Below are 144,179 nucleotides of genomic sequence, written 5' to 3'. Positions count from 1 at the left end.
ACTATATTTTAATGCAAATGATGAATTGATGAAGTAATATTTTTCGCCGTTTCCTATATAAAGTGGTTTGAAATCAATAATAAGTTTACCTATTTTCGATAACTTTTTACTACCCGCCTGTGTAACTGTGTAATGGTATTCCTTAAGAAGATATATTTGGACATTTTTAAATAATTGGATATTTTACATACTCGCAGCAGTGAATATTATTTAAGTTTGATTATGTAAGTTCCCCTAATATTTAAACTAACAACCCGAAATTGAAACTGTTTAACTCAAATTTAATATGTTGTACATTTGTTATTAAAGGATACAGTGACAAACGACAATATATAAAAGTAAGAAATTAGGTATTGTATTAAAATATAGAAAATCTTTATTATAATTTGTGATATTTTTTGACAAAATATCATAAAATGTTTAATATATTATATTGTATTGACAGTTTTGGGTCAACTTCTAATTATTAGTTAAAACAGTGTTTGAAATACAAATTAACATATTCTGGAGTTCGTTTCAAAGTTATAATAATTGGGAAGATCGATAAAACTAGTTTAAACTATAAAACGTAGTGACATAAATTAAGTGACATCATCACTGGGCCAAGGTCCAACTAAGTTAACTCTTCTGGTACTTATCAACTCTAAGTGCAAACGAATACTGTTCTTGAATTGCATGTCATGGATAATATCACCACATCGAAGGAAGGATGTGACAAATTCTAAGGGAGTTACACAACATACTGTTGCGTAAATCCAAAAAATAGGCAGTTGGTTGGAATGTCGAAAAGAAAAAATCGATAATTTAGTAAAAAAATGTATAATCTTCCCTCAGGTTTATTGCAACTGGTTTCCACATTTTTCAATTAAACGATCGTATGCAATATCATTCTCCCCGATATTATGCCAAAAATAAAAACTCGAATAACTCGTTTCAAAATCCGGGACGATAAAAAGTCACCGCCATCCGAGATGACCGGGTTTACATTTTACCTGTCAGGTAATAATATTATCTAAGACTATACCGAAAATCGCTGCATAGCTCTATGGTCAATCATATTCTTCGCAGTTCTAAATATCTCATAGGCAGTAATATAATATTGTAATACACGCATGCGCAATATGACACGCTCACTAAAGTGTTTTAACTCTTGAAAGCAGTGCCAGATACAATCAATAGTGGTTTCAATAAATGCACACCGTTGAAAATAAGAAATGTTCGTCCGTTATATAACCACATGTCTGGAGTTAAATGTAATATATGTTCAATCAAAGTAGGTAGCTAGCTGGCGTAAACATATGCCACAATGAGTTATCGGTTTTGATTATAAATTTACATACGGGATTTATCATCAGTGGGCATACTTGTATAAACCCAACGAAACATAATATTATAATAATAATAAGAAGAAGAATCGTGTACGCTGTTCGGCATAATATTATATATGATATATTTGAACTGGACGTGGTCCAAAAGTCCAGCTGTTCTCGCACCACTGACCACGGTATAGCTAGGTAATAATAATAATGAAAAAAACAAACTCCGTCTATTAAACACGGTATTGGCGTACATAGCTTGTCGTCCAGTGTATTACGATACACTTGTAATCGTCGGAGCTAATCGTGTCAACGATACATCCGTGATGAATTATGGGTTTAAGTAATATATATATATATGATATTATATATTATAATATTTTATTTGTCTGCTCACCTAGGGAAGTTGGCACGCAGAGTTTAAAACGGTTTCGATATTATTAGTTTTGTATTTTTGTTTTCTAGCTAATATGAAACAAACCTTACTAACATTAATATGTTTGGATAACTTTTACAAAATGGTATCTTTAAAACAATGTGAGTGCGTCGCATTTAAAATTAAAATACAAACCCCGCCACAGACATAAAAATAATAATATGATAATTGTTAATTTTCGTACTTTTGTAGTCGATCGGTTAAATTAATTTACTAATAACACTATAACATGTCTATGATTGACCTAAAACTAAGAAATCATTCAGTACCAAGTCTAAACTAAAATTAAAATGGATTTCTACATTTTTGTATACGATCATATTTTAAATAAATCTTTATAACATTAGTAGGGCCTTATCTATTACAATATAAGTCCCTTGTAAACACATAATATTATACTATTATGTATATTAATTAATAAATCAAACATAAATAATACCAACAGTTAATCAAAACAATTACTATCTATGGTTTTATATATATATATTACATTATAGGTATTATATACCACCATTATCAAAATGTTAAGGTTTATATTTAGATTATATTTAATAGTTTATTTGATCTATGATGATTATTTAAATAAGTGTTATTTAACACTTATCTAGATAATTAAAATGTGAATACCTAGTTAAAACATAATTATATTATGTGTTTATTTTTATGTCCTAAAGCCTTCAATCCCTTCTTGCATATTCGATCACATCTCTAATTATTTACTTAAAATTATATAGTGTGGTATTGTAATAATATTGAATCAATTTAAGGGCTGTAAATTCGTATTAATAAGAAATGTTCACTATTTTTCAGCCGAATCATCATGAACAGATTCTCCCAAATGTCGTTTGTACTGTTGGCAGTGGCAATGTGCCACGTTTATGGTCAACTTCAGACCAGTACACCTTGTTCGCTGTCGTTCTACCGGTACCTGTTCAACTTGCCCGGTGAGAAGATACGACCTAACGTACCAGAAGGCACGTACATGTTCGGCAAGCGAGTAGGCCCGGCCACACCGGAAGGTCAAGCCTCAGATGTCAAGCCATCCGTCATTAAACCTGAACCGTCGTATGAAGCTCCTTCCTACCTTCCACCACCAACCACCACAACCACGACCACCACACTGAAACCGTCCACGTCGGCACCATTGTACATACCACCACAACCACAAATCCCTTACTACCCGGCCGAATCTATCAACACAGTGTCAGTGGTGAAGACTGCCAAACCGGAATGCGACCACCCCGAACACTTGCACGTCGTTGACACCGGACTCTTGCCACCATACCAGACGCCCAAGTTCCAGCCACAGCCCACATTCCAACCACAACCCACATTCCAGCCACAACCCACATTCCAGCCGCAGCCCACGTTCTTCGTGCCACGTTTCGCTCCCTCACCCAAGCCCCAGGTACAAGTAGCCATTAGAGACAACGAGATATTCCCTGAACAACGGAAACCCGTGGCCGTGCAAAGGTTCGCCGTGCCCACTCCACCCCCGCAGTTCCTCCGACCATACATCGCACCGGCACCAGCTGCAGCCCCGGCCGAGAACTGTGACAAACACGTTCACGTATCAAGCACTACCACAACCACCACAACTACCACCACAACTCCAGAGCCCAGCACCGAAGGATTGTTGGAGACTCGTCAGAACGAGATATCTATCTTGCCGGATACCAAGCCGGACTGTGGCCACAAGCACCATAACGTTGTTGTTGAGTCCCTAGGAGTGCCATCCACTGACTACGGCGTGGTCTCGGCGCCTGCTCCCATCCCATCTGCGTCTGCCGGATATTCATATGACCGGCCCAGTGAACCTCTAGCGTATCCGTCATCCGGTTACACTTACCCCAAGGCCAGTCCGTCATTTGAGTATCCAGGTGCGTTTTCAGCACAGGGCACCGCACTGTTTGAGTCCGAATCGCCTAAGGCGTCTGCCAGTGGTACCGAAGACGGTGACCTAGTCATCCTCAAGGTCTAGAACATCCTAACATCTTTGTGTGGAACAGAAATAAAAAAAAAACATAAAAATGTATAATAACACACTTCGCAAACGCATAGCACATATTTGTGTGTATGTGTGTGTGTGTGTTTGTGTGCCTACGTGACGCCTCCTTAGTGTGTTAGCCAACCGAAAAAATTGGCAATTTAACGCCGTTACCAATTAGAATATTATATCATTATCATATTATAATTAGAATATTAGCATAATTAGTATATAGTTTTGTATACTAAATATGCGCCCACTCGCAATTTAGATAATCAAGAAATAATTATATTATATTGTTACCATTAGATTTTAAATTAAAATAATGTAGAACATTACTATTTGATATAAAATTATATTATTGTTTGATGTTTTAAAAAAAAAAAAATTTAAATTTATTTTCATTTTAATGTATAATTAATCACATAAACTGAATGTATCATTTTTTTTTTTTTTGTTCATTATTTTAATTTAATTTTATAAAATACTATATTTTAGTAAAGTTTTTTAAGTATGAATTAAATCATTTTATTTTTCCTTAAATGGCTTTACATCCAATTTAAATATAATGGATTTATATAATGTGTTAGTACCATATAGTATATAGTATATATATATATACGTACCTAAGCTAAACAATTTCAAAATCAAAATTTCAAGAATCTTTTTCAACTAGAAGTTGTTTATATTTTATTTTTTTAATGAATAGAATTATTTGTTTATATAGTAAGTTACAAAAAACTTTAAAACAAATAGATTTTATAAGAGCTATAGACAGCGCGTAGGTATGAACAAATGTATGGAACAAACTTGTAATTAGATAGTTAATTTTATACCAACTACCTTTGGTACAGGTAAGTGGAGTTCTAATAAATAGTATTAACAATTTCAATGCAATAATAATCTTAACATGAGATCCCTACATGAAATAAAAATGTTTATTAACAATACTAATCAAACATACAGTACTTAATGATTATAAATTAATGTGGCAATTGTAATTTATTCTGCATATGTGAAACAGTATTTGATAGTAAAAAGTCCAAAATTCTGTGTCAGTTTTATACAAACTATTTTATTATACATTTTAGTCTGATTGTTTTATTTTATGGATATAGTACGTGTTTCAAACAATTTAAAATATAATATACATTATACAATGTTAAAAATAAACTGTTTTAAATAATGATTAAAAAATTAAAATATATTATTTTTCAAAACCGCTTTCGATTACCAAAAACCTTATCAACGGTTTTTAAACGGTTATCGATTAACTTAATATCAGAATTAAACGATAACCGTTTGCCAGTTTTTATAAAAGGTTAGCATCTATACCGAATCCGATTACTAAGTTTATTGGGAATAGTTTTAAGCAGCGTTTACAGTTGTTAGATAAGTACAGGAAAATAAAATTAAAATTTGAAAAAAAACCATTCTTGAAACCGACAAATTTTAAAATCTTTTTTTGAAACTGAAACATAAACTAAAATAAAATTTAAAAAACGATCTTAAAATCTAAAACAAAACCAGAAAATGTAGAAAACCGTAACCGTTAAAATTTGAAACGGCTTTGATCCCTGTTAGCAAATGAATCGTCAATTAGTGATTTTTATTTTTAACAATATACATGGGACAAAATCAAAATTATCATGCACTTGTTTTCTAAAATTACAATGTATAACTCAATAATGATGAGGATTTTATATTTGAACGGCAATTGTACAATTTGTCCTCTTAAGGGTATTCCAAATGAGACACTGAATTGCAAGAATACTAATAATAATGCCATGTTTACAATATACACAAGAGTACAAGACCGTTAATCGTTATGATGTATAATTAGTTAAAATAGTTAAAATGATGTCAGTACATCTTTTTCTCTCTCTTTGATCTACGTGTAACATGGCAAATTTTACATAACACTAATGTTTATAACCATAATAACTTTTAAAATTAGAGTGAAATGTCTTATACAAGCAGTGCTCGACTTGACAAAAGTAAAGTAGGGGGACTCTGTTAACTTTTAAAAAAAAGCGTCCCCACCACTTGTTAAACATTACAAAGCCGTGTGGGCTACGCCCCACACCCCCTAATACACTTCTTTAAATCATATAGGAAATATTTATGAACAATTAAATTAAAAAAAAAATTATGTAAATATTATATTATATATTATATTATTATTATTTTTAACTTATAAAATAAAATGTAATAAACTCAAAAACAATTGAAACAAAACAAAAAAAAACTATTTATTTATATATGTTATCACTTATCAGTTTATCACGTACATTTTGATAAAAATTAAAAATTCAGAATGATGCAATGATGGCATGATTTAGCGTCCCATGCGTTCCCCTTAAAAATAAAAGTAGGGGTACGCTAAAACTTCTGAATAAATAGTTGGGATACTCCGTCCCCCTGCGTCCCCCCTCCCCCCAAGTCAAGCACTGTATACAGGACATACAAGGTTTTTATTATATTTTTATTTTAAAGTGAGTTATGAGTATTGAGTATTTTATGATGTACTTACAAACTATTAATGTCGGCGAATCGGGATACGACAAATGCGGTTTAGCGATGTGTATAGACACGATATATACGAGTAATAACTAAATTTGTTGAAGAAAATATATAATTTTTCGATTAATTATAAAATATTGTTACATTTTTAAGTAAAAAACTTCTAATTTTTATTTTTTTTTAGATTAACAAAATTATTAGTCAATGGTTTTTCAGACTTTTCGATAGTTTACCAAACTATTTTATGGTTTTTATTGAAAAACTCACAATTTAGTTAGGTAAATATAACATTCAAATTCCTACATGTTATAAGTATTTGTTAATGCCCTTCATTACTCGAAATCTATTGTTACACAGCAGAACGATTTCTTTAGTGTTCCTTTTATTTTTCATCAAATTTCAGATTTCTATGATTACTTTTTTACTTTATTAGCACTTAAAAAATATATCCATGAGTTGTGATTATATTTATTTAATTGTTTGATTTTTTGATGATTCATTAAAACAATTAAATACAATTATAATATTATAAACAAAGTGTACTAGGTATATAATTACATATGTACCTGTATTTTATATTTCTAAATTCAACAATACACTGATATTTGTTTTTGAACACGGTGTAATTCAATGCTTGTTTAGTCAGTTAAGTGCTTGCAGAAACACCGAATACGCTATGACGTGGTATAATATACCTACCATTTATTTTAGATTTGTAGGTATAGTATTTCATGTTGTAATTTTATTTCCTTTATGGTGTATTTAAAAAAATTAAAACGTGTTCACTGAGTTATTCTGTCTTCGCTTATTAAAAAAGTTCAAATACTATTTATGAGTGTGAGATATGTTGATATATTGTACATACTATACTACCTACCGTAAAAAAAAAGAAAAAACATCCATTATTATGTTTACGTATGATGTGTACCGACGCGACGCGTTATTATTCTTAGTGTAGAGATGAGTAAGGACGTATTTTGAAAGGACATACGCAAAGGCGCTTATTTAATGACTAAAATATGTGTTTATTGCTACGAAAACTACAATGTACTGTATTCTAATGCTTAATCACTCTAAACACATAACATAGATTTTCTGTATAACAAATGAGGTTCTGACTGAGTGAGTTTTACTCTAGGACTGACTGGGTGGCTGTGACCAAGGGGGCTCTCTGTGCAACGGCCAGGGTAGGAATTGCTGGATAAGCAGATTCCAGCTCGAGCGTCCGTTCCCGTAGTCACGTACGCCAGTGAACATATCATATTACTCTAATATAACTACGTACTATGCTTAAATATAACATGCCCCCAGGGCCAAATTGGAGCAGTCCCTGCGACTTAACATAAAAAAAAAAATATATATATATATAATATGTAAATTAACACTTAGTTTCTGCTATTTCTAGCTTATAAACATAGATTTTTTGTTTCTCCGCCTTCACCAGTAAAAATGTAATTACTATTACTAAAACAAAAATACAAACATACTCTACCATAATATGATATTCCATTGGAATTATTAACATGTTTTCTGTTGTTTTATTATTGGGTTTTTGTTCTATTGTGGATTCGCGTACCTATTGCTTGGCGGAGATTTTTATATAAACCAAAATGATTGAGTTTCTGAGGATTAATATCATCTATATCTAATTCCTTAATTTTACTTATATTAAATAACGGATTTTCCGGAACTAAATCTAATGTATGAATAATAAATGTGTTTAAAATAGGTGACATAAATTGACGTAGTTGTGTGTAATGTACAAGAACGAGCGATACTAAGTCGGCCAATGCCTTTTATATTAAATTGGAATGATTTATGAGGGTTTTTACAATTTAAGGTTACAAATTCGGAATGAGTACAATAAATCCAAGAATCGGTTTTAAATAATCGGTTCCAAATGCTTACATCTAGTTTTATATATTTAGTTTTGCATGAAATCGGAAGAAATTGTGGATTTTTTTAAGACTCCGACTTCGCATAGTTTAGAAGATGTCCTTCGTTGAATTGGTTCATTGCCCTTGCAAATAGTGTATGAACTTAGCCTAATACAAAAATCACTTTGTTGTTGAGTCAAAGTAAAATAGAATTCATTATCATCGCTAAAAGATATATAATCGATCTCCGGCTCAATGATAGCAGCGTTATAATCCTTCATATAAAAAGGTAATGGAATAGGATGATACATATCGTAGCTATTTACAGTGATTATCGGGAAATGCAGTGCAAAGATGAGAAGAAGATGTTTTTGTAGAATAGAAATAGAAGAAATTGTTAAAAACTCCGGTATATTCTGTATTTTTGGTTCTACAGGGAGTTGGGTTCCTGCAGGCAACGTTAATTGGATTTCTTTAAGTTCCCTAAGAAGCTTTATTGGTGGTAATACTGTGGAATGAATTTTTCCATGAATTGCTGAATTTATAATAGAAATGAGGTTTTGCGTTTCATACGCGTATTGATGAAGAAGAGATTCTAAAATAATAGATTGTTCTAACAAAGTAGTTTTTACCATTAATGTATTGATTGTTATAGAATTCTTTACTGCCCAGACTATGCTCAGCAACTCTTTTTCGGTCGTACTATAGGCTTGTTCAGCTTTATTAAGAGTCCTAGACGCATATGCAATGGGTCGATCCTGTCCTGGTGTACCATGTGACAAAATGATTCCAATTGCGAACTGGCTAGCATCCGTGGTTAAGATAAATGGTATTTTAAAATCAGGATATTGTAATATTGGTGCTTCATGAGTTTCTGCTTGAGCGTCTCAAGAGCTCTTTGACATTCCGTCGACCATTCAAATAGTACGTCCTTGTTTAAAAGCGCGGTGATTGGTTTCGCCGTTTTGCTGTATACGTCAATAAATCTTCTATAATAGCCCGATAAACCTAAGAATTGTATGATTTCTGGGAACTTGATGGTTTTGTGCATTAATATTTCAACAGTATAATATAATATAGATACTTGGTAGCTGGTATAGTTTATTTGTAGATTATTCACTTATTATAGTTGTGAGTTATGCTTATATGCTTATTACGTATAGTAATTGCAGGATTGTAAACAATTATTATTACCTCAAACAAAAAGTTAGTTGCTTTATAGTGTATAGAGTAGCAGTAAAATGTTGTAGTGTATTGTAGTGTGTGATAGTAGTTATTAAGTATTAAAAACTATAGTATTATAATATAAATTGCATGCAATGCTAAAGTATAAAGTCTGATTCCTTTAAGAGTACTTTCTAATATATATTGCCGTATTTATTTTTAAAGCTATTGAAAGTAATAATATTAAGTTATTGGATTCTCATTTTGTGACAATTAAAACGTAACCAATTCAATAAATTATAATTGACTTAAAGCTTGCAACTTTAATTACAGTATTTCGGCTTTTTACTTTTTGTGTAACTCGTTTATTTATTTACTGAAATGAAACAGTTTTTCTATGAAATCGTAAATTGTATTTCAATACTATGTATTTAATTCTCTCTAAAGTTAATAGAACTTAGTGCACTTTTTTATCCTTTGACATAGGAATTTATAGTATCCATTAAAAAAAAAAAAATAAAAGTTCAGATAGCATATGAAATGAATTCGTCTTTGATGAATTTATAATCAAAATTCAATCTATAAACAGTCATTCAAAACAAAATTTCCGAAAGAAAAAAAAACGAATCATATTCATTTAAAAAAATAATATCAACTGTAAATGTTGAAAGTCGTGAAATAATTTAATCAAGACTCTTAATTTTAACATTTTTTATGCACCTAACTGTAAATATGGTGTCGCATTTTATGCAAATATTAATTGTACCAAAGTGTTGACCTAAAATATAACATTTATAATAAACGTATAATAATATAATATCAAGACATCAAAATGTGAAATATAGTGTAGTAAAATTTGTATTTCATGGAAAATCTTTTCTTCATTAAGAGGATATAAGCGAGAGCGAGATATATGTTTTATCATTCAGGCCCATTCGTAACAAAGATAAAAATATGATTTCACTTCAAATCATCTTTTATGATTTTTGGGTAATATTAGAGCAAAATCACCAATAAAATAAACTATAGACTACAGAGGATAATATTATTGAGGGTATTATAGCATATAGGTTTTCTCTTCTATACTGCTATTTGCTATTGTTATTTAACTATATATTCGACTTTCAAAACAAATAAAAAAGTATCTACTGATTAAAATGGGACCAAATATGGAAAAAACAAAATTAAGAACTCAATGAAATAAAAAGAACAACTGACAAGTGGTCCTCAAATGACCAAACAAAAAAACGAATCAGTCTTAAACAGATTAAGAATTAGCCACACAAAGTTAATAAATGGATTCTTAATGGCCAAATATGTCCCTACAGGCTCCAATACCCAGTACTACAAACTATTCACATAATCACACATAACAGTAATCTAATCAATTTTGCATTACAAGGTAAACAACCAGCAGCAGACATTTTCCCTTAACCAAGAATGCAAACTAGGTAATCAATTATTTTTTTACAAACTATTAATCGAATAGTAAATAATATATTTAAAAATATTTTTGAGATATTGAAACAATACTATATGTCACTTGTATTTAAAAATGATAACAACATAATATGTTATAAATTTTGATATATTATATTAAAATTTACAACACGTTTTAGACAACTATTTTTCTATATAATTGTTAGGTATTTGAAGAAAAATGTGTATGTATAATAAATTATAAGTAAGCCATTTATTATTGTTTAATACATATTATAAATCTTAACAATAAATCAATAATACATTATATACATATATTATTTATTATAGCTACATACAATATGTTTAAATTTTCGCACAAATTACAAATTTGACTTTAATCTTAGTCTAAGACTAAGTAATCAATAACCAAATTGTATAACTCATTATTATTTATTATGTGTTGTCTTACAATTGTATTGTTTTTGAAATATATGCGTTCATTTTTTCTAACTTGTGATAAGTAATTTTACACAATAATTTAATTTAAAATTGTTTAATTAACTTAAAATGTTTCTAATAAAATTTAAATTCTAATTTTTTATATTATCATTATATATTATTCAATCTGGAAAATTTACAATATAAATTACCTATAATATTGATAACTATGGTCATTTCGGTATCATCAAAAATGAGATGGTCGATAAGGTAGCAAAAGATGTAATAACTAACCCTGTAGCAACTGCAGTAACCAAACAAGATTTAAAACCCATAATAAAATTACATTGTATCAATATGTGGCCGGCAAACTCGAATTCCATGTGCACAAAACTCCTCGAAATAAAACAAGATGTGTTCATATGGCCACATCACTCATACCTTCCTAGAAAGTTCGAAGTCATCTTAACTATAGATTACGAATCGGGTACACACAAATCACTCATCTAGCCATATAATGAATAAAAATGATCCCCCAATATTTCCAACATGCGACACCGATCCAACAATAATTAAACACATAATTATATTATGTATATTATGTATATTATGTATATTATGTATATTATGTATATTATACAAATTAATAACTTCTGTGTGACTGCGAACACTCTATTATTATTTTTTTTATATAATAACATTCTAGTAATGCGTAATTATTTGATTTATTAATAAATTAACAATTTCTATTGTATTATAATATATTGTCAAAATACCATAAATATAACGTTAAAACTAATATGTATCTAAAGCCTATAACTCATTGGTTGTATTTCGCTAAGTATTCGTTGTTATATTATTAAAACATTTTTATAAACGAAAAAAATGTTTGTTATAATATCGTGTGTGTATACCAGTATACCTTACGTTTTAATTAAAAGATTTCCCAAAATGAATTATATTTACATAAGAAGTACCTTTACTGTTAATAAATATTGCTATACATAATAATACATTGTTTGATTAGAAACTTAATGATATCTAGATTCATTATTGCACGAAAAATTAAAAATCAGTACGTATATTACGGGGATTGTAGTTCCGTATCTTAGACCCTAATATGAGTGTACAACGTGTAACGTGAAATTAGGAAGTATCTATTTAGCCAAATACTTAAATTATTTAAAAAAATTTTTACTCCATCTACGTAATTATTTTAAAAACAAATTTTGTTGTTTTTTTAAATTTAATATATGGCATCATTATTAATAAACAGTACAGTTTAAGTTTTAACGTATTTATCTCTCTGTCTCTCTCTCCATATATCATATATGTATATATATATAATATATATATTAAATACTACTAACTACTAAAATGTACATAATATTATGTACAAAATCTTGGATGGTATTAAATATGACCTATATAAATAATAATTTTTATGTGGTAAAAGTTTTATTTTACAAAATTAACAAACACGTCGTTAAAAAATTACACAATATTAAATTGGAGAGTCCGTTTCATGAAATATTCTTGTATTTCACGAAGGGCAAAAATGACATATCCACTTCATGAAATGAACTATTTTTTATGAAATGTTATATTTCATGAAGTTGCTACGGCATAATACTACTAGTAATTTACTTCGGACTATAATATGTTAAAATAAAATAAAATAATAATATATTTAGCTGACAGAATGTAATTTATTAATTATAAGTAATAAATGTATTCTAATAAGCATAATTAACATCGATTGAAATAATTATTATAATATTATAAGATATAATTTATGAATTGTTTCAAAATTAACACTTGCCATAAGAACGATTAAATCTTTAAAATAATAAATTTACTAAAAAAATGCATTACCTACCTACTTATTGCGTTTAAAGTTTAATTCATATTACATATAAGTTATATAAGGCCCGGGACTTGATAATCTAAACATTTATAAAAAAAATCATAAAAAAATGCATAAAATGACATTAAAAATTGATATTTCGCTGTAAAAGTTGATAAATGTTGTCTTGATACAAAAATTATTCAAATAATTACATTATATTACTATTATTTACTTTTAAAATTATTTTTATTGAACTAAATATGACTATATTATTAAAAAATACTACTTTTAGTAAAATTTATTTTTCTTGTCGAATTTTTTGTTTTCTGTACAAAAAAAAAGATAATGAACTTGATAATCATCAAGCTAATAGAAACTGCATGTGTAATTTTCAACAAGAAAAATGGTAATATATGAAAAAAGTGCGAAAATGAATATAATGCACCAAAAATACTATGTATAGATGAGCATTGAATGTGAACATTAAAAAAAAGATACAAATGCATCAAGTTCCGGGCCATACAATATAACTAAGTAACTAACCTACAAATACTATAAATTAATTTTAATTTTAATACAATGGGATGGTTATTATGAATTAATAGGTACAAAATATTATATTATATTATTTAGCAGTACAAAGTGGCATTGGAGCGGTGGACTTCTAATCCTAAGCAATTTATTATAGACAATCGTCATAATTTTCAAAACTTAGTCTAAAACACATTTCGGGTTACAATTTATTATTCAACCATTGTTCGTAATTTCATATTATTTATAGAATATAGGTATAAGTGTAATATAATAATAGTACCGTTGAATGTGTACAAGTTATGATATTTATCACGCGTTAAATGTTCTTAATAATTTATTATAATTGCACATTTTTTGAAATTGTATAATGTATATTAACTAAATAAAAATCAAGTATGCAATAAGTATAAATGAAACACTTTAGTCACTGTTATCTGCTTATAATGTAATGTACCAAATAAATAAAAATAATGTATAAACAAAACACAACAATATCCAACTAGTAAATTATGATTTGTGATTATTATTATTTATCGTATAATTGAGTTCAGACAACGTATAAACTGATAAAAATAATTTATCATAACACGATACAAATTAAACAAAATACCAACGAGAAATATAAAAATGACGGTGTTTATTTATTAGTGCCCAAACATATGACTTAACATAACAGGTCAGTCACATTTCTAGTTTCGTTTACTATTATTGAAAATAGCACTGCATGAGCAGTAATTCCCGATTTCGTTAATTTTATAAATTACTGCTATATAAGTAGTGACCTCAGTATTGAAAAAACTGAAATTACTACTATATAAGTAACTGATCACGAACGTGTTAATATATTTATTATTTATAAATATTTATAATATTATATTAATTATATTTCAAAACATATTTATATACTTAATGTTATTAATTATTAATTAATACAATTTAGGTACAACACATTGCATGATAAAACGCCGTTGTTTGTATTTCCCCGCTTATTTTATAGTAATGGTTTAATAACAGTCGTAAATTATATTAAACACAGTACAAAATATAATTTATTTTTGTCCTTTTCATTCTGGTGACGGTCCATTTATACATTAAATTATATACCTACTCAGAATTTATGTGCCACAAAAAATAATAAACGGCCTCTCAAACATGGGACATTAGCATTTACCAGTTGAGTAAAAACCAAATATTAAAATATCAAATCTAAAATTTATCTGATTATTAAAGATAATTTTTCTTTATAAAACCATTTTTTATTATGTTATTGTAAATCCGATTAAAAATAATGTTTTTTAAAGGGATTTAATACCATCATTCTGTGCATTTGTTTAATTTATGCGCGATATAGATTTTTAGTAGTGTGTTTGTCGTAATTTTGTCATATTTTTGTCAAACGTACCAATTGATATAGTGATCTGATGAGAATTTTTGAAAACAGAATTGAACTGTTGTCAAGTCTACTTGAGAGCAAATTTTAAATTACTGTTTTCTTTAATATAACGTTTTTAAAAACCGTTGAGATAATATAAAAAAGTGGAAATTAATCTCAAGTAATCTTGACGAAAAATTGAAATCTGATTTTTATAATAATTCTTATCGCTTCATTAGATGTTAGATCAATAATTCGTCCCACGAGTGTTTTCCCGGTCAGCATAATTATTATAATATTATACTCGTCATCGCAGAGATGGTATTTGGAAAACGGAATTCCGGGACGTGACGTCACCGTGCGAACAGTATCTGATCTATAGGCTGGGCCCAGGCACGACTCAATGATCGACTGACGACGATTGCTGGTCGGACGTGAACGTTGTCATGCTAATTGGTCTCCGAGCTGCTGGTCATCGGTCGGGACGACATCAACAGATCAGCAGAACGATGTCTCACGCTTGTCAGTCCGAGTCGTAGTGACAATCAAGCCAAGCGATAGCACCCACCTTGAACAGCACAAGATACGTCAACGTCAGATAAACGATGGCCATATAAAACAACGTTTGGTTAGAGCTGAAAAATTAAAATTGACAAGTCATTGTTATTGTTGTTATTGCAAGGGATGACACGCGATTCACGAAATGCTGACCAGTATATTATGAGATTATATTATTGCAGTCACTCACAGGTCATCAAGCTGATGAAACTTTACATGCCTACCACAATATAATAGTATAATGTTGATACATCATTATTAGGTATAAAATATTCTATATTTAGAAAGTAAAATTAAAAAAAGAGCGGGTAAGTCGTGGATGTCGCTCGTAATTGTTTAATATTGTATACGAAAAACTATTCAGAGCGGAGACGGTTTATCTGTCTAGGATATATTATACATTGTTAAAAATTTTCAAATCTTAGATTTAAAAAGTCGCTCAAATATTTTGAAAATCTTACAATTTCTAGGTAAGGCTAATATACGTAAACAACCCAAATTTCAAGTTTTTACGAATGTTTTTACTGAATAACAATAAAAAAATTGTCTGTAAATACCTCAAAAATGTATACAATTTTCCGAACTTTAAACCGTAAAAAACAAAATCCAAAATACAACAAAAAAGATATCTTGTAATTTTTCATTTGAAGCAATATTTCTGGTAGAAAACGTCTTCCGTAATTATTTAATAGGTATTATAAAATCGTGAAATCGTATGTTTTTTTCTCCTTTACCCGCTTTTATTTCGAGTGCCGTATTGAAAATAAAAAAATGATCTTTCTGAAGTACCTAAGTTAAATAATTATAATATGTGCTCGGAAAAAATAATATAGTTAGGTATTATATAATTTATAGTGGTTCTAATCACTACTTTTATTATTATTTAATATATTTTTTGTTTCATCCCCCTTGACTTTATATATAAATCTGTTTGTTTGTGTGTTATAAAATTATGTATTTACTGAAATTTTAAAGCGTTAGTATCTAATCAAAATCCTAATCATCAGTTTGATTACACATAAAATAACTTTAATAATTGTGTTTGTTATTATTTATTTATAAATGTATATACATTGGTTATTGTTGAGTCAAAAATGCTTATTTTATTAATAATATCAATTTGATATTGTGCCATTTTAAATATGTTTATAATTTCAGTTGAGCTAAAAGGGTTAATTTATAGGTACTTCATGAGAAATTACATTATTTATATTACCGTATTTATGCATGAATTAAACTGTATCTTTGTTATATATTTGTTTGTACGATATTATTATTGATATCGTAAAATCGGCTTAAATTTTACAGATAAGGTTAGGTTATAATTCTATAACAGGACTACTAAATTGCTGAAATAAGTATTTTGCACGTGCCTTTTAAACGGCATAATCGGCTGATACAGTGATACTTTTCCAAGGTTTTATGCTGATTTCATGATCAATGGGTATATGCGTATTAAATAAGTGAGGCGATTAATGTAAAACAGCGAAAATATCAAAATCTAGAAATTCGGTAAAATTAAATCTAATGCTCTTTTTGTGCCTTGTATACATTGGATTCGGTGATCGGTTATAAATCGATATAAAGAAAAACACTTTGAAATATGATAAATATTAGAAATAAAGCGTGAACGATTTGAAATGAAAATGCATGTATATAGGTACTATATTATATTACAGGAATTTATGAAAGATAATATTGTACTATATAGAAGTCGTTTCATGCACAAATTAATTATTTATTAGTGATTGACTAAATTTCAGCCTTTAGGACTCTTAGATTAAAATTTTAGTGTTGTTCAAGAATGTTACGTCAAAATAAAAACTTAAGCATCCGTATAAATCCGTCTGGGTGAAGTGAATGAAATATTACTACATTCAAAAAATACAATATTTATATAAATCACGATGCACTTGTTCCGGTCAAAACGAACAATAATAGGCCGTGATACCTGATCATCAAATGCTACGAAGCGCTAACCACTCATACACCGATAGACCTGTATAAATTGCATATATGTGTGTATAGTGACTCAAAATAAGTGGACGGGATCGCTGGGCAAAACTAAAGAGTGCTAGTGTGCGGTGGGTGTGTAGGTGTGTGTATATGTTAGTGGGTGTACTTAAAAATTAATGACAGATAACAAAAAATGGTAAAGCACGGTTGCTGGTAATAATGAGTTACTGTATAACACAAAATTTAAGCAATAATTAATAATACAAATATGATAAATCACAGCAACAAGAAAGGTATAAATATAATAAATATCAAATGTATAGCAATTAATATAAAATAATACGGCACCCAACAATATAATGATCTGAAACAGGTATTAGATTATTTAGAGCTGTAATATGAATATAATAATAATGACCCTCCTGGCCCGAAAGAATAAAGATATATCTACGGCCCTTCTGGCCCAACAACTTAATTGGTATAATATAAATGAAGAAAAATAATAAAAACTCACAATTTGGTGAAATGCACAGCATGGCCAGCTGGTCCTAGTTATATACAAAAAATCATACACACAGTAGAAAAATATAATAATATAATAATAATAATAATAATAATAATAAATATTCACGGTGATCAGCGCACACACTAGAACTATTATAATATCAAAATATATAAGCATAATAATACAAGTATAATATACCTGGTGATTCGCATCGACAATAAAAATAATATAATTTTGTGGCGATTCGCACCGACAATTAAACAATTAAATATCTCAAACGGAGATTTGTGCAAGTATAATAAAAAAAAATGTGTGTTACACATTTAGAGTGCTTTACAGTTTACACTCTGAAATGAACTGGATAATTTTCGCCAGCCGTGTCAATACGACGCGAACCGGCCAATTACGCGTCTTCGTTAGGCGTATATTATACTATAACTCACACGGTATAATTATAACTAAAATAAAACAATATAAATCAAACAGTAATGCCCTAATGTGTTGTGAGTGTGTGTGTGTCGATCAGTGGTGGATGAGTCGATAGGGGCGGGTTTTATCACTCACCAAGGAGAGGGGGGGGGCTAATTGAGGTTTAAGAATTTACGTAGTTGTATTTTAAATCAACATTTTAATCAACATGACATGTTTTTATTAATATGTAAATCTTTTTTTTTTGTTATGCATTTATTTCACAATAACAACATATTTTAAATAGTTATGTTGCTATCAATTTTTATCTGAAACCATTTGTAAAAGCAATTATATTAAAGTGGTTATAAAAATGAACTGTTTATTTAAAAAAAATATTTGTATTACATTATTAATTCCATGTTTATTTTTTAACTTTTTAAAATCATCCAATCATCTATTGAGAAATGAGACCATATTCTTCGATGATGATATTGTATAATAATTATTGATAGGTGTATCATAATTCTTGTTTTATAAAAATAAATAGTTTAGTTCAAAGGGGCCTAATGTCGCCATAACCTCTCTAAAACCTCACTTAAACCCACCGCTGGAAGTCGATTGGTAATAATAATTTACATAATATTTTACATTTATACATTTACCGGCAGCACAAACAATAAAATATTTATACAATGCAGAAGTGTAGATAAATCTGACAAACCTGTGCAGTGTGCACAGTGTGATATTTCCGTAAATACTTCGCAAAAATAAAAAATGCATATAAAATTACATATCGATTAATTAATTTAATATTATCAAAATATGAGGTTAACTAAACTATATGTTATCTATATTTTTACCAGGTATTTAAGCTTCTTTACTGTTTATACTTAATAGTATATCGAAAATATTACTTTTGTGTTTTGTTACCACAATTATTCTTTATTATTATAAATAAGAGTGAATAACTTTATTTAAAAAGTGTGATGTTCATATTTGAGTATACAATATACATACAACAAAAATAAAATATATTTCTTATATTCAGTTATTATGACATGTAAAAAAACGGCACCCATCTACAATAAGTTCCTATAAAAATCATTTGGCTTGAAAAAGAACCATTCAAGCTTCATTAACGGTAAGAAATCAAATTAATACGTGAGAATGAAAAACATTTATTGTGTCGTACAGTTTTTATGTATTTTTTAAATCATTAATATAAAAAAGTTACCAAATTTTTCACATATCAATTCATGTTTTTATTTATTTACTTTAGGATATTAAAAAAAAAAAAAAGAAAAAAAATGTATTGACCCAGAAAGTATTATTTTGTATCGTATATAAATTTATTTTCTTAACACAATGACTGACGAATTTCATAGTCCCATCAAATTCAAATTTTAAAAATATTATGATACTAACCAAAAATTATACATCGCGATCAACAAAATTTAATTGTTATTTGATTACCAACCTTAAATAGTAATTTAAATTGGTGTTAATTATAACAATACCTATCATGTTAGTCGTATGCGGTCGGGTTACACATTTGTATACAGTCCGCTGACCTATATAGGTGACATACAAATGAGTGTAAGATTTTAATAATAACAATAGAATATAATCACAACGAAACTCTTAGGCCTGTGATATGTCCATGTACACAGTTTTGGTTAACGAGTGGTGGGCCCGCGGTGGTCACGTTTATGCGTACTATTCACGGACTACTGTCAGAAATATTAATGACGATAAATAAACTCAAGTGCAGACAAATAATTATAGTAATTTAACAGTAATAATATAGACTTCAACGACGTGCAGAACGCTCGCTGTGGCTTAAAACACGTCAATACGTTTGATCGAAATGGACACGATAAAAAATGAACGTCCGTCTGCAGTTATATTCTAATGACCACCTATATAGCGTCGACTGACACGGCGGTCATGCAGCGTCATCGAAATACGCGTGACATGCGTTTACCCGACGAACTGGACGTCTCGTGATGCACATCGGCTTAATACTCAAACGCTACGGTTGTATATTATATATTACCATGTCACCTTTCTATAGCTGTCTCTAAGCTGCGGCCTGCGACTAACTATATAGTTGTTGCGGCTGGCCACGTCGACGAGCCGCCGGCTCAAAATATTATTATTGTTATTGATGTCGAATGTCGATATGATATTGTAATGTATAAATAAACGAATAATTTAAAATTTGAATTATTATATTAAATATTCTTCGGATATCAAAATAAATAATAGAAAATGTTTTAAGTTCCCACGTATAAGACAGTAAACTATTACACAAAAATTTCTGGGGGGGCTTAGTAGAATTCTGGGGGGGCTATAGCCCTCTTAGCCCCCACCATTCTACGCCTATGCGAGCCGCAACTATTGCTCCGCTACGGAACAGCTTTATCACACAAACAGCGTTTACCTGTCCGGCGACATGCGTGGGCCTCGCTTGAAAATAATATCACATTCGAGGGCCTACCGCTGGTGACAGACGACTTTTTGATTAGATCCCGCCCGAAGCGTATAATATTATTGTATAATATTTACATGGCCGGGTCGTGGACGCGTGTCGTAGCGATGACCGGCCACAGGGTTTGTCAACATTGAGAATATATAACATGTGGCCGGTGATCACAACAGTCTTTCGTGTATTATAGTCGTGTAGCCGCCCGTCGCATGTCATCTCGTCGCACAACATTTGTCGCACGTGGATTACGAATATTAATTGAGGCGATACACCGTGTGTGATATGCATATCACAATATAGTAATATTTTATTATCATCATAATAGAGTAATAATTTGTAATGTGTTGTTGTGTTATATTGTTATTCTATTGTTGTACCGACATAATATTAATACGTCTACACGGACCGTTTTATTCGTGAACACCTTTATAGACACCTATAGATCATTATTGCTATTGTCAACATTGATAATATAACATTGTACGTTTGGCAAAAAACACGTAATCTTAATATGTGGCACGTGCATTAAAATAACGGTATCGAATCCTCTTAAATTTGTGTATAATTTTATTTAACTTCTTATACGTAATAGATATTTTCAAAATTTGATTTATTTCATTTTTTTTATGACTTGTATGTTGTGCAAAATTATGTATGGTATATTAATTATGGTTACCGTAATAACTTACCACTTGACACTAGGTACTAAGATTTTTCAAAGTTCAGCATGTATACGTGTTGATATTTTGAAGACGTTTCCCATTTACACAGGAAAAAAAAATAATTTGTTTTGTGTAACAGCGACATTTGGTATCTTCGCCAAAATATAAAGGTACGTTTTTTTATCGACATCTCTTTTTCGCCAAGTTTACCTGAGCATACACTTCATGGGTAATAACTATAAGGCCCGGGTTTTTATCTAAATGCATATTCGTCTATAGTATTGAGCTAAAATAATTTTGATCAAAGATGTCGACATTTCGTGGTCTGTAGAGTCTATGGCTAATTTTTTTTTTGCATATTTTTACATATTTCTATATAGGTAATTACATGAAAGTTACATTTAAAAAAAAGTTGATGATTTTTTTTTTATATTTGCTATTGGTAAGGTAAGTTTGATGCTGAAATAAAAGCTATTTTAAGTACTAATTGGGAAATTGCAGTCACCGATTTTTATCGAAAATCAATATTAATTCTGTACATTTTTGTAATACTGTTATAGTGTTATCTATACTTTAGATTCACACAATACACGGCTTGTATATTTAAATTAGTCAGTGACGGTGAGGTAATAATTAACAATTTTGTAAAATATATTTACACATACAATTGTAGATTTTAATTTTTAAGTATTATAATGATGATAAACTTTAAAAAATATAATTTTATAAGTCCCAGTTCAGCGGGATAAATTTTTTTAATTTTTCTTAGTGTAAGTCAGGTTTATATTTAAAATAATGAAAATTCGAATTAGTTTTCTAAGTTAGTAGAGTTTTAACAGAAATGGAAGGAATTGACTATTTAAATTTAGAACTTTAGTAGAAAAAGAGGATATTGGTGGTATGGTGGTATGGGTATTGGGGTATGGCCCATACCGTATGGGGTCAAAATGTTTTTATGTTCTACTAATAATTAAGGCCAATCTATTTCAATGTAGATAGCAATATACGTAACTAATAATGTTGGTCTTAATTTATCAAGAGGTTGCGTTACGTACTAAAAAAGTGTCTGTGTAGCACTATGTGATATTATAATACAGGGTGAAATAATTTGAATTAATAATGTGATTCACATACGTGATTTATGTGTGATTTGGGTAAAATATATTGTATTGGTCTATGATCTACTTACGATACTAATTATTACAAGTGTTGTTTACACAATGACAACGTATTATATGATTATTATATTTGAATCTACACTGCTTGTCTTCGTAAACAAAGGTCAGGCATAATAATATTTTGGTTTTCGCAGCACGTTAACAGATCAAATGTAAAATACATATTCAAATATTAAATATTATTATAATAATATGTAACAATATGTACTACTATTTATTCATAGAATTATTCACATAACACATATTAAATAACAGGGAAACTGCTTATTTTTGTACTGTTTTCGACTAACAATTAATCACGATGAATTTAATACACTTTGTGTACTTTATCAGAACCGAGTTTCAATTAAAAAACAACAACAAAAATAACGAATAAAAAATGTTTATCACTCAAGTGCGGGCGTGATAGTTGAAACTGTATACTGCAGTTCTGAAGGATAGGTACGTCGCGCGTCGTACCTGGGTAAATGATATTCATTGTTGCAGACAATTTCGCAAATTTATGCCGTATCCATTACATCTTGTTTGTACATAGTTATGTATCTTACTTAGAAAAAAAGGTTTAAAAAACAAAGTTCCGGTTTCTTACAATTTCTTAATTTGATGTCCTATTATGAGTGAAAATATTTCACTGTTATCAATTATCATACTATATAATATTATTTGTTATTTGTGTTTATTAAGTTTATGAGTTCACTTAATGCGGGATCATTAACGTTTTATAATATTTTTTATTATGATCACCATTGTTTATTTTATTAAATAATATGCTAGGTATTATATTGTATTTACATATATATATATATATATATAATATATTACAACTTGAATAAGTATTTATGCAAGTAAAACGATTCTTATTTTTGATGTTGGACTTATATACTATATACATATTAATATATTATAATATATAATATATACTATTTAACTAAAATGTATGTATATAAATATATTATGTACCTAATTAATTTTACTCTTTAATTCGTAATGAAAATAAATACTGATGTATATCTAAACAATATATAACTATGTGACTATTATTACATGGTGGTAAAAAATATATTTTTGAAACATATTTTACTATAGCATAGTTATAAATTAATATTAAACTCTATTCAAATAATGAATTAAGGAAAATATTAGGTTAATTTAGCCTAAACAAACATTATTGGCGTTGGCAATTGAATTTTTATACTCGATCATTTCTAATATAAGAGTCAGGTAAGTTTAGGTTTTTATTTGTAAGAAAAAAACTTTAAATGTACTATAATTTATACTAGTGTGTATGTGTGTGTGTGCGAGTACTTACGTAGTGTTGCTGCTTAAGCATAAACTGTGTAAGGTGGAATTTAAATAAAATGAAGTATCTTAGACGGAAAAAATTGTCGGTTCAAGAAAACATTAAACAAGAAAAAAATGTATAACTTACAAGAATTATTATTGTCCCTTTAATATCATTTTTCAGTTCCTTCGCATTTCAGTTTCAGAGTATTTCGGTCGCGTTATAATTATTATTTTTATTTTGTTTTTTAAAACTACTCTCGCTAAGTTTAGATTGAATTCGGTGAAAAAAAAGTACACTGCATAACTGAACATTTTTAGATAACACCCATTTTGGATCTTGCGACGTTCATGTGATATAACTTTTGGTTCACTGGTGCCTCATTAATTAAATTGTCTTGTTATGAAGGTAATAAATGTTAATTTTTATAACAACAATTTATTTTATGATATGTTTGTTTTTTTTTTCAAATTAATTAGATATAAATATATAATATTATGATTTATGATACTATAAAATTCAATTGTTTTGCATTTGTACGTTTCAATTAAATATACTTATGTGCATGTAAAGTTATCTAAACGATTTCCCGTAAGTGATTTAACATTATAGTCTTTACAGCCAGTATAATATGATATAAAAAAAATAATATAATAGGTGCATTTTAGATTCTAAGGTAAATGTATCGATTTTATTTTACAATACTGAGTGTTTTCTTATTAATATTTTATTTTTGAGCTTGAAGACACTTTTTCTGGTAAAAAAAATTAAGACATGGGTGCAACACAACTAATCTCCGTTTTTTTACGAAAATAATTTTTTTTGTATATTCCTATACACAAAAAATCAGCGTCAAGGTGCAACAATCAGACTAATCCGATCGTTAGATACGGAATTATAATACAAATGGAGATGTCTGTTTTATATTTTTTGTTGTGATAACAATATTTCTCCGTAGATGTTTAACTTTGGCTTATAACATTTTTATTAGGTGAGGATATCTGGTTGTTGTAGCCACGTCTTTAAATAATACGATCATCAACTGCGAAATAGGTTTATGGTAGTGGATTTGATCTATATCTGTTTGGTACTTTTAGGAGTTAAAAAATGAAAATATTCAGTATTTAAAAAAAAAAATTGTTGGTAGTAGATAAAAATATATAGTTGAGGTCGAGTGTACCTCGTCATTGAGTAAGTCACCGTATATGTATCACATGAGCAAAGACTTGGCCTATATTATAAAGTGTATTTGATATTGCAATTAAAGTAATTTACATTACTATTAATATATTCATATGTATACTAATTTGAAATATTTTTATTGAAAACCTTGTATTTAAAATTTTTTCCCCTATTCGTTCCAAAATCTTTATTATTTATTTTCCTGAATACGTCTAGAATAAAGTATCACTCGGAGCGTCCTAAGAAAAAAAGGTCAATCGAGTTTCGTCTAAGTTAATTTATATAGTTACCACGAAGGAAATTTACTTGCTTATACCCTGAAAATATTTGGTTACAAAATATTTATTTTATTATTTACTATCTAAATCTAGCTACTATTTTGGTATAAAAATAAAGAACTGATTTTGTGTAAATGTTTACGTTTTTCCTTAATTTGTTTTTGAATTTTTCCGATATTTTTGAAAACTATTTAGTAATTGAGTAGGTAAATAAAGTATTTTTCACTAGATCCATTTTACCATTAGAAACGTTACTGAAGTTGAAAATCGAAGCACTATTTCAATAGGTAGGTAACGATTAACTTTTACTGAAGCATGTAACTTAACGTTATAAAAAAACACACACTAGGTATTTATTAGATAATTAAGCAACGCTTCACTCAGAATCTAAAATACTTATATTTATAAAATAAAAAATGTCACCTGAAATGTTATACTTGAAATCTGTCTCATTAAGAATAATAGTATTTATCACAAGCTGTTAATCATTGAAAATTATTAAGAAATGCGTGTGAAAAATAAATGCGACCATGAGCGCTATTACAAATACCTATGGCTTAATATTATAATCCATATTTTTATATAATTATCCTATATACCTCACTTATATCAAGGTTTATTAAATATATAAAGCTGAATATACTTATTATTTGGTTAGGGCTATGCAATTTATATCAGTTTCTGCATCGTCATAACATATTTCGCTCGTTTATGAAATTGCCTTGAATAGCTATTAGCTATTGGTAATGTATACAGTGTAAAAGATATAGTTGGTTGAAGACACTGTGGCGTATATGAATTGCGTTATGTGCCCGAAACACGATGGCGGGCGTGACTGTTACTTGTTAGTAGTTACTGCACTCAGCTCAATTCCGTTTTATTATGCTTATAAACTCAAGTAGACAAACTGCCAACTGGTGCTGTATATATTAAGTTAAATAGGGATGACGTCGTGAGAGAAAATAGATGGATATTAGTACATACAACCACAAGATGTCAGATGATAAGACCTTATAGATTGATTCTGTATTCCATAAATTCTTAATTTATCACATTCGGCCGACCCCATAGGCTACAAGCTCCGTGATATACCTACTAACTACATTATCAGATATAAGTATTATTAGAATGTTTAAATAATCAGTAATTTTAGGCTTCATACACTTACAATGATCAAATTGATTGTTTAAAATGTATACGTAACATTGAAATATTTTAGTAATCTGTTAGGTATAATAAAAAATAAATTGTAGATCGTATTTACCTAGATTATAGCATTTAGCATAATAATGTTGTATAATGTAATGATGGTACCTACAATAATTTATATTATCATATTAGCAATACATATTTTTAGTATCGTTGAATTTAATGTTTCAAATTCAAATATTTTCAATTCAAACTAATTACCTAGACGATGATGTTTAATAGGATTTACATAGGTAGAATTAAATTAAATATGTAGATAGTAATAATGTGTTTTCAGCCATTTGAATTTATTACTAATAAATTGTGTTATTTTTCAAAATATGGAAATTGTAAATATTATACTATAATATTGAAAATAATATTATATTATTATATGGGTTATACTGATCATAGGTCTTTATATATCATAGGAATAGATATAATTGTTTCAAATATTGAATTAATTTGAATTAAAATTCACTCCATTTCGTACACTTAGATGTAAGTGTTCTAATTTTCTGAAAAATATACTATTTGAAAAATGTGTGGTTCTTTATTTAAAATATATTATTCTTAGTGCTAAAACTATTATATATAGTGTTTATGTGAACGAACCATGACAAGTTCCAAACACCATACGTCATATATTATGTATCCTGTACGGATTTTCATAAATTTTATAATACTTTCGTTCAGTGCGGTATCAACGGTATCGTAATGCTTTAGCATTATACTTGTTATTTTATAATATTCAAAATATAACGGTTATATAAAACTAAACTAATTACTAGTAGGAAAATAACTTAAAATAACATTAAAATCGTTTAAAGTAATATTTTAGATCTCAAAAGTAATGGTTAGGTGGATTCACAATGATAATGTAATTATTTAATAACTTACAATGCATAATTTATGACAAATACCTATCTAAAAGCTTAACAGTCAAAATTAACTTAAAATATATCTATAAAATAAATACCTACCACGATATCGTACCTACATGGATTTATTTAATAATACGTGTAGCTATAGGTATACAATAAATGTGAAATTTTATATGGTGTATCCTTTAAAAATATATTTATAAATGAAATACCCTGAGCTTACGTAAAACATATAAAAATATTTAGAAAGTTATATATTAACACAAATGATTATCGGTCTCCACCTTAAAAATTTGTATTGCTAATCAGTAATCACATTGCATTAGATTATACACTTAACTTTCAATGTGGGATTGTTTTTTAATAAATAAATTAGTATAATATTACATAATATAAGTAATGTATAAGTAATTTACTTAGTTATTTAGAAACAATAAAATATGTTTATAACAGTAGTTTAAAAACCAAAACTGTTAGTCATTACCAACTACCATGGGCTGCACACTATAGTACCTATCTAGTTACCTACCCTTGATATTAGCTCATGCATAGTAGATTATTAATTCAATCATTAATCAATAGCAAAATAATAAGACAGAAATTAGAAATTAATATAGTACATTTATAAATTAAAAATAATTGTTGATTAAAATACATTACATTTTTATTTGTTATTTGATAATATTATACATTATTTTTATCATAAAATAACATTTTTTTATGTTTCAAACACGATTTTTTTAAGTCCACCTAACTTTCATAATCGAATACTATATACTATATTGTTATATTTATAACCAGGGCTGTGAATTTCATGCACTAAAAACAAGTGAAATATGCTTTAAAATATGCACAATAAATTATAAAATTTAAAAATATGCAATATGAAAAAAATGATACCCACATATGCTGGTTGAAAAAATGTTTTATTTAAATAAATATTGTAATTATAAAATGACTTTAAAAATAACAATAATAAATGCTCCAATGTTCTATTGTTCTTCGACGCCTGAAAAAAAAACAGTACCTACATATAGATAGAATGTTTTATAGATATTTAAACAATTTATTTGTTTACCTGCAAAATAAGTATTACATTATACAATCAGCGATTTCTTTATATTTTCAAACTTGAATTACCTCCTATTTGGCGCCAAGAGGCTTTTGTTCTCAGAAAATGAACGCTCTATATCATCTGATTTGGTAGGGATATACTTGAACTATGCCATATCACTACTTGTTAAGTTTTCAGGTATATTTAAACAACCAACGTTTTCTTCTTCTCCGTTTAATATTTTTGAAATATTGCAAACAATTTGAAACCCTTTATTTTTAGTAAGAACTGTTTGTAATTTCTAGTTAATTTTGTTTCCAGTCTAACCTTTTAAATTATTGAATTTGGCTGAAACATCTTCAATAATCTGTATCGCTTCTATTAATGCCATGCCTTGTTTTTGAAGACGTGATATAGCCGTAGTAGGAAGGCACTCAAAGTTTAATTTTATAAATGCTAAGTTACTTTTAATCTGTGCAGGCGCTTTAAAATATTTTTGAGCATTCCTTATTGAAAGCGCATCATCTTCATTAAAACGTTCAACAATATCTTTAACAATTTGGAAGTTTTCATTATAATATATTGAAGTGGAAATCCACGTTCCCCATTTTCTTCACTGCCACTTTATTTCTTATTTCTCCAATAGTTTCCTAGTAACAAATATCGACATAAGATTTTCGTAAAGTTGATTGATCCAGTATAACTTCCGATGTATATTTCTCTAAAAAAAATTTGAAATGTGGATATTGCTCTGTTTATTGAAAGATATATTAGCACTCAACATAGCTTTACATAAATCAGTTTTGAATGACGATTTTGTTGAAGAATTTTGAAATAAAAACTGTTGAGATTTATCCTTTTTTTCTTCAGCGTGTTTAACAGATTTACGTTTTTCGGTTGCGATGCGCTGAGTTATAGAAAAACGTTTTTCACTTGAAACTTTTGTATTAAATACTTTCCAAAATAAAATTTTGTTATCCGTTGAAAATATTTCCGTTCTAAATTCAGTAATATAACTTTGTAAACGACTAGATGTCGTATTTTTTTTGTTTTGGCATTTTAAAATAAAATTATGCTTGCTAAGTGTTAACTGATAGAAAATTTAAAAGAAAATATTACAAACAACGTATTACCACTCACGAGACGATGACAACACTATCGTCGATTTGTCCACCATAATATAATAGATTAAGATTAAAGATATTTCAAGTATGACTTTTGACCACATATATAGACACGCGATAACAACAAGAGATTATTGCATGCGTTTCTAGACCGGGTTTAACACATGTTCCTACTATTATTACCACCACGAAAAAATTGTATCATCCAAATTCAAGAAATTTTACAAATGAGAAAAACATATTATTCAAATGAGAAAAAAGCAATAACAAGAGGAACTTGCGAAATCATGCATTTATATGCCCTTACCGGTTAAATATGCAAAGTAAGATTTCGTATTTAATTTATAAATAACGTAGAACAAATTTTAATCAAATCCATTTTCTTATACAATGTAGCAAAAAAAAACATGCAAATGCATGAAATTCATAGCCCTGCTTATAACCTATAGGAAGTATATTATATATTATTTTACAAAAACAAAAAAATGAGCCTAAAAACATTTTATTTATTGTAACTTATTTTAATTCCTTAGAGAGGAACCATATAATATAATTATGATAATTGCGTGAAAACTGTAAACTATTGTTATGTTACTAATTCTAAAATAATTTAATTTACTACCAAAAATGTTATTTATTCATCGTGTACCGATTTGTTCAAATCATTAAATATTCGCAATAAGTAACTACGATAAACAAGCAGACAAAAACGATTGAAGGGGACCATAGAACGTGAATCGTGTAGTAGGGATTCGAAATATTTTACAAATGTCTCAACATTAATTGTTAAGTCAATCAAATCATTACTGGGTATAGACAATCACCTGGGATTCGCTGTAAATTTTTGCACAATCCATTCCTCCGCAATGTATAATTCACATTCACATTAAAACAAAGATGGAAATCTGTAGAGGAAAAAATATTTATGATTATGTTTTTCTGATTCTATAAGTTAGTTTCGTATATTTAAATCGAATAACACAGCGTATATAAATTTTAATAATAATAATATTTAATGAAATAACTCACATGATGACCAGAACATGCTCATTTGAATAAATAGCGTTTAAAATATAATTTATTAATATGTTTGTATAATAATTGCTCATATGATAATTTATTGAAGAGTTTGTAACTATATACCGAAATATTCGTAGAAGTGGTTATAATAATACGAGTATGATAAAATGATGAATAGGTAGCAGTTAAATTGTAATATATTAGTTATAATAGTTTTTGCATCTTAAGATAATTTATGCAAAAAAAAGTTAGACGAAACGTCTAAAAATCAATTTAATAACCACCAACTAATAGTGGGCTTCCTTGAGCGCCCGGTAATGACGTGATATGTTTCAAAATGTCATGTCAATCAATGTAAACATTTGGGCAGAATTATTTAAACCATTAATTCCAGCACAGTAACTCACGTTTCTCTCATGTCTGTTTCGCATTTATATAGGTACTACAGTTAGCGTTAATTACACGGTTGTGGTGGTGCATCGGCGTGCATTATTTTAGCCGTGTACAAATAACCAGGTAACTGGCCCTGAAGTGACTTGTTAAATAAATTCCATTTTTCTATTCGATACATTCGCGTCTTTTATAAAAATATATTCATTTTTCTATGTTTAATGTATCGTTTATCGTCAAAAAAACATCAAATTACTGACTAATATCATGGAACATTCAATTAATTATTCAATTAAATTATTATAATAATTCTACAAATAATATATTATTCTAAATAACCATGGTTATTATTACAATGGAATAATAATAATAATAAATATTATATAATATACCCAACACAAAACTAACAATTGCATTATATAACATTTAACTCGGTAGTCGTATGTTGCTTTAGTGATTATTTAATTATTTGTAATAAATGTTTTTTATTTTTTAAGCTATTAATTATTATGATAGAGTTATTAAACACAAGAATATATATTTATGGGAATTTTATATAAATAAATTTATAAGGATATTAACCTAATGATTTTACTACATTTCCATTCATAAAATCAATTCTTCTTTATTTTGATTAAAATTCAAAATCACATAGTGTTTATTATAGTAGGTAATCTTATTTATTATGTCATGATATATTATGTATATATATACGATTAAATGTTATCGTTATTAAAATAATGATGTGGGGCTGAGTGGAAGCATGTGAAAGCTATCCTCACGCAGTCTTAGTTGAAATAATACTTACAGAATTTGCCAGAGCAAGTAAAAAATGTCACAAAACTTTAATTCTTATTCTAATATTTTTGATGTGCATCATACTAATAATAGGTACCTACTTAATTTCCTAATATAATAAACATGAGTCTCAGATTTAAACTTTTTAATAAAAATTATAGCTAATTCTTTAAGTTTTGGAACACATCAGAAGGCGTGTAGGCGTTCTCAATATTCAGTGTTTTTGAGATCTTCGAGTTTTTAACGAATAATATACAGTTGAGTTTAAAAACTTGACTATTTTATTTTTATTTTCCAAGAACTTAATTTAGATAAATTCGAGTTAAATAACTTGAAGTGAATTTTTATCCTCTTTTAACTTCTAGTGATCGTGACTCAACTGTAGTTGGTTATATGTATAATTATATAGTCTATAGACTTACTATATGCCAACTAAGATATAGACATGGATACCTACATCAAATATTATTTGAAATACTTTTTTAAATTTTTTTACTCATAAAAAAAAACTTCTGAATTATAAGTTTGACTTGTTTTCTTAATACAATACATATTCTTATTCAAAAAATAACTTTTATTTTTATACTTCCTGTATTAGCTATTAAATATTTGTTTGGTTTCAGTTGAATGTATATACCTAGGTACTCCTTTTCCTTAACACTATATAGGTACGTGAAAATATTCTAATCCATTATCATTTTACCTACAGTTAACCATAAAAACAAATCAAAAATAATTGAAACTTAATTGTATAACAAATGGTGTTTATATACAAATATATAAATACGTATTTATTAACTGTATTAAGTAAACAATAATGGATTAATTCAGAAAATGAATCGATGAACAACCTGAATAAGCCGACAGTGAGTTTTGAGTATTTATACTGAACAATTTGGCCATAACTTCTCAATTAACATTATAATAATATGAAAATTGTATATTTCAGCATTCAGCATACACTTCATTATAATATAGTATATATCTACTATATATTATAGTAATCAATAATTAACGTCAACAGCAAATATCATCCAGTTCATTACAGCCGTAAACAGCTCCAAACAAAAATATAATTAACACTTAGATTTAGTAACTGCACAATTATTATGTAATTAATTATTTAGTTTTAATCCCAATGGCCTATGTTGCTGAAAGTATATTAAGTTCAATTAAAAAAAGCGGGTAAGTCATGGATGTCGCTCTGCTGTACAGTAGGTTACAAGTGGGTTACCGTAAGTAATGGATGGAATTAAAGTTGAATCCAATGATTTTATATCATAATATATCATTGTATACGAAAAACGATTCTGAATGGAGACGGTTTATCTGTCTAGGATATAATATTATAGATTATCAAAAATTTTCAAATCTTAGATTTAAAAAGAAAATAATTTGAGAATTTTCGTGATTTTTACGTATGTTGTCAAAATTCAAACTTTGAATATTGAATGATTGTAATAAATAACTGCGTATATGTATTTCTTTTATTTTTCAACTGCTATTGTAAAAATATGTTAGGAGCCTTTTATTAAATTTTCAAATCTTAGATTTAAAAAGAAAATTTTTATGAATTTCTATCTAAGATAATATTTGAACATTGCCGTAATTTTTACGTATTTAGTCAAAATTTGAACTTTAAATGTTCATAAAAATATTGACCTCTCTAAAGTACCAACTCGAGAACTTTACCTTTCAGAAAAGATGCTACTTTTGATACTTTTAAGCAAGTTTAGAGCGAGAAAAAGTGTTTACACATCATTGTAAAATCTATACATTCTTCACTTCGTTCAGAATCTAAAAGAAAAAGAAATAAACATTATTGTAAAACCAATACATTTATCGCTCCACTCAAAATCTAAAAAAAGTTACCGTCAAAACTTTTACTCATATATGTTATAGAAACATTAACTTATGCTTTAATTAATTAGGTAATTTATACTAGGTATATAATATAATATTCTAACTGCAAAAAACCAGATTTGTAATAAATTGCAATCAAACAGTCAACAGATTAAAAATAAATATTGTTTTACAAAATCAACAATGTACCTACTGCAGTATTTTATAGATTACAAATGCACAATCTAAAGCAAGTAAATATGTTAACAAATGCGTTTTGGTGTAAAGAAATTTTAAATTAATTTGACTAACTGTTGAGTTAGCAAAACAAATAACATTTTAATGTCATTTAAAGATTTGATTTTATTCAATTCAAACACCAGATTTGTTTAAATAAATTTAAACGTTTTAAAATATTATTCAAAATCATATTTATTGTAAAATTAATTTTCTAAACAATCATTGGATTCAATAAAATAATTGAAAACTTTTTATACATTTCATAGAACTTAATAAAACTAGAGCATGTAAATTATATAACTTGTAAATAATTTAGAGTTAAACCCATTGTTGCCAATGGCCATAGTTACCGAGGCTTAATTCTAATAATAAAAAAAAAAAAAAAAACTAGAGCAATGAGATTCTCGTTAAGTTATATTTTATAATATCTAATTTTGTGAGAAGAATTCATATACAATGATCTGAGCTATGTTTAACGAAGTATTTAAATCAATTAAAAATTGTATATTATGATACTAAAACTGATCAAAAATACTATCAATATTCAAACAAATAACTTTAAATTGCATCAAAAATGTTTGTCCAAGTATATGATTAATATTATATATATATTTTTTTTTTTTGTAAGGGAAACCCGCGACAATATAATAAGCCATTGTGTGTGGGGTGGTACGGTAGGGGTTATTTTAGTATGTTTGTTTTTAAGTAGGGTTGTAACACGTTTTTGTGTATTTTTGGCAAGGATATGTTGCTAAAAATCTCGGGTAGTCACCCATCCGAGAGTTAGCAACTGTGACCGGTACGTACGCTCAGTGCGTTTCCACAGATTTAGCGTATGACCGCGCCAAGCGACAGATTAAGAGGACGCTACACCCGCATATTATGTTGTCTTCGTCTTACAAACGCGTAACAATAATTAACTAAGTTAGTTAATTAAGTTAGTTAATCATGCGCGAACATAGGTAGCAAAATGTATGCTCAGCAGATCACGTTTAGCTCCGTTAGTTTAAAATTTAGAGTAAATTGACCTCTAAAAAAAATTAAAGGTAACATTATTATCGAGGGCATTTCGTAGGCTTTTTATTATATATCTTTAAATACTCAATAATAATGTTACCTTTAATTTTTGTAAGAAGTCAATTTACTCTAAATTTTAAACTAATAGAGCTAAACATGATCTGCTTAGCATTAAATTTGCTATGTTACGCACTTGTAAGACGAAGACAACTTAATATGCGGGTGTAACGTCCTCTTAATATTTAATAAATAGATGCATATACCTAGCTCCAAAACATCGAAATTAAAAAAAAATATTCTATTTATTCATATTAAAAACAATAAACATAGTCTATTAATCTACTACAGTAATATTAAACGTAATTTAATTGATTAGTTAAAAAAAAATATACCTATTAGTTGTTAACCAGCAGCTACACCAGGTTACACAACTGAATTGATTCTACAATATATTATTTTTATTTTTGGTTCTATACTTCAAATCATAAACTTTAAGCGAAAATATTATTTAAAAGACAAGGAGAAATTATAAGCTCAAACAAAATGAATTATTTTTATTTTATTTTTATATTTAAAGGATATAATATTGTAGAGAGATTTTAATGATAATATGTAAATAAATTTAACTTAATTATTATAATTATAATTGTATTTTTTATAACAGTTCTTTGGATGTAATTGAAAAAAATACATTTATTTTTATTTTCCATGATTCAGTTATTTATTTCAATAATAATAATAATTTTACTAATTGGTTTATGTATGTACTATGTACTTACTAACCTTTTGTATGATAATTGATTAAATTCTTGTAATTTTTGCTAAAATATTAAATGAAAAAAAAACAGTATGTTAAAAACAGTCGATTGGTTTAAAATTATTACATTAATAATGATGCAGGTACGAGGGAAGTATAAGATATAATAGCTTTCAATAGAGCTTAATAAAATGTAATTTAGCGTAACACTTAAACAGCATTTAATGATGTGACTATTAATTTAACACTATTAAATATTAACTTATAATGTATATTTTATGTTTGGCAGTTATTATACCAGTCCATGTACATAGGTACCACCTGTATATTTATTTATTATTTATAAGTACGAATAATTTTTACAACTAATACACAATGTACCCTGAATTCTGATTAATGGGTAATTTTATAAGGCAAGCACATATTATTAGAAACGTTTATTGTACATTAAATGTGTGAAAAATTCTAGTCAAGACATCAAAAAACTCTTATTACATAACTTATTATTAGTGATTATTTTTAAGTATTGACAATTATTAACAGAAGGCTGTTGCTGTATTTAACTTTTAAATAGTATTCTAGTAAGTAACTATTTATGTTACTCAATCCCTAAAACGATAATTATGATTAGGTATATTTTTTGGAAAGTAATACACTGAGTGTTATTTGTACAGTTTATGTAGAAGATTATTATATATAATATATATAAACATATTTATTTCTAGAAGGGACAATGGAATACAGATGTCTTTGAATTATATATTTATCACAATAGTATGTAAAACAGATTGTAATATATTTCAGTTTGAACAATATTAATGAAAGTTTCTTTTTCTAATAGGAAAATAAAAATATAATTTATCTCACAATTCGAGTCTGCATATTATAATATATTATAATTGTATTTCGAAATTACAATAAACTTAAAATGTGTTTTTGAAATCAATTACATAATTAGTTATCGTAAATTACATTTAAATAATATTATTAAAACATAATGTGCATAAAATAAATTGTACATATATTTTTTAAATGTATAAAGCAACGTCAAACAAAAATTTAATTGGGATTTTATGTAAAATATAACACTGTACCTATGTTTGTGATATTTACAACGTTTACTTAATTAATACTTAACAAATGTATCTACCAATTAATTAAATTTCAGGATTATAATTAAAAAGGATACACATAATTAAAGCACGTACACCATAATAATAGGTTCTTGGATATTATATAATTCTATTTTATTTTATTTTTATTTCAATTTAAATAAAACTGCACGTTTTATGTTTTATTCGTAAGTATAGTTAGTTATTACTTATTGCTCTCTTTGTACCTACTATATTTATGAATGTTAACTGACTGCTATCCATATTTGCTGAATATATGGAGAAGATCTTACGGATAGCTCCGAGGGCCGAAAAACCTTGAAAATATCCGGGACTGGTAATATCACTTTGACTTGGATATAAATTATCCATAATAATCATTATTATAAATGAACAGTTCCCTACCTCGTTGAATTCGCCTATATATGACCATATCACCATATTACATATAAAAGACCGAAAGTCACACTAAAAGTTAGTAGTTACAATTTACGATCGGTTTGGACATCATTGAAACTGTACGAGAAAGTCTTCATCATGAACTCTTCATTTTTCGTGAGTGTCGGTTTTGATGAACGATTCCTCAAAATCGTACATACATCATTTTAACTGTTAAAATACTTAACCTATTTCATTTTTTTTCTCTTAGGTAGCTTTGGCATTATTAGTAGCTGTGGTGATAGCAGACAACACAGACAACACCAGAAATAAAAAAGAAGTTATTTACAATCCTTATGGGCAAATCACAGGTAAACATATTAAATTGATGAGAAAAATATATCAATGTATTCACATCTTTCAAAATTAATGGCTAACTTTGTTCATAATATAATTCAATATTATGTACAATGACATATTATATTTTATATTATATACGTATTATATGTAAGATTATATTATTATTAGGCACGTATAGGATTAATCCAATAATAGCATATAGCAAAAACCAAACTCTGTAAAACCGAAAAAGAAAGGCAATAATGTATAGTTATGCACTGTTAGTTTTCTAAAAAGTTATTTGATACAATAATTTCAATTAATTTTAATTTAAAAGCTACGTTTTTTTTATCGTGACCAATGGTACTAAGACCCTAAGAATAATGTAAATATACTTTACGAGTATATAGTATCTCACTATCTTACCATGTTTATATTCCTGTCAATAACTTGTTTTATTTATGTTTTTCTATATAAATAAATATACGATAAGTTTTTATTAGCTTATCTTAACTGAAACTAAATTTAGAAAAAATAATATTAGTTTCTTAAAACAAAAAAAATTGAGATAAGCAATGTTTAAAAGTACTTAGGTATTTTGAAAAAAATGGCTACAGAAGTATATTATACATTGACATTTAGGCAGGTGTTCATTTAGAAATAATAAGGCGATGAAATAAGAAAATCACAATTTAAGTTAAAAAATATTTTATTTTATTTATTAAAGAATAAACATTCGATTTGAATAAATGCTAAAGCTATAATAGGTATAACATAATAAACATAACACAAAATAAATATTATGTCTTCCGCATAAATTATCTGATAATAGGTATTATAATTTGTATTTTAATAAATGTATTGAGATAATAACGTAAAATTGTGGGGTGGTACAATAGGAGTTTGTTTGTGTATTTGTTTGTAGGTTCTTAAGTTTGTAGGGTTATAACGTGTTTGTGTATGTGTGATAAGGATATGTTGCTAATAATTCTGGGTGATCATCCATCTGGGAGAGCTAGCAACTGCGGCCAGTACGTACGCTAAGTGCGTTTCCGCAGATTGAGCGTACGACCGCGCCTCACCAAGCCACACGATACCAAAATATAATACGTTTTTCTTCGTCATAATGATTATTAGAAAATAACTGCTGAATTCATATATTATTATAAAATTAAACTATACCATCTTGCTTAACGTGAAATGCTAATGTTATTATGTGTAGGTGAAATATACCTATACCGGCTAGTGGCATATTATGTATATTTTATTTTGATATTCATATCCGTCATTTAAATAAAATAACATTTTTTATTAGAAAAGATAAATTATATTAAAATATAATCTTTTTTATGTTTTAATTTCTGTGCGGTTGTTATAATAATTGATCTATCCATAAATTCACAGAACAAATAATACAAAATAATATTAGGTACCTATCTGATTATTATATTATGATTTTGCTAAAAATATACAAATTATTATAAATTTATGAAATTAAATTAAATAAATTTATTTAAAATAATAAAATTAGGTTAATTAAATTATATAATTGTCTTTGCCACGTATTATTATTGTTTACATCTACTAACCACATAGTATCAACTAAGCGATCCCAAGTTAACTTTCTCTAAGTTATAAACATATAAATTACATCTATACTAAAACAATGTACCTTTGTCAGTACAATTAACTAATAATTAGTAATAACTCTGAAAATTGTGTACAACTTGGTTTTTAAAAATGTATAAATACATAATTTGAGGAATATTTAGTAGAAACATGTTACATGTAATTTAAATTGATAAATTCAATACACTTAAATTGACAGTTTATATTATATTGTATACAATACAATAATTATATAATACATAGATAGGTAAGTACATAAGTACATAAATATATTATATATAATATGTGTGATGTGTGTTATAAGGTACGCAATAGTGATTTTTAAGAGGCAATTTACCCCTTCTCCCATTGGGACTTGGTTAATTTCTAATAATATGTAAATAATATATATTAAAAATGATAATTTAAGAACATTATTAACGGTTATAAATGTTATAATATTAAAAAAGTTTTGAAATATTGCTTTTGAATGAAACGTAAGTATGATTGAACACTATTTGGCAGTAGAATTGTATAATAATTTTAGTGTTAGTGTACTGAATTCTTCCCCACCCCCATTACCCCATGCCGTTTCGCTGTATCATAACCGTTATAGAAGTTTGAAGACGTCCCCAACTAAATAGGCACATAGGTACACATAAATTACTCTTTGGTTTTCTTTTTTGGTTTGATTCGAAAGTCTTCATGTCGTTTCATTTATTTTAATAGGACCGTCACTCTTTTCTGACAATTTAAAATTGCACATGAGGTGAAACGGTATTGAATCCAATAATCTTCTCAGTAAATTTTTATGATACAATAACATTGCGGAAATTCGTTTTATCGTCTACGTCAACGATTGCGCCGATATAGAATAGGTATAGTACGCAGTGGATTCAGTGGAATAATGTCGTTTATCGTTTGAGCCCGTAATAGCGTGACGCGCGGTGAGATGTGTAACACGTACACGTTTCAAAAAATAGATCGGACCATGACAGTTCAATGATCATTAATATTACTAACTGATGGCAATCAACTATAACGGCATCCGTGGGATCAGACCGTGTGGTTAAATAATAAACTGTAAACTGTCTCATGCCAAAACAAAAAATAAACAGATTTACCTGAAATTACTTTTATACGCTATAAAATCAAAAACTTCATAAAATTGTAAATTTGAATTTACATTGAAGCGCAAAAATAATCTACACCAACTTATGGATTTTCAACCAAACTCGTTTATGACAATATCGAATTTAAAAATACTGAATGTCATTTTGTACTACATTCAACACCTAAATAAGGTTAAAATATTTAAATTGACGTTTTCAAAAAGTTTTTTTCGCAGTTTTACGTTATAAACATTGATCGTCCACCGTTTAGAATTTAGGATGCTTATACATTATTATCAAATTATGGGCCAGATGCCTTCAAAGAGCATACTGATCAATATACGTTTTAACGATTCTCGACGTAGTACAAACGTTGAATGACTCGAACGTGATATTTTTGTTTTACAGATGCTAACAAGATTTTAGCTACAACCGGATACAATAATTACAACAACTATCAACAACTGCCGTACAACAACAATTATTATTATCAACCGGCGGCGTATTTGGCGTACAACCACCAATACTACCAACAACAACAGCCGTACCAGCGTGTCGGTGGCTATCCGTACAACGGCGATATCGCAACCGGCCACAACCACCAACAGCACTACAACCAGTACAACAACTACCCGTACAACAGCGGCTACCAGCAGTACAGCGGCTTCCGACAGTACCCGTACAACATCAACCAGCAGTACCCGTACAGCAGCGACCATCAGTACGGCGCTTACCAACAACAGTACCCGTACGGTTACCAAAACGCTTACGGCCACCAACAGTACCCGTTCGGCTACAACAACGCGTACAACTTCAATCAGGTGCTCCGACAGGCGCCAGCTTACCCGAGTACCGGTGCTCAGCCCATCAGCCCGCCGGTACCACATCCGTTCTATCACGTACAAGGGACGTATTACCCGACCACGACCGAAGTTAACAAACCACCTGTGACCGTCGCCACAGTCGATCCGAAAAAAACGTACTAATGAAAACGTCGAAGACCTTACGGACATTATTATAATGGTATCATTATGATAAACTGCTGAACAATGGGAAAAAAATTAAACACATTATGTAAACCACGCCACGATATGATTATAATAATAATTAATATGCATTTACAAAAATAAATACATCACTTACAAAACAAAACCTAATGCAACGTGATTATTTAAAATTTATTTATTTTTTAATAAACTTAAAACATAGTAACATAATTATATTATAATTTATTTATAACGTTTGTTTTTAACATCAGACCCATCAATCACTCCCGTTCATAACAATTTGAGCCATTTTAAATAATAGGTCAAGTAATCCAATACAAATCTTAACTAAACAATAATCCTTGTATCCCAATGGACTATGTCGCAGAGGGTAAATTTTATTAATAATAATAATAAAAAAAAATCTTAACTATACCTAAAAAATAAATTGTATTAAATGCCCACGTAATAAAGTATGTAAATAGTATAGGCAAATATGTTAAATATATTATGTTTTGAGTAGGGATTAACGAGCTTTATATTTTATATACCTAATACAGTCAAAATATTTAACTTTAAACAAACTAAATGCATGATAAATACAAAAATAAACTGAATATAATTATTTATAAACTATAATATAAAAATGTACCGATCATTTTGAGGTTTAAATATTTTTGTCGTTCAATATAATAATATTGTTCTTTCCATACGAAGTGTTCTGTGGACGTTCGAAGTTCAAGTTTTGTAGAATGGTTAAATAAGATTTGTATCTACCTAAATGTCATAGGTAAGGAATATATATTTAAAACACGTAATTCAATAATTCTGATTAAAAATTTGATTGCGAATTTGATTAATTTTTTTCTTTTATAAAAAGTTACCTTTCACTTTTTAAGGTTTCTCAATTAATTGTATTTTACTTTCATCGGGGACTTCTTCATCAAAAGGTTCACTCATTTCGGCTAACCTATGATCTTCTACATCATCTTCAATTTCTTGGTGAAACGGTTTTTCGGTCTCAATTTCAACGTCTTCGTTCTCAAGATTTTCGGCCACAGCGTAGTTATTACTTGGTGTAATCAATTTCATCGGAATTTGTGACCCGTAATAATAGTTCATGGCGGTAGGCATAGGAGCATAATATAATAATCGTTTATGATGCGGTTTTTTCGGATGGTGACAGTGTTCTTTTTTCGGTTTTTTTTTTGGTTTTTTTGGTTTTTTCGGCTTATGTTTTTTATGAACTTTAGGGTCACATGGTTTACATGGTTTGTGTTTTGGCATCGAAGGCTGGTGAGGTTTATGCGGATACATTGGTTTTTGTGGATGTAGTGGCTTATGTGGAATATGTGGCTTGTGTGGATGTGGTGATGGTTTATGTGGATGTGTTGGTTTATGGGGATGGTGGTGGTGGCGAGGTATCCAATGGACAGGCACTTGACGGGCGATTAATATAGGATGGTGCCGATTTCTGACAATTATACTCAAATCTCTCATAGGTCGTATGATTCTCATGGGAGAACGGCCTTGTTGATCACTTATTGGATCCAATGCTTTATTACGTTCTTTTGGTTTCAATGTCATTATGGACACCTCTTTTACTTTTTTCACCTGCTCAAAGTCTTCATTACCATCTTCGGGATCTTCAATTTTTTCGGGTTCATTAAGTCTTTCTAATGAATCCATGTCTTTTTGTTCATTTAGCTGTTCTGGTTTTTCTGGTTCTCCGTAATCGTCAACTTCAGGTTCATGAATTTGTTTTGCCATTGAACTTGTAGGCATCCATTCATCAGATACCTCAGTTTTAAATTCATCTGGAGAATCTACTTCTGGCCCTTGAAGTCCATAACTTCGAGAGCTGAAATCGTCTTGAGCGTCAATTGATTTTGTAGGTAACTTCCTGTTTGTATTATTGTGTTTAGTGTGCTCGTCATTTAATCTTCGACCGCAGGCTAGTGCCAATAACCAGAATAAAGACAACTGAAAAACATGTCAACGTGATATTTATGATTGATATATCTAATAAGTAGGTAAACATTAAAGAGTGTTACAAATAATCCCACAAAGATTAAAACAGAATAAGTGTTATTATATGATGTTGTTGAAAAACAATTTGTAATATTTTTGCAAATACCAAGTATGTAGTTAACTAAAAAAATGCACTGTTTTTTTTGATTTAAAAATGAATTGTGAAATATTTAAAATTTTAGGTATGGAAAATTTTTGAAGAATAAAAATGTTTGGCAAAATTAAATTATATAAAAATAATAATTAACTAAAAAAACTATTGCTAGTGTAATATATTAAATGGATCAGTTTATATATTATAATGGTAACAGTTGTTAGAATTCAATAGATTGATATCAATTATTCGATTATTCGATTTTATTAATAATCTAAAACATTTATACTTATATCGATTTTAGAGAATTATAAGAAAAAAATGTATTTTCTTTTAAATTGTAGTACCTACCTATTTGCATTTAATGTATTTCTATTTTCGTAATGGTTAGAAATGTAAAATGAATACGTATTATAAATCTATGATTCTATTTTCCATTCATTAAACAAAATTCAATTTTACTATTAAAATAAATCCGTGAAAACTGTATGCATTAAAATTTACGATCAGCAATTATAATAACAATACATTATGACAGGTAGAAAGATTTTTTTTTAGATAAATAATATATACCTTGAATTTATTTTCCGTTAGTGTATCATAATGGCATATTGATAACACATACTAAATGTAAATAATTGTTTTGTAACTTACCAATCGTTTTGTATCCATCGTTAAGCGTGGTATTCATGACGACAATTCGATTTCAGCTCGGATGTACATGATGCTTTTGACACAAACACCGTTTGTAAACTGTCATTTTGAACAACGAATTAATCCTCAACATATGCGGGTTGTATTCCACCTCTACCGTATGAAATGAACCATATCACACTAATTGTTTTGGTTTTCGGTTTTGCTTTGTTTTTACACACGTATTTCCCAATATTATGTCACGTTATCGGTCGCTCGGTATCGTGACTACGACGTTTTGGTTGTTTTTACTCTTGTGTTGGAAAAAAATCAATAACAAGTGATGTAACTCAGTAGCACTGGTAATCGGAACGAAATGGCGATCGTTTTAACTACAGGAAGTTGTGAAATCGTTCACTGGACGATGGTGTGAAAATAAGGGCACATTTACGGTGGAGAATCATTTACCAGAATATAGTAGGTACTAGGCGCCTAGTTTTAGGTCACGGTCAACAGTGGATATTCTCTTGGGTAATATGGCTGGTTAACTGTGAAAACGAGAGTCTTTAAAGAAAACTGAAATCAATGCGAGTGATATTAGTAATTACAGAACACCAATTAATATTTAATAGTGGGTAAAAATAGATGTCTTAATAGAAACGAACATTTTGAATTTTGACCACATTATTTTTATTGTGACGACAAAAATGACATGAACGTTGAACAAACACACTTTATGTAGTTATACGTAAAGCTTTTTTTCTTATCGAATCCATTTACGCAATGAATACTACCACTCCTTCTTACAACATGCTTATAAATATAGGGCACTCGATTTGATTGTTAAATATATATTTAAAAGGGAATAAAAACCATGACAACTTTAAGCTTCTAAAACTTTTTTTTCTATCATAAATGCATATTATACGAATTGAAGAAAACAAAAATAAATGTGTTTGAAAAGTATTAAAAACAAATTTTTAATATTTAACTTATTTTTAATGTATAATAGGAATTCACACACAACTCTAAAAACCCTAAAACTTTTTTTATAAAAAAATTAAAACATCATGATGATTATATGTACCTATATATGAAACATATTTTTTACATAATATTCTTATTATGTATTCATATGTATGTATATGTCTGAATATATGTATATATTTATAGTGATTATATATTAATTCAAAGCAAATAAAATAATCAATATAATAATATTGATGAGTTAACAACTTTCTTTAAATTGTAAAATGTAATTTATTTATTTAATTAATTTTATTTATATGACTGTCATGGAAAAATCACGATACTACAAAATCAAAAAATGTTCAGGAGTGATAAAAAACTAAATAATTTGTTATAGAAACATACGTGTTTGGTATCACAAAACCTTCAATTTTAGCAGGAAAAAATCATAAAAATAGAATCACAACCATAAAAAAAGTGATTGATAAAATTATAATCTAGTGGTATCAAAATATAATTTTCGAAAAAAATTTAGTTAAATGGTATGGTGGCAAACGCTATATTCTACTAATTTTTAAAATTTTAATATTTTGAATAATATTTAAATGTTTGCAATTTCTTATGAATCCAATATTGTATTATCTATTTATGTATAATATTCTATTAATTATATCTAATGTACCTGTTACATTTAAACTTACACTTTAATAGCTTTATTTAGTTTAGGACTTTAGGTTAACACTATCATAAACAGTACCTAGTAGAGTACCTATCAACAATATACCTACATCAGGCCATTTTTAATTTAAGTGATTGGCCCTGGGTTTTAAGTTCATACTTCAAACATAATTCATCTTTTAAAATTAAATCGATAAGTGTTGTATTTAAGTTGAATATTATGTATGCCATTTGTCATTGATTCATTTTATTTTATAAACTAACACTTATTTAAATCGGTGAATTTTTTATAGTTAAAGTATTATAATATTTTACATGCATTTGATATACATATTATGCATAATATATAGTGTATTCACAAATCATTCATATTTCATATTATTTAGTATTTAGTATTTGTATTATAATTCTATAATATATTATGTAATTTTTTTTTAACAATTAAAAATGACCATATGACCATATCATTTCAAAAAAATAATTAATCGCATCATTACTAATTAACACGAAAATAATACATGATTATAATCTATTAATATCAATGTATCACGTTAACACTTCTATTCAGTATAATAAATAATAATTCAAGACCACACAATACTTCAAAATTGATTTTATTTCATAATAATTATTATAGAGCTGGGTGAAAGACATTTTCATATCTTTACGACACCAATCTCATTAACATTTGTGGTGATTTATTATTATTGGCTAACCTGCAAATATTTGTGGTTTAATTCAAATGTGTGCTAGTTTAAGATAGGGTTACTGTGGTGTTCACGTCCGTGAGATCAGAATGCTTTACATGCCTCATTTATTTAGTTTCCGGTATGAAAAAAATTAAATTCACAAATGGTATTCTAACAATATTTAATCAATATTATCGTCCTTGTTCACGATACATTAGTAAATATAGATTCTTTGCATATAGAGAGATTCGCACATATTGTTCGAGTATTAGGAATACATTTCAAACAAATAAAAACAATTATTCGTTACCTATATCTTGTTAGTAGGAAATAAAAATAGTAATCATAATCAGAAATAATAGTTCAGTGTAAATTAGTTTTAAATATTTCGTCCAACATTTAAAAAATATACTGGTATAATATTATATACATCATGTCGTAATATTATTATATTAATAATATAACTTTATAGAATACATTATTTCTGTCTTATTAATTCTATAATACAAATACCAATTATGGATATATATATTATATATATTATGGGAAAACTGGTATTTTTACGAAAAACTAGTTATCGAAAAAATGGACTGTGTCTACAAAATTTGATATATTTACATTAAATAATAAATTAATGATTCTATTTACTATTTTAGTCTAAACATTCAAAAAAAAAAAATAACTACTTTATAATATATTTACTTAAAGAGATTTTCTTAAATATAATTTATAATATAAAATATAATTTATGTTTTGGATTGAATTTAATAAATCTGCAATCAAACTTTTTTTTTTTTTATTGGGGGTTGTGAACGCGTACCTATATTATATAAATTGATGTCGTTATTACTATTATTATTATTTTTATCTATATGGCTACATTATCTTATTTCCGTCGATATCGGCGTGATCGATGTTAAATTATTTTTCGTAATTTAGTGTGTGTTTGACCGTGTGTCCATATTTGTGTTCTATATTTAATATTTATATTTAATATTTATATTCTATATCTATATACACAACTTTATTTAAAATTTATAAAATTTATTTTCTTCGCAGTACTTTTCTTCTTTTTTCGTTTGTGTGTAAGTAATACGCTAACACTTGCAAACAAATCTGGTTACAATAATATGTATTTTTATAGAGTTTTTGGATGCATCGTTGAAGTAAAATAAAAATACATTATTATAAAACCAATACCTTAATCGTTCTTCCCAGAATTTAATACGTAACTGATTTAATTTCTCCAGGAAATGTTTGGATGTGTATTATTCTATTTTTCATACGTAGACAATTTTTTTAAAATACCCTAACATTATCATCACAAACTGAGCCAAGTGTTTTTGGATTTGAATATTTAAATTAAGAAGTAATAGTTGTATAATATATGTTGTATGTTGCATATTATAAATAAATCTATTATATCAGATTGTATAATAATTTTAGGTTTAAAAAATATTTGAATAAAACAAATACATTTATTACTTATTAGTTATTCAAATATATCATGTCTATTAATCAAATAAGTTTACCATCCTTTATGCATTTTATAAATGTAATAGTAATCTCGTATATTGCATGAGAAATAAACATGAACAATAAATAATAATATTACTTATACCTTAATAAATGTATACATAATATATACCTACCATATAATATAAGTATAGACCAATAATTTAAAACTAAGTAAATTCTACCAGTAATGTAAATTACACAATAAAAAAATTAAAATTGGCAATAAAGAAAAAAAATAAGTGAAGTAGCACACATAAAAGCAAAATAATTTTTTCCAAGGGATGGAATATAATGACGGATTAAATTTGAACGACTTAAAATTCAGATTAATTGAATGATTGAGATTATAGTGAATTTATTAACACATAATATCATAATTTAGGTATGTTTTTTTAAATGAAAAATTAATATCACACATAATTAGAAGTAAAAATAGCTACTTAATTTACAGACTAATATGATTATATTTTAAACATAATATGTGACATATCAAATTAATATATTAGAAATAATAAGTGTTTATGAGACAATTCATTATACATTTTTAAAGTTCTATAGTATCCTAGAGGTACAGTTTTTAAATACTACTGTCAAGCACCTATGAATACGATTAAAGTTAAATACAAATATGATTTGTTATAAAGACATAATATTATACAACGTAGAAATTTAAGAAAAAGTAATTAGAAATGACAGCTTAGAAAAATATTAAAATATTTTGATTTGCAACAAGCCGATTTAAATAAAAAAAAAAAAATACATACCTGTCGCGGATGGTTAGGTTGACGCATTTTGAATGATACTCTATTCCCTATATTTTATAATATAAACTTAAATAATAAAAGTGTTAAGTATATATAAATAATATAAATAAAGGTTGTAAATAGGCACGTATAGAATTTCTATGTCTAAATGATGATCTTAAACTTGACTCAAGTCTGTGTGGCTTATGATATTGTTTTGGAATCGTCAGTCGGTGCCACATCTGGCGTATAAATAATTAACAAAGAAAATCAAACGACGCAGTCTCGTGAATAAAAAATCAATCCGGAAAACATGTTCCGGTATACTCGAAATCGTGACCACACAATGATAACAACAATGACGATAAAAATATGCTGTGTAAAATATTATTACCGTATATTTGGGTCTTGAAAACCTTACTCGGATGAACGAGAACGATCAATCGAATTGGCCAACGAACCGTTTCGGGCGCATCAAACGGCATTGGGATCGTACAGTAACAAACACACCAGACACACTAAGCCAACCTTGGGCGCGTTTTCACCGAGCCTGTGTCGAAGGCATTTCCGGCCTTAGTGTCAGATAAATATCCATCAATCTGGAGGATTTCAATCAAGTCACCACAATGATGTTCCAGTGGATCGCAGTTCTTCTGATCGTCGGATCCAGCGCGTCAACCGCGTTCATACAGTCTACTAACCAGCAATCCAACTATCAATCGCAATCTAGTTACAGTAGCAGTTCGTCACGTGAGTTTTGGATATTTCTGAACAATTTTTAAGTCCAGTCATGTATATTTGTTATTATTTACACCTACGTACCGAATTTGATCTTCGAGTCATTCTCATTGTTGGCAAATTTGTTTGCTCCATTAGCTATTGTCGAGCGCTTTTATTTCAATTAACACCCCCCCCCCCTCCCCCAATTCCATCCCTCTAGTAAAGAATTAATATAATTCTTGCGTGACTGATTATAATCCACTTAAGTTAAGCTCGTCAAATATTCATTAAATTTCCATAAAAACCCTTAATCTTCGGTAAAACGAAAAAAATACCGAATAAGATAACTATATAATAAGAATATTATGCTAATAAATGACGTTTCAATCAAGGTTTTAGATTTATTATACACTTTAATACCAAAATATTCACATACTCAACTATGGTTTTACCTATCAAATAAATAATAATTTTAATTTTATAAATTAATTATCTACGTGGTTTTCATTGATATAGATTTATGTAATTGTGATATACTAACTGTGAGTAAAGCTAGTAGAACTTTTAAAAGGTACACAATTATATTTATATTTAAAGTACTTATATAACATTAATATTTTAATTGTATTTAAAAGTTCTGTGAAGTAATATTATTTGCTACATTATTAGTTATTAGTTATTACGTATTAGTTTATTACCCTACCACTTATAATTTTACAAAATTCGTAGCTGTTAATTTAATAAGTTCTGATGATTTATGTTTTAATTGTAGATAATGGTGGTCATTCATACAGTTACGTCAGCAAATCAGCCCACGGCCCAGGTTATAGTTATAGTTACAGTCACTCAAATGGCGGATCACCATTATTCTTACCTGAATACGCTTCTGGATATCATTCATACACCCCTCTATTTATTCCATCAATCGATTTTGATCTAGACTTTGATTTGGATGATGACCTAGATACTGATCTAGACTTCTATATTGATACTGACTTGGATTTAGACATAGATTTGGATTTTCCAGGCATTGAATACGGACTTGGCTACATTGGAAGATATGGGCACTGGTTTAGAAAACCAAAATACGGATATTCCAAGTTGTACAATAGTATCGATTTAGATCTTTTTAATTATGGAGGAAATTATGGATATGATCATTTAGGTCCATTAAATTTTGAATCATTTAATATTTACAAATAAACATATAAAGTAGTCAAAATAGTAAATACTACTATTTATTCATGTATAATAACTAGTATTTTTTTTTTTATAATTTATTTAGTATGATAAAATGTCATAAGGTATAATATGATCTTACCTATTTGCTAACATTAGAGTTTTAGAATTTTGTTAGTACCTAGTCCGTGACTTTATAGACATCATAGTGGCTTCCAGCTTTAAATAACCACTTATTTACAAAACGAACCTGTAAATAAATTTGTATTGATTAATTATACTTTACTGTATAAATCAGTTGGTGTTCACTATATATGTGTAACTTATAATATTATTATACTACTTATATTTGTATGTCACGCAATAAATTTAATCTTGTTTGAAAATAATTTTGTAATTTAATCCATACATTCATAGAATAATGACGATTAGAATGCGGTTACAGGAAATAAATCATCTGGAATATCAAAATTTTCCGTTTTCTCGGTATTGTATTAATAGATTAATGTTTAAATCTCGAAAATATAAGCGATTATACTATAAAAATATATTGTACATATATATATTTGCGACAATATATTATTAGTTTTTTATATTATTATCTAATGCATAAAACGTTGTCGTACAATCTACTATACTATACAATACATTAAATAATATGTGTAATTGTAAACCTAATTGAGAATATTCAGCCATAATCAGATGGTTGATGATTTTAGGATTGTGATGGTTCTGGATTCTACAAGCATTATCAGCTATTTTTTTCCGTCAATATAATGTAGTTATTCAAAATATTTTGATTTTTCCAATTTTTAAATTTACATATATAATACCATAATATATTGTACTCAATGAGTAATAGTAGTAATACTCATTGAAGAGTGAGTAGTAATAAAAATCTCTACAAAATCGGATAGTAAAAAGTAAAATTACAGCTTTTAAATAAAAATTCCAAAAAAGTAAAATGACTGGGCGGCTCAATTTTCAGGGATTGTTTAAGAGAAAAAGACTTATAAATTATTTTTAAATTGATCTTTAACATTTTTTTTATGCCTACAAATATTATAAAATCTTACTAAGCTTGATAAAATATAAGTTTGATCAACCAAATGTTAGATGATTTACATCGCAGACATGTATACAAACCATGTATATTCATATAAAACAGTTAAACATCATATTAGAAGTGAGTCGTATATATTATGTACTAAATTTTTTAACAAAAATAAAAAAAATATTTATTGATATGATAATATTCACGTACCTACAATATATTATTTTATGTTAGTCCTGATAATGATGTATGACAAAAAATCATTCCTAAAAAGAATTAAAACTATATTAGTATAACTATTATAACTACTTCAGACTGTCTGCGAATAATCATAAATGACTTAACATGGTAATATCGACCGATCATAAATATACATAAGTGCACACATTATAAATGAAACGATGTACCATAATATATGGCTTATTTTTAATTATACAACAAATACAATTTCATGGTCAAAATTGTACATTTTCCAAACCATAAGCGATGCTAATTTCTAGGTACTCGAAACTTCTGTAAAATAGTCACATGACTTACAAATAATATTCTATATTACAATCACTTCGTATCATTCATGTTATATAATATATTATATATACCTACATTGAACATATGTCATATGAATCATGAATTATAGCATATCTGAAAAATTGTTAAATAATCACATTTGAAAATTGTAAAATTAGATAGGGTGTGATTTGGAAGGAGGGAGGAGGTCAAAAAGATTGAAACACACTAAATATAGGCATTTTGGTGTTTTGATAACGGTGCATAACAATAAATTTAATAATCTGGTGTTTAGAATATTTCAGCACTTAAATATTGCTTAAGAAATAGTATACAATAATAATATTTAATAACAATGATTATTAAAAATAATAATAATCATTTAATACCATGAGTTAACAATTTTATATAAAAACAATAATTTACCTGTGTACTTATATTAAGTCCAAATGCATTTTTTTACTAACCCACTTTTCCTTTTAAAAAAAACAGTTGAAATTCTGATTTTTGAAATTTGTATATAATTAAAGACCATATTTTCAAATTTTTAAGACTTTTTGTAGTACTTAATGATTGCACTGTAGAGAACATTGGGAAACAATTTATTACTCGACCAAATTTTGATATAAATACACTAAAATTTAATTTTCAATTATCTATATAATAATTTACAATAAAAACTAAAATGGTGGATTATCATTTTAAAAATAGAATTTTGTATCCGTATTTACCAATAATCAAACTTCTTGAGAAGTAAAAAAATCTCAGGTTTGAAAATATGGAAACTAAAATTCCAAAAATTAATATTTGAATAAATTAATTAGAAAAAAAGAAAACATTGTTTACTGAATCATCCAATATAAGTTTATACATAAAACCAGCTCAACCATAAATTACCATTTTTTTTTAAATGTGCAAAAACGTGAAATTACCTCTTTAAAACTATGTGCGCAAAGGTTTATCATATTTCATTCAAACACTGCAAACTGTTGACCTTGAAAGGCGTGTATGATGAGATGAGATATTATTATAGTGTTAATATATTAAGTAAGTACCTACACATATTATTTATAATACATGTATAATAATAAACTTTGATTTAAAACATAGTGTATTAAATGCATTGTAAATGAGTTATATATATGTAGGTAGTTTAAAAATATATTTTACTTTTTTGAATAATAAAAAAAAAAAAATGCTTAGACTTTATCTGGCTTGAATGCCTAACATACACGAGTTCCACTCCACCGGTGAGACAAGAAACCACCGAGAGTCGGTTCTATATGGAGGTTTAACGATCCAAGTACTTCAGTTTGGCCAGTATCTCACAAAAATTATTTTGGATACATGAAGAGGTGTATATTGAATATATCAGAGGTGACAAATTATTTGAACGCTACGTGCCAAAAATTACATTTTTTTTTTCGAGCGTGCCATGAAAAATATTATACATTAAAATATAGCCAACATATTATATTATATGTAATAAAAATATTTTAATTTTTTGCGTTCCCTCAAAAATTGTTCGCTTTCCTCCTTGGACACGCGTACCATGGATTTTTCATTTCTGGAATAAACGTAAAACGCTTCAAACTATTGTCTTTTCTCTACCTTATCACAGACACAATTGCGCTGAATTTATAATTGTAGTTTTAATTATTAATTCAGTCAAATTTCATTGCAATAAGTTTTATTTAATTTACTGCAAATACGAGTTTTACTATGGCTGAATATTCTATTTGTAATAAAAATATTGGGAAGCAACTATTTTTTCGATCACGTTATCAAGATAAAAATAAATAAATATTATGATCTCATAAAACATTTGTTTCAGTGCTATACTTTTGGTTATCATAGAAATGTAAACAAATCACATATTAATGAATATAATTCATAACATATATATGAGGTATGTCATACATGTATATATTAATAATAATGGTTTAAAAACTATGTTACTTAAAAATAAATTTAGATAGGTATTTTTTTTGTTTTTTAAGTGGTGACTTTATTTAGTTCATTAGATCATATAATTAAATAAATGATTATAAACTGCATAGATTATTGATATATTTTGTTTCTTAATGTTACTTAGAGTTATAGATTTTAGAAAACTGTATACATTAATTGGGAAAATATCATATACATATAATATTAACTGTTGCCGTAAAACGAGGAGAGAAAAAGGAAAATTCTGTAACAAATAACACTTTAAGGGTTTTTCATCTTAATAATATTGTTGTTTCTTGTAATTTATTATTTTTAAAAAACTCACTACGAATATTTAACGCCTTTCTTTATTTAATAATGAATTTAACCTAGTTCTTTTTATTTTTTTTTGTTGGAATTTTCAAATATATTCAAAGATCAATTTTTGAATTGAATTACTTAAGAGCGCGCAACACCCGTATTTGTTATCTCAGTCTTACAAACGCGTAACATACCAAATTTACGCTCAGAAGTTCACATTAGACCTATTATGAAACTTGATGGTAAGAACATTGTCTGTGTTTTGTTGGAAGTATTTTTACGATGATTCAGTTTTTAAGTGAGTCATGAGCATTTTTATTTTACAAGTTATTATACGCACATTACTCACTTAAAAACTAAATTATCGTAAAAATACTTCCAACAAAACACAGATAATCTTCTTACCATCAAGTTGTATGATAGGTCTAATCACTTTGATTTTTAAGCTAACGGAGTAAAACGTGAACTGCAGAGCGTAAATTTGGTATGTTACGCGTTTGTAATACTGAGACAACAAATACGGGAGTTGTGTCCTCTTAAGGAGTATCCTAATATCCTGTGGTGGTTGAGATTTCTGTTTTTAAAATGAGAAAACAATTTTTTACTGTAAACTATTTAGTGGATAATCTTTTTAAAAATGTTGTTGTACCTAATTCGAATTCAAATGAGAAGTTTCTTAATTATTATAATGTTTGTACTAAGCATTATTATCCTTAAAAATTGTATTACAAAAATATAAAATAGACGTAATATTATAACTAGTAATTATTATACTTTGGCCAAAAAAAAGTTTAATTAAACATTTAATTCGTACCTATACCTGTATTATGTTTTAAATTCCAATGTTTGGAACGATTATTGTAGGTATATATTGTTTTTGTCACTTATCAGTTATCACATTAAAATACATTACAATATTCCCTATATGTTGTTATTAATGTAATGAAAAGAAAAATTTGAGTGTTATTAATGATCGTTGGGAGTTTGATTTTTGACGTAATTCATAAAAATCACGAAAATGTACTTTTAATATTTAAGTTAGAAACTTATAAATATTTTTCATTTTTTATCTAAGATTATATAAAATTTGGTATGTTACGCACTTGTAAGACGATGACAACATAATATACGGGTGTAGCGTCCTCTTAATATTTAATAAATAAACGCATATAGCTTCAAATCATCGAAATTAAAAAAAATATATTCTATTTATTCATATTAAAAACAATAGACATAGTCTATTAATCTAAACGTACGTCTAATCGTAACGTTTATATATTAAACGTAATTTTTTAATTGATTAGTTAAAAAAAATATACGTATTAATTGTTAACCAGCAGCTACACCAGGTTACACAACTGAATTGATTCTATAATATATTATTTTTGTTTTTGGTTGTATACTTCAAATCACAAACTTTAAGCAAAAATATTATTTAAAAGACAAGAAGAAATTATAAGCTTAAACAAAATGAATTATTTTTATTTTATTTTATACTTAAAGGATATAATATTGTAAAGAGATTTTGTTGGTAATATGTAAATAAATTTAACTTAATTATTATAATTTATTATAATTGTATTTTTTATAACAGTTCTTTGGATGTAATTGAAAAATATACATTTATTTTTATTTTCCATGATTCAGTTATTTATTATTTCAATAATAATTATAGTGTTGTCCCCGACACGTCATGCGGGAGTAGCGCCCGCTTAACAATTTTTCCACAATAGATTTTGGATATTTTGTTGAACCTAATTCAAAAACGAATATCATAGATAAAATGTGTACCAAATGTTTATTTTATATTTTTTTATTATATTTTAGTAATTAAAAATATTATTCATTTTATAGGTACTTGAAAGTGTAGTTTTATAACTTATAATGTTGTTATAACAATAATAATATTGATATTGTTGATTTAATATAATTATTAATTAGTTATTAAATTTGCCTAAAAATAATTATATAATCTGTATCTGTACATGTGTGGCATATAATTAATGACATTTATTTATTTTGGAAATTAAGAAAACTTGAAAACTTAAGGGAGAACCGCATAGTGACGTCACATCGTAGTGAATTTATGTGCTCTTATGGTGTTAAAATTAAATTAGGTTTTAAAGCTATTTTTGTTACGAGTTTTCTGGTAGAGATTTCGAGAATAAAGTTTGTTAAGAGGTTATGAACAAGGTGATTACTTTGTTTTTAAAGGTAGTTTGAAATAAAGTTTTTGGTTTTTCCGGTTATTTTGGTAATGTGAAGAGCTTAACTGTTTGAGATTTATGGAATGAATCGGTTATTAATATGAGAAATTTATTTCGTAGAATTAAATTATTTTGTGTATTTGACTTTTTGGATAAGCCTCATATTTGTATACAAAGCAATAAGTATACAAACATGTTTGAATAGTGGGTACTGGGTTGTATATATTAGGTATTTCAGTTTTAAAGTGGATTTTTGAATATTTACTTATTTAGGATAGACTGGTTTTAAAGTCAACTAAATTCTAGTGTCTTCTAGTTTTGTTAACTGTAGCTTATCAAAAATATATATGATTCAACTAAAACATGAATAAATTATTTAAGTGGAATTAATTTTCTTAACTTTTGATATTTTGATTAGGTACAACGTGTTAACATATAACACAAATTGATATTGGTTTTTAGAATACTTAAGAGTATATACAAAGGTTAAATGCTTATTTTTAAAAAAATCTAAGAATCTGGTTGCTATAGAAATAATTTTATTAGAAAACTCGTGTATACTAATAAAATACAAGTTAAATATTAAATGATTTGTTATATAATTCACCTAATATTTGAATTCTAAAATTATTTGTACCTAACCAATATAATAAATTGGATTTGTAACTATTTAAGTCAAGTGTTTTTACAATAATCTGTAAAATCCTGATGTCTAGGTATAAAATTATTATTAAAGTGTAGGTATACTTTAATTAAAATTATTACATACCTTAATGATAATTTATTTTTACGAATTTTAAGTGATTAAATTTGATATATATAATTTAGTTCATAATTATACAAAAAAATCACATTTTATATTAACATAAAAAGTGTAGGTACATAAAATATTTGTTTTTTCCGTTGTAGTAGGTAAACATAATATGTAAACTATAATATTTTGCAGTAAATATTCCTAAACTTTACAAACTATTTTGTCATAATCACTATAATATGATATTATAATATAATAAAATATAATTGTATCATTTTTGAAGTTAGTAAAAGTGTTAATAACGTCTTTCCCAGCCACTTGGATCTACGCCATTATTTTGATGATTAAATCCTTGATTAATTCCGGGTCCTCTGTTTCCTTCTGAAACATATATGGTAAATGTAAATTATAATTTGATGAAAAAGTTTATCGTATTATCGATTTAAAATAATTATAATCATACATTTTTAATGTATACATTCTGAAAGTAGTTAAATTCTTTAATATTAATTATGATCATTTAAAAATTAAAATCGTGTATTAAAATATTATGAGGATACACAAGTAGGTACATATTATTCTTATATCATGTTTATAAATATTAAAGTGTAATAAGTCCAACAAATTGACGCCAATTCCTTAGACCATAACTTTAAGTGAAGTATCAAAAAACTGCTATTGGAATTTTCGTATATTATAGTATGTATACTTTCATGATGATTAGGCAATTTAATTTATTTTGATTTACATTGTTGAGAGACTATTGACATTTTGTGAATTTTGAAGTTAGTATTGTTTAGATACTACTTCTCTTTAGGTATGGCTTAAGATGAAATACCTATCAGTTCTTATATTACCCTTTTACATATGGCGTGACTTTAAAAAGAATTAAATATTAGCATGCTATTTATATTAACTGCAAGTATATTAGGATATGAGTTCTGAATTATGACTTTTGTACTCCATGTAAATAAAAGACATGAAATCAAAATATTAATCATAGCTACCTGTTGTAAATATTTTGAGCTCAGGCTATTTATTTGTTTACATATGTGCAGTGACACCGAACTATACAAAATGCAGTATGGCAAATATCAAATTTTAATAGTACCACCCACCTACCAATTTGGTGTACGTGCACCCGTGGGGGGGGGCTGAAACACTACCATCATATGGTATTCATAATTTATATTAATACATAAATACATAATAATATACATAATATCTATTTTCATATTGTGTTATCAATAATTTATGATATAGTTGAATTATAGTTGATTTATATAGCTGATATAGTTCAATATGGCAGTCGCCATATTTGGATTTAGGGATCGGCGCCACTGCATATTTGTTAAAAATCCATTCTCGTCAAGAAGGCTATACAACGATATGATTTTGAAAGCTATTTAAGCTCGTTAGTGTTTATTAATGACACATTAATTATTAATATATTTTACTATATGAGTTCAAATAAAAGCTTGGTTTAATCTAAGACATATGAAAAAAATATAAATATAAAAACAATATGACACGTGCAACGGTTAACCGTATTTAAAATGGTCACTCATTATAATAAATTAGTTATGTAGGTATGTTAATGTAATATAATTGTCATGTTAAAAAGTTATTTTGGCTTCACTGAAGTGGTGGACATAATACAAAACAAATAAAAACTTAGTAAAGGTCCGTTATTTCCTAATTTTAAATGTATTTTTAATTTTAAATCAATTACATTTTTAGCAAATTTTACAAATAAATACCAAAAAATAATAAATTTCAAAATAAAACTATTATTCAGTGAAAATCTGAGTCCATTGGTAACTCACGGCCACATAAAATTATTATGGATCCATATTCAAAAAGTTTTAGTTACGAGCTAAATCGAATTATTAAAGATAATATTTTAGAATAAAAAAAAAAAATGTAAAACATTTATCATAAACGATTTTAAAATTAATTATGGTGTATTAGGTATAATACCTAATAATATAAAAAAAGTCGTAAAATAATCAATTTTTTTTTTTTATTACAACCAAATAAATATTTTATGACTTGTTTATATTGTTCATTGTTCATCATATTCACTGTACAGATAAATCATTTATTATATTTATTATATATTAGTTTTACCTTTATTATATTTTAACAGATATTTTTATATATCAATCTATTTTCAATGGTCATAATTTAATAAAATATGTCTTTACTTGTTGGACTACTAAATTAATTCGTGTTCTTAAATTTATTACTTAATAGTTAGATAAAATAATAAGCAATATTATTTACATCATTATTTACAGGTGACAAATTTTTCAGCTAGTATTATAATATAGTATTCATATCAAATACGTTCAGGAATAAGCAGTAAACATACTGTTAAATTAGAAAAAAAAACAGTAATCTCATACATAATATTTAGTATTTGCAGTACTATTATACGAGTATATGTCAAATACGTTTACTTTAAGCTTAAAATATTTCACAAATGTTTCAAGATGGATACATTCCATGAAACATTTGAACGCGACAACTAACATACTTTATACAAATGAAGAAAATCTTGACTGTATTCGTGACTACATCCGTTTACAAATGAACACGTTCACGAAAGAGTTCTTTTCCAAACGCCTTAATTTCCACCCAGTGCTTTTATTAAAATATTTACTATACCAACGCCGCCACGTGATACTAGATGAGTTCTACCGGCATGCCATATTTTGTACACGGAGAGCCTATTCCATCCCCTCACAATCCCATACAACCAGTGAACTCAAAATGTTATGCATTCCAGAATACACAAAGGTGTTTATTATGTAAGCATAACACGCATCGCTTAAAACCAGCAAAGTTTCTATGTCTTGCCATAATCCTATTCGTGTTGAATTCGCAATAATATACAAATTTTTAACGCATAAAGTTTTCGTACATTTTTTTTATTCATTGATTCTATAATATAGGTGCTTTGAGTTTTAGTTTTGCTATGCGAATAATGAATTCTATATTGTGTAATATGAAATTTTGGAAATTATTATTCTCTAATAGTGTATAATCAAGTTAAATGATTATTATTTCAAATGTTTATTTCAGTACTACCTATTATATATATATATAATGAAGTATATAGAATGGTAGATGTATGAGTATATAGAATATGACGAGTTAATACATCATATTTTTAGGAACTAATATACGTAATTGTTTACCGGTTACTCTCGTGTAGGAACTGACTAGTTACTATTCCTCTAACATAATTGTTACAGTTTATATCAATACTATTGGGCATACAGTTTTTATCCTTACAATTGAACATTACCGTGGATTAGAACGCGTGTGATGAATTTTAAATATATAACATAATGGCCATATGGTATAATTCGTAATGGAGTATTATTTTTTAATTAATTATAATATTTTTCAAATAACTCAAATGTCAAGTTTTTTTTAAGCTTTAATATCAATATTATGTAATTTACAATTTTTAATTAAAGTTAAATAATTTAAAAATAAAGGGTTGATAATATTGACAATACATAAATGTTATCACTCGGGTTTTGACACCAAATAAAACTCAATATTTTTAAATAATATAATTCTGTGCACTCAATATTAATTAAAACTAAGTCATATGCCCAAACATAGATTATAATAATATCGGCTTTATTTTTCTTCCCATATAAAACCATGTTATGTAATCATGTTATCTTAAATACTCAAGTCCAATTTACTTCTCAAACTATACCCTTTAACAGTTTACTCGTATTTCAAAATAAAAATCATGAGAGAAATGGTCAAATCATGTATCTAGATAAGAACGATTGCGATTAAATCTAAGAAAACATTCAAATTCTATGATATTCGCTTTTTGTTCCATTATTTTTCTTAGTAATCTTTTTCGTAGACTTAAGAGAAAATGGTTCAGAACATAAATTTTCACTTTTATAAATATAAAAAAAAAATACACCTAATAAAATTAAATAATGAAGTGTCATCATTGGGGCAGCTATATTTTTTCTTGTGTATTTTGTTATCTCATAAAATTAAAACACATTATAACCATATAGGTAAGTGATAAAAATATTTACATATTACATAGAATAAAAACATTTTTTTTTTAATAGGTATGTACTTGGGTCCACTTACAGGCGGTATCATTATAATATTATATTTATGAGTAATAATAGGGTTTCGATCGCAAAGTTTCTATTAGTACCTACTCTGCGGGAAGGAGATGCAGTTATTTACTTACGTTTTTTGAACATCAAGAAGTGTACGGTGGCTCCAGGAAACGTGTAATCATATCCATACCGGTCCGGTTCGTTGAAGATGTTCGTCTGATATGCCTCGGCTCCCTGCAACTGTCTACCGTAGCCAGTCGACTGTCCCCGCGATTGTCCACCGAACGCCGAAGATCGCCCAAAATCACCGCGTTGTTGACCCATATTGCCGCCAAACCCTTGCTGCTGATGGTGGTTTACCATCCCACCAGCCCCGGGGTTCGACCACTGCATGTTGCCACCGTTGTATGGATACGCCAGGACGTGATCGCATGCGACCATCATGCACAACAACATCTACAACGTGAAGGTTATTATTAAGAAATCGTTAGGATAAGTGAAATATGGCGTACGATGTGCATCGTGTAATGGTTATTAGATATGAATATTATATTGATACAAGTCATGTGTAGGTATAGGTATAAAAGGTATATCGTATATATACTAAAGTGGTAAAGATAGAGTTTTTGAAAATCTCAAAAATGACATTTTAATTGTAGCTGCAGAACGAGATTATAGTTATTATATTAACACTTAGCAGCTATATTGTACGTGTGGACTGTAGAGCTGTTCAAAGATTATGATTCTTTACACAGATTCGTGTTTGGGGGATATTAGTTGTACCCAATCTGAAGGTACTATGCATAAATCAATTTCTGAGATATCACTGGTAATTTATACTAAGTTGCGAACATAGTAATGTGATTAATTATATTTACTAAAATATCACGAAACCTACTACCTATAGTCGTACGGCTTTATCGTGTAATATTATACTTTAATGATTTTGTCAAACCTTCTTTTTTAATGCTTAACTCGACAATATTGTAAATCGTTATAATCCAACGATAGTTTGGAACTCAAAATTTCTGTTTCGTAAATATAAGGCATTAATAACAGTAATTGTTTATATGTTATTTTAATATGTTATTGACGTTATTAGTGTGAAATAAACTTTTTGGATATCATTTTCAGGTTTACGTTTAGTATCTACTCATTCTTGAATATTTTTACCTAAATAATTTCTAAACAACAGATAAAAAATGTATAGGTAAGCTTATTAAATGTAGGGAATGAGTATGTAGCGAAGCTAATGTTTTTGTTTCCATTCGAACTTAATTTGAAACTAATTTTCAGGTCTATTGGAAAAATAACGATATGACTGAAAACCAAATTCTCTCTTAGTAAATTAAAAAAAAAAAAAATAACTATTAACGATAGTTTAAAATTAAACATCAAAATATACACAAAATCACTTTAACAATAAAAAGGCGAGTAAGTGGGCAACGCTGTGCTGTGCCTTTGGTATCTAGAAATGCATTGTAATATGGATATATTAAATTTAAATTCAATAATTATTATATACAAAATAAGACTCTAATCAAAGACAGTCTGTCTTTCTAAAAGTTTACTAAGTGAATGTTATACATTTATGATATTGTGGTGATTAAAGTAATTTATTATTTTTACAATTAGACGTTGGTACTACTGTAGGTTAAATTATTTTTTGTCAAAAATGTTTCATTTGAAAAGGTCATCGTGTGTGTACTGTATAAAATATAATAATATACTCATACCTCTAACAGTCTCAAGTGCCCACGAACAATATTTTAAAAATACAACAAATTAACTAAAATATTTATTCTTGGTGTTATATACATATATCATAAATATATATGTATATATAATTTGGTCCAAATTTGAAATTATAATGTCTGTTAAAAATAACTGGTAGTGTTTATAAATTGTCTTAAATGTATTGCTTATTATGTGAACTATTTATGAGAATCCTTGTTTTCAATTTTCAAGCTTTCTGACCCAACAAATAAAATTTAATTGACATTTAAAAAAAAAAATTCTAAAAAATTGAAAATTGAAATATCCGTTAATAGCTCAAAACTATTCAAATATTTTGAAAATGTTATCAAGTATAGTTAACACAAGTATGTTGAAAATATGTTGGTAAAACTCTTCTGTTTTATTTTAATTTTTTGCTTGTTTTTTTTCTTTCTTTGATGTATTTGTAAGTTATTGGGATTTTTTTTTTGACCCCTCAAAGCACCAACTAGATTCACTTTTATACTAGAAATGATGCTGTTGAAAAAAATGGAGATGAAAGACAAGAAAAAAAATACATTGACGCATTATTGAAAAATAAATAAATTCATCACTCTACTCAGAAGTAGAGTGCTATTTTTTTTGTCTATCAAAAAAATATCTTATGGTTACGGGATCTTTTTCCAAATCATTTGAAAAAATAAATTAAAACGGTATGCTTTTACTAGTATAATATTGTTTTTGAAAGAAAACACCACATCAAAATATGTTAATATTTTTAACGTTCAATTTTTACAATTTATACCACAATATGTATTAATCTAAAGACACTATTAACGGCAAATTGAAAAAAAAAACTTAAAATATGATTAGGATTTTCTGTTGGTCCAAAAATATCCAAGTTTATTCAAATATAATACATTTATTTGTATATCATGTTTATTATTACGACCCTGTCAATAATTCCCGTGAAATATCCTTATTTTTTGATTAAAAACCTAAACCTCATTATGTTAACTTGTTTGTCAACGTTGTTTGGTTTTCCGTTAACGATTCAAAATATAATTAACATGTATGTCAGTTATAAACATAAATAATAATATGTGCATTGAAAAATCAAAATCAAAAAATCTAACAGATAAATCCAACAAAAACATAATACATTATTTATACACGCCCGTAAACTATCTAAAAGAGAAACAAACATTAAGTCTTACCGAAAAGTGTAAAGCAGTGATCATTTTGTATTCTTCGGCGGGCGGACTGAGCAAATCGATTACTACGATGTTTATCAAACGGTTGCGAACTTAAATCTCGTTAAAGACTATGAACGTTTATATAGGTACACAGATAAAGAGGACGTTTCCGAAAACTGTCGACCTTGGCCATCAACCTGGTCGTGTACGTCAAGTATACAGTACCTTCCTCGCATATCCTCACACGTCGGATAATCGGATGGACGGACAATAATACAATATACGTCTAATAGCGTACTTAGTACTTAATCATGGTTATTATTATTAATATGATTTTTATTATTAGGCACGGTTCGATGCACCACACAATTAAATTTGTCAAAAACGTTACACGCCGCCGACGCCGCCGTCATCGTCACCTTGGTCTGCCACATTCAATAACCGTTGTCGTGACTCGTCGGACCACCATTTGTGAATCGGGGGCCTTTTGTGACGTATAATATCGTTTACTGCAGATATAAACGAAGACGTGAAAAACCCGACTCTTCAAGTTGTTTTTTGCCGAGTTCAGGAAGTGTTCCGTGGTATGATTGCTCGTGCATTAGGTACACCAAAATTAATTTAAAAAAAAAAAATAATAATAATAATAATAATAACGAGTTATGTGTGGGGAGGCCGGAATCGGTTGTTATTAAATTCAAAATTGATAATTAATCGTTGAATTTCATAGATTATCCCACAGAACCTGCACGGAGTTCGGTACTCCCATGATCAGTATAGGTATCTAAAGATGTATCACCATGGCGTTCTTTGCTATTATTAAAAACATGTATGTTGATCACAAGCTAACGCATTCTGAATTTCGAAACAACTTACTCTGAGACTACTTGAAAACTATGTACATGTTATAAATTAAGAACAACATTTGTTTATATATTTTCTACTCGCTGATCAGGTGCTGCGTAAAAACTTTTCGATATTTTTTTTCACCACGAAAGGCGAGTTTTTTGCGAAAAATTAGATCACACGCTGAGATACCTACTCCTTATCATCATTGTTCGGAATTAATCAATAAAAATCAACATTTCCATAATATAGACAAAAACTTTTCACCAAATTTGTCCGCACGGTAATACCGTGTCGTTGGCAAGGCTGCCAGCGCGTCGTCTCATGCGTACGCCGCCAAACGTCGAAAGCACCGCAACGGCAGACACGAGCGCGTTCAGTATATCCGGAAAAGCGTTCGGTGCGGTCCCTTCCAAAATTGCGGTGTCGATCTCGGTAGGACCGTGTGGCGAGACACGGTACATTTGTTTTCGTACTATTTCACGTCCGACGAAATTTGTTCGTAAACTATTTTAGGATTTTTATCTCATCAAAATTGTTTTTCTAATAAAAAAAAATATAAAAAGCACATATTTTGTAAGTATATCTAAATTCGAATTTATGTTCTGTTCTTCCCTCAATAAACTGTGTGTTAGTTATTCAGAAATTAATAGTTTACTTCGCGTATCTGTTATATTAAATTTATGCGTAGCCGTATTTATATAATTGGGTGTTTATGATAAAATCATTATCATAGCAGATTTCTTAAGCCAATAAAATCGTAACTATTTTTAAGTTGTATATTTTCGTTCTTGTGTTTTCAAATTCCGTAACAAAGTCGTAACTTCAACATTGAATAAAAATTAACTACAAAGTCATTTTTCATCATTTTAATATTATTATTATCTTTATTCAGCTGTTAAATTTCTTATAAAAAAAATTATCAAAAAACAATCATTAGTCTTGGACTCATTCCCAATGCATAAAAGTCAACATTTTATCATAATCGTTTTTCATTATATCCTTCTCAAATAGTTCATAAAGAATATAATTTGACACTATAATAAAAAGTAGGTACATTCACTTAATTTAAAATTATCTTATGAAGATCTATTATTATTATATACAAAAGAAAAGGAAATAACATATTATCAAGGCTGTTTCAAACCTCTTTTTAATTGGAGGACTTTGAGAGACAAACATTTAAATAATGAGATGATATTTATTCGTTTAGCTGTATTTTTAAATACGCGTAAGTCATTAATGCGTTAAACAAAATATTAAATAATTAATAATTAATTAGTGGTAATTTCTCACACATTTTCAATTTAACTAGGTTTATTATTTAATTAGTCACAGAAAATGTCTCAATCATATTAATCATTATATTTAGATTTTATATAACAGTATATAATGCGGCCCTCACACAGTAAGTATTTTTGACTGTAGAGATACTGACAGTATTTGAACATATTGACATTATTGTGCTCAGACAGTCAGTATTAATTAGCGTTAATACTCAGTATTCCATTTGTGTTTGATTGCGTTGGTTTCCGTTTGATAAATATCACGCAGGATTTGTCTATCTTGGGATTCACTAGTACAAGTGTTTTGACTTTCGTCATCCATGTGGCTGCGAAAAACACACCGATGAACTGTCATTATTTACCACATACGGTTAATATCATGATCATTAAATAAATACTAAGGATCGATATCCAATTTTTTCATCAGTCATCAGTATCGTTTTTTCATACTGTCTAAAATATTGATCATGTGAGGGCTGTTATATATTATATCATTAGATTTAGATTTCATAAAAATAATCAATAGGTCCATATTATTTTTAAATGTACCAAGGTATATGCAATATATGCATACATACATGAAGCTATAATAATTATAGTCCTAAATAATTTAAAATAAAAATAAATGTTTATTCATCATTATCACAATTATTGTATCATACAAGTTATGAAAAAACTACATATACCTATAAAACTTATAATAACTGCCGTTAAATATCTGTAGTTATAGTTTTAACCAATTCAACTTGGTAATTTTTCTAGTATAATATACAAAATAATTTGGTCGAATATCATATTACAGTGAAATCTCTTTTAACGGACTCCTCCAAATAACGGACGGAATTTCGGGAACGGAGAAATGTGGACTCACTGTATATCCTCTCTTAATAGCGGACGAAATTTAAGTGACCGAGAGTGTCCGGTACTTAGAGGTTTCACTGAATAATCAATCCATTTTGGAGATGGTTCAAAATTGTTTTAAAAACACTAATTGTATTTTGTCTGTATTTAATACTTAAAGATCAATCTTAATGTTTTTAAAAAATATGTATAAATTCAATTGTAAAAAATAATTATGATTTTTATGAATAGAATTTTTATACAATACGAAATAAAAATATCACTATATTATAATAAAGTACTATTATTATTACGGAAAAATGGTCCCGTTGCCACCCCCTTTGAACGGCCTAGTTTATACTTAGACGAAAGAAACACTTTAATTTATCAACCTTTACTCTCAATGGCCAAACGTAATTTACATAAGCCAACAATATTCTGACTGATGTGCACACCAGTTGATGTAGATTTGTATTATACATAAAATATTTACTATATTTTAGGAGTTTAATCATTGTTTTTAATTGAATGCAAAATATATTTTAAATGTAATTTTGTATTATAGAATAAATACAGTTTATCATACATATCATAATATCAGATATTGTATGACGCATACCTGTACATATAGGCACAAGTCACCACTGATAAATAACAGTACAAAGTGTTTGCGTTCTACAATGGACATTTTTACGAGACCGTATAAAGTGTTCACTTTTTACAATGTAAATTTTTACCCGACCGCACAAATTGTCCGAGTTTCGTATTTAAAACAATAGACCGAACAAAGTGGCCGTTTACCGTTTTGTGTGAATTAAAAACAACAAAATATCTACTCCAATTTCTTTTATTTGTGTATTGTGTTTCCTATATGAGAATATTAGAGACAATATTATATTATTTTCGTTTTAACTAAGCGTAAAATGTATTTTAGTAGTTATAGGCTATAAACGAAACTAATAGGTTTTAGGTCTAAATGATTCAATAATATGTTTTTTTGTCTAGTTATTATTATTATTATCATTTGTGTCTAGTATACAATAAGTACCTAGTTGAAATATATTTCGATTTTCGACATTTCTTATACAGCATAACATTTTCAAAATATTTTAACTCATGAAGTCTGAAGTTAAAATCTTAACAAAATTCATAAGATAAATACGAAAAATATACAAGATGTTCTATATGATTTTATATCATTTAATTTAAATTTAACACACATATTATAATTGACTCTAGATACCTAATGAACACTTTTTTTTATATAAATGATAACTATAATTTTTAAAGAAAATTAGCAAAACTTATAAATTACAATGAATTTAACATCTCTCTCTCTCTCTCCCTGTATCTTTATATATATTTATGTATATATTTTAGAGATAAAAATGTATACAATAATAATTTTTTTTTTTACAATTTTTACTAAACTATTGGAATGTAATTTTTTTTTAAGAAAATTGAAAACTTCCAATTGTTTTTTTTTTCATCTGGTTCCAGTTCTGCAATCAAGGGGCTATTGCTTAGTTCCTTCTTCTATAATATGTTTGTAAACTTAAGCCATTATGCAGTTGAAATATTTATGATTATTCTACAACTTACGTATGATATTGGAAGTTATTTGACTATTAGAAAACTATGTTTTATTCTGGTATGTTAAATTCTTAGTTTATTCGGTATTAATTTTTTTTTTTGTGATTTGGGTGTTTGTCATTCCTGTTCTTATTATATTTTTGTTTTCTTAGTTTAGATTTTTTTTCAGTGTTTGCCATTTAACTTTGAGTTCAATATTATCTAAGAATATGGGTGTTATATCAAATTGAATAATTTTTATAAAATATTCTATGAGAGAGTTTTGTTGATTGTAGAAGTACAAAAGAACTCGAATAACATTGAATAATTTTTAATTATTTATTTTAATAATTTTATATTTTTACAATAAAATAAAAACTGAATACAAAATAGTTCTTTTTTTATAATACTTTCTATTTCTACAACATTGAATATAAATTTAGATTACATACAATAAGAAAAATGGATTTCTTTATTTTATAACTCTAGAGTTTGGATGGACAAAAAATGCTTAAGACTTAAGTAAATATATAAAATAACGTTTAATATTCCTAATTCTTATTTCTTATTAATTGCATGATTTTATATTCCAAATTTCTAACTATACACTGTATCCCGTGAGAATTTACCCGTCGCGATATATTTTGAGATGATAAATATATCAAAATTTTTTTTTTTATTAGACTCACGTAGACAAGGGCTACATGTATTTTATTTTCTATTTAATTCAATTGTTTTGGTAAAAAAGTTATAAAAATTATTTATTAATTTTATAATTTTTGCAAAAAAATTAAGATATTTATTCTAAAGAGTTTATTTTGTCGAAAATGTTTTTTTAGTTTATAGATGAACGGCAAAAAACTGGTTTCCATCGGGGCGGCGAGTCCCCCTTTATGGCTTATGAACATCCTGTATAACTTTATAATTGTAGTAAACCATAGTAATTGGATATTAAAATTATTATTTTATATTATTATTATTATTTTTATTGGTATTTAAAACTATATATTTTATAACAACGAATTATTTGTTCAATCATGATAACTCATTACGAAGAGTTACAAATTGTAGATCACTGAATAATAATACATGTTTTCTGAGACAATATTATAACATATTTTATCATTATCTGTCAATAGGTTAGGCATGATACGGTCGCCGAACACTCAATATATTTACTGTCAGTCTGCTGTCGCCCACCTTCTTCGCAGTGTCGAGTGTTTTTAAGATTACAACAGTTGTGGCGTGTGTACGGTACACAATATTAAAGTTCGTACACGAATATAACAATAGTATAATATCTAGTCGATACAGAGGCCAATCGTCGTTTTAGCCGCTTTTACTTGACGTTGACTCGTTTTCTTACCACCTAACGTGTCTCGACGGTCGCATCGAATCACAAATAAATTGGTTTGAAAATATTTGTGCGATTCTGTCCGGTTGTTGTCTACAGTGATCTTTTAGCAACTTCTATCGCCGTATTTCCTGCATTTACATGGTACGCGGTCGAGTACGCGGGGCGTCATGACGGGACGCGAACGCCGCAAAGCCCGCGACTCATAGCGGGCGTCAAAATTGTTGACAGTCCGATGTTGCCACGTTCCAGCCGAAGCCGCCGTCGCCTAGTGCAATGGCCGCCGCCGAAATCGCAACTAATATCGCGGTAAATCTCACAGAAAATCTCACGGTTAATATCACGTCAAATGTCACCGCCAATATCACAGGCAACGATACCTTGCTACATGACCAACAAAGCTCCGACCTATACAAGGTGCCAGCCCTATTGGTCGTCGTTCTATCCGTGCTCTACGGATCAATATCAGTGATCGCTGTGGCCGGAAATGGGTTGGTGATATGGGCTATCGTCACCAGCAAGCGGATGCGGTCGGTCACCAATCACTACTTGGCCAATTTGGCGTTCGCCGACATACTAATCGCACTCTTCGCCATACCATTTGAAGTAAGTGCAATCATACGTAAACGCTATACTCAATTTCTATATATGATATTATTATATTGATTGTGATGGTTTGGTAAAATATTTTACAAGCATTAATTCACTTCAAACTTCAAACAATCATAAAAACCGCAAATCGATGACAGCAGTTTAATCTATGTGCTCATATTATGTAATTATACAATTTACATCATAATTCGATGTATATTGAATTTTCTTGCTACATAATATATGTATGTCTTAGATGCAGATTAACAATTAGCCAATAACAATCCAAATAACACGTTAAATAAAAATACGAATGATTCTTTTACTAATCACGACTACCTACAATATTATAATATAGTCTATCGATAATATTGGATTTGATTCGAAATCAATTTAAATTACTTTTACTACAGGTTAAAATATAGATTTGAAGTTATTAGTTTGCATTGTATTTTTGTGTTAAATCCCAAAGAAGGTCATTATCATTATTTCGTAAAATTATCAAATAATTAGCAAACGAAATTCAATTCTAGAAGTATTGTTGTGTTGCATAGACGATATACACCCACTTCAATGATAACACTACTTTTCTAAATAGATACAATTAAAACACAAATTATATGAAATATAATTTTTAGAATTGTAGATATATAAAAATAATTTTTTTTAGTTTGATCAAGTTTCTTTTTAAAATAACATAATATAATGCTATATAATAATACATCCTCAAGATATTTGCAGATGATCCATATGATACATGACTATAATATAAAATGTATACATTTAACGACTTATTATTGTTTTTTATTCAAATTTTACTAGATTTGAATAATTAGTTCTTGTTAATGTATATATTGTATGACATAACGTTCTTCAATGAAACTAGGTAGATTTTTATCAAAGAAAATAATACTATTTTTCAAATTTTAATTTAATTTAATTTATTAATATTAAAGAATATTTTTAGTTTCTTACATAGGTACATAGAAAAATGTTTGATATACTTGTTGTACTTATAATTATAATAGCCTACAATAATTTATAGATATATTTTTTTATTTAATAGCGTTCAAATATTTTGGAAGAGGAGTATATTATTTGTTAACAAAAATGTTGTGAATAATATATAGAGCAATAATCACGAGATATAATCATTTCCTTAATTTTACTTTACTTAATTAAACTCAAAATGGATATATACATTTTTTCGTAAAAATATTCTGTTACTTACTCTAAATATGAAATAAATAAAAATTGATTACCATTGTAAATATACGGTCCATTGAAACATAAAAATGTAAAAAAATAGAATAATTTCGTGTACTTACCTATGAGTATTTAAAATGCTTTATTATATTAAATACTATTTAAAACCACAAACGTCTATTATAGAGTAAAAAATTACTTCAATCTCAATGATATCATAAAATATACTTACTAATATTATAGGCTGACAGACCGTCTTAGCTAAGAATCGTTTTTCGTATACAATTACTTTATATCTTTGAATTAAAATTTAACACATCTATTACAATGTCTCCCTAGACACCTAATGTATGACAGAGTGTTACCCGCTTACCAGTTTTTTTTTTTTTTATGTATGATGACTTTTATTAATTTAAAAACTCAAAAAACGTTTTTATTTTATAATTAATCCGATTTCACACGTTCATTGTAGTGTGGTAAAAATAAACTTGCGCATTTAAACTCATACAAATTTAGTACAATATAATAATCACTCTCATTTTCTCAATATTATAAAATGGAAAATATTAAAAATGGCTTAGATTATGTTAATAACATTTAGTTAAAATGTTGAACTTTGCAGTTTTGGATTTATATCGATTCCACTCAATTGTAAAACAGAAAAGAGAATTTCTAAAAACAGAGCTAATATGTATAAATGAAAATGTGATTTTCTTTTTTTGAAATTTATTAAATGGAATGTAAATATAGATATATAAATAAATGAATTTTTCAAGTGAATAATAATATGTAAAAAATAATTATCTTGAAAAATCATTTTGGATTAAAAAATGGCCAATTAACAAATATACGAAATAACATTCTTCATTAATTTGATATTACATTTCACTTTTATTGTAGTATACAATTAGCGAAAAGGTAGAATATTTGGAACTTCTTCTAAATTAGATTAGTAATAACTTATAATAGTCTACTACAGTTCTGTAAGTATATAAATTGAACAATAGCTGAACTCTGTATTTAGGCTCAGGCATTCGATGCAACTGGATTTTCAACAATAAACATTTTGGATTTTTCTACTCTGGCCTTAATAATTTAAAAAAATTGAATTGATTGATCTATTACATGTAACTATATTAAATAATAAAATTTATAATTGTCCATTTCTAATTATAAACAAATCTGAAACAATTATCGTAGTTTTATGTAAATATTTACAAAGTAAAGCAATTATTATTTTACCGAAATAACTGGTTTTTAATTTAATCAACTTTATATTATTATATTTTTTGAATGGCGTTTTTTAACTTAGTTTCACGATTGAATACAATTATTTCCGTCTATGAGGGGCATTTTTTTTATGTTTTAGTCATGGAGGTTAGCTTCTGAACTTTTAATTATTTTAACTTTTATACATTCAAAAAATAAAACTAAATTAAAGATTTTACGGTAATCCCGCCGAAGCAAACTTGATATTAAAACGGAAATCCAAGTTGAATGGATTTTTCCCCCATGAAACAGCAGACCTATATTATAGAGATTACAAAAAAATTGACTTTTTTATCAAAGAATTTAAATTATATTAAAAGTAAAAACAAAGGTATAAAGAACAAAAATCGTTTTAAAATATTTTGTTAGAGCTAGGTAATGTTGAAAATAAGATATTAGCTATATATATATATATATTTATGCCAGACTTATAATATTATAGTTGCGGTGGTAATTGTATTTTGTAAAGCGTATTAAACAAAACTATACGAATAATACTTTTCATAATTTTAATTAATGAAATGTGAGAATTCAGATGGGATGATAGCATGCTTATCACCCTCCTTGGTATGTTTCTTCCTAGAAAACAAATACTTACACAAGATATATTATTCAGTAGGTTGGAGACATTTCTTAACAAAATTGGTAAAAAAAAAAAATTATTTGTTATTTATCCCTAATCAACATTGATTATTGATAACCAGATATCACTGTAGGGAAAATTAATTCTAAAATTACTAATCACACTATTTAGAAATATATTTAGGAATCCCACAAGGGGTGCTTGTTGGACCTGGAGTACGTAGGTGTAAGTTTTGAAATTTTGATAGAAATTATTCTTATGTATTATATACTATATTTAGTATAAGAACCAAAAATTTGTGTTTTTTGGATGGGTGGGGGGGAGGAGCTGGGTAAATTAAATAATGTTATAACAGATTAAATTATCTCAAATCTAAGTTAATAATCCGTGGTTTTATTTATTAAATACTTAAAACGAATGCGCTTTATATTCAAAAGGTGGCAACTTTAAAAACAAATCTAAAAAAATGTCTTTTCTGTAAAAAAAAAAAATAAAATAAATGTTTCAACAAAATATTTAAATTCTATCATGTATATATAAATATATATATATAAATTATAATAATTAGCAAATATTAAATAAATATTAATCTGACAATTTTAATTTAATTTACCCGTGTAACGCAGTGTATCTTAGATTTTTTTTTAATCATCAACTGTGATTTCAATATTAATAAATTACGGGAAAGTTTTACTAAATCTAGAAATTTTCAGTTATAACATAAAGTAATTTAAGTAAAATTTGAATTGAAATTAGTGGTCCACGTTAAAATAAAGCACGATGAGTATTATTCAAAAAGGAAGAAGTCCTATGTTAAAAAGTCATTCCAACACCGTGGACCCCGAAATATCGGCTAGTACCGAATTGGTTCCTGAACTCCAACCCCACGTGCCGAATTGGTACCCATTTGAAAAAGGTATTTTATGAAGGTAAGCCAAATTGGTTCCCGTTTAAAAAAGGTATTTTATTAAGTTGAGTCGAATTAGTTCCCGTTTAATAACGCACATTTTCTTTCTCAATTTTACAGGCTTAGGACTGTCAACTTAAAAGTAGGCTTGGTTAAAAATGTGCGTAATGAAGGTTATAAAAAAAAAATATATAAAATATATACAATTTTAAATCATTGATTTGGAAGTCAACTATAGTCATCACTAGGTGTAGGTACAAAATACAAATTATAATAAAATAAAATAAATACAATTATTTAAAATCGTTGATTTGTAAATTTGAAACTTTCTTAAAGTAGGTATTCAATTCACGTAAGCTTCTTATTAATGTACTCAGTCATACAATTTTCTAATTATTTGCTGTTTTTTCTTGTTTGCTAAGTTTCCTTTCCTATAGTATTATTACTTCGAAATTTAATATTATTTATTATTTAATATTCACTGGAACTTTTATGCCGTTCTTCAAGATTAGAAGGTAACTTGGGAATTGTTCTTAATTTAGCAGCATTCAAATTTTTACGGACTCTGTTAATATCATTTTGAAGTAGTGACTCACTATGACTGTTTGAAGCTATCTTTTTACGTATAATTTTAGATGGTCGCTCTGTAATAAGTTCGTCGCATTTTCTTTTCAGTGAATTTGTCAATTGTTGTCGCACAAATTTACCATCGCCTTCACTTTCGTGGTTATTTGTTAATACTTATTCACATAAACAATCTCCGTTCAATTTAACGAATGCTTTACATTTTCGTTTTGTACATATCCACCTATATATATTATCATCTGCTAAGTTCTTTTGGAATACAAACTTGTAATTTCCAATAATCAACAACTTTTAGTTCCCTTTTCACTAAACATAAACTCCATAATAGCGAAAATTAAAATTAAAAAATATAAATTAAAATACGAAATAAAAATTACGAATTTATACGATGTGTTATTCGAGACTGTACAGTACTCACTGCTCACTAACATTATTGTCCGTACATAGGATAAGACAATATACTATACAGCAATAAAAGTACAATGTACTATATCTCAAATCATTATCTTAATTGATCGAGGTATCATCGATAATTTGCTAAGCTTCCAATATATAAATATTAAATATATTGCCATCTTATTGTATATTATACTATAAATTATAGAAGATAGCCGAATAGATACATTTATATTTTATGCTATGTAATTTATAATTTATACCAATTATTAAAAGTTAAAAATTACCTGTACACAAACGGGAACCAATTCGGTTACCAGTGTTGAGACTTATCTAGATAAATTTATCTAGATATTTCATCTAGATAATATTTATTTATATTTTATCTTATCTAGATGAAAATGTGGATAGGTATCTAAGGATTATTTAAGATAAAAAAATCGTTATCTTTTTAGTAATTATCTAGATAATATAAGTAAATCGAAAAATCCCAACATTTGTATATGTACATGTATATATTATTATTATTATTTTTTTTTTTATTTTAAAGTTGAAAAGTAATAACTGATTATGTATAAAATATAATATTACACTTATTAATTATTTAAAAATATTCATTATTATTATGCATTATGTAAAATTTTAATTTGGAATTTTTATGTTATTAATAAAAAGAGATTTTTGTTTGGAAGAATTATGTTTTGAATTATAATGCTTAAAATTTAAAATGTTTCTTATGCATACATTTTATTTTGTATTGTCATTAAATACAATATAAATGTTTTAAAAATGGTTTATGGAAGTAGTTATTTATTAACAATTTAAACTTCAAAATTGATTAATTTTTATGGTACTATAAGATAGAGTACTTAATTTAATAAGTCTCATTGTTCAACTTTTAATTCATTTTAAAACACAAACTATACTTATATTAATCTTTGAAATTATGTAAGTAAGAATGACAAATGGCCAATGGGTAAACATATATAAAGAAAATTGTGGAATATTGATGGTCATTATTTATGTTATGTTTAAAAAATCTGTATTCTTAATCTTAAGATTTCAATTATTAGTAGATATATTAATTTTCCACGATAAAATATAAATTTAATTGTTGGTTAAATTAAACTATTTTAAACATTTAAATGTTCATCTTTTTTTTTATCTAGATAAATTTTGTTTGTATTTTATCTTATCTGAGATAATTTAAATACATGCTATCTTATCTTAATCTAGATAATATTAGAGCAATAATCTTTTATCTATATCTAGATAATTTTTACTTATCTGGTCTCAACACTGTCGGTTACACCCGTATAATACGAATTATCATGTAGGCATACCTATACATATCATAAATTATATTATAATTTAGTAGATAAAGTTTATGTTTAACTCACATGTAAAATAACTGCAAAGAACAAATTGTACACCAGAATATTTTGCATCGCGATATCATGAAAAATGAAAATGTACATAAACTTTGATGATTAAAAAATGTAAAACTATTTAAATATTATACAAGTTTAATGTTTTTTTTTGCTTATTAAATGTTTTATTCAATATGTTACAAAAAGAACAATAAGAACAATTGAAGAAGTATTAGAAAGTAGAAAAAAAAAAATAACAGAGCGTAGAAGCCTCCCAGTGGAGGTACTACAAAAGTTTAATAGTTGACGTTGAAAAATATTCGAAAGCATATAATTTCATGTCACTGCCATTGATAGAAATATGTTGAGTGCTCAGCCAATTAGCCTCATCAAAAGTTTTACATAAATAATAAACCATACTTAATGTTATCTGAAATATCAGAATAAAGTCAACTTAAAAAAAAAAATTCTTATTACATAAATCTCATTTACTAAAACAATAACAAAATTCATTTTATATTATGTTTTATAAATTAAATCTATTCTTCTGTCTTTGAGTAATGCAAATTTGTCAATTATTTTTTTATTTATTACTCTCAGAGTATCTACTAAACTGTAATACAAAATATTACAAGACACTAGACTCTAGACAGATAAGAACCGATATCTTTAGTTTTTGATAAAAGTATTATAGGTAGGTATACACTTACACTAAACAACATTACGACAACCTACCAGTTCCTATTTCTATTAGTGGAAGTTACGTCGCTTCGACAAATGACTAATGGATAATGTTGACAAACTCTGAGGCCCGAATCATTCTGCATCATTTCATAATAAAATTCCGACTTCCCCCTCTACCATGATATGGTATTTTATAATCGTACTCGTCTGAGGCAAAATATTACTAACTTCTCGGCACTCTTCGGTTTTCGTCTAGATCGTTCTATCGTTCAACGAACATCTTCGACGTGACTTTTGATAACAGTGACGAAGTATGACGTATCATATCGTATGACTATCATAATAATATTATACACGATAAAATAAATTTTTTTGTCATTATAATTTTATTATGTATAATAACATTAATAACAAAAAGATTTTGTATTTTAAAATGTATAATATATTATTGAGTATTTTAATATTCTTGAATTCGATTGGAAATAACAATAATTATAGAAAATGTCTCTCCTTTTTCTTTACAATACTTAGGTGAGGCTGAGTCTCACTTGCCTCCCTTGACGAGCTTCCACTGACCTACCTACTACATACCTACCTGATTTGTGATCTTATAATTACCTAATTATATAGTAATATATAGCCAAATTATTAAAAATGAATGCATGATTTGTAACTTTGAGTTACACCAGCAAAAAAATTATTTAATTTTTCAAATACATAAACATAATATAATATGCCTCAATCCAAGAAATTTTAATATACTCATAATATACTCATTAAATATGTAGTTAAAATTTGTATTTTTGTAAACTTAGTTGTTGATGCTGCACTAATAAAATACAATAATAATGTATGTGTTGGAATAAAATTTTGCATACAATTACTACCTACTCAAAATACTATTTTATTTCATATTTTTTTTAAATGATTCTTATGTTCCGAAAAGCACAATTTATTTATTACAAACAAATAGATTTATCATTTTTAATAAAAGTAATTGATTTCTTGCTCTGTATAAAATCTAAAAAATACATTCCTGAATTGAATTGATATTAGAATAAAAAAAAAAAGTCGTGGATGTCGCATTGCTGTACAGTAGGTTACTGTAATGGATGGGATTAAATATGAATGCAATGATAGGTATCATTGTATACGAAAAACGATTCTGAACGGAGATGATTTGTCAGTCTAGGATATATTATATTTAAATATTGTCATATATTCTGTTTTGAAACAAATATTTTATTTTTCAATTAAGTCGCATTTTGCATAAGGCATGGTTAATCAATTAGTGTAGTTATCATGTAGTTATCATAATTCATAATACCTTATATTATCATAGATATACGAATACCTGGTTTGAGGATAAATCGTTATCATTACGCGATTTCATAAAAATTTAAAACTCAAACGCTCAAAACATTTTTCCTATAATGACGCTTCAAATTTTCTCTATAGCTATTTGAAGAAAAACTTAGGGAAAACTTGGTGTTAAATTTTATAACTTTAGATATAAATACAAAACAATATTATGAATTTTGAACTACAAAATAATTTGCAAATATTCATGGTTTTGACGAATTTTTGCTTGAAAAACTAGCATTTGATGCTAATAAAAATTTAATTTGAATTTCCGGTGGACATTTTGTTTATGATAAAGATTGAAAAATTTGTAAGAAATCTTGTATTAAATTTTCAAATCTTAGGTATAAAAAGAAAAACTTATGAATTTCGATCTAAGATAATTTGAACATTGTCGTAATTTTTATATATTTAGTCAAAATTTGAACTGTAAATGCTTATAAAAAAAAATTTGTGACTATATATTTCTTTTATTTTTCAAATGCTATTGTAAAAACATTTTAGGAGCCTTGTATTAAATTTTCAAATCATAGGTATAAAAGGAAATTTTTTTATGAATTTCTAGGATAAAATAATTTACGAATTTTCGTGACTTTTACGTATGTTGTCAAAATTAAAATTTGAATACATGTAAAAAAAAAATTGTGGCTAAATATTTATTTTATTTTTAAACTGCTATTGTAAAAATATATTATAAGCCTTGTATTAAATTCTCAAATCTTATAATTAAAAAGAAAAACTGTTATGAATTTCGATCTAAGATAATTTGAAAATTGCTGTAATTTTTACGTATTAAGTCAATATTTGAACTTCAAATGCTAATAAAATAAAATCATGCCTATGTATTTTTATAATTTTTTAATCACTATAAGAATAACTTATGAGGAACTTTGTATTAAAATTTCAAATATTTTGATAGGGCCATAAAAATTTAATCGACACGTCAAAAAAATTTTTAAAAAAAATTGAAAATTTTAGTTGTCTATAAATACCTCAAAAAAAGTCAAAATATTTTGAAAATTAAATCATGTAAAGAAAATGCCAATCTAAATAACTGGTAAAATTTTCAAGTATCTACGACTTATACTTTTTGAAAAATAACAAATGTTTAAAATCGTTTGAGGATAAATCGTTATCGTTACGCTATTTTGTAAAAATTTCAAATTCAAACGCACTTAAAATTTTTCCTATAATGATGCTTCGAGTTTTCTCTATAGCTACTTGAAGGAAAACTTATGGAAAACTTAGTTTTGTATTTTTAATCCTTAGTTATAAACGCAACAAATTTTATGATTTTTCAACTTTAAAATAATTTGCAAATATTCATGGTTTTGACGAATTTTTGCAAATATTTTAACTTCAAATGCTAATAAAAAAAAATTGTGGCTAACGATTTTTAATTTTTTTTAGCTACAATTAGAACAACTCATAAGGAACCTTGTATTGAATTTTCATGTTTTTTTGGTTGTCCAACATTTTTTTACCGACACTTCAAAAAAAAATCGAAAATTTCAGTGGTCTATAAATAACTCAAAAAAGTCGAAAATTTTTGAAAATTAAACTGTAAATAGATATCACTAACATTAACATTTGGTGAAAATTTCAAGTATTTACAGTGATTAGTTTTTGAGTTACAACAATAAAAAAATATCAATTTTTTTTAAAACTGTTGGAAAATGTTTACTTTTCACCTCTATAATGCACCAAGAATATTCACTTTTACATCGGAAACCACCCCCAAAGTTTGAAATTGAAGCAATATTTCGACTAGTTATGCTGTACACAGACACACAAAAAAAAAAAACACACACACATCATTGTAAAATCAATACATTCATCACTTTGTTCAGAATCTAATATTGGCAACGTCTCACTTTGTTAATTGTTCGTCGGCCATCAGCGTTAAACACGTAAAACTCGAAGCATGGTTATCGTTATTCGTTTTTATTAATATACTCTGTTTATACGTTTTATACAGAAACGATATAACATACGGTGTATGCTTAGTAATTATAATATATAATTATGCACGGATTACAAAGTATAATTGTATGGACAAAGACAAACAAAGTATTTTTGTGTCAATACGTATTGTTTTCCAACGTTAAACTAAGTTATTATGATATGTCAAATAAAATAATATTATTATTCATAACGTCAGAAATTACAATTCCCCGTACAAAACAAATGGGTTATATCGTGGCGTCGAGAATACCAAACTATAAAAGCAAGTAGGTAGTAAATGTTTTTATTACATTTCAACAAATACTGATAAATTGACCGGTGGATTGGCGTATAATAAATTGATATATACACGAGTGCACACATAATACACACATCATAATATTTTGTAATATAGGAAAGAACCTTTGTGAAAAAGCCAATAATATGGAACTACTTTTATGGTTCTTTTACGTAGGCCTTTAAAACTGTTTCATTGTTTCTCAAAGAATCAAACACAAAGACTGTTATATGTGGTTGTAAAATTAAAATATGTATGTATATAATATATTATATTATTGTATGCATATAATATTTTAAAATATTTTCAAGAAAGGTTTCGTAATTTTCTAACTCAGTGACTAATTAATGCGATCACGTACCTACGTGGAAGAAAATTTACCTTAGAAAATACAATATGAATGAATACATTTATGATATCCCTATTATAATGGTAATAGTTATTAATGATAACTTATTAGAAACCATATAGGTAGATGTGAATTTGCAAATTTATCCGTAGAAATAACTTAATATTCTTTTAAAAGACAATATACTTTATAACTTGGTTAAAAATGAAAATGTAGAAATCATAATATTTATGATCAAATATTATTTCAACTGGAAATTGCGTTTTGTGTACAATTATTTTTTATTTTTTACAATGATTAAAGTAGTAAATATCATAATATTTACAGATCATTTATTTTTATTGTTGAAGGAAGATCATTTTGTTTTGTAACAAATAATTATAATATTAAGTTATTGAGTAATATAGGTATATAAATTAAAAGATCTATTGTATTTTTAAAAGATGTTTAGATGTTGTATAAAATAATTTCGATTTTTATAAAAATTATTTTAGTATTTGAAAATGTATTATTACACATTTTTCAATTTAAAATGTTAATGCAAATGCATCGTCTCAACGAATATTTAGCCCTCGCACAAAATGATTCATTTAAGATGGTACACTAATTATCTAGAAAAGTATCAATTTTTTTTTTTGTTTGATGTGAAGATTGTAAAAATAACCAATACTTTGAGGAGCTGTATCTTACAAACCGATCAACGAAAAATAAAAATGTTAACACATAAATTCATGAAAAAAATGATTTTATTAATTTATGATATTTTAATTATATGTTACTTTTTGACAATCAAAAGTTTATACTGGTTTCACCAATAAATATAAGGTGAAGAAAATTAAAAAATATTACGGTTTTAGGAAACCTAAAAGTAAAAACAAAAATTTAATAATGCCTTTCGAGATAATTTGTGTACTCACTTAAATGGATCATCCTGTATATTAATATAAATAATTACTGTTACTTTTTATTTTATTTTTAACAATTATTATAAAATGAATAATTATAAATATATAATCAATGAAGTAATTCTATTTATGTGTTTACCATTCTTAAAAAAAAAATAAAAAATATGATTATTGAAATAGTAAAACGTATAATACCTATACTACTACACATTAAGTACAATTTTAATCGTAATAATACACCTTTAAAGGCATTAACTTCAATATGTGATATATGTATTATACTAATATACTATAGATTGTGTATTTGAGAATTATTATGCATTATACTTTATACAAAAATTAAAATAATTAAGTATCTGGGCAATTTTTTTTTAATCATTACTTATTTGTTTTATTATTATTCTACTAGGTATCATCTTTTGTATGACAAAAAAAATAGTTTTCAACTACTCATGAATTCAAATATAGGTATGAGTTGTATGCATTTACATAGAAGTTTTTTGTGTCATTATGAATATCTATACTGTAGGCTGATTCATTGTTATGGACAAAAACAAGCATTGAGCACAATTAATTAAAAACAACTTAGCACACATACAAATAACAAATTATATCAATTAACAAAGCCCTGTTCTCGATATTTTTAAGAAATTCAATATATATATAACTAAAGATAAAGTACTTTTAGTATTATTTTTGATTAGGTTTTATCATAATTAAAGAATACCGTTTACAACAGCAGTGACAAAATTTTATATTTAACGCTCTAGACACGCGCAACGCAGTCAATATAGTGACTGATAATTTATTGTACATACACAACATATGTAGCTTTTTACTTTAAATGTTTTTCTTTTAATGTATTTTGATGATAAAAGCAATATCTGCTTTAGAGTTATCAATGCTTATACATAATAAAAAAAAAAAAAAACAATAAACAATATGAAAGTAATTTGGAAAAAAATCTGGCTTTATAATTGTGTAATGGGTAACAGCCAAACAATTCTATTGTCAAAAGGTTTATACTTAAAAGCATATATTATTGAGATATATAATTAACTTCATAGATAAGTAATATTATTTTATCATTTATTTTAAAATCTATAATATTTAAATTTTTAAAATACATAAAAATGTAGTCACCCATTGATTTTGATAATTCTAAAAGAGGAAAAGTAAATTACATAAGAATGACATTGTTACATAGTCAACATTATTGTTAAACAGTAATATTTTAGACGATGCTTGAGTGACTGACTTTATCGGTGTCTACACTCCAGTAAATCAAACCCAACTGTCGACCACCTATCATTAATACATTTGCACCACTATTGATTTAATAGGTTAGTTTATTATCTTATATATATATATATCTTATCTATCATCTTGTAAATATGAGTGAGATTTAAATTATCGATGGTAATCAATGAGACGATACCTATGTATAATGTATATGGTTATTTGAAATTGAAATACGAAAAGAATGATTTCCTTTCATATTTTGATTCTAAATCGATGGTATTTATTTAAATTACAATAATGCAATATGATATAATACTTACGTTTACTTTTCTTAGCATACAAACTTTAATTTTCTTATGTCTTAACCTATTAGATACTTTATGTCATATTATATTACACTTGAGTAGTTCCATTATATGTACTGCTTGCATTACAAAAAAGTGTAATTCCACACACATTTTTATTTTTAAATCGTTTGTTTGTAATGAATAACGTATATTTAACTAAACGTAATGTCAACTATTATACTAATTGGTCCACTATATTTAATTTTATGGTCGTTGTTTTTTTTTTTTTTGATGATAGGTTAGGTTAGGCATATTTAATTAATTAACTTTACTAATATATTGCCAAGTGACCACTACTTCACTAAACATCAGTTATATTTAAATTTATACGTTAGGTGTACATTATAATAGCTATGTATTTATATTACTTTATCTAAGGTAAAGAATTAATTATTGTGATTAAAGTTTTACGCATAATTTATAAAGCGCAGAACTACACGCAAGAGCTGTACCTAAAGTAGCGTAAGTTGTAACTTGTATTAAAATATGAATAAATCGTTTTAAGTAGGTACAAATTTATAAACATTTACCCTCTAGGTTATAGCAAATATATATTGTTAACAATCCGTATAGTATTCGGCTGTGTTATAAATTATAATTAGTTTAACACATCATAACTGCACAGCTTATGCAAAGGGATATTTGCAGCAACAAATGCATCTTTAAAAAATACGTTGACTATAGGTATATTTGATCAGATTTGGTTTATCTTAACTACATAGAAAGTTCCAACATACATTAAATACGGTCATCAGTTATAATAAAACTATATCCTAAAATCCTGATGGTATATTTATATAACATAATGCATTCTTATTTCTTATATTATATAATGTGTATCTATTGTACTATGGTAATAATAAATTAAAAAAATATTTTAATAAACTTAATAATTTACTATTATTATTTTTAATTTTAACAGTAGCAAACCACTTAAATGACGTTGTATCTTTTTATTTAAATTTTATTCACCTTTTATCATCAGTGTCTGTAAATAATTATCTATTGTTTATCGATGTAGGCACAACGAAACTTACACTAATAAAGTTGGTACCTTCTCAGACAATCATTAAAATGTTTACAAGTACCTATGGCTATATGCCTATATGCTTAAATTACAACAAGAATTAGATATTACATTGTTTCTATGTTCCATCATCATGTTACCAACATAATATTAAAGTAGCTCAACAAACTTTAAGTTCCATATTATTATGTCGTTATTGTTATATTGAGTGAGCTCTGACTGGCCTCGTTGAAACATTTGCAATACTTATAGCTGTTATTATAGGCATTTTATTTGTTACTTTAATAATCAAACAATATGACTGTAAGAGAAAAACATGGTACCTATCTGTAAATGATGCCATTTAAAATTCCAAATCCTTCTAACTGTAACAGCCCTAAATACAACTAAGTACAGTTAAATAATAAACAGATATCATATTTTCAGAAATAACAAGTATTAGTATAAGAGTATATCTGTTACACTGTAATAGAGTGGGTTATTAACTCTCCTATTGCCACACTGCTAAATTAATATTATGTGCAGTAAAATAATATATCACGTCTAACGATACTCGACGTTCAATATTCCAACGTGTGTACCAGTGTACCTATATTTTCTACTGAGAATCCTTTTATTTTGACTGGATACTTAATTAAATTACTATGAAAAAGTTAGTAAATGATTTATATCAAAAACTAAAATATCATGCCACCACAATTTTATTCACGGATTAGTTCAACAATTATTTTAACAGAATGCATGTGGAACACACCCACCTCGTTTATTATGATATTTACGTTTACACACGATTATTACATTCGTATTATATTTCTCGTATTTTTCTTAAAGTATTAAAACATATCTACGGTATCAGGTTAAGTATTGATTTTGGAAACTTATAATATAATATTCTTATGTTATAGGATATAATTTTCAACGATCAATTTTTTTTTTTTAACAAATTTCAAAATTTTAACAAACTGTATATTGAAAATCAATTTAGTAAGAGAATAATAAATGTGTATTCAAAAGGTGAACAGAAATTAGAAAATGGGTGTTAGGAACTCGTCTCACTAAGCTCATGATCACAACTTCTAGGAAAGTGATGTTATGTAAGTAGATTTAGGAATTATAATAATGCTAAATTCATTACATTAGTAGATAATTCGAAACAAAACACCGAGTGGTTTTTGATCTTTCATACGAATAGTTCGATGGTGGTTAGTTTTTCTTTAAGTTAAAAAAAAAAACAAAACAAAACAAAACAATAACAAAATAACTTAATATTTAATACTTTCAAAGTACCATACTATGCATATCTAAAATTTGAAAGTACCTACTACTTTATGTAGAAAACTTAAGCAGTATCGTAAAATAAGTATTCACAGAAATTGACATAAAAACAATTGTAAAACAAAAAAACTTAATGAGATTATAAAAATCTAAAATATTTACAGATAAAAATCTCACTTATTCATTTGGTACATATTTTTTCACAATTATATTTAACCCTTAATTTCTAGCGGCAAAGACTGCGTGGTAAAAACTATTTACACATCTATTTTATTCATTTTAAGATATACATTTATAATAATTAAAACCAATTTACAAATGGTGGATCATCTTTTGTATTTATATAATAATATGTTGTGTATAAGTATCATGTGAGCACTATAATGAATTTGATGAATTAAATGTATAAAATCATCGTATACGAAAATGATTCTATACGAAGACGGTCCGTCAGCCAATATTACTAAATATATTTTATGATGTTATTGCTATTATTATAGAATTGAAAATATTATAATTTATTGGGGGGGTACTTGAAACTTTTAATGTTTGTTATTTTATAGTATACATACAATGAAATTTTTAAATACAATGTCTTAAAAAATTAATTCAACTTACTAAGCAACTAATATATATTATAAAATTTGTTGATTTTTTTTTATAGATTTTTTTGATGTAAGTATAAGCATATGAGAACCTTGTTTTGAATGATGATAAACCTTGAACTGTATAAATTGAACGTTTTTTAAATTTTAACTATAAAATAATAAGCATAAGTTCGTGATTTTGATGAATTTTGTCAACATTTGATGTATAAATGATTATAATAATAATTCATGCCTGTTTATCCTTAATATTTTTGAACTGCCATTAAAATCTCTTAAGTAATCTCGTAATGAATGTTTAAGCTATTTAGTCAAGTGAGGAATATTTATCGATCAATAAAAAAAAATTGAAAATTGATTATACACATCTATAAGTATTAGCTCAAAAAGATTCACAGAATATTAACAAATTATTGTATATATATATATTGATAAATATTTGGTGGAAACTTCTAGTATCTACAGTTATTTGATTTTGAGATACAACAAAATAAGAAAATCATTCGACTAGAAATCGTTAATCAATAGGTTAAGTATCTTATGTCTTGTAAATATAAAAATAAATAAATAAATAAAAATAAACTCAAAATAATTTTTGTATATTTTTATGATTTTGTCTAAAGGCTTAAAAAAACATTATTGTCAATTACGATCGATATTTTTTTTTTTTCAAGACACTAATCGTACTCAGTTTTAAAATTATTTAAAGACAACAATTGTAGTTCATTTTGAAAACTAAAAAGTTTAAATTACTACTTTAAAATGAAAAAATCACCAAATAAAATTATGTTTAAAATAAAAGATTATAAAATTTATAAAAATACCATGTATCATTACAAAAAGTTAATAACGAAAAATAACTTTTGACACTGACATTCACTTAAAAATGTTCAATTTTATTATCTTATCTCTATAAAACCATATAAAAAATTAACATGTATGTATTATTGTACCTATATCAATACACCTATTATACGATAAGTCGTTTAATGTTTACTTAGTTTAGTATTGTTATAAGTTGTATAACAATAAATAGCACGTGGTTAAAAAATGTATTGAAACATCGACATTAGAAAATTTACAAAATGAAAAGTAAAAAAAAAAAATAAGGTTAAACAAATTTATGTTAGAGTTTAATAATTATAATCAATAATTCCATAATTAATATTGTAACATTAATGGGTTCCTGTAGGTACTATTTGTTTCTAAACTCCGTGTAAGATATAATTATTAATTTATAATTAACAATAATGAATTTCTGATATCATTTAATATATCGCTAGTACTTAGTTGTATAAATAACCAACAACATATCTAATATGTACTCGTATCATATATATAGAGTGAAAAACAAAGACGTTTAAATGAAAAAAAAACGACATTACAATATAATTTAATATTCCTGATTCCTAGCCATAAAATGGAATATATTGAATTGATATTCTCAGCGATACCTATTACGTCATGAAAATAAAAAAAGCGGTAAGTCATGGATGTCACCCTGCTGTATAATAGGTTACAAGTAGGTTACTGTAATGGATGGAATTAAATTTGAATCCAATGATATTATATCACTGTATACAAAAAACGATTCTGAGCGGAGATGGTTTATCTGTCTAGGATATATTATATATTATTAAAAATTTTCAAATATTAGATTTAAAAAGAAAAATTTCTATGAATTTCTAGCATAACATAATTTACGAATTTTCGTGATTTTTACGTATGTTGTCAAAATTCAAACTTTGAATGCTTATAAAAAAAATTGTGACTATATATTTCTATTATTTATCAACTGCTATTGTAAAAATATATTAGGAACTTTGTATATAATTTTAAAATCTTAGATCTAAAAAGAAAAATTTATAAATTTCTATCTAAGATAGGTACTTTGAACATTGCCGTAATTTTTACGTATTTATAGTCGAAATTTTAACTTTAAATGCTCATTAAAAAAAATCATGGATATGTATTTTTAATATTTTTCTACTACTATTATTATAATGTATTAGAAGCCTTGTATTAAATTTTCAAGCTTTTTTACCTAACAAATAAATTTTTATCGATATTTATAGAAAAAAAAACTAAAATAGTTGGAAAATTAAAATGTCAGTAAACAGCTCAAAACAATTCTAAATATTTTGAAAATTTTATCAAATATATAAAATTCCTATATAAACATTTAGTAAAAATTTCAAGTATCTGCGATCATTTGTTTTAGAATTACACCAAAATAAGAAAATCGCTAAATGTGAAATCCAGTGAATATCCAATGATGTAAAAATTTAAATTTCCAAAGCTCATAACAATTTAATTTTAATATCCAGTGGACATTTTTTTTGTGATAAAGATTGAAAAACTTGCGAGGAATCTCGTATAAAATTTTCAAATCTTAGATTTACAAACAAATTTTTTTATGAATTTGTAGCATAAGATAATTTGCGAATTTTTGTGATTTTTACGTATTTTGTCAAAATTCAAACTTTGAATACTGATAAAAAAAAATTGTGACTATGAATTTGTGTGACATGTATTTCTTTTATTTTTCAACTGCTATTGTAATAATATATTAAGAGCCTTTTATTAAATTTCAAAGCTTTTCTACCCAACAAATAAATTTTTATCGATATTAATTTAAAAAAAACCTAATAATGATTGAAAATTGCAAATACCTATGAATAGTTCAACTTAAGACGAACATTTTTGAAAATTGCATGGTGAATAGATTATACTTATATAAAAATGCGATGAAAATGTCATGTATGGTCGTTTGTTTTAAAGTTACATCAAAAACCAAAATTGATTTTGTCGAAAACTGATTGTGCGTAAAATTGCCCGTTTTTCCCTTAATTTTTAGTTTGTTTTTCTCGATTATTTAGAAAAATCTTAAGAATTTTTTTTACTTTTGACCCCCCATATTACTAACTAGATTCACTTATTGATCGAACGAGGTACTGAAGTCAAAAATCGATGCACTTTTACTGCCCCAAAACGTGATGAAAGACACAAAAAAAAATAAAAATAAAAACACACATCATGGTAAAGTCGCCCCGCTCAGAATCTATTATAAATAATATTATTTATGAATATAACTATTTTTGATTTAATTAATATTCATATTATAGTTGGTAATATATTATGCTTAAACGATTTTCAACTAGAATTTCACGTTTTCGGAATAACTTAGAAATAAATTATTTATATACTATTATAGGTATGTGGCTGGATCACATATTGTATATTATGAATCACATACTCGCGTGTGATGGTATGTGTCGTAGCTAAACTCGATTGCGTTAACATTAATTCGGTTAGAGTCTGAAGCGCGTCTCGCGGAGAACTCAAAGAGACAAACAAAATGTAAGTTTGATATTGAAAGTCTGATCACTTACAAGTCGTATCGGAATGACATTTTTGAAAATAAACCCATCAAACCGAAAATATCACTTATTAAAACCCGAGACCAGTGGACCACCTATTAATGCACATGTTTTAGAGAGACGTTTATTTTTTATTATTTGGCTTATTGGTCACGGCGTGTTATGACGAGTTAGAGCATTTAGCCGAGAACAGCAAAAATTATAAAATAGACAACTTTCCAGGTTAAGTTATTAAGTATAGTGTTTATGGCATTTTAATGTATACTCCACTCTCTCTACCATAATACTATAGACTCTTGTATGTGTATTAGTGTTATAACACATACCCTTAAACCCATAAAATCTCTTAAAAACACCAAATCATGTAAAATTTAACAGTATACCTAATATCTATTCTTGGCCGTTTATTTTATAAAGCAGAGGATTTTATTCTCAGTTGATCAATATAAAATCAAACATGTAATATATGAAATTATGAAATATTAAAGTATTAAAAGTGAAAAATTGTATTATTATTCTATAATAGGTACTTCTTATTAAAAAAATTAATGTGGTGCCCAATATTTCAGTAAATTATGAGTTATAAATAATATAAAAATTAAAAGTGTATATTGGTAAATTAAATATTTTTTCGGTAATAAACTCAATACTGAATTCATGGTGATACTGTGGCACAGTTATGAATTTTACAGAAATCGAAAATGGAAATTAACAAATATTTATGTAGGTCTAAAAATTTAAAATCATTATGATGATTATAATGATATTATGATGATTAATATATTTTTGATTATTATTGAATGTGTTTACTAATTACTATACGTTCACAATTTAATGAATTATTTACTTCAGATTGTCACCCTGCAATTAATGTTTGCACTACAGAAAAATGGCATAAAACACAATTAAAATGTAACCAAACATACTGACAGTAGTGCCGAATGTCACATCCCGTAAAAGTGCCGATAAACATACTTTTAGAAAAAATTAATAGCAGTTTTCATGACGTGACTGAGAGTGTAAGCGTGATTGATACGCCACTTGAATCAGTCGCTGATAAACGCGCTCGTTCTGTCGATTTTCACCAACTATTACGAAGTCTAATCGTACTTTGAAATTTTATTTTAACTTTTTCAACTATATGTTGACCTAAAACTAATATTATTACAAACCATTTGGTTATCTGCGATTGACTAACTATGATAATTTAATATTTGTCTACAGTCTAGTAGTCTAAACCCTTAAACGCTATCAATCGAGTTTGCTGGTAGAAAATTTTATGAGATAGAGTATTTAGCTAAATATCCAAATATTCTATGGTACCGGTAGCATACCGATTTGTCTGATGATTTTCAAATTATTTGGAAAACATATTTAATATCCTCATATTTACATTGAATAGTTATCATTTTTTTATCGAATTTTATACTGAAAAAAAACTAAAATGTAAGATATCTATAAATAGCTCAAAAAGATATACAATAGTAATTTCAAAATTATACCACACATAAAAATGTCTAATACCTAAAAGAATTTATAAATTTATATTGTTTTTCATTTTGAGTAATACAAAAAAAAATAACTAATTAGTAATTTTACATTTTGGATGGCAATTTTGTTACTGATCCAAAATGGAGAGATTTAGAAATAAAAACACACATCATTGTAAATTAATACGTTCATGACATTTAAGAGTACGCCACACCCGCGTGTGTTGTCTCCGTCTTACAAACGTATAACATAGCAAAATCTGTTTAGCGCGGAACAACTGTTCTCCCTCAATATTTATAATAGAATTTTCAAAATTTCACAACGCATAGGTAAGAACTTTATCTGTGTCATAGCGTCGCTATTTTTTTGATAGCACAAATCAATAATTTAAAGTAATTTAATGAAAAAATAAATGTATTTTCTTAAGCTTATAACTTTAATTATATTTATGTTATCAAAAAGATAACGACGCTATGACATAGATAAAGTTCTTACCTATGCGTTGTGAAATTTTGAAAATTCTATTATAAATATTGATGGAGAACAGTTGTCCCGCGCTAAACAGATTTTGCTATGTTATACTTTTGTAAGACGGAGACAACACATGCGGGTGTGGCGTCATCTTAAGGAGTAAAACTAAAGAATTTCTACCACATCATTGCTGTCCGCTATTTTTATATTGGTTTAAATTTAGTATTTACCGTAAGTATTATAACCTAATCGGTAATTACTGATATACATACGATCAACGAGTTGTTCGCAATATTTTAAACACCATAGAAACTAATTTGTTTTCAAGCTGTATTATATGAACTCACATAATTGTTTAGAAAACTTAATTAAAAATTTAACAAGTTAATAATCAACTATTGTGGTGGTCAAAAAAAATTTTATTGGTAATTTTAACTCTATTTTGTTACTGTTGTTTTATGAATGGGTGGCAATAAAATTACAACATGTTTATAGAATTTATTAGAAAATTTCCGAAATAATTAAAAATTGTTCAAATAAATATTAGTATATTATCATACATACGTAGAAATCGTAATATACATGCAGCGTGTTTCACGATTGTATTATAAATACATTTTTACATAAAATGTTCAGTAACGGCAAGAATAAAATCAAAATGCAGGAAATGTAAATGAAAATATCAAAATCAACTAGATAGTTCAACAATTGATATTGTTATGTGATACGTATTCTAATACTAAATGTATTATTTTATAAAATCCTATGTTCTACTTTGTATTTATTTATCAAGATGTACTTAATGTTTTATCATTTTAGTAAAATTCGGTTGTGGGAAGTTAAAATTACCCTGGGTACGACACTGTGCACCTCTGTTTGTGAATATCAAAGTAGGAGACACATAGTTATAGGGTTTTGAAGAGATTTGGGTCTCTGACCGCCAAGCCACCACACAAAGTGTGGTTTTCTGGCATGCTTAATTACGAAACATGATAGCTTCACGTTTCACTCAAGTGTCCGGTCGTACGAAAGGATGTATTTTAGACAGCATCTACTGTAATGTAAACTTTGTTCGCTACCGGCTCAGAATTTTCACAGCCACCTCCGACTGGTCATTTTCGGTGGTTGTTTGCATATAAAACATTATGTATAAACAATTTAGATAATATGAAATATAATCTTATCTCATTATTATGTACGGCATGCGTGCACGGCCACTGGCTGCAACGATACGAATAAATTATTTTCATCATCAAACGTCATCATGTTATCGCTTTTTGTTTTATGTTTATTTTCTTCCACCAAAAACAATTTCCATTAATGAATTTTACTGTATAATTATATTTGATCAATACAGTAAATGGAAAACTATAAAAGCAGTACAGTCCTCGCAATGAAAACGTCCACAGATTAAATTAAAGAAAATGTATGCTACAAATAAAATATAGAGAAATCGCTATGCGTTCGAATAGAGTGTCCCTCGTTATTGAGTAGGTCACTATGCTGGATTTGCTAAATATTTTGATTAAATGATAATTCATTGTGTACAATAAAAATCAATCCAAGAATAGACCATCTTCAGAAGGTAAACATAAATTTTTCTAAAATCAAATGACATACTATGTTATAAAATATCATTGTTTTATTTTATTACAACCTAAGAATATATTTTTATTTTTGTAAATTCTGTGATAATACTTTATGTAGAATCTTATTTAAATTGCATAATTTTTATTTTATTACCATGTTTAAATTTTGTAAACCAATTATTTTTATTAGACACGTAAAAAATATTAAATATATTCAGGGTGATTCTTTTAAGTGGGTACATTAATTATCTCGAAAAGTATTTACTTTTTTCAAAATATTTTTTTACATGGTTTCAAGTTATTAAAAAACCAACGTTTTTATTAAAAAAATATATATTTTTATCCTTATCATTTTTTAAGTTTTTTACTTTTTTGAATGACAACATAGAGTTTTAATTTAATATTCCAAAGCAGAATATTTTTCTAAGTATTTTGATTCTCAAAAATCGAATTTAGGGCTAGTAGTTTTTGAGTTATAAGTATTTAAAGTTTAGACAAGCGAAGTATCACTCCACTCTGCCAATCTAAACTTTAAATACTTATAACTCAAAAACTACTAGCCCTAAATTCGATTTTTATGAATCAAAATACTTAGAAAAGTATTCTACTTTGGAATATGAAATTAAAACTCTATGTTGTCATTCAAAAAAGGAAAAACTTAAAAAATGATAAGGATAAAAAATATTTAAAAATATAATTTTTTAATAAAAACGTTGGTTTTTTAACAACTTGAAACCATGTAAAAAAATATCTTGAAAAAAGTAAATACTTTTCGAGATAATTAGTGTACCCACTTAAAAGAATAACCCTGTATATAAAATTATAAATAAAATAATAAGCATAAATATTTTAAAAATTTCATTGTATATGAAAATTAAACTAATATATTTTGATCTCTCGTGAAGCGATTTTTTTATTTCGTTGTATTCAAACACGATTAACCTTAGAAACTTAAAACGAATACCAAATGTTTATTTTACTATTTCCAATACTTGGAAAATGTTTAAAAATATTTCAACTCGTTTTGAATTGCTTATAGATATATTTAATTTCAATTTTTTTAGTTTTTTTTTCCAATAACTGTCAGTAAAATTATATTCGTCTGGTCAAACAGATTAAAAATGTAATACAAAGCTCCTCACACATTACAATATCAGTCTAAAAATATTTTTATTTTTTTAAAACAGACAATATTTTTCCGTTATAAGCATTTGAAGTTCAAATTTTGACAAAATCTATAAATTATATCATTGTTAAAAATTTATAAAATGTTCAAGTTTTTATAGTTAATAATTCAAAATTTAAATAGTCGTAAATTTTAAATACTTAGTTAACTCTGTAACCAAAAAATCTAAAAATGTATCGCTAAATGTTAAAAGGGGATTTCCGACAATTTTCAAATTTTAACGGAGAAGGAAGAAAATCGTACCACAGAGGTCTCCTTCTAACATTAAATGAAAAAGTTATCGTTCAATTACATCATTGCTATTTACAGCAAAAGTCTCTTTTCAACATTAAACGATATCTCTACCTATTATTTATATGATTATACAAAAAAAATATTTTCAGTAAAAATATAGAAGTCCCCTTTTAACATTTAGCGATTCAAACTTATATACATAATTTTTTTTTATAGTTTTTCTAAGATTACATTTTTACAAAACTACATAATAATAAAACCATGAATAGTTATTTTTTTGTGATTTCAAAACACTATTCGTGGGTACTTGAAAGTTTTAGGTAATATTATTATATTTTTCATACACATGAAGACGTTTTTTAGTACAATATTTTCGGTAACTACAAATTTAACCTACAGTATTTGTAACAGCTCCACATTATACAGTAGCTGTTGCTACTTGTAGCGTCAATATCAAGCTTACAATTTGTCATTATTATATCTGTTATACTATCATATTGTTATTGTTATAATATTATTATTATTATTATTATTATTATTACTTAAATTATCATATTCTAATTGTTAAAAATGTACCATTATAATATCACTAGATGTAGATAGCTAGATAGCCATGGCTAGGGACATCTTATTTATTATTTAAAAAAAAAAACCTACAGTATTACTAATCACTCATACTAAAATAAATTACTTTAATAACAATAATATCATCAAATATACTTAGTAATAAATAATAATACAGGCTAACAGACTGTCTTGGCTCAGAATCATTTTTGGTTTGCAATAATTTTATATCAATGAATTTAAATTTAACTCATCTACTACAGTGACTCTAGACACTTAATGTACAGTAAAGCGTTATCCACTTACTTGATTTTTATTAATTTAAGTTTCAACTACTTATGAGAATCCTTATTTCTATTGTATTCAATTTGTAAGCTTTTTTACTCAAAAACAAAAATGTTTTCCTATACTTCATAAACAAAAAAAAAAAGCAAAAGAAAGTCAACCATTAAAAATGTAAATAGTATCCAAAAATACCTATAATATTTTTAAAATACGATTTTGTATGTTGAAAATGCTCATATAAATATTGTGTGAAAAATTTGTCTTTAGGGTTTCACATTTACAGAAAACAAAATTTATATTTTCGAAATCCGCCGAAATTCGTAGGAATCTCCTCAAAATATCAACTATATCCAATTTTCTAAGAACCATCCGATAATTGAAAATCGAATTATTCTTACTGATCCAATAAGTGATGACAGATAAAAAAAAAAAACTCACATTGTAAAGACTAATGCGTTCATTACTGCATACAAAATCTAAATGGATTTTAAATATTTATACTGTTGAACATCATAGTATCACAGTTTATTAGTTTATTAATCGAATAATACGAATAACATTAATAGTTAATATTTTTTTTTCGCACTTTTGAAATGTATCAACAATAATAATTATGAAAATGTATGAAGGGTACACGTACGTAAAATGATAATTTAGCATGGAACAAATTACGTGTTTGAAATACGAATATATAATAATATATAATAGTTTTTTGAATATTTAACAATATAGCAATTAACATCTAATATCATAATAATTTTATTGTTCAGAAATCATTAAATAACGATGATTATTGTATTTATACTACTAGATACTCGTATGTAAGTATTTGTATTTTTGAATTAGATAATTATCATATATATATATGGCCATTGGAACGAAAAGAGTATGTAATATGCTTTATAAATGCAAAAGAATACAATTTATTATCAATGAAAACATTTTAAAAATATAATTTGAAATAATTTAACTTGTACGCTGTTTTTTCTGTCTCAAAGCTTGATTAAAAGAAAAGTTATATTTAAAATAAATTAGTGGAAAATAGGTTATAGCTTTATTTAAGCCGATAAAAACATTATTCGTGAGTACAGCTATTGGTTTGATGTTTTTATTTTAACCTTTTCTCATGGTCCATTGAATTTTATGGCATTCAGATAAAATTTTCTTAAACCTTGATACTCATAATAATTAATTCGAACTATAAGTTTCTATCGTTTAAACATTCCATGATAATAAACGAAATATACAAACTAGTTATTTTTATTGATATAACAAATTATATGAGTATATGCTATTAATTGTTATAATATTTATAAGTAAAACTTAACTAGCTATGAACATTCTTGAAAAACTAATATCAGTTTATTATCACAGCTATTAATTCTCAACTCCTATACTGTAGGTCTGTTACAGTATTTTTAAACGATACCTAATACAAAAGACTAAAACTTAACATTTAAACCTAAGTAATATCCACCCTTGTTACGTTCATGGCCACACCAACCACTTATAGAATGGCGGTCTCATTGAAACGAGCGTATAATAATATATTTGTATTTTAAGTATATTTTTTTACACATCGTTGTTCTATACGGAATAAGTACCTAAGTCTCGTTATTGTTTCATTAGGTGGTAAATATTAAGGTTTCTGTATGAGAATTTTCGATCATGACACACTTTTGTTATCAGTGTTAGTTCGTCCGATGCTAAACCAAAAACTTTCTAATCAAACGTTTCCGTCCATTTGATAAATGGATGCTGTTAAGAAGGGACGAGGGCGTTAGTAAGTAACCTGCTTTCACGCTCACACTTGACTGAATAAACAAGAAAAGCAATTGTTAGCACTTAAACATAAAAGCTGTACTAGCAAAAATCAAGGGTTTTGAAGAAGTTGTACTTAGCTAGTATACAATTACAAGTTCAATTAAGAAGTATACTCATTACACATATACCTATATCATGTCTGATACACATTTTACACATAGTATTATTTGCTGTTATATAGCTGTTACCTATCACAAACATTTAAATGAAACAAACTAGACACATATATTATTTAAAACTATCTCTATCACATAATAATTTATTTTCAAATATATTTGAATTAATTTTTTTTTATCGGGTATAATAAATTATAATAAGTATAATATCATAGTACTACATGAATAAAAAGTGGACTGGACAAGATAAACCAATTTGAGCCATAATATGTAATATTATGCTTGTATAATTGTGGCATTTCTATTTTTGTAACAAAAGTTAGAATAGCTATTTTCTTAAAATACCTAAAAATAAATTTCTGTGGTACCAATTCATGATATTATATATATATATATGAAATGTAATAATGTATGAACTATATTGTAAATAAAATAAGATTATGATGTATGATTTTACGATTTCTCATGTAAAATATAACGTTTTATAGAATTTATGAAAAATTACGTTTGTTATTAATTTAAGAATCTACTAAAATCCACCATAATTATTATTGAAAAATAAAAGGCTTAAATTTTAAACCATCTAATACCACAAAAAAAATTCACTCTGTGCTAAAAGAAAAAATCATTATTATTATTTTAAAATAAATACTATTATTCGAGTTATAATTATGAGAATTCATTTTTAAATACAAGCTATGGATATTCATTTATTAATTTAATACTTATCAAGGGCCGCAGATGTAGTTGACAAAAAATTCTAATTACTCTTTTGGATTTCCTTTATTATGGGCCAGAAGCTTTTATACTTCTATATACTACTTATAACCTTTAAAATGTGATAATAAAGTTCCTCATAATAAGTGGTTCTTATAGAAAATGTACTAACGAAGTACACTCAAGACTTACTTTTCACCATAAATTAGTTTTTTTGGTTTTTATAATTTATTTTCAAAATAATGGTAGGCGATTAAGTTGCCATTTACGCAAACAATTAATGTGAAATATGACATTTTTTAAAATTTTAACACATTCATTAAAAATATATGCTACATAATTCTTTTTATATAAGAAAATTTTACTATTATTTTTTTATTCGTTTATAAGGGCACTTGAACAAATTTGAGGGTACAACCCTCCTCTCCGCAAACCCCTTATTTATTTTCTCCAGTGCGATTAATAAAATAAATCATATTGTATACAATGTATACAAGTACCAACCTAGCGTGTATGTAATAAGTATATTAACGTAGTATACTATAATTTTAATTAAATTCATGAATAATAATATATTGTATGATAATAATTAATAATTAGTCAGGTAGGTAGGTACAATTACTATATTTGCGGAATTGTGCTATAATTAATGCAATTTATAAAAATTTTAGAATTAAATATGAAAATGTACCTATAATAATCTTTGGAATATTCTTATAAAATTAATTTTAATAATTAATTACGAAAATTTCTAATTTATTCATTTTCAATTCAGCAATAAAAACTTCTCAATGTTACCTGATCGAGTAAGTATATTAATTTTTACTATATAAATAGACAAAGTAGTGTGTTAGATTTTTAATTTCTATACCTATTTTAATTGTAAATTAATTGTTGAGGAATATTTTTTAATTTTACTTTAGGTACTAAGTGCCAATCTTGTAAAAATATAGCTTAATGGAACTGCATTGTTTCAAGCAGCGTGCACAATTTATTGAAATATTTTGTATTGGTATAATACAGATATAAATTTAATTTATTACCTATGAGTATCACCGATAAATGCCTATTATTTATGGATAACATTTTAAATTAAATTCACTAAACATCTAAATTTACACCCAAAGTCTAAAACATGCAAAAATCTGTTCAGGATTGTTTTCATAATGCTTTGATAAATCGCTTTAAGATTTTTACTTCTCGTTCCCTCTGAATAATCTTTTGACCTATTATGTAATACATAATCCCTATCATACATAATCCCAGAAAATACGAATGTTACGAATCGTGTTCACTTTCAAAATGCCATATGAATGTATGATTGATAACCATACCTTTCGTATGATATTACCTACTACGTAATGCATGTTAAAACAAATAATTTATTTCTAAAAAACGATGATGTATAAATATAAAATGCTGCATTGTTCAAAAAGTTTAGAATGTATCTTAAATAATTTTGATTGATAAATAATAAATATTTTATTAATTGTACCGTAAAAGAACCAAATATAATACACACAAAATAAACAGCATATATAATAAGGGTACAATGCACATAAAAATCAATTTTAATAAAAGTAAATACTAATACTAAATAAGTTTTTATGGATGATTAATAGTCTCATAATATACAAAAAATGTATTGCATAACTAAACATAAAATAAAATTTTATAGTATAATACTAACAACAAGTAACAACTTATATCCATACACTATACAAGTTGAAACCTCTTGTACTTTATTTATTGTTTTAGAGAGCCTAGATTATAAGAGAGTAGACAACTGAGTAGATAGAAGCTCTAAAAAATGCCCGTGTTTTTTTAAACCTAAAAAACATGAACAAGTAATCAATATAATATAGGTAGTAAATTTAAAAAAAAAATATATACCGACAGTTAAAATACAAATTGTTATATAATATGAAACTTCATAAGGGTATACTATTTAAGAAGGTAACTTATAATATTTATATTATATTATATATTAAGAATTATGTAAACAATTAAATATCAAAATTTTTTAAATACATTTTCAAGGTTAAAGATTTATTATATTTCGCTCTAATTAGTAATTAATAATTAATTTAAATTTATATAATTATTTTAATGAGTACACTTTATTAGTATCGAACATAGACCTTCCATATTTAAACATTCAAAATACTTATGACATTTATGGCGTATCTACCCTTACATATACCTAATAAAATAGTACTTTTTTACAAACATTGAAAGAAATGATCAGTTACAAAAATAATAACTATTAGTGTATAAATTATATATTGAAATTATAAACAGTAAGCATTTTTATTTCCCAGTTATCTTTATAGTTTATCCATTTCAAACTTTTAATAAATATACTCAGAGATGAATGATTTTATAAAATAAAAAATTTAATTTAATTAGATAATATAATTATACTATCGAGAGGTAATAGAATAGCTTTTATAAAATCATATATATTTTATTAAGTCATCTACAACATTTAAATATTGTTTAAAGCATCACCATCATTTTTGATGTAACATTTAAAAGTGTTACAAGTGGGATATTTTATATTTTTAGTATATAGGTAATTCACTTAAAAATTAAAAATTCATTCATTTTCCATACAGAATCCATAAAGTACAACTGCTCTAAAGTGTGCTTTTCTTCCTTGTTTTGTTAACTACCTATTTAAATATATTCAATTCGATCTTTGACACCTATTATTGAGATTAAAAAAAAAAATACGTAACAATAGATGAGTTTCAGTTCATTAAACATATCAGTATAAAATATAATTTATCTAAAAATGAATAAATGTATATTATAAAGTAATTACAATTATAGTGAAAGAAAAGTATCAAAATTCAAGGCAACCATCCAAAAGTTTATTTATTTTGTAAATCAAATAAAAATAAAATTAAGCTCAACCTTTATTCTAAACAGCTAAAACGTTTTTCGGGATTTTCACTCAGTTTATTTCTCTTTAGCAATTTTGAAAAGAAGTTTTAATTAAAGTTTCTTTTAATTACAGCATAAAATATAAGCCTAAATAATTAGAATGTGAAGCATTTACTCTTTTGCAATCTGTTATTGAATTAACCAAAATATATCAAATTTAATGCACTAATAAAATATACATTTTTCATAAAATATCGAACATTTTCAAATTAAAATTATAATGTAGTTAGTTATATTACATTAGTTAAAGAAATAGATTTTTTTTAGAGTCATTTTTTAATTATAAATATTAATTTAATACACATAATTAAGTATATTGAAAAGGGGAAATATCAATTTTAAAACTACTACCACGAATGAAAAAGTGAAACAAGAGCAAACATTTTAACTTTTTATGTAATAATATTTTTTAATAATTTTTGGATGATCAAGGCCCCTTTTTTAACTGAAAAATGAATGAATGGTGAACTTTTTTAAGCAATTCTTCCACATTAATAATGCAAAATGACATTTATGCATAGAATATTTTAGATGATATTCTGGTTAAATAAATTATTTAAGCATAAGCTTTTGTTCATTTATCAGTAAAAAAAAAAAAAACTTCAAGTATATTATAATAACCGTTATTGAATCCATAATATAAACGTCAAGTGTTATGTTGTAAAAATTATTTAGGTGTATATTAAAATAATAAATTTCACCTTATAATAGCTTCACACGAAGTCAATATATATTTTGTTGTTATGCAAAAACAAATTGCAAGTTATTTTTAAATTAATTTATTTTTTCTGTTATTCTAGACCTTGAAATATGCACCACTATTTAATAAATTCTGGAAATGTTTTTATTATAATAAATATTGATATCTAAATGTTGCATTACGAAATCTGTAGCTCACTTTTAATTTTATTACGTTTTATGTCCTAATTGTTATTAAGTCATTCATATTCACTTACTATTTAACGTAAGACTTGTAGTTCGATTTATTTCATCATATGTAATAATTTGATATAAATAATATCATATGATAAATACATATCAAGTCCACTGACATTAAATAGGTACTGTAGACGTCAGGTTATAATAATATAAATAAAATGAAAAATAAATATCGCTCATCGTGGTGACTTACCTATCACAAATTTTTACACGAAAAGGAGTCGTTTACATTAGATGCTCAAGATAAATTTATTTCACCACCAAGTGATTGTGATCGATTATCGATAATAATTTTTGTAATAAATGTTTATAATATTTTTGATAATATAATGCAGTGAATCTTCGATGACTCAAATGGGTAGGAGACAAAAAAAAATCTAGTTATCAAAATTTCGAGTTTTAGAAAAGATTGTATATACATTGTACATATTATTGAAAATTGAAATGCAGAGATCAACACATTCCTTCGAGTTATTGAAAATTCGACTTATATAATCTATATTCTATAGACTTCTGAATTATCAAGTTTACACTGTATATAGTAAGACTGTAGAATTGAAAGTATACATATGCATTTAAATATTTAATACATATGGAAATATGAAAGTTTTTTTTATTGATAAGAAAAAAATTATAAGTGAATAAGTGGTAAATGCGTAAGTGTTTATATCATATATAACTGATACAACAGTCACAGCTGTTCGTGAATATAATTTATTAATTGTTTTACATTTTTAATTTTTTTTTATTTTTACCTGTTCTGTAATATTCAGGAGGAAGAATATTAAAAACGTAGTGTAGGTACGCAATAAAACTCAAGAGAATAATATAACTCTTTGATAGTTATATATATTATCTTTTTGATACAACTACACATTATCAAACTATTATTTTAATAATTTTTTGATAGCATAATATGTTGCTTGGTTTAGTAAAGAAAATCCCTAGGCCATAGTAGGTTTAATATTCTCGGGGCGCCTTCAGTATGACTGGATGAGGTTCAAATTGGAGGGGTTATTATGTCCATAAAAGCAGTAATAGAATATGTTGTAGCTTTGTTTTGCTATATTGTTAACGCTTATTAAAGCTATGAAAAGGTAGCTATTTATTTATTATGACGTCATTACCTATTTATAAGTAAAGCCTTATATTTTCATTATTAATGAATAAAGTTACATATTTTCAATTGAAAAACTTGAATTGTATTAGTGTTTTATTTCTTAGTGAAACTCTATAATAGGTTAGACGCCTAGTTAATGAGTTTTACCTTAATAAAAGATTAAATTACATTGTGAAACAAAAAAAAAAAAAAAAATTGGGGTATCGCGATGTAGATATTTACATATGCTGATCAACTTAAGATATTATAAGATATTAATACTAAATATTAAATTAAAACGAAAGACTATGCAATATTTTTAAATATATAGGTACCTATTGAAAACTGGTAAATTATAATATCTGTTCAATATTTATTATAGCTATTATTATTATTATTACTATTTTAAGGTTAGTAATTTAAATTAAATACTTAAAAGCCATTTAGAGACAAACTCAGTTCAATTACAGTAATTAAATTACTATTAAAATTATGAAATTTTACTTACTTTATTGACTAATTATTATTTTGATATGGATACCACTGCTCTTGTACCGATAATAATTAACAATAAAACATAATTTAACACAAAATTATGTAATATCTATTATTTAAAAAAGGGGGTTCTCAGAAATATTCCAACTTAAAAAATTATACTAGTGAATTATATGTATTTTAAATATGAAGTAATTTTGACTCAACAGGAATACAACAGAATTATCTTGAAGAACTATAATTTCTCTTTTGACCAAAATACAGTTGTCTATGTCAAATTTAGGATTTTCTGAATACTTAATCGCACCCATATTAGCAATATGATACGTACTCCATTATACAATTGAAATGACGTGTTTGTTTAAATCTAATTTCGACTTCTGGTGCAACTGGCATTATTCTCATCGTTTCCAACCGACGTCTTCTGTGTATACACAATAATGGACCTTCGTCATTGTTGTTACTGTTGTCTTCGAATTTCAAGTAAGTGGGATGTAGTTTATTGTAACGACTAGTGGGTTTGATCTTCAACTGACGTATTTTTCATTTTAACGCTACCAAAAGTTTTGCTACAGAGCTTACAACTAATAATTCAACACTAAGTGCATAAATATAATCATTTTTCATAGGTCATGCAATATTTCAAAATAAATCATTTATAACATTATGTTAAATCGTGCTTTTATTCAATAGGTATAATCATTTGTCTATGCAAAAAACAATTTATTTATACACGAAGCGTTCATAATTCATTAAAAATTATAAAATAAGAATCAGAGAACTCACTATGTTATAGCTTAAGCAAATTTTGAGTGGAGAAACGACGTCTATATTTTTAAGGATATTTTATAACTCATTTATTTCTCTATTAATAGTAGAAGTAGATAGTAAGTTGATTAATTTTTTAAGAACATCGCATCGTTTAAATTACAAAATGTATTTACTAGTATAATAGGTATTTTTATTATTATTATATCACAGATTATTGTCATTAGCTTATTAACTAATAGGTTCTAACGTAGATAAAGTGCATATACATTAAGAACATTAATATACGGAAAGAAATTACTCGACAATTATTTATATTTAATTATTAAAAGAACCTTTTTTATGGTTCTAAAACATGATAACCAACAAATTTAATAATCCTTAAAATTCAAAACGATCATTCTTATCGTGTAATTATTATAATCCAAGCCAGGAACTTTTACTTTTAATAATTTGACAATTGCATGTCATTTAAAAACGATTATGAGTAAACTTATTTTCACCAATATACATGATAATTATTAGATAATTACTAAATCATTGTTACATTGTTATGTGGTATTTAAAGATCTTGACGATTCCATAATTCTTTCAGAACACGTGAACTGTCTCAAGAATAGTTTTCCAAAACTAACAAACTTATAATAATGATATTGTTAAAAAATAAAATATTAGGTATCTTTATTTTTTTTTTAATCATATAATATTTTCTAAATTACAAAAAAATCTATATAATGATGTTTGCAACATTGGTGTTTAATGTTGTTTACTGAATTAAGTACAAAATGTCTTTTCTCGAGAACGAAATTCACATGACAAAAAAAAATAATAATAATAACAATGATAACATTCATTGAATATACAATTTTTTATTTTTTTTTTATATTTTGTTGCCACCAAGTATTTTATGTAGGTACCTACCTATATCGTTATTGTGAAGTCTCAGTTGTGGAGTCTTTGAGCTATTTCACTGAAATTATATATAGTTAAAACATTGCAATATCTCATCTGACTATCACGCGGGGTGTTCTGAACACCACTCTCTAGCCCACCTATCATTCTGTTATGTTATTCTTGTATACAGAAAACAATATCTGGTCGCATATGGTCCACATTCGGTCCCCTATTGTGTGATTATTACCCGTAGACAGCCGTTTTGGATGGCATTTCTTGGTTTCGTGCCAAAATCCAACTGCTGCCGACTTAGAAACTTAAATTCTTATACGCGTACATAGCATGATGTAAAACGTTTATGTGTGCGTGCATGCACATTGAAATATGTGTTTGTTCTTTTAATTGTAATAACTAACGGTAACGACTCGCACAAAACCCTAAACTAATAAATAGATTATTCTTAAATATACACCCAAAAAATTAAGAGTAAATTAAGCCCACACATTATACATTTTATTAGACATAGCCAATGGTAATGTTTAATGTTTTATACAGTTTTCAAGGGATATATCATGCAACTAACTATATTTATGTATATAACTATACCCGTGGCACACTGGCACCTATTATATTATTGTTTCAATACAACAATAATAATTCAAATTTAAACGAAGACCACAATAATTGGCTTTTAATTAAAATCTTATATTATTTCAAATTCCATTTTCATGGACATTTAGATAGTTCATAAAGATAATTTATTCGACTTTAAAGCGGTTTCGGTTGCAGCCAACTTACAATTTACGAGTTTTAAGAAAAAAAATACTGTCGCAGTTTTAAAGTGGATTAAGAATGCACTTTTTATATATTATAATTTATTAAGTAGAATATAATTTTAATATATTTTTGTTAGTTTCGCAATCTAACTAATCTAAGACGGCTGAACCAAACTAATATACCTATGATAAACTATTCATTATTTTGGTAGTAAAATTATTGTTATTACCTACACATCAACAGCTATAAATAATAATAATACGTACAAAAAACTCTGTAATAATTTATTATTACAGATTATTTATTACTAATAAACTATTTTTTTTTGAGCGGCACGTAATGATTTAGTGTTCGAATATCACTAGCAATTAAAAACCGAAAATTTGGCAAACATAAAGTATAATAATAAAAATATTGTGTCTACGGTATTCATATATTGCGATTTAAATTTATATAATGTTTAATTATCGACGAATAATAATTGGTATGATTGCAAACAATGTAATGAAATACAATGCATAGTGGTAATACTGTATAAAACCATTATGAAACATCCGAGTTTCTAACTACAGTGTTGTTGTCTGTAACGCCAATACATGGTGTATAAATCACTATAATAATATTATATACTCACTATACGATAACCAAATAAATTATTGATAACTAAACGCAGAGAAATGTTTAGATTCACGGACCACCAAAACGGAATTTAACCGTTTATGTATAGGCTAGATACTATAGGTAATATGTTTAATATCTATTCGTACAATGTTGGTTTTATTTAACTCGTTCTTGAAAATAATTAAGTACCTATATTAAAATTGTCCATGTTTTAAATATAGATATGCTTAAAAATAATGAACTATTTAAACATATACTTATTTTATGATTTTATACTAAAGTATTTAAAAAACTTAAGCCAAATCATATGAAAGTTTGGCTCCACTTAATTTAAAAAAAAATAAATATTTAATCATAATAGTAAACAAATATTTAAGTACCAAAATAAAACGTCCACAAATAAATACTCTGATTCAGAAAAACGTTCATATAATATATTATGTGAGTATTAGAAAATATATTAACATGTTATTAAAGTGTTTATATAATTATAATTATAAATGTGTTTAAACATTATTTATTTTAGTACTTATGCGGCTAATGGCTACAACTACTTTTAGTAAAAATAACATAACATTCGCAATTAATAAAATATTTTTATTTTTTTTCTAAACAAGATATTTTTTTTTTTTTTTTTTTTTATTGGTTAAGCATCAACTACATAGGTTATTAGCTTACATGTGTTAATTTCTACATTAAATGATTCTATGCTTTTGTACAATTCTATTTTTTTAAAGTATAAAATTATGCTATGAAAGTTTGAAAATGGACCAAAACAAGATATTGTATGTGGTTACAATGATATTATTATAATGTCATCGAACACCGGTGATTATTATTATAAAATATCACACTGTCTTTTGCAGATTAAAAATTATACGTTATATATATATATTATATAAAGTTAGGTGTACCAAGTCGTTTTCGTAAGATTTATCGTCGTCTTTATTGAACCATAATTTATTCTCACGCCCATATACCATAATTTTATTTACCCATGATACCTGTATATCGAGTACTGACTGTGGGATGTTGTTGTTATATCTATAAGATTGTAGAATGAGGACACATTCAACTCCGATAAACAGACCGGAGCTGATGTTTATCGTCTCTAAATTATTGTGTCCAGCGCGACAACGAGTCTATTTCGGACGTCCGGCGCACGCGACCTATGACCATCACGACAAGAACATTATATAGTAACCAGAGGACGAAGCAGTTATGCACTTATACGAGCTGACACGATGAAAGCGGCGTAACAGATATATTATTATTGGGCTGGTAGTATTACAGCATTTGATTCTGGTATCTGGTACCTATTTTTTTCGTGTAGAGCTGTAAAAATTAATCGATTAATCAATATTTATTACGGCTCGTAAGCTTTAATAAACTAAAACATCGTGTTAACTTCTATAATTGAATTATATTTTATGACGAAATGGCTAATTTATGTTTATTTTTATTTTTCAGTTTCAAGCCGCTCTGCTACAACGATGGAATCTTCCGTCGTTCATGTGCGCCTTCTGTCCATTCATACACGTCCTTTCCATCACGGTGAGTGTGTTCACACTCACCGCCATAGCTGTGGACCGGCGTCAAGCCATACTCAATCCGTTCGCGTGAGTATATTATTAATTGCAATTAGCAAGCCTTTGAGAATCGGGACATACTATTAAATTTATTAAAGAGTAAAGCCAAATTAACACGGTCTTCGTCTGTAATGTTATAGATTCCAGAGTATCATAGATACATGGTACATGGTGTGCAATTATTTCTCACATAATATATACCCTAAGTACTTAATTGCTAAAGATATAGACATATAGTACTTAATAGTAAGTTTATGGACTTATTTCAGTCTATGTATATACGTATCATTTGTTAAATATTTTTTATAATATTTCAATTTTTGAAGTGATTTTCTAATTGTTTCCCGCTACAGATATTAATTAATCAATCGTAAAAAAAAAACATCGAATTACGATGCAAATTAATCACATTTTATCCAAATTCAAAATGAACAATTAATTCAACATAATTTGTATTGTTAGCCAAACTAGTACAAAAGCATAAAAACATGTGAATTACAACGAATAAATAAAATCAATGCTTAATTACTTAAACATTGATTGAATGAATAACAATTGGATTTAATTAAGTTTTTAACGAACCTATAGATTATAAAACATTATGTAGGACTCAACAAAAAGAACTCATCTCGCTTCGCTTGTAATAATATTTTTTTGACACAAATTCTAGACACTATAATGTGTTTAGTGTTTATTTGAATGGAATATGTGATATATATATATATATATTAAATATATAATCATATGGTTGAAATAGATTCAGGAAGGACCTCAGTTAAAACAGCGCCTACTTTTACATTTATTCAACGGTTGTCTGCAATTTTCTTACGCTGAAATAAATACAATTGAAAAACCGAAAAATTCAAGTTTTAAGTTTCATACAGAGTCAACTTTTGATCTACAAAAGATATGAGAACATGCTAACATGCCACATTAAACTTCATAAACAATTTTCAGCAAAGTGTTCTAAGCAAAACAGAGTAAAAGAAATCATCAATGTAAAAGTATAAAACCTCTGTACGCATTAGTATAAAACAGTAGTTCTCAACGGGGGTGACATGTCACCTAAGGGTTACATGGACCTAGCTTAGGGGTGACGCAGAATTTTAACAAGAAAAGAAAAAAAAATTAAAAAAATTAATTTTTCCGAAAACAGTCATATAATTTCTTATAATAAATATATTATACACCTATACCACCACTGTCATGTACATAACATACCTCAAAGTTCGTATCTTTATAATAGTTTGTATTATTTATATTTAATCTTTTGGTCCGATAAACACGTGTACCTAGTAATAAATATACAGCTAAGATTGTTTATTATTTTGATGTTAGTGTGACACAGTGTTTGATTCTAGTGGCTAAAGGTGACATGAATCAAAAAAGGTTGAGAACTACTGGTCTAAAATATTAATATTTTAAAATTGTTTAATATCAAATGCCGTTATTTTTAATGATGTATGGCATATTGACGGATAAGCTTGTGAGCACTATGATATTTTGCAATACAAATAAAGTATTTTTAGAAGTTAGTACTTGAAATGGTAACATAAGACAAGGCTAAATAATAATTGGATAATATCTATTACGCTTACTATGTTATAATTTTATGTATTATTAACAATGAATATTTATTTAATTTTTTATTTACAAAAAATATCAATTTGGTAATTGCCTACTGATGTAGATTATGAATAGAATCGTACGTCTCTATCCATACACTGAACAGGGTTCTATTTTTAATATTTTTTGGCTTTCCTTTCATGTTATATGTTAGTAATATTGGAAAAATTAATATTAATATTATTAGTGTACCAATACTGTTCGTGTGGACTATGGGCATTACGTATATTATTTATATTACGTATGGACATAATGTTTATAATATTTGTGTTCGTAAATTGATGTTCAGATAGTGTATTTATGTAATACAATCTAACCACAATCATATAAGATTTTAAATTTTGTAATAATATTATGTAATTGATGTTTTGATAAATATCAGTGTTATACGATCAAACATAATTTTAGTGATAACTTAGATAGGTACGTAGGTACCTAATACTATTTTTCTTATGGACCCCTCATATAATATTAGGTGCAAACAGATAATTAGTCCCAAGTTTCATAATTTTCATTAATAACCCAACATAAATAATTAAATGACTCGTGTCGTTAAATTTTAGATATTTATCTGTAACTATTCCAGGAAATCCTCACGAAAGGCTAAAAAGGCAATGGTGTCATGACCGGTTTATATAATAATATATATATATATATAAATGTATCACATCAGCTAGGTATGATCCTATTACTTATAAGTTATAACTATTATGTATTTATTGTTGTAGGCACTATTATTATTGTTTCTAGCATTAAAACCTTAAAATTATATTCAAGCTGAAGTACCTCCAATGTGATGCCTCTTCCCTCTGCCCCTTCTATCTATTTTGTTATCTTTTATCACTTAAGCTTATTTTTCAATAACTGTAACAGATGTCGTAATATAGAGTTTTGTTTAAAAAAAATCTTATATATAACCAAGCCACTTTGATTATATAGCCTGTAACAGATACACAATTTGAGTGTAACATGTAATATTATGATTACAACTAATAAAATAACTTGTCCATCCAACGTCCACATTCTTGTGTAAGATATATTGCAGTATAATAACGCACATATTATATTATATTATTGTGTGTGTACACAGTCAACAGAATCGCAAATACTAATCCAATGAAATCCCTTGGGTATACATTACGAATAAGAAATCCTAAGCACGTACGTTCATTATTATTTTACATAAATAATAATAGTGCGTAATATGCATGTGAATAATGGGCGGTGGTATTTCGTTGCAATGTATAATGAATAATGATACACAAGATAAAATACAACCAATTTGATATCAGTAGGCTCAAAAATCGTAGCCATAACATAAGTTTATGTGGCTAATGCTGTAAGTATCTGCAGTATAATATAGCATACAACTAATTTGAAGTTATCTTAAGGGTCTTAGTGCATATTACCACCATAATACAATAAAAGCTTTCACGTGCCAAAATGGACTATTTTCCATTACTAAACAAAAATCACACATGCACGACAAAAAATGTCAGTTTCCCTAAGTCGGGGGCTGGCAAGACGTCTCTCCAGCCCCCCTCCCCCAAGGGTCTTCGATATATCTTAGTTCCTTCGGCCATACAAATTCTGTACCACTGCTTACAAACTCGTACAAATATCATACTAAAGAATCGTATCAAAAACCTGCAACATTTTGAAAATGAGGGGGGTGGCTGGTGTGACGTGCGTCATAATATATTATTATTAAGATACGCTCACACACTTCCACCCTGAAAATGAGTTCAGAAATGAAAAATTTGGTATATTAATATTTACATTTTTGGCTGGCTGTTACTATCGTTACATTGACTGTAGGTACATGTCGATTGCACGTTCTACCGATTTCTCGAGTAAACCACATGACTACGTGAAACAATAACAGCTACATTGTTGTATAGTTATGTCGTTTTCATAATAATAATATCATATTATAATTTTATTATTATATACGTATAGGTATCTCATAATATGCCATGGATTTTCACCTGCGAGAAAATTATTCTTACGAGATGATTGTTTTTTTTTCTTTACCGCAGAAAAGTTATATCATCATACCAAACTACTCAAGTGTTTTAAAACTAAAATGTCCCATCAACAATATTTCATGAAACAAGTGTTGAGAAAAAAATAGATTACATGACACTGAATTTAATTGAATTATAACAAAAATAGTAAATATATATACGCATATATATTATAATTAAAAACGATTATCGTAATGTTCTATTGCCTAAGGAACATTATTCATTAATCATTAAATATGATCAAGTAAAAAAAAACAACTTTACAACCAAAACTATCAATCTTACATCTAAACTAAAAAACATAATATCCAATAAATACTCAATGAAGGAAATTTTGTAAAATATTGAAGATGAATGAAATAAAAGTTCGATTATAATTTATATTAAAACTAATAATAATGGAATTGATGACCATGAAACAAAAAATCGTGACTGACTGACACACTGACATAACTATATTTCATATAAAACAGACACCATTCAGGTGTTTTATAATATTATAATAATAGATGTAACTGACTATCAAAATAATTGTTTAATATTTCAATTATAACAATAATGATTATAAATATTAAATATCATGTATGTGGTTTTTACGAATCTAATCATGCTAAATACAGAAAGTTAGTACCCACTAATTTAGAATTGTTATATTTATTGTAAAGGGTATCGACTTTTTAAAAATTTAATTCAACTATGTTATATATAGTTGTTGCTTATTATTTTCAACAATTTAGTAAGTATAAACAATTAACATTTAACACTTAGATCCGGGGAGTAGCTCTGCAGTTTAGTAGTGCTCGAGTATAAAATTAGTTGTTGAGTATTTCACTGTATAATAGTGTAATATATGTGCTAAATAAATATTTGAATTCAACAATAAACCATTGATTAACGATTCTGAGCGTAAAAATTATTACAGCTTTTATATTAGGATAATAATTAAAGATAGGATTTAAGACATTTTATCCATTACAGTGACCTACTCAACAACGAAATAGGTATACTCGAAACTTGCTATATAGTATAGTGACCTCCCTGCAGAGTAAAATCATGAAAATAAATGTTAATAATAATATCATATGAGTTATGACTGTCATAAGATGAAAATACAATTTGAAGTTAAATGTTATTACATCCATGTCAAAACGAAGGTTTCCATGATTTTTTCAACCGTTAAAATAATAATAGAGAAATTATTAAAAAAATATAAATATAATGATAATATTTTTAAATTATACATTTGGTCTAATGAAATTAGCACGAAGAATTATTTTAGGCTATCCCAAAAACTTTTTATGACAACGTGATATTTTTTTAATCATGTAAAAAGCTTTTTTGTTTACTATATAGATTGCAATAGAGAGAAGAGAGAGGAGAGAGAGAGAGAAATATAATATAAATATAATATAAAATATAATGTAGTTAATTAAACGATCATTTTTCAATATTATATTCATAACATTAACTGCAGACTCCAATCACTATATTTTTTTTAAGCATTTTAATCAATCAATAAATTCATCATGATATTATGATAAACATTCATATTTTCTCTTTCAACTTAAGCTTCAATATTATAATCTATATAATTAAGAATAAAACTAAGCATATAAATGGGAATTTTTATTTCATAGTTATTTCCATAAACTTAGTTATTTATGTCCACAAATCACCTTATATTAATATAAATAATCAATTTTTTATTTAACAAATTTTTCTAATTTTAAGTATAATGCACTATATCTCTACATTGTTCAACAATAAACACGAACAATGCATGTTATGTTGTACATTTTTTCAAAACTAATATATTACATGTTATTGTAATAATGGTTTGTTGGATATCGCGTTTTGAAATTTTGAAAAATATCTTAACTTGCACTTCCCTCTAGAACTTATATTATTTATGTTAATGAAGATTTAGTAAAATGCCATGTTATAGTTCGATAATTTTTAGAATTCTATAAAATCAGCAATTTTGATTGTAGACAAAAAAAAAAACAGAATAATATATGCAAATAATAATTTAACTTCAGTTTAACGCTTTAACGGAACTTTGGGTTCTTCACTTGATCTATTTTAAGATTATAAAAGCTTTACCCCTCTCTTAATGATAGTTTGAAAATCATAAGAAATTTAATTTCCATATTTTAACAAAATTAAATACTTATTTTACTATAAATTACTGTTTTCAGCTTATAAATCATAGATTAAAGTTTTAAAATTTAGTTATTGGACCATTTTTATTCATAAACGAAGCGATTTTGGCATCAATATTATTCTAATCACAGTGCATTTGTACTTATCTCAATATTATACAATTGTTTCCGTAACCCCTGTTCGGTTTATATTACACATTCCTAAGCTACTTCGATTCAACCCTGCAATACCAGGATTTAGTTGGTGGTTATTAAGTGGTAAAATATTGTATATTATAATAGGATCGCATTGTGCTATATGTGATAATGTTATTATTAATAAGCTTGGCAAATATCTTCATTAAAGTTATCCATGTTCATATTAGAAATAAAAGTTTGTTTTTTATTTATTGAATGTGTTTCTTTGAGTTTTAAATTGTTCTTGTGTTTATCACGTGATAAATGTTGGTCTACCAAAAACTTTGTAGTCGCATTAACTGGAATTTCACAAATATTGCAATACAAAATTGAACCATCGGTTTTAAAAATATCTTTATGATCGTTTACGTATGTCTGTAAACGACTCCTAATTGGAGTTTTTACTTTAGGCATTTCAAAGTTCCGAATTAAAATTATATCTAAACTCACTAGACGCACTCGGGCACAATTTTAAACATCAAACGCAAGACACGGACTGACATCGAAAACTGACCGTCTAACACTTAAATTCTATTATATGAGCAACGAATTTATCTATATTTATATATATATATATATATGCTGCATAAGAGTATATGACTATATGAAGTATGTAATCTTATCTTTGGAAATAACGACCGATGTCAATTTTATCGATTTTATGTGTCTGTAAACGTGAAAATACGACGAAAAACGAATATATGTGTTATAAATAATAATATGCACTTTAAAACTACAAATATGCATGCAATATGTATTTAATAGGTAAAAACGTTGAAATATGCAAAATATGCAAAATAAAATTGGTGTTATTTTAATAAGAGTGATCGAAATCGGGGAAAATTTTCATCAAATTTCGAAAAGCTTATTCCAATACATATATGCATTTGCATATAAATCCGGTCCCTGGTTATTAAAGTAAGCACATTACAAACTATTGCTTCAAATAGATTTCTTATTTTATTTTTTAACAATCCTATTTACACTATTGTTATGCGAATTGCAATAATATTCTGTATAGACGCTTTTACGTTTATACCCTCAACCGTACAACGCGCGCACTCAACTAATAAATAGGAATTGAAATCATAGAAAAGATAAGATCGCATTGGATCAGCGAATATTTCGTGAAAATTTATAGCTTTTGACGTGCATTGTCGTAACACACAATATACCGTGCGTAGTTTGTATCGTTTAGCTGTTTATGCATTTATAATGATCGATCAAATCGCATTGGTGGTCTGTGATCATTTTAAAGTAAATCAATACAGTTTGTAGAATAACAAATTAACGTCGTTCATAAGTCGAGTGAAAATACTTCGCCTGCAGCTTTCTAACAATCGTATTAAATTTTCCCCTATTCGAATTAAACGACGAGTCTACTATGATGATACGTTGAATAGGATATTACTCGCATTATATTCAAGACAAACACTGACAAGAAGGAAATTCAAAAACTATAACAGACAAAAATATCCTTAGAACTGTCTAACCAGTATAGAATGGCAACCTATATAATTCCAGAAAACAGGAAGATAAACCTATACAAGTGGTTGTATATTTAGGAGTTATAATATAATGATATATGTATTCCTTAATATTAACTATTTATTATGAAATCGTGGAGCAAGTCCTTTTTTATTTACATTTATTGTAGTCTCCTAAAAAATATAATACCTACCTATAATTCAAATAATAATAATAAAAGTAACAATACATTTGTGTTCACAGTGCGAGGACATCAAAGACACAGTGCCTGTGCGTGATCGCGTTGATCTGGATCGCTGGTCTGGCACTTAGTTCGCCCATGGCGTATGCACAACGGGTGGTTTTTGTGTCTGAAGACTGGCCATTTTGCCTTAACGTCAACTTATCAAACAACGTGATGCTCGTTTATAGGGCGCTACTGGTGGTTGTGCAGTACGTCATACCACTGTCGATCATGACGTGGGCCTATTCCGGGATAGGATTCGCCCTGTGGGGTTCATCGGCTCCTGGAAACGCACAGTCACAGAGAGACTTGAATCTGATGAGAAATAAAAAGCGGGTAAGTCATTATAATATCTTGAATAACATTGTTGTGATTTTTATTATTGCTAATGTAATAACTCATCGAGTAGAGTGTAAAGTAGACTGTAGACTAATTACTACGGTTAAATAATAATTAAGCTAAATAAGTACATAATATATCGTATGATGTACATTGTACATACAATATTATATTATGTACTATATATGACGTCATAAATCATTGTATTACCATGGAGCAGATCGATAAACATATCTAAATGATTTTTCGTTATCAATTAATGTATAATTTTATAGCTATTACGTTATCAAAAATTTGATACAATTTTATCATTACACTAAAATATGTAAATATAACTAAAGTTAAATTGTAAGACATGTGCGACTAAAGCTGTAAGTATTGGTGAATTCGGATTTTCAACATACAAACCAGGATTAATTATTAAGGCCATCCAGTGTTTATCCTTTTATTCTTTTTACAACCTACTATACATGATCCAAAATTAAAATTTGACATACAGCTATAATTCTTTCTTTAACTCTTTACTCTTTATTATTATTATTACTATCCTATTTTAAATCCATGAAAATCAAATCTGATGATTGATAAATGCTGAAATTAACTTTCTGAGTACTTGGTGTATAATATCTATACAATAAATAAGTCGCTAAACTGCATTGATGCAACTAGGATAATTTTTAAAAAGTTAGTTACCATTAGGTTACAAAAAAAACTTGCATTTTTTGTGTATTTCCTATACAACTCTATGTTATTGCAACATATTTTTTACACTTTTTTCCCCCAATTTAATAAGCGAATGATCTTGCAAGTCTATATTGGCCATGAAAAAAAATGTATTTTTACTCTGACCATCCACAGGTTGTTTTTCATATCGAAACAAATAATGATGATAAACTGTTATATTATAATCTTTTCAAATATCTGATATAAATCCATCTTGGCAACACCCAACATCACAACTCACAGGCTAAAAACTATTTAACATTTTTTTTTTCTATCAACACTTTTTTGAGAGACTCGGTTCGATTTTCCCGTGTATTCCTATACTTAAATACATATTATGTATTTTTTTTCTAAATAGTATTATTCTGTATAATATTGTTCACGTATTATTAACGTTTGCATTGTAGAAATATCAGTTTAGAGTTTATAAGACTAATCGGGGTTTCAAATAGATTTTCTTTTTTTATATAGTTATATAGGTTTTATTATTTTTTCAGATGTTTATAATACTATATACTTCTCGGCCCAATTCTTTTCTCCTTTAACTGCTGGTGCCTTGGTTACGTTCACAATTCATTGTGTTTTGTATTTTCCTTTACGTTTACATTGGTCTGAAGCCTGTGACCAGAAATGTCATTCACATGGCTAACTCTAATCTCGTAAACATTCTTATCCGGAGTCTTTTCCACACGAAAAATGCGTATAGTAAACCTACACACTCATACGTGACACGCACGCAATCAATCATAATAATCATAAAGCCTATATAGGTATTATATGTATTAAATTATAATGTATAATATGTAAAATAAAATTATTATTGTTAATAATCAAATCATGTTTGAATACAATGTCATTAAACTTGACACGATTGTTTTCAAGGTCATAAAAATGCTTATCATCGTCGTTGCACTATTCACATTGTGCTGGTTGCCTCTGCAAACGTACAATATATTGCAACACATATTTCCTCAAATAAACGAGTGAGTTTTGTGTTATAATTATAATTATATGAGGTCTAATTAATGACTAAAATCATTTATTCCCCAGTATTTTTAGCCTTTTGATAAATAATACTATACTTTATTGTCAATCTCAATTTCATTTCAGGTATCCTTATATCAACATAATTTGGTTCTGTTTCGATTGGTTTGCCATGAGCAATAGCTGTTACAATCCATTTATTTATTCCATATACAACGTGAGTACAGAACATCCATGTTTTATACAGATGCACTTATTTTTATATATAATAATATTTTATTCGTAAAACATAAACAAAAGTACACAAGTAAATTATGATATGTAGTGAGCTGTGACTATAACACTATAAATATATTATATATTATGTTCCCATGATATTATATTAACGCGCGATCGCGTAATAAAAATTATAATGATAATTGTAATAGCGCGCAACCGCGTAATATTAAATATATCACTACTTATATGAGTATTGATTAAAGTAGGTCACACAGAAATTACGTGTTTCCCTGTAATTTAATATGGACAGAAAAATTACAAAATTATACGAATAGGCAGCTAGTAGAATAATGTCGTAAAAAAGTTCGTAGGTATTATTTATCGACAATGAATATTGCATACATTCGGCATAAGCAGCGCATGCCACGTGAAGCCGATTTACGTATAGGTAGTATGTAGCGGTAACTAGAACTCTCTGCATACAAGAAGCTCGTTTTTATTTTTAACGAAATTATTCGTAGATGAACGATAACACGACAAGTGACTGGACGAACATTTAGACGAGTAGACTCATCAGAAAGAATTTTTCTCAAAGTCATAATTCGCTCATCGGCCCTTAAAATATTAAATTTTTTGGACTAATTCGATTGCCTATACCTTTGCGTTTTTATGGAATTTAATAAATAATACAAAAAACTACAAATTTACAATCTTTATTTGTTCATTTATCTTCAATCCTTGCTGCTCTGGTTATGGAATCATTACAGGTATACAATTTAAAGTTTTTGTATATATTTTACCTACTTTTACGATATTATTTTATTAAATGACTCTTTTCAAAATGGATTTCATGGGAACTGTATATGATATTAATTGGATTATGTATAATATTATGCAGTTTACTGCAGTTAATATGCGTAATTACATAACAGTAGTAATCAAGTAATGTTTTATAATAATTACTGCGGGTACAGCCAATTTCAAAACAAATTTAAGATAATTAAAATTGAATTATATATTTTATAATGATCTTAATTTTTTTCATTAAATTGAAATCTACAAGTACCCCAATAACAATACCATGGTTAATTATTTTTTAAATTATTTAATTATTAAATTATTTTTAAAAATATACTTTTGTACAAAGCCGGACATTTATGTTTATCTCGCAACTAATATATTTAATCAGCGTATTTTATGTTTATTTTAATAAAACTCCTTCAATATAATAATGATAATGTATTGGCCAAATAAATAAGACATAATTATATCCTAAAATGCACTTATTGCATTGCAAGCAAGTTTATATTTTATACGAAATAATGTATTATGTAATATCGATGTTTCACCAATGTCAACGGGTCTGGTAAACAGTGATTGAAAAAACAATTCAGCTATATCGATAACAATATTTAGCTCTACGTTGACGATAATTATTATTCACAGGAGAAATTCAAACAAGAGTTCAAAATGCGGTTAGACTTCATGGCAGGAAAGAGACGGCTGACCAGAGATCTGAGTGCCTTTTCCAGTGGCCGTTTCGAGTGGCGCACCAATCACGTGAACACTCACGAACGAAACTTAAAGCACAGTTCGATCGTCACCAACGACACGCCACTGATACTCACACCCGACGCGTGATTGACCGACCGAAGGACCGTGGCTTTGTGAGACGCTATCAATTTAATATTTACTCCAGTGTAATTGTTATTTTTGCGGTGTCGATGTAAAATAAGTTTTTTGATTGTTCCCCACGCACAATGATATAATGAAATATAATATGTCTTGGCTGGAAGTACCGAGACCATATCGTTCACGTTTTAGAAAACAGATCCCCCGTGACGTTATTTTTCATCAATTTGTTTTCTTACTCCTACTATCATACATTTATTTCTACTTTAAATTAAATTGTTTAACTATTGTTTATATACCATACATGATTAAAATATGTAATATAAGACTCATAAATTATAAAAAATTTTGTTTTATGACGTCGATACTAAATCGATTTCAATTGGATTTTCAACTGAATATTGTACATTACATGTATTTACATATATTGTATATTATATTAATATATACGTATGATGATAATTGTACAAATTCCAATTATTATTATTTTAACTAATTTAATCGCCTTCTAATATTTCATAGAATATTCTAATTTACACAAAATAGTGTACTGTCAAATATATTCCAAATCGAAAACGGCAATAGATTTTCTGTAATAACTAACGATGCAAACCTATATAGAATTAATTTACTATACCAACCTCAATACGTTATTTCTTAATTCTCAATTTGGATTTAGAAAATTATGTTCCTGAGTTTTTTGGTGTTGTAACGCCTGTACAATTTTGTATTGAAACTGTAAACCAACTTAATAAATACATACATAAAATATTATTAATGATAATCACGTGTTATACATTTTTACTATGTATTTTTTGATTATTTATTAGAAAACAATACACCCAGTACCTACCTATACCTAATCAATACATAGCAATACCAATATCAGAAACTATAAATTGTTTTGTATAATAGCATTCAGGTCATGCAAATTGTGTTTACAATATAAATATTGCTGCAAACGAAAAATAAATTATTTAAGAAAAATCAAAAGTTGACTATCCTCTGATGAAACGGTAAGTGGTGAAGATTACATTTTTTGATATCAAATTAAAGTGAATAAGTATAAAACTCAACTTCGATGCAATAACTCTTAGTAAGTATTGTCCTTGATTATTCATAATTTCAATAGTACCTATAATAAATTATTTTTAAGTATCAAGCCTTCAAACCTGAAAGTTTAACTTTTTGTGTGACCCAACGAATTAAAATTAATTGTAATAATAATATTATAAATGTTTAGAAACGTAAATCTAAATAGTAAATTATTAATAATATATTTTTTCCAAAATTATATTTTATATTTCTGTGAATAGTAAAATGTTTATTATAAAGTAAACTATTCGTAACTACCAAATACCTCAAATATTATATTTTTAATAGCTATAGGTATGTGATAGTTAAATTAAAAATTACTAATTTAAGTCAGTTAAATTGTCTCAATAAATGGCCAGAGACTGTTAGTAGAAGTCTCGTTTAAATCAGTTTCATATAGGTTATAACCTACGTATTTGAAGCAAATGCTAACAACAACAATAATGTTATTATATTATTACATAATATTTTAGTCATTTAAAACTGAATAGTTTGCTACGGGTATTTTGAATTTACAAAATATATTTTGTTATATTATTATTAATATAGTAATAGGATAACATTTCTGAACACATAATTGAATTCATCGAGGATTTTATTTAAGGCAAAAGATTGATCGTAAAGCGTATTGTTGACACGTGCGTGTACGTACAAATGAAATATAAAATATGTTCTATATTTCTTTAACAATTACAGTCGCAAATATTAATGATTATTAACTGATTTACTACGCACAAGTATTTTACACGACACGCATGTACTTGGGAAATTACCTAAATTTAACACAATTTTTTAATTTCTATGAATGACCAATTTATAGGTACCAAATGCTGGTGCTTAATATAGGTAATATTTAATATACTTGTACAATATTACTTAATAATATATTGGCTAAAATTGATCTCACAAATCTAAAAATGTTTTAACTTTTAAACAGCTGTCAATTCTGAATTCTTTCTTCAAAACTATCATAAAAAAATAATAAAATAAACATTTTCAAGGGTACGTTAATTTCATTTTTATATTAAATAAGATATTTGATGGAAAAGGTAGTAGAGTATTAGGCAACTATACCAAAGTAATTTAATATTAACTATTTTATATAATAAAATGATAACAATAAATTGATTATAAATAAGTAATATTATACTAATAGGTAGTAATAATCACAATTTAAAATATACAAATCAATGCACTTGTATAAAACTGAAACATACAAAAAACAAAACAAAATTGATTGTCTAAATGACTCAGTTTGGTAGACACCAATGTTCAATACAAATTAATGTAGAAATAATACATTTATAAATTAATAATCACAGATAGTAGGCATGACAAAAACTATCGATCTATCGATTAATTTTGCATGTATTAATACAATCAAAATATATTAATTTCTGGTTTGGCTTAGCGATAGGTAGGTATGTAAATAAATACAAATAATAAGAATAGTAAAGTTAAAATATTAATAAATATATGTAAACTTAATAAATAATTCTGATTACTGATAATGGTGGCACGTTTACCGTTGTTTTAAAAAAAAAAAAAATTATATTATACACAAACATATAATAACTAGGTATTATGATTGTTTATACAAAGATGCTGGAGGTGTTAAATTAAAATTAATATACTTATTAAAGATATATAATAATACATCAAATAGTTTTAAAATACGAAAATGTCTTTTTTTTGTCATTTGTAAATAAAATTATAAAATTTTTTGCAAATTGCTTATAATTAAGTTAATACTTAAGTAAATTATTATAAAATAATTATGTTATTTTAGATTTTGAGTGAAATTGATTTGTATTTATAATTTAAAAAACTCTATTTTCCGATGTTTTGATAATCGCCTGTATAACGAATAACAATATCTGAGTATTTTGAAATAGATTTGTCTGGCATAATTAGAAAGATTCATTAAAAATCGGAGGCCAATATGGCCTTAATAAAAATTTTCTTTTTAAAATAAGTAAAAAAAAAAACCAACCAAAAACCAACTATTTCAAGAGACATAATAGTAGGTAGTGATAATTGTATGATCATTTCGTAACATAACTGGAAATATTTTTTTAAAGTTTTTCCCTAGTATATTAGCCAGATATATTAGTACAATAAGCTAAAAAATTTCAGGTTACGTTCTTTTATATAGCTTTGATCTTGATCAGTATTCATAATCGAATTTGAATACGAAGATTTATTATTATTTCTAAACTAAATTGTACAATATCAATGTAACACGTTTGACCTAGTGAATCTCTCAATTTATATAACTTATAACTTTCTATAACTATAATCAGATTATCAGAAAGTATTTTTTCTGCTTATTTATATGTATACATGGGTAAATAAATAAAACATTTTTAATTTTCACGAACCTACAGAACAATTTTGATAAATGAACTTATTTAAACTGAAATATTTTTTTTTTTTTTGTCTTCTTATTATTATATTATGTGCTTTACTATATATAATATATAAGCATAAAACCTTTCTCTTAGAAACAAATTGAAATAAATTAAGAAAGACGAGTGTTTTATAATAAGCTTTTAGTTTTAATCCTCTTATTAACAACATATTGCAACATAAAAGAAAGAAATCCGATCACTTTTTGAATTGTGTATGGACTTGAGTCGGTATTAATACGAAAAAATGATATAAAACGTGAAAAGTAGGTATAAAGTTGTATAGAATAATAATTATTTTCATAATTTTATTTTGTTTTACTTCTATAACTTTTTAAGTCATACTAAAACGTAAACAAACGAAAACGGTTATTTATCAAAAAAATTCACAAATTTCGAAGCAAGTAAGTTATGTAATCATAATAATAATATTTACATTTTTAGATCATACATAAAATTAAAGTATATACAAATATATTTTGATTATATAGTTATTGGATCACAGCACTTTTACATGGCAACTCATATCATTGAGTTCACGTTTAATTGATACTTATCATTTTATCACGTTTTTACCGTAACTTTTTCCATCTATAATCACAAGAACAAATAAAATTATAAGGTGCATACTAAATTTTACAAATATTTTCTTTGCATAAAACTTACTTTTTAAAAGAACAACATAGAAGGCATATTGACAAAATCGATACGAATCCAATGAAAATTGCAATACCTAGCACCGACATCTGTACCCATGTAACAGCTGATTTGACTTGTTTCGGGGAACATCGCTAAACATAATTACAATTGTGTAAAATATTTTAGTTTCTGTAGAAAAAAAAATGATATTCCTTACTTCGATGTTTTTAACATCGTATTGCTTGTACACGTTTTTTAACTCATGATTGCTAGGGTCTTCGAGTAACGATATCGTATCTTTTGGATTATAATTGTTTGGTCCCACTAGCTGAAAACACGAACCTGTGCTACTAAAATCTAGACTTCCGTCATTTTTTGAATAAAACTGAGTGTCATATAAGTTTAAACTAGCTTGAGGTATCCCTAATGATTTTTCGACGTCTTCTTTGAATTTTTTTATGTAATGACCTACAATATTTGGTGGTCTTGTGAAAACAAACTTCAACAAACCACGATCTTTTACAATAAACACCTATCAAAATAAAATTATGTTAATATTAATATATGTTTGACTACTGGGCCAATCATTCTTTAAAATGAGTCATGACTTACCTTGATTGTAGTGTTGGAATGTCGACCAGGCACGTCGCTATTGATCGCTGCCACAACTATGTTAAAGTAACCTTCTGCATAGGATGCCATCGAAGATGTTGTTCTGATCTGACCACTTAATTGATCTAAAAAGAATGGCCAGCTTTTGATCTCTTTTGGGCTTTCAAGCCTATTAGCATAAGTGAGATTTGTGATGTGATACGTGATTTGTTCTGCCGAATTGTCAACATCGGTGGCTTGTATTGTAGCCACAAGAGTATCAAGAGGAACGCTTACCCTAACGCCTAAGAATGGACATGGCTTAAATGAAATCAACATTTAAAAAACTATCAACTAATCACTCACCTAAAGTTAAGTTTTCATCGATAAATTTCGGTAAATTGTCATCGATATCAAGTATTTTGATAACCACCAGTCTCTCACTAGGATCTTGTTTGTTGTACGATTTATGCAAGCTGTATGTTTTTGTTTTATGTTTAAAACATTTTATTGCCAAAACATATTCAGATACAGATTCTCTATCAATTTCTCCATTAATTCTTATTTCAGCTACATTATTCGAAGAGTTTAAATAAAATACATTATCCTCGTTTCCATCTAAAATCAATATTGTACAGTTCATATGAGAATTATTGTTGTTTTTTTTTTTTTTTTTTTTTTTTTTATTGATTATTAAATAAATAAATGTACCCGTTATAATGTAATCAATCAATGCATTATCTCCAATATCCGGGTCATACGCTGCTATGGAACCAACTAAGGTACCGCGGGGTGACTCTTCTTCTACTTCCATCATTAAAGGTTTTTCTTCCTAAAATGTTAAATAGTGTTAAATAAGTATAACACAAATCTACTGATACCTACAGAGAAAATCTGATTAAAACTCACTATAGATCTATTGAATGTTGGTTTATTGTCATCGACGTCGGTTATAATAACGTTGAAAATTTTTGTCGACTGTTGAGGAACATCGCCTAAATCTCTTGCTACTAATACAAGAGTATATTTTTCTTGTACCTCTCTGTCTAAAACGGATGCAGTCGTTATTAATCCTGTTTCTGAATCAATAGAAAAAATTAATGAATCTTTTGTTTCTTCTAAAAAGCTATAATGAATTGTTCCTTCCAATGTATTTGGATCGTCTGGATCTGTAGCCAAAGCTCTAAATACTAATGACCCAATAGATGCATTCTAAAATAATAATAAAAAAAATTTAATCAGCATTTAAGAAATATCGTGAATAGTTTATTCGTTTACCTCAGATACATATGCGATTTCATCAGCAGTTGGATGTACAAAAGTCGGAACTCCATCATTTTCAATTATGTCACTGATGTATAAACTAAGCTTAACATCAGAAAACATTCCTGGTTCTCCATTGTCTTCGGCTCTTATTTTCATTTCATACGGATCAGAACGACCTTTACCCGTTAATCTTTTTAAAGTCTTTATTTGTCCGTTCATTGGATTTATGTACAAGAAACCTTTTTCAAGATACAAAACAGACCTTTAAAAATATAATCAAACTATATGATTTTAGAATAAATACCTTGAAGTTGTTGTTCATCGATGAGCTTGTAATGAACCAAACCTGCAGATCCCTCATCCGGATCGTGTGCGGATACGTTTAACACACTTGTTTCAGGAACTACATTCTCTAATACTACTGCAATATAGATTGAAGTATCAAATTCAGGCGCATTATCGTTTATATCCTTCACATCAATATGAACCTAATTAGAAATTAAGAGTTAAATATTAAAGTTTCTTCTCAAGATATTTATGTATTAAATGTATGTAATTAATTACTGGTACTGAAGACAGCTTTTGATGAGGACCTCCTTGTGGCGTATCGGAAGCAAATAACATCAATTTTAAAATTGGAGTTTTTTCACGATCAATTACACCATTTCCAGAAACTGTTATCTCTCCGCTTATGGGATCAACGGTAAACAAGTTTGAATTTTCCCCTCCCAGATGGTACCTGATTATACCATTTTGGGATGTTGCTAAATCCTTGTCGTTTGCTCTGACTGATAAAACAACAGTACCTTTTGGACTGGATTCTACGAGAGATGTTCGATACATCTAAAATTAGATTTAAATTATAATTTGTTATTATTATTATAATGATGAAAGTGTTAATATTTTTAAAGTGCATTCAAAAATATATTATCGCTTATTTATAAAATGTGAGTCAAACCTACAACTATAATGCTTCAAGGAGGTTTATTAATTCGATTACGCTTCTTAAAATTACGTTCAAATCGGGGATGTCTAAATCGCAGGTCGAGAGTCATATGCGAATCGTGTCTAATCATTAGACAAAAAACATTTTTACATGCAAACAAATTTAATACCGGTGAAAAACCATAATACCTACTTCTCCAAAAAGAGGTGGATGAAACAAGAGTTTCAAATCTCTATAGTCTATACTGTATTTAATGCGGTTTTTTTTAATTTAATTTTTATCAACTCAAACATTATTGTTACTGTGATTTAAAAATTGTTACCAGTTTTAATACAAATTATTCAGTGGTTTTGATTCTAACTCTATTACTAATATTAAATATTATTATATACGTTTTACGTTCAAAGAAACCGCATACAAATTACAAATTTATGTAATTTGAAGCTTTAATTTATCATATTTTGTATCCATGGTATATGTGGATTTTATCTGAAGAGTTTATAATATAGTTTAGAGACGAATTTTAATTATTTTTGTTAATCAAATCAAAAAATTACTCATACATAATATTATAATAATTAAAAACTTAATGAATAATGTGTAAATTTTTTAATTTATATTCCAAATTTAATATGTTGTTGAGAATTTTGACGAATGAAATGGTGTAGGTATTGAGATAACCATAAAAAATATTGATAGGTAGACTACAATACTAGCCGTATATTTAAATTACCTTTTTTCGAAAATATTTTTAATTACTTCAAAAGTTTAAACTGTGAAAAAATACTTTCAAAAACTTAAATTGGTACGTATCGAGATAATAAGTGGTTACTATTTATATATTTACCAAGTAATACTATGTTTTTTTTTCATAAGACTCGCATAAATATTATAAAATACCTACACTGTGAATCATAGGTAGCAAAAAGTAAAAAAAAAAAATGTAAAAACATGAATGTTTTATGTGTGGAATAATTGTACTTTGTGAAACACGATGTTATTTTCGTCATTAATATTGTAAAACAACTTCTACTGAACTTTACCAAAATTTATGTTTCACTAAAAATATATTAAATATTCAATTGCAAATCTGCTTTTGAACGAATGTTCTTAACTCACGGGATATTCAAATTCTGGACTATTGTCATTGATATCTTGTACTTCGATCACTATAGTTTTGCTAGTGGACCGTTCACCATCTTCGGTGGTGACTTTCACTTGAAACGTCAACGTCTGAAATAAATATCACAAAATGTGTTACTAGTCTCATAGCAGCTGAGTGTATAGCACATCGTAAACGATAGTAAATTTGAAAGCATAAATATGTCTCGTAAAGGTTTTAAAAAATAAATAAATACATTTTACAAGATGTAGTTAATTAGAAATAGAACTGTGATCATTTTTACCACAGTATCACTTTAAAAATGCATGACATAAACTAGTGATACAATTTACATCTCCGCACCAGACGCTGTGAGTGTATGTATGGTAAAAAGTTCATAAGAACGTAATTTTATTAGTCAGCTACCTTGTTTTCTAGCGTTTCATAGTCCAGTCGTTCCGTAAGTATAACTTTGCCAGCATAGTCCATGGCAATTTGTCTCGGTACAGCCGTGATAGCCTTAAAATCGTAAAGGGACTCGTTCGTAAGCACGTCCCTGGCTTTCAACTGCACCAGTTCAGTACCAATCGGCGTTTCTTCATCCACCCGTATGATTAAAATGGACATGTCACCGTCAGCCGACCATCCGGAATTAGTGAACACGGGGTTTTTATTCAGGTACGGTTTCACGAAAAATGTGATTTCCACCTCGTCGTACTGTTCATGGACGTTTTCAACGGCGTTCATGTCTACCGCTCTTATGGTTAATACGATCACCGACGCCAACTGATAGTTGAGTGACGAATTTACTTTTATCTCACCAGTAAGTTTATTGATGCTGTAAAAATTGATTAAAACGTATATGAAGCGTTTAAAAAAATCGACTAACTATAAGAATGCACTATACAGTATAATCTATTATGCTTGTGTTTTATTTTTAACCAACTTGAAGGAAAAGAATTTATTAGGAAAAAATATTTATAAAAAATAATGCCATGTACTATGACCCACATTTGCATATTTATAAGAAGAAGTCCATAAGTTTTTCCGTTATAATATTTTATGTTTTTATTATACCGATGACGGTAAAACTCGTCCTGTCAACTGATTTGTATCGTAAATAAATTTAATCAAACTGTGTACATAGTACATCCTACCTATAAATTTAATTAACTCGTATTTTATAACTATATTACCTGAATACATCTTTGAAATTGTATGAGCTACTGTTTTTTAAAGGCAATCCAGTTTTGTCATTCGCTCTGACTGGTTCAACGATCGCGTACTTGATCGACGCATTTTTATCCGGGTCGACGGCATTTACTTTGTACACGACTTCGCCAATTTTTGTGATTTCAGGTACGTATACTATGTAACTTATATTATCGTCAAACTTTGGAGGTTTATTATTCACGTCCGTGACATTGACGTACACATCGGCATGTGCAACCTCTCTGATAGGCAACCCACTGTCCATAGCCATGACAACCAAATGATAATATGACAATCCAGTTGAGTCCAAGTCGAGTATAGCTCGTTCCGACACAGATATGGCTCCGGTTTTTTTATTGATTTGAAAATTATCGTTACTATTGACCATACTGTATTCAATCAGATGATCAGGACCATCTGGATCGGTCGCTCGAACTTTCAGTATGTCCATTGTCCTCGGTGTGTTTTCCGGTATTGTAATGGAATATGTGAGATTTTTGAACATGGGCCTCTGGTTTCCTGGCACACCAACTCTGATGTAAATGTTAGCTTCTGCATGTAAAGGTGGTATTCCCAGATCCGTCGCTCTTATCACTACCTCATATTGACCCCGAGACGTGTGACTAGAGTTTACCGGAGAATTCAATGTCAGCTCCCCGCTGATCGGATTCACCATCACAACGCCGTTATAGTTTGAGCTGGCGACCGAATAACGAATCATAGAATTAAGTCCACTGTCGGCGTCGGACGCCTAAATAATTATCGTGAGAATATTTAAATCGTTTAATGATATTAAGCTATTGAACAAAAAAAATGTAAATTTTCTTACCTGAACAAAGAATTTTGGTTGAAATTCAGTACCTCCTTCTCGTATAGTTCTTTTGTATTCTAAGGAATTGAATACTGGAGTATTATCGTTAACGTCTATAATTTCAACCAAAATAACTACGTGGGTGGAACGATTACCTCCATCTTTTGCTTCAAAAGTTAGAGAATATGAACTTTGCTGCTCGTAGTCGACCTCTAAAAAAAGAAGAAAAATCGTATAATCTGAATCGTAATATTAAATATATTTTTTAATATTGTTTTTAATGATCTTAACATTATTAAACATTTATTTAAAAACAATCTGTAATTATAATTAAGGCATTTGAAAGAAAAACCTTTTGATGAGTAATAAGTTTTTAGTAATAGCTAATATAATAGATGATTTTTGATGAAATAAATATTTAATTGGAGATTTTCAAAGAACAGTTATATACAATTTAAGATAAATAGATACTAACTTTTGCACTATTTTTTTTTTAAAGTAATTTGCTCATTAAAAATATATATAAATAAAAAATCTACGACTATATATTATATACATAATATATATAAGCAATTAAATAAATATCATTATAAATAATAGAATTCAGATTTAAAAGTAAATTTTTATTTTTATAAACAATTGTTAAATAAAATTAATGTAGATATTTTATTTCTATTAAAATAGAATAAACTTTATTTTGCCTTATTAATTAATCAATTATCAATTAGGTAATACTGATAACGCTGATAGTATTTGTATTACAAATTCACGAAGGCTTGCAAATATGATTCAATACCTATGTAATGTTTAAAATTATATACTAGAAAGTACCCACATGCTGATTGAATTTTAAAGTACTTGCTCTGTTGCTAGTACTAATTTATCGAAGTACATTATGTATTACATGTATATATATATATATAAATATTCACTAAAAAGTTTGTTTTTTATAGTTCTGTTAGCCCGCAGCCGTCAACCAAAAATAAAAGATAATTAGTTGGAAGAAACATACTATATTTTTAACTGCTTTATTTTATGGAATTTTTTATTATTATTATTATTTACGTTGCATAAAATCAATAGGTACACCAATTAATTACGAATCGTTACCTATTAAAATCTTTTTCAACGTTATCATAATTAATTTTTAAAATTTATACACGCAGTAAATTGCTTAAACAAGATTTTTTTGTTACAATAAATTTATCGTCATTAACACAAAATAACTTACTGCCAGTCAAATATATACCGCCGAATTCAGGATCACTACCAAACTTGTCCATTCCAAAACCTTGTAGACTGTAAGTTATTTCGCCATTTATTCCACTATCAATATCGGTAGCAGTGAGATTTGCTATACTCGTTCCAGGTACAAAATTTTCAGGTATGGAGTATGCATATGTTGATTGAGCAAATTTTGGCAAATTATCATTAGCATCGAGTACGTTGACTTGCACGTGAGCTGCAGATGCTTCTTTAAATCCACCCTAAAATCCATTCAAAAAATAAATACACAAGAGTTAAGAAATTCATTACAATATTACTTACACTTATATTATCTTGGTACATAGCAACAATATCGAATTCTACATCAGTTACTCCTGCATCGTAATCAAATCCATCGTTATCAACTAGACGAATCAGAACGGTGGACCTTCCCAAGGCCGTTTCGGGAATAATTTTAAACCAATTAGATACTCTGGAGTCTTGAGTCCTCATTACCAATACGTATCTTCCATTATCTCCTAAGTCCTTGTCATTTACTATAATATTTAATCCCGGTAATGGAGTTCCTATACCTGAAAATAATATTAAATAATTTAGGTAGGTAGTCATTTTTAAAATATAAACTATTCAATCATAATAAATGCGGGTTTCATCTTACTAATGTCTTCAGACACCGACGTCGTAAAACTTTTTTCATTGAATTCTGGTTTTTCGTCATCCACGTCTTGAACTACTACGGTAACGATCTCGTAGCTGACGTCACCAGGCAATTCGTTGTTAATCAGCTCAGTAGCCTGTAAAAAAAATACCGTTATACGTTGTCACGTTTGATTAAGTAATATTAGTCACCTTTAATCTGAACGTATAAATACCACCAGCGTCAGAAACTACTTTGTTTTCCCGATCGATAGGATTGTCACTGGTGAATATGTAAGCAGTTCCGTTGGACTCATTCTCGATGGTGAAATATCCTAGGGAATCATCTTCTAAGCTCAATACAACTGGCCTCTTCAAACCCGCGTCCCCGTCTTCGGCGTTGACTTTTAGTACCTGTACGCCTGCTGGCGTATTCTCGTCGATCACAATCGAATATGGTGAGTTCGTGAAAACTGGACGTTCGTCCTGTATGTCCTTGACAACTACCGTAATATTTGCGGTGGATGATAGAGTAGTTTTCAGCCCTCCATCTGACGCTTTCACAGTAAGTTTATACGATGACACCGTGTCGAAATCCAGTGGACGTGCTAATCTGATAGAACCTACGTACGTACCCGTAGACACCTGTAAGTGACATGACATTAAAAATGAAATAATCTAATAATATTTTACATCATAAATTTGAATGCACTTACAAAGGCTACTCGTTAAGTACTTACTTTTTCAGTGAGTAGATTAAATGTCACACAAGGTTCATTATTTTGAATGCATGTCATAGAAATCTCACTATTCGATCCTATATCTTTATCAACAACTGTCACGTTGCTATATATTATGGTTCCAACTTGCGTGTCTTCTGAAACGCTAAACGAATATGGTCTCCCTAGGAACTCTGGTGGATTATCGTTGACATCGATGATGGCTATATCTCTTCTTAGAGACACCGTATTTGCGTCAGAGTCTTTAATCGACTCGTCTGAAAAAATGTAGAACAAAATATTTTTTTATCATGCTTTTTTACTACGATTTTGTTATCTATCGTCAATAAAGATGTAGCGTTTACCGGTCACGCTAATGACGACTTCCAGTGAATCCAACGTTTCTCGGTCCAAACGCTTTGCTAGTGTGACGACACCAGTCGAACGATCGATGTTCAGATGTTGGCCGCTTACAGTGTACGATACCCTAGATCCCTCGGGGTCAATCGCTGACAGTTTGTAAACTGACTTTCCAACTGGGGTATCTTCGGATATAGAAAACCTTGCCATGTCGCCGCCTGGCAGAAATTGCGGTGGCCGGTTGTTTGATACACATTCTGACTGGCCGAAAACATCCAAAAATACGAGTAAGATAACAAGCCAGCTATACGCCATCTGAAAATGATAACCAAATTCATATAGCTACTAACTACTTTTAAGGATAGGCTATTTGAGATTTACTACTTTTTTCCATCGTTTGCTTTATAGAATTTTTATGCATATAACTGAGCACCCATGTGTTTAATAATATAGAAATAATTGATATTTCAATAAAAAAAGTAGATAAATAATTATAATTAATAAGCTCTAGTAATAGTATTCGAATTGATTTCATTTAAAATTGTTATTATTTAATATTCCATAACTAATTTCAAAATAGTTGATCACCATCCCTAGGTAAAATACATTCAACACAAATGTCCACAACAAATATACATCAAACAAAAATAATTGATATATTTTTAATATATAATACCACATTCCACTGAACAATACCTGAAAAAAGGTAAAAACGCGCGATGGTGGATACCTTCAGCTGCCATGCTTTTCCCCCTCCCACATCAAAACGACCACTGGCTTTAGAAATCTTAACCGAAGTGTTTATGTGCCGTTCCTATTGTGTTTCGTGACTCTCGGTTTCGTTAACCTCCCAACTACATCGTTGCCGACGGGTCACGGCAAAAAATAACTGCACTCGGTCGTTCTCATACGCACCCGTATACGTAATCGGACGGTTATTAAAATCCGGTTTTGCGATGCTTGGTAAAAACCTAGGTTAATTTAGTGTGCGACGTGGTGGGTACGTGCTACACGGTTTACATAATGATACGACACAGCCGAAGTACGCATGCGGTATATCGCTACAGTCACAACAATCGTAAATGTAACCATACCCTTTGGACACGACGACCATAACCCGTTTGTTAAAAGTAAACCGATGGGCAACGTATTATTACATCCCTTGTCGTCTCGGGATATGGCAGGGTGGGCTATATGATCGTCACGTACACGCATAAATAGTATCGAAAACAAGCTCAGAAAATTAGAAGCAGCGGCTGAAAGCTTCTAATGTAATGTGATAACTTGGATTTTCTAGAGATGTGTACGCCCGATGATTGTAATGATTATTATCATCTTGTGTATGTATATGTCGCTCTATTCTAATATTTCTATTTTCTAATACCGGCGAATCGTTTCGTACTTACCGGCGGACACATTGTTCATACACTGTTCGCTGAGATTTTTGGTGAAAAACGGAGTTTTCCAAACGTAGAGCGACAAAATCAACATAACACACACATCACGAACACACTCGCAATCGACGAACAACGTTGGAAACATGAACGCGCGCCACTCACATGGCGAAAGAAGAACTGACGACCTCGGGAATCCAAGTAGACCGAACCACTGAGGGGTCACGCAGCCGGTGGAAGACGAGAGACAGGTAAATAATCATAATAATAATAATAATAATAATAATAATAGTATATTATGTACCAGCTATCTTGCGAGCAACCGGCAACGTCACCGCGACACCGAGCAACTTCAGAGTGGGGTGAAACCGGTCATGCGCTACTAAGCGGCTTGTATCGGTACTATAATGGTATACGCAAGAGCTCGACCCCCCTCCCCCCACCTAAATACCATCTGTGATTCTACCTTATAGTATGTTCGCTGACTACCCGCATCCGATATTATCATTATTATCACTATCAGTATTGTTATTGTTTTACCTGTCGTTTGTTTGGCATACCATGTTCCGGCTATATAGGACGTGGCTATATTATGTCCACCGCGTAACGATGACGTACTACTTGGTATATTTTTGTACTACTTATTGTAAATATGTAACCGACTACGAGTATCGCGCGCAAACAGATCGACGATCACTGACCGGTGCGCGGCGGCGGTCTGTTTCTCGTATTGTAATATTATATTGTCGTCGTAGACCATTATTATTGTCGTATTGTCCGGTGTGGGTTCGCCGCCGAGTGTTCGCTGTAATATTATAATATGCATCGTAAGATAATAGCCGTAAAACCGGTTTGAGAAAAGAACTTTTTTACCAAATGACGATGGTGTTTAAAAACTCCGTAGGTCTGTATTATTTTGCTCCGATCGTGGGCGTTCGAGGAGGTCACGCGATATGGAGATATAGTAATTTCATATTATTAGTGTTATTATTATGGTATTGTTATTGGTGTTGTTGTGTGTTTGCCAATGATGATAAAACGGTAAATATTGCGTGCAGTGGTGTATTTAAGGGGTAGGGTTTCAAGTTCAACCCCCTCCCCGAATTTAAACTATAGGTATATACATCACTGATCGCGTGAATCCTAATTACAGTCGATCATGCCTGACGAGAATCGTTAGTGCCTGAAGCGACCGTGTTATCAATTAATTTGATTTCTATAATACCTCATTGGCAAGGGATTTTCTCAGGGAGTATTACTGCGTCCTATAAGAAGAAGGTAAGTGCTCAATTTATGTATGGCATGAATTAAGTAATGTTCAGCTATCAGTGCTCAATGTCTGATTCAAATCTCTCCTCAGTAGTGATTAATTTTTATGTTTTTTGTTTCTTGATTTGAGCATTGAAATAGATAATAATTTATTCATCAATCTGATCTATTATTTTACGAGGTGCGTTTAGTTACAGTACCTACATATTCTCAGTTCAAACACACTGAATATTGTACTCGCTACTCGATGGTTTTGAAGGTATACGAATTCATTTTCAGTATCAAAATTTTACCAAGTTTATAGGTACATGCAGCCCTCTTCGCTTAAAATATTGAACTTTCAGTTTATGACAATTTCAGTGAATATTAGTAGATTAAACAAAAAACTAAATGTATTGTAAAATACAAGACAGATAATACAGCAAAATCAACGAATATAGGTTAGACGTTATAACGAGATACTGCTTAAAATGACCAAAAAAAACTAGGCCCGGGCACGAGCCTATAATATGATTATTAACATTAAAATATACGTTTACAAATATTGTAAATTACAATAAGTTATATATGGTTATAAAATATAGGTAACCATATATTAGCTAGGTAAGTACAACATGTAAAATATCTTATACATTTAAAAAAAAAATCTTCGTTCTTCACATTAATATTTTCATTTCACATATGGGGCATCAGGTTTACATGATTATTTTATATATTGTTTAAATTTTTAATAAGCGTTTAATATAGAATAATAATAATAAAATACCTAGTTATTTCACTGCCAAAACTTATGAAGTTTGATTGCATCTATCTAATATTCCAATGAATCTCACTCATAAAAATATACAAAATATTTATTATTAACCCTTTCAGTCCCCATGTACATTATAATGTACATACATTTTTATAATTGATATGATGTTTGTTATTATTTAAAATTAACGACCATTGTGGCCACTGTCAAAAGTGTCAAGGCACTCAGAAATAAGAGCAGCGTTAAAAATGAAAATGGTTTAAGTAAATAAACAAATTTCTCGTGCAACAATACTACGTTTCTGTATTTAAGTCAAGTTTAGTTAAAAATGTGAATAAATCAAAATAATCATGCGTAATTACTTATTTATGGAAAAAATCCATTGTATTCACTGATGACACTACAAGAAGAGAATAACGCGTTTTCGTTATTTTGGCAAATGCTTAGTAATAATGTAATATAACAATAATAATACTACGACGGCGTGAAACGTTCTGTGACACCACCCAGTTAAAATATTAAATGAGGTTTCGAATTGGTTTTCACTTATATTATTGTACCTAATTGAATTTCGATTCAGACAACTTTTGGACAATACGCCTGTTGCGCGTGAAAGTGTGCGACAAAGCGTCGATATGCTGATAAATACTAAATACATATATATATATATAACAATGGATACTGCAAAGACTGGCTGATGATCCATTAGACTAATCACGAACCGTGACCATCACTTATAATAAACGCTGCTAGAGCGCCTAATATGTTACACTCCATGTAATATTTGCGTACCTATACAAACAAATACAAATAATATACGCAATGATATTATAAGCAGTATAATGGAGTGCTGCTGAATGCGTGCAAAGTAAATCTGGCACACAAAACGAACACAGTCATCGTGTGCGTAAAAAGAAGTCGTACGAATTATCGTTATTATGATGGGCCAGAATAAGTCACTGAACGTTTATGAATAAGGCGAAATTAGATTCACTATTATGTTTTTTTCCAACCAGATTTATGGACGAATGATATCGTTATTTTTTTATTTTTTTTTATTCAATGCCCGAGGTCTGAAACTGGAATTTCATCTTTGACTCAACTTGCGAGCCGCGTATCTATATAACAATAAAACACGTATTATCATTATATATTATTATTCCTGTTATAATAATAATAATTCTATAATATAACACACAATATAATAATATATTATTTTAGTATATTGTTGTGTGATGTGGATAATATGATCGTGTGAAATTCAGTGTAATATTTTGGGGTTAACTGCAAGTCTTATAATATTACTTAATATAATACATTCTTATTTAAGATCGAGCCAAAATCTGACTAGGGTCTCCGCCGACTGACGAAAGAGTATTCCGTTAGAGTTCAAAATTATACCAATCGCTACGGAACAGAATACCTGACGTTCTGATTACGTTATATTACTGTTGTGGTGGTCGGGTTACGCTCACAGGTAACAAAATAAAATAATACTATGTCATAAGGTGTTTCGACAGTCGAATCAACCGCAATATTGCGATGTATATTACTACATATCATACGTACAAATTAATAATATTATACTTGTATCTGGGTATTGTTGGTGGTAGGTAGTTTTATAGCGATCTCAATCGATGTAATGTTTTTTTGTTTTACAAAATGGTGAAAACACAATTTGTTTAATGTTTTTATTGGAGAAATAAAATAATAACTTGATAAGACTATACTAGAATTTTAATATAATATAATATTTTTTCAATATTATACAAGTTCGTATGTTGGTTTCCGTGACGTAATATTACAATTTCCGGTAAATAAGTACTATACTACTATGTTATAATGTTAAGGTTACATATATATGACTTAAAGTAACTCCAGAAATAAAGAAACTATAGTGAACCCATTATTGATAATATTGTTTATGCAACGAACATAATTATAATATTAACCACCACGTACTTACGTATGCAGTTTTCAACACAGTTGTACACATGGTATAAACTATAAGGAGATAAATTGATGCTTTTTAAAACGTTAAGTAAATGTTTTAATATATTTTCCGTTATAATACATTCTTGTAAGTATGTAATTTATAGGTTGGTAGCTTCACGTTATAATAGAAGAAACTTGAAGCAAACTAATTTAAACTTTTAAATTATTTAATTTCAGGATAAACAAATTTAAATCAGTTCTCTGGATTTGATTTGTACACCCACAAACAGCATTTTAATTGTTCAAACATGTAGGTAAAATGGATTTAATTTATAGTAATAATATTTTATCAAAACAATATGTTATTGTAACGTCATGGCACCATGCATTTTTAAAAAATATATCCTAGCTACAATAATATTTAACAGGAAATGTATAAATTAAATATATATTTAGCTTTATAAAACGTTTATAACACTATGATCTCTGTAAATATTAATCATTTATTTATGTGATTTAAAATTCAAATATCAACAAACACTATTAATATTTTATCTGAAATTGTTTTTTTACAGCATCATCACTATCAAGTACAAAGTACCTAATGTAAGTAAAATATCCAAGTATACATAATGTACCTTTTTGTAGAAGGTTAATATAATTTTCCTAATATTTTATAATAAATGTGTCATCTGAGGTATTCCATTTAATATACCTACCTTAAACAATTCTTAATTCTTATTTAAACTATTATATGAAAATTATATAGATTTTACCCCTCCCCACACTAAAAAAAACGATGTTTATAGAATTTTTAATTATTTTTTTTTTTTATATCAAAAATAATGTTCACTTTAAGTCCTCAAACCTAAAGTAGTCTGAATAAAAAAGATTATTAGTCTCGTAACGAAAATCAAAGAAGAATAAAAAAAACTTGTTTTTCTCACAGTATTCCAATAAAATAAGTTATTCTCTTTAGAATTTAAGCAAAACGACACGACAAAGCTATTATTTTGTCACTCAAAGATTCCTTTTTAATTAGATACAAGCGTAAAACCTTTTTCATATGGAAAATTTTTCCAAAAGATTTATTTAGTATCTTTTTAATTAAATTTTACAAATATTAAATTCTCTATAACTCTATATAATTTGGTTTTTTTAATCTAAAAACAATTTAATTGTAGCTTTTAAAAACAATAATAAATCCGATAAACGGATACGCTTGACTGATTAATAAACATCAAAATAAATTCACTTATCAATGCTTTTATAACTCTTCAACTAGATCTTACATAATACTCCACGAGTCTAAAACTCATAAATATATATATATATATATATATATATATATATATGTTGATAACATTTTATACACTTATGGTTTATTAAAATTTATCATTTTTTTCAACATCTCCATAAAAGTTCTGAATGTTTTGATATTATAGAGCATTATTATATTATTTATTGTTCATAAAAAATGAATTATAACTTTTAAATTCATTATGATTAATATGAGTTAATAAATAAGATAAATTAATTTTGATCAAAGACGATACTTAAATTTTAAAACCTTATAAAAATCTCTTTGCGCCCCTAAAATAATATATGATATATAATAGATATATAATGCCTGTACAACACCGAGAGCAACAAATGGCTTGTTTATCTAATAATAAAGCAATATTCTTTCCTGTATATAATTTACTTTTGTGCCACCCTTGCACTATTTACACTAGATATAGCATTCTACTGTTCTAGTTACCGCAGTAATATGTGTGTATTTTGTGTCTCGTGCCTCCCATACTGCATTCGATACTGTATGTCTGTCCAAATTATAATTATATCACCTCGTATAAATTGCATAATATGTTTAAAACATTGAAATGCGATAATAAATAATAATATTCTATATCATATTATCTAGGTACCTACTATAATATTATCTTAGTCCTTAGATGGCTTAGATGACGACGTGGATAAATGATTTAAATAAACATAATATTATATATTATATATTTATATTATAACAGTATTATATGCACCGCTGCTTTCGATACCAGGAAAAGGGGCTACGGACGTCGTAATCCATATTGGTGTTTATCATATTATTATACTCATATTTTGAAATTATTAAATTGACTTTTAACAATATATCAATTTAAATTATTTAGTTTGTGTTTGAGATGTTTAGATATTTATATTGTATTGAAAAATAATACAAAATATGTTTTTAAATCAAGTGTATAAGATTCTATCATTCAAGTGGAGCAATGAATGTATTTAATTTTTTATTTTATTCGTTAAGTCGATATATTTTTAATAATTTTGACTTAAGGAAGACCACCCGGGTGAGTAAAATCCTTATAACCAAGCTATGCATATAATAGTTGGTACCTGTTTTTTGATTAAAAAATTGAAATGCAATTTTAAGTAGAATGAGTATAATAAAATCTCAGTAGTTCAGTGTTATATTTGTCACGCAAATATAAACGCGTAATTTATTTATAAAATAAATAACATAATATCTAATACCTTCATGCTAATATATTGTTAGTGGTTATTGAAAACAATATTAGGTACTATTGTGTTGAAAACGGATATTATAAAATGATAATATATTGTATTTGATATTTGTTCAACGGTAGTAATTAATTTGTATTTACTAAACATATTATACTAAATAATTATATAATTTATATAGTGGCTTGGAATTATAATTGTATGCTTTTTTACCTCCAAACTGTGTACAATGACCAGCAATGCTAATACTTTTTTTATACTTGATATTCCGTATAATTACGGTATTCCCTTTTTAATTCCGTTCTCTTTTCACAGACAATGTAACAAATTATTCTCATTATTATCAGCAAAATATTTAGTTTATCAACACACAAAATGAAAGAGTGTCTACTGTTGTTTAACGCATTGGACTACAATAGGTACCTACGTATAAGCACTAAGCGTACAAAATAATCGTGCGGGAAAAACATTCGTTCGTATTAGTGGCATTTAAAAAAAAAAAAACGGCAAATCAAATAAAAAAACACCATAACCCAAATGCATTCCTATATCATATTATTTTACGATAAAACTACAGTCGAAATAAAACACGCGAGCATAATATCCTAATATTATAGATATCGTCCATAGTATATATTTTAATTATTATACTATATTGTTGTGTCGACTGCAATGTCGTGAAACACGGTGAGTCACGGCTGCCAGTTTTGATTAGCGTCGGGGTGGCCGCGGCCGCGCAGCTGCTCCGATTTTTGGTTTTTAAATCGCATTATTGGCACATTTGCCCACGTTTGTATGTATGTGTGTGTGTGTGTGTGTGTGTGTGTGTGTGTGTGTGCGCGCGCAAGAGCTATGCTTTTCACAAAAGCAAAGTGTGACGTCAAAATAGGGTTTTTATTTAATTTTTTTTCTGTTGTTCACCTAATGTTTTATCCATTAAAGCGACGAAACAAACAGCAGCCTGTACTATTATAGCAATACAACGGCTCCGGCCATCAGTGTAGTAACCGTCGTCGTCGCGGTGTTATGAGGTCAGAATAATCATAACAAAGGAGGATGATCTCGATTTTATTATGCATAATCCTCTTTGATAAACTTTATTGTGCGGTTTACGCGTATAAACTCATGTTTGCGTTTGAAACGATCGTTGTGCATAATTATTACTCGATGGTTAGGTAGGTATATAATGAAAATAAAAAAATTTTCTGGTTTACAGCTATTGGACATTGTTGACTATTTAGATTAATCAATATTCAATATTACTTATACATCTACAACATCTTTGTAAAATTTAGGAATATTCATTTGGCATTTTGGAGGTTTCATAAAGTTTTTAAAATATTATTTTCAGCAAGTATACTACAATATCATGGAAACTGGTGATGCGCATCTGTCTGATATAGACTTCCAACTCTTTTGTGTATAACGATTTCAAATATTATTTCGGACCTTTTTGCCACCTGCGATATTTCATTGTTCATATTATACGTATAGTTATCAATCTTATCTGTCAATCTCTATAGCCATGCTAAAAACCCGTTCTAGCCAAACCGCGTGACTGCTGTCAACAAAAAACCATTAATTTATAGTGCTTATAAAAGTTCATTCAAACAGATTGTTCTCGTGTTTCAAAATGTAAGTATAACCTGAAAGTTGAGGTATGTATGACTCGTGTTAAAATAATGCCTCTTTAGTTTTCACGGTAGGTATTTATTTTATTTTTTATTTTACATATAAGCCAATCGGCTTTTACAAGAATATGTAACATTAAGTGACATGACATAATATATATAAACCAGATAAATATTAAAGTAATACATAAAAATGATATAACTGTAATAACAAAATATAAACAGATAAATAGCCTGCAGGGTACGAACCGTCATACAATATTTAATGCGCATCATTCTCAAGAGAAGTGCATTAGCAGCAAAGTTAAGTTAGACCTACTTGTTGATACGTAAAAAGTTTCCTGGGATCGAGTGCTGCTGGGAACTTGGATGCTGAGTCTCTCTAACAAATGATGCGCACCTATTTGTCCGTTTAAAAATCCCGTTATAAATCGATAACCATGAGTTTGACGTCTAGATGCAAGTGAGTCGAGACGCAGAACATAGTTTATAATATAGCAGAGGTATTCAAACTGTGCGGCACGGCTCCCAGGTGCGTCGCGAGAGTTTGCGAAGGAAGCCGCTTCAAGGTACCAGAAACCAACGTTATACCTAGATCTTGTATGATTATTATAAATATTATTTGTATCATTATGGTGATAAAAACGAAACACATCACGCGACAATTTTAAGTTTTATTTCTAGTACTAAAGTCACTTTTATTATCATCACCCATAATATGTTGTTTCAATTTTTTTCATAATTATTTGGGAGCCATCAAAATATTGTGAACACCCAAAGAAACCACGGGATGAAAAAGTTTGAATACCTCTGGTTTATAGGTTGATAATCGTGAAATAGATGAACAGTGGAATATTTTAACAGTAGCCAGCATATTAATTCAGAAACCTGTTCTGCGCTTTATCAACCCTTA

At 27.4% G+C, this 144,179-nt stretch overlaps 7 protein-coding genes across 10 annotated transcripts in view; 4 read left to right on the top strand and 3 right to left on the bottom strand.

Annotated features, from left to right (window-relative positions):
• LOC107166933 (uncharacterized) overlaps positions 1-4,282 on the top strand; it is a 12,953-nt gene extending 8,671 nt beyond the window's left edge. Inside the window, exon 2 of the mRNA XM_015515780.2 lies at positions 2,563-4,282. Coding sequence (XP_015371266.1) covers positions 2,573-3,733 — 1,161 coding nt within the window. The 5' untranslated portion in view covers positions 2,563-2,572 and the 3' untranslated portion in view covers positions 3,734-4,282. The remainder of the gene's footprint in view (positions 1-2,562) is intronic.
• Positions 4,283-37,240: 32,958 nt separating this feature from the next.
• LOC107166928 (uncharacterized) lies at positions 37,241-41,433 on the top strand. Its single transcript, XM_015515776.2, has 3 exons — positions 37,241-37,399; positions 37,494-37,593; positions 40,690-41,433. Exons 1-3 carry the CDS (start codon positions 37,382-37,384, stop codon positions 41,265-41,267), a joined length of 696 nt encoding a protein of 231 aa, XP_015371262.1. The 5' UTR covers positions 37,241-37,381; the 3' UTR covers positions 41,268-41,433.
• Positions 41,434-41,490: 57 nt separating this feature from the next.
• LOC107166927 (uncharacterized) lies at positions 41,491-44,418 on the bottom strand. 2 transcript variants are annotated; one of them, XM_015515775.2, is made up of 3 exons: positions 44,047-44,418; positions 42,152-43,250; positions 41,491-42,044 (listed from the first exon to the last, which is right to left on the bottom strand). In XM_015515775.2, exons 1-2 carry the CDS (start codon positions 44,062-44,064, stop codon positions 42,162-42,164), a joined length of 1,107 nt encoding a protein of 368 aa, XP_015371261.2. In that variant the 5' UTR covers positions 44,065-44,418; the 3' UTR covers positions 41,491-42,044; positions 42,152-42,161. The 2 variants fall into 2 exon arrangements, with proteins under 2 accessions (XP_015371261.2, XP_015371260.2); XM_015515774.2 differs by having other exon boundaries at positions 41,491-43,250.
• A 4,403-nt stretch (positions 44,419-48,821) lies between these two features.
• On the top strand, positions 48,822-50,910 carry LOC149056087 (uncharacterized). Its single transcript, XM_089226293.1, has 2 exons — positions 48,822-49,372; positions 50,115-50,910. The coding sequence occupies exons 1-2, from the start codon at positions 49,249-49,251 to the stop codon at positions 50,543-50,545; spliced, it is 555 nt and encodes a 184-aa protein (XP_089082419.1). The 5' UTR covers positions 48,822-49,248; the 3' UTR covers positions 50,546-50,910.
• Positions 50,911-57,061: 6,151 nt separating this feature from the next.
• Positions 57,062-64,483, bottom strand: LOC107166931 (uncharacterized). Of its 2 annotated transcripts, none has more exons than XM_015515778.2 (3): positions 64,342-64,483; positions 61,540-61,864; positions 57,062-57,674 (listed from the first exon to the last, which is right to left on the bottom strand). In XM_015515778.2, the coding sequence occupies exons 1-3, from the start codon at positions 64,363-64,365 to the stop codon at positions 57,589-57,591; spliced, it is 435 nt and encodes a 144-aa protein (XP_015371264.1). In that variant the 5' UTR covers positions 64,366-64,483; the 3' UTR covers positions 57,062-57,588. The 2 variants fall into 2 exon arrangements, with proteins under 2 accessions (XP_015371264.1, XP_089083833.1); XM_089227707.1 differs by having other exon boundaries at positions 57,062-57,671.
• Positions 64,484-65,559: 1,076 nt separating this feature from the next.
• On the top strand, positions 65,560-121,535 carry LOC107166926 (tachykinin-like peptides receptor 99D). Its single transcript, XM_089227200.1, has 7 exons — positions 65,560-65,742; positions 70,004-70,824; positions 109,033-109,181; positions 116,875-117,190; positions 118,799-118,899; positions 119,027-119,117; positions 120,566-121,535. The coding sequence occupies exons 2-7, from the start codon at positions 70,495-70,497 to the stop codon at positions 120,758-120,760; spliced, it is 1,182 nt and encodes a 393-aa protein (XP_089083326.1). The 5' UTR covers positions 65,560-65,742; positions 70,004-70,494; the 3' UTR covers positions 120,761-121,535.
• A 3,013-nt stretch (positions 121,536-124,548) lies between these two features.
• Positions 124,549-135,805, bottom strand: Cad74A (cadherin 74A). 2 transcript variants are annotated; one of them, XM_089226234.1, is made up of 21 exons: positions 135,698-135,805; positions 133,769-134,078; positions 133,425-133,681; positions 132,898-133,329; positions 132,707-132,842; positions 132,370-132,620; positions 132,053-132,308; positions 130,840-131,033; positions 129,995-130,761; positions 129,225-129,636; positions 128,816-128,929; positions 127,315-127,593; positions 127,055-127,238; positions 126,763-126,989; positions 126,394-126,696; positions 126,196-126,316; positions 125,851-126,102; positions 125,506-125,789; positions 125,111-125,425; positions 124,921-125,045; positions 124,549-124,845 (listed from the first exon to the last, which is right to left on the bottom strand). In XM_089226234.1, exons 1-21 carry the CDS (start codon positions 135,713-135,715, stop codon positions 124,827-124,829), a joined length of 5,256 nt encoding a protein of 1,751 aa, XP_089082360.1. In that variant the 5' UTR covers positions 135,716-135,805; the 3' UTR covers positions 124,549-124,826. The 2 variants fall into 2 exon arrangements, with proteins under 2 accessions (XP_089082360.1, XP_015371265.2); XM_015515779.2 differs by lacking the exon at positions 135,698-135,805 and adding an exon at positions 135,170-135,389.
• Between the last annotated feature and the right edge of the window lie 8,374 nt (positions 135,806-144,179).

Source organism: Diuraphis noxia, unplaced genomic scaffold (assembly GCF_037042655.1).
Source record: "Diuraphis noxia isolate RWA-SAM2 unplaced genomic scaffold, SU_Dnox_SAM2 contig0004, whole genome shotgun sequence".
Taxonomy (NCBI): Eukaryota; Metazoa; Arthropoda; class Insecta; order Hemiptera; family Aphididae; genus Diuraphis; species Diuraphis noxia.
Note: the sequence above shows the minus strand (reverse complement) of the source record. Positions and strands in the feature narration are given on the sequence as shown.

What these genes read in the sequence shown, in the direction of transcription:
- LOC107166928 (XM_015515776.2), top strand. An exon ending in TCCTTATGGGCAAATCACAG is followed by an intron (nt 37,594 to 40,689) that starts GTAAACATATTA and finishes TTTGTTTTACAG; the next exon opens with ATGCTAACAAGATTTTAGCT.
- LOC149056087 (XM_089226293.1), top strand. Translation starts at nt 49,249, where the DNA reads ATGATGTTCCAGTGGATCGCAGTTCTTCTGATCGTCGGATCCAGCGCG. An exon ending in TTACAGTAGCAGTTCGTCAC is followed by an intron (nt 49,373 to 50,114) that starts GTGAGTTTTGGA and finishes TTTTAATTGTAG; the next exon opens with ATAATGGTGGTCATTCATAC.
- LOC107166931 (XM_015515778.2), bottom strand. Translation starts at nt 64,365, where the DNA reads ATGATCACTGCTTTACACTTTTCG. An exon ending in TCACTGCTTTACACTTTTCG is followed by an intron (nt 61,865 to 64,341) that starts GTAAGACTTAAT and finishes TTCACGTTGTAG; the next exon opens with ATGTTGTTGTGCATGATGGT. An exon ending in CTTCTTGATGTTCAAAAAAC is followed by an intron (nt 57,675 to 61,539) that starts GTAAGTAAATAA and finishes TATATGTTTCAG; the next exon opens with AAGGAAACAGAGGACCCGGA.
- LOC107166926 (XM_089227200.1), top strand. Translation starts at nt 70,495, where the DNA reads ATGGCCGCCGCCGAAATCGCAACTAATATCGCGGTAAATCTCACAGAA. An exon ending in TCTTCGCCATACCATTTGAA is followed by an intron (nt 70,825 to 109,032) that starts GTAAGTGCAATC and finishes TTTATTTTTCAG; the next exon opens with TTTCAAGCCGCTCTGCTACA. An exon ending in GCCATACTCAATCCGTTCGC is followed by an intron (nt 109,182 to 116,874) that starts GTGAGTATATTA and finishes TTGTGTTCACAG; the next exon opens with TGCGAGGACATCAAAGACAC.
- Cad74A (XM_089226234.1), bottom strand. An exon ending in ATGAAACGCTAGAAAACAAG is followed by an intron (nt 128,930 to 129,224) that starts GTAGCTGACTAA and finishes TATTTATTTCAG; the next exon opens with ACGTTGACGTTTCAAGTGAA. An exon ending in GATTGATTACATTATAACGG is followed by an intron (nt 126,103 to 126,195) that starts GTACATTTATTT and finishes TATTGATTTTAG; the next exon opens with ATGGAAACGAGGATAATGTA.